Source organism: Lethenteron reissneri, chromosome 26 (genome assembly GCF_015708825.2).
Source record: "Lethenteron reissneri isolate LAM-NWPU_2019-01 chromosome 26, ASM1570882v1, whole genome shotgun sequence".
NCBI classification, from domain to species: Eukaryota; Metazoa; Chordata; class Hyperoartia; order Petromyzontiformes; family Petromyzontidae; genus Lethenteron; species Lethenteron reissneri.
Window position 1 is genome coordinate 16,466,051 of NC_083804.1, and position 118,915 is coordinate 16,584,965.

The 118,915-nt window shown below is 49.5% G+C and overlaps 7 protein-coding genes and 1 long non-coding RNA gene across 13 annotated transcripts in view; 2 read left to right on the forward strand and 6 right to left on the reverse strand.

Annotated features, from left to right (window-relative positions):
* Nucleotides 1–11,987, reverse strand: part of LOC133348026 (casein kinase I) — an 18,352-nt gene extending 6,365 nt beyond the window's left edge. Inside the window, exons 1-6 of the mRNA XM_061560840.1 lie at nucleotides 11,789–11,987; nucleotides 10,869–10,956; nucleotides 4,452–4,562; nucleotides 2,637–2,785; nucleotides 1,957–2,185; nucleotides 1,455–1,625 (exon numbers count right to left, since the gene is read on the reverse strand). Of these exons, the coding sequence (XP_061416824.1) occupies nucleotides 1,455–1,625; nucleotides 1,957–2,185; nucleotides 2,637–2,785; nucleotides 4,452–4,562; nucleotides 10,869–10,944 (736 nt within the window). The 5' untranslated portion in view covers nucleotides 10,945–10,956; nucleotides 11,789–11,987. The remainder of the gene's footprint in view (nucleotides 1–1,454; nucleotides 1,626–1,956; nucleotides 2,186–2,636; nucleotides 2,786–4,451; nucleotides 4,563–10,868; nucleotides 10,957–11,788) is intronic.
* Nucleotides 11,988–13,082: 1,095 nt separating this feature from the next.
* Nucleotides 13,083–16,175, forward strand: LOC133348072 (proteasome assembly chaperone 3-like). Of its 4 annotated transcripts, none has more exons than XM_061560919.1 (3): nucleotides 13,083–13,255; nucleotides 14,250–14,517; nucleotides 14,649–16,175. In XM_061560919.1, exons 2-3 carry the CDS (start codon nucleotides 14,266–14,268, stop codon nucleotides 14,802–14,804), a joined length of 408 nt encoding a protein of 135 aa, XP_061416903.1. In that variant the 5' UTR covers nucleotides 13,083–13,255; nucleotides 14,250–14,265; the 3' UTR covers nucleotides 14,805–16,175. The 4 variants fall into 4 exon arrangements, with proteins under 4 accessions (XP_061416903.1, XP_061416904.1, XP_061416902.1 ...); XM_061560920.1 differs by lacking the exon at nucleotides 13,083–13,255 and adding an exon at nucleotides 13,263–13,358; XM_061560918.1 differs by lacking the exon at nucleotides 13,083–13,255 and adding an exon at nucleotides 13,398–13,833 and having other exon boundaries at nucleotides 14,013–14,517; nucleotides 14,649–16,174.
* A 790-nt stretch (nucleotides 16,176–16,965) lies between these two features.
* LOC133348027 (steroid receptor RNA activator 1-like) lies at nucleotides 16,966–21,318 on the reverse strand. Its single transcript, XM_061560841.1, has 5 exons — nucleotides 21,193–21,318; nucleotides 20,215–20,328; nucleotides 19,039–19,304; nucleotides 18,396–18,504; nucleotides 16,966–17,878 (listed from the first exon to the last, which is right to left on the reverse strand). Exons 1-5 carry the CDS (start codon nucleotides 21,278–21,280, stop codon nucleotides 17,313–17,315), a joined length of 1,143 nt encoding a protein of 380 aa, XP_061416825.1. The 5' UTR covers nucleotides 21,281–21,318; the 3' UTR covers nucleotides 16,966–17,312.
* A 5,016-nt stretch (nucleotides 21,319–26,334) lies between these two features.
* On the reverse strand, nucleotides 26,335–37,220 carry LOC133348071 (ragulator complex protein LAMTOR1-like). 2 transcript variants are annotated; one of them, XM_061560916.1, is made up of 6 exons: nucleotides 36,928–37,220; nucleotides 30,815–30,873; nucleotides 29,633–29,728; nucleotides 28,963–29,040; nucleotides 28,461–28,593; nucleotides 26,335–27,717 (listed from the first exon to the last, which is right to left on the reverse strand). In XM_061560916.1, exons 1-6 carry the CDS (start codon nucleotides 36,967–36,969, stop codon nucleotides 27,625–27,627), a joined length of 501 nt encoding a protein of 166 aa, XP_061416900.1. In that variant the 5' UTR covers nucleotides 36,970–37,220; the 3' UTR covers nucleotides 26,335–27,624. The 2 variants fall into 2 exon arrangements, with proteins under 2 accessions (XP_061416900.1, XP_061416898.1); XM_061560914.1 differs by having other exon boundaries at nucleotides 30,815–30,876.
* Nucleotides 37,221–40,446: 3,226 nt separating this feature from the next.
* LOC133348045 (zygote arrest protein 1.L-like) lies at nucleotides 40,447–50,344 on the reverse strand. The gene is made up of 7 exons (XM_061560877.1): nucleotides 50,293–50,344; nucleotides 48,466–48,555; nucleotides 46,480–46,632; nucleotides 45,618–45,887; nucleotides 44,948–45,040; nucleotides 42,900–42,974; nucleotides 40,447–41,951 (listed from the first exon to the last, which is right to left on the reverse strand). The coding sequence occupies exons 1-7, from the start codon at nucleotides 50,311–50,313 to the stop codon at nucleotides 41,799–41,801; spliced, it is 855 nt and encodes a 284-aa protein (XP_061416861.1). The 5' UTR covers nucleotides 50,314–50,344; the 3' UTR covers nucleotides 40,447–41,798.
* Nucleotides 50,345–53,261: 2,917 nt separating this feature from the next.
* On the reverse strand, nucleotides 53,262–88,054 carry LOC133348023 (calcium uptake protein 3, mitochondrial-like). The gene is made up of 12 exons (XM_061560837.1): nucleotides 87,688–88,054; nucleotides 72,218–72,362; nucleotides 65,759–65,790; nucleotides 64,989–65,067; nucleotides 64,345–64,392; nucleotides 63,309–63,391; nucleotides 61,882–61,944; nucleotides 60,203–60,288; nucleotides 59,616–59,769; nucleotides 58,126–58,234; nucleotides 57,450–57,607; nucleotides 53,262–55,867 (listed from the first exon to the last, which is right to left on the reverse strand). Exons 1-12 carry the CDS (start codon nucleotides 87,910–87,912, stop codon nucleotides 55,769–55,771), a joined length of 1,281 nt encoding a protein of 426 aa, XP_061416821.1. The 5' UTR covers nucleotides 87,913–88,054; the 3' UTR covers nucleotides 53,262–55,768.
* A 14,220-nt stretch (nucleotides 88,055–102,274) lies between these two features.
* On the forward strand, nucleotides 102,275–111,988 carry LOC133348043 (fibroblast growth factor 9-like). The gene is made up of 4 exons (XM_061560875.1): nucleotides 102,275–102,287; nucleotides 103,310–105,475; nucleotides 107,889–107,992; nucleotides 108,553–111,988. The coding sequence occupies exons 2-4, from the start codon at nucleotides 105,004–105,006 to the stop codon at nucleotides 108,841–108,843; spliced, it is 867 nt and encodes a 288-aa protein (XP_061416859.1). The 5' UTR covers nucleotides 102,275–102,287; nucleotides 103,310–105,003; the 3' UTR covers nucleotides 108,844–111,988.
* On the reverse strand, nucleotides 106,040–109,705 carry LOC133348092 (uncharacterized). 2 transcript variants are annotated; one of them, XR_009755771.1, is made up of 4 exons: nucleotides 109,656–109,705; nucleotides 109,172–109,294; nucleotides 108,686–108,839; nucleotides 106,040–107,980 (listed from the first exon to the last, which is right to left on the reverse strand). It is a non-coding gene; the product is annotated as an uncharacterized LOC133348092 (long non-coding RNA). The 2 variants fall into 2 exon arrangements; XR_009755770.1 differs by lacking the exon at nucleotides 109,656–109,705 and having other exon boundaries at nucleotides 109,172–109,307.
* Nucleotides 111,989–118,915: the final 6,927 nt, after the last annotated feature.

The window sequence follows — 118,915 nt, forward strand, 5'->3', positions numbered from 1 at the left end:
CTCGACGCGGGAGCAGGGGGGGGGGGACGGCACACAGTCACACGCAGCTCGACGCGGGAGCAGGGGGGGGAAGGCACACAGTCACACGCAGCTCGACGCGGGAGCAGGGGGGGGGATGGCACACAGTCACACGCAGCTCAACGCGGGAGCAGGGGGGGGATGGCACACAGTCACACGCAGCTCGACGCGGGAGCAGGGGGGGGGACGGCACACAGTCACACGCAGCTCGACGCGGGAGCAGGGGGGGGGAATGGCACACAGTCACACGCAGCTCGACGCGGGAGCAGGGGGGGGAAGGCACACAGTCACACGCAGCTCGACGCGGGAGCAGGGGGGGGGACAGCACACAGTCACACGCAGCTCGATGCGGGAGCAGGGGGGGGGATGGCACACAGTCACACGCAGCCCGACGCGGGAGCAGGGGGGGGAAGGCACACAGTCACACGCAGCTCGACGCGGGAGCAGGGGGGGGCGGAACACAGTCACGCAGCTCCGCGTGCAGGAGTGGAGGGGGGGCAACCGTGGCGCAACTAGGGCTAGGGTAACACGAGGTGTGTAACGATGCATCACAGCTTCATCGGGTAAGCGTCAATTCTCATGGTCACAATACGCGCATCGGGCTGTTTAATGGATTTAGTTATTTACATCTGCCGCCAATACGGATTTCGCATTCGCCACGTTGCAATATTGTAATTGATTCTGTTTTGAATAATGACCAATCATTGAATGAATAATTGTCACATGCCTATTGTCCACTATCTTTTATCATTGGGTTTAATCTTTCACAGGTCTAATTCACGAAATGTTTGAACTTAATTACTTTGATAAATTTCGATTTAAAGCTTTCGTGACTGCAGGGATTCATCTTCTTGGTTTGTTTCGGTAAAGTCACGTAGAAGGGAAGTAATAAAATAATAAAAATGTTTTCTTTTTATTATTTTATTACTTCCCTTCTACTTTGATAAAAGCAAAGGTCAAGGCTCAACAGGTATACTGAGATTTGGAGGTATCTGTTAGACACACAACTGGACAACAGAGCAGTGTGTGTATCGATGATAGCTTTTGAAGTCCTTTTATATTTTAAAGTTCTGCTGGATGGCTAGAACGCGCGGGCAAGTGCACGGTGGTGACATCACGCTCCCCCCACCAACCACCCTCCACCCTGGGCCGTGTATCCAATTCACATGCGTGGGCAATGTTGGTCTAATTTAAAACAAAGAACAGTCAACCCCTCCGCTTTCAACCATGAGAAAGATCAAACGTAGCGGTGTTTACATCTGCATGTAAACCGCGCATGTAAAAATGTGCGTTTTAATCGCAGAGGCACTTAGCAAAACACCACCGCCACCACCGGAACCACCGCCACCACCACAACAGCCGCCGCCGTCGCAACAGCCACAGCCACGGTCAGCACCGTCGCCACCGCGGCGGAACCACGGCAGCGCGTCACTCACAGGGGTATCCCTTGCAGAGCACCTCGATGGGCGTGGACATCTTCTTCTCGCTGATGCGCTCGTACTTTTGGCGCTTGGTGGCCGCCTTGAGGCCCTGCCAGGGCAGCGAGCCCAGGTTGAAGTACATGAGCACGTAGCCCAGGGACTCCAGGTCGTCCCGCCGGCTCTGCTCTGTGGCGCAAAAGGGAAGGGCCCTCACCTGAGGATGGCTACTTGTGTTGTGGCCGAAACGTCGTGAGAATTGTATTATCTTTTATTTTATTATTTCCCTTCTACGTGACTTTACCGAAAGATCCAAAAATATGAATCCCTGCAGTCACGAAAGCTTTAAATCGAAATGTTGATGGCTGATGGAGGTGGAGTGTCGTACCTGTGACGATGTGAGTGTTGATGTATGATGTCGTTGTTGTACCTATGACCAGTTGAGTGTTGATGGAAACTGGAGGGGTAGCGTTGTACCTATGACCAGGTGAGTGTTGACAGATGGATGTCGATGCCGTACCTATGCCGAGGTGGGTGTTGATGGAGGCGTAGCGCGCCGTGCCCGTCAGGTTCTTGTTCTCGCGGTAGGGAATGTGCTGGTGCGTGCGCGCGTCGCGGTACTTCTTGGCCAGGCCGAAGTCGATGATGTAAACGAGGTTCCCCTTCTTGCCCAGCCCCATGAGGAAGTTGTCGGGTTTGATGTCGCGGTGGATGAAGTTCTTCGAGTGGATGTACTCGATGCGACTGATCTGCTCGCGCACAGTAACGAATGGAACTTGCTCAGTGTGCGCCAAGGACCGCGACAGCGTCAGGGAGGGGGCAACGGGCCCCAGTGGATGCGGTGGACACGGTGAGGGGTTTGGACGGAGATGTTAACTCCCTCGCCTGGTATGCAGGCAGTTGTGGGTTCGATCCCTACCCTGACGCCTGTATATTTCGAGTTTGCGTGTTTCTCTCCCCGTGGTCGCGTGGATGTTGCCTCTCGGTCCTCTGGGTTTTTCCCTCCACATTTAGAATCAACGTCCGTTCAGAGTATTTGGTGGCTGCTATAAATGTCCCACGTAATAATAAGCCGCTTCGTGATAGCCTGGTCGCTTCTGAAAAAGAGCTACACATATCTCAGTGGGCCTTACGTCGTCAAAAACAAGTCTAGTTTAGTTTTAACGGTGGGGAGCCCCTGTGAGTGAGAGAGGCACCCACCATCTGGTCGGCGAGCAGCAGCACAGTCTTGAGGCTGAACTTGCGGGAGCAGAAGTTGAAGAGGTCCTCCAGGCTGGGCCCCAGCAGCTCCATCACCATCACGTTGTAGTCGCCCTCCGCACCGCACCACTTGATAGTGGGGATTCCCACTGTGACACACACACACACAAAGTCAACGACACCCTGTTTTTAGTCTTCAAGACTGTTGGAGAACATGCTGTTAGCGAGCACCCATTAAGGCCAGAATGGTATGACCAAAATCACACATCACAACCGGGGCGCTTTTTTCTCCCAAGAGCAGATGTTTACACACCACATTGGGTACTCATTTGAGGCCGAGTTGGTTTTAGGGATGTGTCCGAACCGATGCTGGACCACTTGTAACTGATGTCAACCGTGGCTAGAAATGAAACCACGTCGCCAGGTTCACAGTGCAGTGCATCAACCACTGCACCACGATTCCAGCGCGTACACAAATAAAAAATATGCCCAGTAAAGCCTCAACACCTATGGAGGCTGGAACGGCACACAAAGGAGGTGGGTGGCCATCACCACACCTGGTCGCTTTTTTCTCCCGAGTGGTGATGTTTACACACCACAGCAGGTACTCAATTTAGGCCGAGTTGACCTAGGGGAAGCCCAGGACCGGTCAGTAAAATCGTCACTGATGTTGGCCGTGAGCGGTAATCGAACTTGGGCCACCGGTCTCATAGCGCAGCGTGCTAACCACTACGCCACTGGTCCCCCACGAGCACACGCACACACAAGCACAAGCGCGCACGCACGCACACACACACACAAAGACACGGACGCAACGGATAGACAGGCAGTGCAAGCTCGTGGGCGACCAGTGTCGGGTTCAGTTGACCGGTGCAACACGCATGACCCGTGCGTTGGTAAGTTACACGTTCCTCCTGTGTGTGCTGCACAGGGCAGGAGGGCCTAGGTATCGAGTTGGGGCCTTGCGTTGGTAAGTGCACGATCCTCCTGTGTGCTGCATAGAGCAAGACGCCCTGCGCTGCTGATGCGAGGCAGGGAGGCAGCCGCACAGCTGCGAGGATTGACGGGAGTTTGAAAAGGAGCCCAGCCTCAAATGCCATCAGCCCCCGCAGTGACGGGGTAGGTAGGGGGGTAGGGGGGTTGGGGGGATAGGGGGTGAGGGGTGGGGTGGGTGGGGGGGGTGGTCTGAAGGAGGCAGAGCACCCCCCTCCCTTATTGAATTCTTACTCAACATTTGTTAAAAACAACGGTGTTGTGTCCCAGTTGCGTTTTAGTATTCCTACAGCCTGTCAGCAACAAGGTCACGCTGCAGCGCAGGATGTCATAATCCAATCCGCGGCACCGAGGCCTTTTGTGTTAAAGCGCGACTGCCAGGTGGAGATTCCTGTCGCGTTGCCCAACAGAGACCACTGGGGACGGATGCAGAGTGGATGGGTGTGGAGGGGGTGGAGAGTAGTGGGGTGGTGATGGGAGGGGAGCGGAGGAGAGTGGAGCGGTGCAAGGGTTGTGGGCAGATGCGAGGGTGTGGGTAGCATAGTGCAACGGTTAGCGCGCTGCGCTATGAACCCGGAAAAGTCAACACCAGTGACGATTATCTGAATTGGTCCTGGGCCTCCCCTAGGTTGCCTCGGCCTCAAACGAATACCTGGTGCGATTTGCAAACATCACCATTGGGGAGTGAAAGGCAGTTCGGTGTGGTGCTGGCCACCAACCCCTTCGTGTGCCATGCCGGTTTTCAAAGGTGCTCGCTAACAGCACTCGCCCCAACAGTATATTAAGGCTACACGGGGATATTCGTCTTTGTGGGTGGTGTACCTCCACCCTGCATCATCTTGTAGAACTTGCTCTCGATGTGCAGCTGCGGGTGCTTGGTTTTCACGCACTCCAGCTTGATGGCCACCTCCTCCCCCGTGGCGATGTTGGTCCCTGCGAACAAGGAGGAGAGGAGACCAGCCCGCGCGCCAGTTACCGGCGAGCGTCCGCACACGCCACCCGCCAGGCACGCAGCAAAAGCGTGCGGCCAGTGACAGACCGGTCCACTGGCCCTCAGAATCGGCCCAGACATTTGTAAACACAACGGGGCTCAAATTCGGGCTATGGACAAATGTTTTTTTATTGGGTTGTGCGACAAACTGTGGACTCGTAGCTAGATGTGGGATGTGACGACGTATTAGCGTGATTTTGCCGTGCGATCTCATTAGCTGATTGGGGCTGGCCCAAAAAACAAATGGGCCGGTGAGGAAGAATATTTGTAGCTGCCAAATATGGGATTTAATGCCAACTGAGAGCATAAATAAGTAATGAAGCGTACACATTAGAGGTAATAACATATTTTTTTTTTATTCTAATCACATTTGCCATTTCGCCACACAGAGCGGTCCACCGGCCCTCAGAATGGACCAGCCCACCGGGCAGTTGCCCGGACTGCTGCCCTATGGCCAGTCCGAGCGTACACGCGGCCACCGCCGACTCAACACGGGAATGTGGGACACGGCAAACTCCTCCACCCTCTCCACAACCACGCCGGTGCTCGGGGAGACGTGATGGGGTGGAGTGTTCGAACACACGGTGGGAATGACAGTAACCGTTAATCAATAATAATAAATTGTGATTGTTTACCCATTCAGACTCACTCGTTTTTCAGTCGTGTTTTTTTCGCGCTCGGGAGCAATGTTGCTGCTGTGTGCAATCCCAATTGTGTAACTTAACAGGTACAATTTCGATTTAAAGCTTTCGTGACTGCAGGGATTCATCTTCTTGGTTCTTTCGGTAAAGTCACGTAGAAGGGAAGTAATAAAATAATAAAAATAATGTTTTATTTTTATTATTTTATTACTTCCCTTCTACGTGACTTTACCGAAAGAACCAAGAAGATTAACAGGTACATTTTCAGCATTAGCGATGTCATGCGGCCAACACTAGTTACAGCGTATGTAGTTTTATTTTAGCTACGGATAGAAACCGGAGAACCTGGAGGGAACTATAACAGAACCGAGAGAGAACATACATGCTCCACAATGAAAGGTTCCCCAGTCAGGAGTTGAACCCAAGAACTTATTGCTGTGAGGCACAATTGTCACCAAGCTCCAGGTTCAGTAGGAGAGCCTCCAACCTCATTTTATAGAGTGAGCAGCAATTACCAAGTCATCAACATAAATAAAATATCGTTCATCAGTAGGGAGCCATCCATCAACCTCACCGAGACATCAATCAGCCTCCCACTGTATCTATACCAGATGTAAATTCCTCTGGTAAAGCCATTCATTCTCAAACTACGTGGTGAAGAAATGTTACATAGTGTAGGGGCCAGAGGACATCCCTGTTGTACCCCAAGGTAAAAATAAATGGCTACGACACCCAGAAAATGCAGCTTTGCCCGGGCCTGCCTACCATCATAAAGGTCCTTAATAATCGTGAGTGCTGGTCAGGGACTGCGAGAATATTAAAATGTGATTTTAAAAATGATTTGAAATAAAAGTTAATTTGAATACAACAGGCTGAATTAGAAAATATATTTTTCAAAATAATCTTAATTCAACTAAGATTTAACATGAAGTCGAATATTCAGTACATCCCGAAATACACACCTCAATAGTCACCACACACCCTCAATACCAGTGGCTGGACATGGGTTACAAACATTTGTCTTTATTATTACACAATTACATATGTGTACGAATGAAATTAAAAAAAAAATGTTTTAAGCAGCAATGCAGATATGAGCAGTGGATGAGTTCAGGTTTTTTTTTTAAATCGATTTGCATTTTTTCAAATCAGAATTTCAGATTTTCAGATCACATACGCTACGTACCGGTTAAACCTGAATTTTCTGCTGACAAAAGTGACGTCTCTCAATGGCAAAGCAGCACACCACGTGAGATGGGGAAAACCTTGCACGGGACGTCGGGAATGCGCCGTGACTTGCCCCGACGTCGTCACGTTTCCGGAAAAGGCCCAAAGAATGACGTTTTCCTGATCATCTGAAATTAGTTTTCTCGACGCGATATTTGGATTTTTATCTTTTTGTGCAGGTTATGCCGAAAATCAACAATACATCCCTAGCAGTCACCTAAATTAAACTAAACTGTATTGGCAGTGGTGCACGCAAGCACCATGAACAGAAACCTAACACTTTCATCATGACCAACACTGCCCTAAAAGTAAAATAACACATAACAGGCGACGTTTCGGGGAATGACCCTTGTTCATAGCAGACATTTATTACAATTATTATGATGACAACAAATGAGGGTGACGTTTCTCATCACAGCGTTTCCATAACAACGACACAGGGGATCAGTGAGCTCAGTGCTCCCACAATCCCCGTTCCAGAGTCAATTTACTCCTCGATAGCGAAACCGCCCACAGAGCAAGCAGCTCAGCCCTGAGTGCAACCACACGACCCCAGAGTCCCCGGGTGAGCTGCCCCTACCACCCTAGTCTCATCACCCCCCCACCCACATTGCCACCTGCTCCACACACACACATACACACAGGCCACTACGCATTCACACACACACACACACAAAAGACAAAGATACCCCTTTATAGCCTTGAACAGACTGTTGGAGCAAGTGTTGTTAGCGAGCATTTATGAAGGCTGCAACAGCACACGAGGGGGTGGGTGGGGAAAGCACCATGTTCGCCCCCCTTTGTCTCCCCAGTGGCGATGTTTACACACCACACAAGATACTCATTTGAGGCCGAGTGTGTGGAGGGGCAACACACACGCCACTCAACACAACACACAAACATACAATGACACTGTGATGTGTCATTGTATGTCAATTGTTGTGTCCGTATTCTATGATTTAATCTCTCCGTGTTGATGTTTGGGTCCTCCATTTGCGTCTCTTGTTTGCGTGTCGTTGACGTTGCGTCGGTGCTCTATGCTCGTGGCACTGCGTGTCGATATCTGTGTTCAAGGGTTGCGTCACTGTGTGATGAGGTTGAGTGCACCCCCCCCCCCCACCGGAGTCCCTGAGTGCAGCCTAAAGAGAAGAGCTCCTGCCTAGCAGCCCTGCCCAATGGCCCCCACCCCACATTGCCGCCTGCTGCTGCTGCTACCGCCGAGAGAGAACGTGGAGGACGGTGGTCTGCTGCAGTGTAGGTCGTTGCCAAAAAGACAAATATCCCCCGTATAGCCTAAGCAGACTATTGGGACAAGTGCTGTGAGCGAGTAGCACCTATGAAGGCCGGCATGGCACACGATAGGGTGAGCGGACAGCACAACGTGCGGCCGCCTTTCTCTCGCTTAGTGGCGATGTTTACACATCGCACCAGGTACTCATTTGAGGCCGAGTCGACCTATGGGAGGCCCAGGATTGGTGCAGATAATTGTCACCGGTGTTGGCCAAACTCGGGTCCCCGGGTTAACCGCTGCACTACGGCGTCTCCCGCGCCACACACACATAGAAAAGTCTCACCACGCCACCCAAGATACTCCAAACACCATCATTACTCCCGTGTAGCATAAGCTGTTGGGGCGAGGGCATATAAACGCCAGCATGGCGCAGGAGGTGGTGTGGGCAGACCTGGCCGAATTTGTCTCCCCCAGTGCTGATATTTACACACCGCACCACGTACTAATGTAAGGCTGAGTAACACCTAGGAGAAGCCTGGAACCAGTTCAGATATTCATCCACTGGTGTTAGCCATGGCCAGGAATAGCACCTAGGACACCTAGTTCGTAGCGCAGAGCACCAACCCCTGCGCTACCACCACTCCTTACGGAGAAGATATTCCACACGCACGCACGGGCCAGACCACACACAAACGTTAGCCACTCCACACACACGCAGTCCACTCACCACGTACTTAAGCATGAGAGAGCGGCAAGGCCCCCCCCCCGCCCGACACACGGAGCAGGATTATAACACAAAGCAATGTAGCGACAGCACCGCCCGACCAGCTGAGCGACCTGCCCTTTACGTAAAGAACAATGGGCTGGGCAGCCCCCACCGCCCGCATGTTTGGGCCACATGAGGGTGGCTGTTGCTCCCGGTGGAGGTCGGCAACTGGTGTCGGCCTCGTGTCCACGCCGTCGTCTGTGTCGTGTCGAAATGCATGTGTGTCGTGCCGATGTGCGTGTGTGTGTCAGCCTCCGTGGATGAGGCTCGTGAAGGACGCTACTGGGCAGTTGGAGGCAGTCGCCCTCAAACAACAACGGAGGGCGGAGGAGCGACGCTCACAACAACGAGCGGACCGCCGGGTGGCTAAAGCACAGCAAGTTGGCACAGTAGGGGTCACAGGTGGTGCATCAGCCAGTCATCTCAGTCAGTCGACCCGTGACACCTGGGTCTGCCCCGTGACCTCCTGCCAGCGGGCGTTCGATACTTCACGTGGCCTCAAGGTGCACATAGCCTGGCACAAGCGTCGTGGTGACGTCACCGCCACTTAGTGGCGAATGGCGGTTGTTGTTGTGTCGCTGCGTTCTACGATGACGATCCATTCTCTAATTTTTGTATTTTACCAGGTAAACACCACTGAGCTATGTAGCTCTTTTTCATAAACGACCTGACAACAAACGACAGCTCAACGAAGTGGCTTATCACGTGAAAAATGACAGCAGCCAAAGACTCTGAACGCATGTTGATTCTAAATGTGGAGAGAAGAACCGGAGGACCCGGAGAAAAATCCACGTGACCAAGGGGAGAGAGAGAGACACGCAAACTCCAAATATACATGCATCAGAGTCGGGATCGAACCCACAACCTCCTCCATTCCAGGCAAGGGAGTTAACATTTTGCTACCGTGGCACCCCCATTACACGTCACTGTGGTGATGTCTGTGTCCTGTTGAATGCGTCACCCCGTGTGATGATAATTTGTCACCATGGTGTGTTGATGTTTGTGTCACCATGGTGTGTTGATGTTTGTGTCACCATGGCGTGTTGATGTTTGTGTCACCATGGTGTGTTGATGTTTGTGTCACCATGGTGTGTTGATGTTTGTGTCACCATGTTGTGTTGATGTTTGTGTCACCATGATGTGTTGATGTTTGTGTCACCATGGCGTGTTGATGTTTGTGTCACCATGGCGTGTTGATGTTTGTGCTCTGTGACTGTATCAGTGCGAAAGAAGTTCAACGTGATAAGCCACTTCTTTGAACTATCATTTGTGGTCAGGTCGCTCCTGAAAAAGAGCTGTATAGCTCAGTGGGCCTTACCTGCTAAAATAAAAAAATAGTTTCTAGTGAAAAATACGTTTTGTTTAATAATGTTCTATCACGGTGTCACTGTGATGATGATGATGGCTGTGTCACTGTGACGAGGATGATGGCTGTGTCACTGTGACGATGATGATGGCTGTGTCACTGTGATGATGATGATGGCTGTGTCACTGTGATGATGATGATGGCTGTGTCACTGTGATGATTGATGATGGCTGTGTCACTGTGATGATGATGATGGCTGTGTCACTGTGATGATGATGATGGCTGTGTCACTGTGACGATGATGATGGCTGTGTCACTGTGACGATGATGATGGCTGTGACACTGTGATGATGATGGCTGTGACACTGTGATGATGATGTGATGATGGCTGTGTCACTGTGATGATGATGATGGCTGTGACACTGTGATGATGATGGCTGTGTCACTGTGATGATGATGGCTGTGACACCGTGATGATGATGATGATGGCTGTGTCACTGTGATGATGATGATGGCTGTGTCACTGTGATGATGATTGATGTGTCACTGTGATGATGATGGCTGTGACACTGTGGTGATGATGGCTGTGACACTGTGATGATGATGATGGATGTGTCACTGTGATGATGATGATGGCTGTGTCACTGTGATGATGATGGCTGTGTCACTGTGATGATGATGATGATGGCTGTGACACTGTGATGATGATGGCTGTGTCACTGTGATGATGATGGCTGTGTCACTGTGATGATGATGATGGCTGTGTCATTGTGGTGATTATGGTGGCTGTGTCATTGTGATGATGATGATGGCTGTCACTGTGATGATGATGATGATGATGGCTGTGACACTGTGATGATGATGGCTGTGACACTGTGATGATGATGATGGCTGTATCACTGTGATGATGATGATGGCTGTGACACTGTAATGATGATGATGGCTGTGACACTGTAATGATGATGATGGCTGTGTAACTGTAATGGTGATGATGGCTGTGTCACTGTGATGATGGTGATGGCTGTGACACTGTGATGATGATGGCTGTTGTGATGTCTTCTGTGGTGTGCGTCTCACCCAGGTAGATGTCACCAAAGGAACCGCTTCCGATCTTGCGCCCAAGGCGGTATTTGTTACCGACCCTGAGCTCCATGTCTCTTGTCTCCTACAGCGGAGACACGCGCACGGAGACAACACTGTGATGTGCCAAAAAGAAACGGAGGCAAGTGCACATAAACAGCAGCGAAATAATCACATATAAGCATACATATGACACAGACACACAAAAACACAGACACGCACGCTTAAGTTCCCACGAAAACAGACACACACAGCTTTTTACACCCAGACACACAGCCAAAAAACATATACAGAAACAGACACAAAAACAGACGCAAAGGCATAAAACACACAACTATACGGAACACAATAAAATACACACCCATTAATAGAGAGTAAAATTCACTCATGCAGAAACACACACACACATAAAGACAAGCATAATCACGGAATTACAAAATACACAAACACGCAGAATACACACACAAATATACCACGCAAAAACAAACGTATGAAGCGAGATATACACACACACACACGTCCACACACGCACACAAAGACACACAAAAACACACACGCCTACAAATACACACGAACACAAACACACACACACACCAAGGCACACAAACTCACGTAAACATCGACACAAATACACCCACTGGATATACAAAATTACACACACACAACAAGGCGCTCATCCGCGCAGACTCCATCACACACCGACGACGCTCGCACCGACACACAAACACGCGCTCGCCCTGACACTCAAACGCGACACCCTGACACACTCGCCGACGACACTCGCTGCTGACACGAGCCGTACACTCGCCGACAGTCGCTGCTGCTGCTGCTGTCACAGGGGAGGAAACCGGCTTCGTCTCTCCCCGTCTCCTTCACCGGTGGAGCATCGCGATTTTTTCACCGCAGATTTTCCTCACCTAAGTGCGTCGCGAGGAGGAAATATCCGCGTGGACGTGACCGTGGCACGGCGAGGGGCGTGCTCCGCGCGATCCGGGGCGGCTACTGCGGACGGCGGCGTCGCGATGCCACGGATTGCGCGGGGTCCATGGAGCGGGCGGCCCTCACGACGCCATTATTTACCTCCACTCCTGCGCGTGACGTCACGCGGAAGAACAATGCACGGGCCCGGATGCGGGAGACGTCACCATGGGCGACGGAGAGCCCTCGCGCGCGGGCGACGCGGTGACGTCATCACGTCGACGGCGCGCGCGCGACCCTGTCAATAGTGTTACGACGGAGCTCGCGACGTGGTTACGTCATCACGTAGAGAACGCACGCGACCCCTTGTATAGCGTCACCAGGACGACGGAGCCCGAATTCGCGACGTGGTTACGTCATCACGCCGAGGGCGCGCGCGACCCTATGGGTAGCGTCACCATGACGACGGAGCTCGAGCTCGCGACGTGGTTACGTCATCACGCAGAGAACGCGCGCGACCCTATGGGTAGCGTCACCATGACGACGGAGCTCGAGCTCGCGACGTGGTTACGTCATCACGCCGTGGGCGCGCGCGACCCTCTGGATAGCGTCACCATGACGACGGAGCTCGAGCTCGCGACGTGGCTACGTCATCACGCAGAGAACGCGCGCGACCCTATGGGTAGCGTCACCATGACGACGGAGCTAGAGCTCGCGACGTGGTTACGTCATCACGCCGAGGGCGCGCGCGACCCTCTGGATAGCGTCACCTTGACGACGAAGCTCGAGCTCGCGACGTGGTTGCGTCATCACGCAGAGAACGCGCGCAACCCTATGGGTAGCGTCACCATGACGACGGAGCTCGAGCTCGCGACGTGGTTGCGTCATCACGCAGAGAACGCGCGCGACCCTATGGGTAGCGTCACCATGACGACGGAGCTCGAGCTCGCGACGTGGTTACGTCATCACGCAGAGAACGAGCGCGACCCTATGGGTAGCATCACCATGACGACGGAGCTCGAGCTCACGACGTGGCTACGTCATCACGCAGAGAGCGCGCACGACTCTATGGATTGCGTCACCATGACGACGGAGCCCGAGCTCGCGACGTGGCTACGTCATCACGCAGAGAGCGCGCACGACCCTATGGATTGCGTTACCATGACGACGGAGCCCGAGCTCGCGACGTGGTTACGTCATCACGCCAACGGCACGCGACCTCTGGATAGCGTCACCAGGGCAAAGGAGCTCGGGCTCGCAACCGATCGACGTGACTTTACCGAAAGACCCAAGTGTATGTGGTGATGTCATCACGTCGACGTGGTTACGTCATCACGCAGAGAATGCACGCGAACCTCTGGGGGCAGCGTCACCACGGCGACGGAGCTCGTGCTCGCGACCCGGTGACGTCATCACGCCGGCTGCGCGTGACGTCACTTCCTGACGGCCGCCGCTCCACCCGCATGGTAATTTGACTGCTACCGTGTGATGCGCTCTGTCGTCCTTTTTGTCAGCCGTGGTCGATCCGCTGCTGTGATAATCCACCTCCGGCAACCTGCACCTGAACAGGTTTTATCGCTCCCCTCTCCCCGGTTTACATCGCACTCTGGGGACTCGTTCCTTTCCATGGTTGCCGCGCCGTTATTGTTCTTGTACAGTAATGACTACATTGGTCATTCTATCGTGCGGGTGGCCCCGCCACAGTAATGTGGAATGTCCACCCTGGCGCGTGTTTCTTAATGGAGGTGAGTTAGGCTTGCGAGGGCCGCTCACGCTCCGTGTTTTAAAGATCTCTCGGCCTTTCCAAACCAAATGTCACCCAGCAGCATCAGCTGATGTAAGCCAGCAGCGTCTGTTCTGTTTTAATTTCAAGTGTATTTGTTTTAACCAGCTGAGAACTCTTAACAGAGACCAGGATAGCCCGTCTCATTTGCAAGAGTGACCCGGGTCACTTGAATATTTGCTGTACGGATGTTGAACTTCTTTCGCACCGTACGTCGCCAATCGAGCCAATGGGGTGCGAGATAACAAACGAAAAACAAAAGTAAGTTCATATTCTTTGGGTCTTTAGGTAAAGTCAACGTAGAACAAAAAATTTGACAAAAAACTACTTTTGATCGCAACACAAGCAATCCCTCCTGATGACGATTGCTTGTGTTGCGATCGAAACGTAGATTTATAAAAAATAAATTGTTCGACGTGACTTTGCCGAAAGACCCAAAGAATATGAATTCCTGCAGTCACGAAAGCTTTAAGTCAAGACAAAAGGAAGTTTATGAAAAAATTCGTTTTAAACCTAGATTTAAAAGTGCATATAGCACCAGTGGCTTCCAAACATCGCAAGAACGTTCCAGACGGCCGCAGAAGCGCATCTTGAAAGCGCGCGACGCGGTGACCGCCTTCTTTGTTATTTTATGCCATGTGGAGTCGAGTCTTTGTCGCGTGTTTTTCTCCCTGCAGTTCTCCGGTCCACTCCATGGCCTCCGAGGCCGCTGTCCGCTCCCGCAAGGCGAGCGCCGTGGTGGGCGGCGTGCACACGGACGCGCTCTGCTGCGCATTCGCGGACCGCGTCCTCGTCCTGGTGACGCAGCGGCCGCGTCTGGGCCTCGTCGTGAGCCTCACGGCAATGGACGGGCCTCCGGGATCATCGGAGTCGCCGGCACCGCAGGGGACACAAGGGATACCACCCCCGAGCTGTGACTCGCGTGTACTGCTCGGCAAAGACGAGGTGAGCAAACCACGCACCGCGGTCGGTGCCGTTCTCAAGGGCGGCGGCGGCGGCGCCTCCACTCTCCAGCCCGTGCCGCTCACCGTTCCATCTCTGGGCGCCGTGTTCCTCCACCCCACTCCCCCCCGCAGCCTATGAGCCACGTGTGCGCGCGGAACGTGGCGGGGCACGTGAGCCGCGAGGCCGGGGGGCGGCCCGTGCTGCTGGCGCTCTCCCTGAGCGGCGACGTCACCCCTGAGTTGGTGCGCTCTCTCCGCGCCATGGTGGACACGTGCCGGGTGTGGTGACGACGACGACGACTTCCATCGGCGAAGGTTGAACTGGAGAATGGGCATAGCGAGGGTAACTCGGGGAAACACGGATTCACGCGAGGTTGAATTTCGTCCCAGATCTGTTGGATCCTACCGTAACTGCAAGTCCCGTGCTGTGGAGTCAGACACGCGGTTGTGACTCAAGACGCTGTCACGCGGGGGCTAAGTGAGCATCATGTTGGATGTGTGTGGGAGGGTGCGGCGTTGTAATTGGTGAATATTGCACGGGGGATTGAGTCTTTCTGGCCTTGTGTCACAGGCTGACTTACTACAATTACTCGGGGTTGACGTTCACCATCTCTCACCGTCCAGCCAGTCCATGCGTAACGTTCTTGCGACAACGTTCACCGATGCGAATTAAGATTTCAAGAGGCAAAATGCACGACTCGATGTAATAGAGCAGCAATGCTGAGTAAAGTCGCGTCCACATCCACGCGATCAGTTATGCAACCAAATCGCTGTCAACATCATGCAACTTATTCGCCTGAAACTGCCTTGTCCACATCTGACCGAGTAGTCAGTCATGCAACAAGGAAATTAAACCGCGTTTTCAAGATTGCAATTAACCCTAGTTCGCAAGTGTGCACGTGATGAAATACGTCGCTACAAATTTCTCAGCAGATCAATGCTTGAAAATGGAGTGTCTCTAGGGCAAGCAACCAGTTGCGTAACCAATTTCTCAGGTTCATGGCCGGCTTAAAGATTATTGATGACACTGGGAGCAGTGCAAGGAATCGCATATCAACCTCTTCTCCACGTAGCCCGTGCTGTAGCTGCCCACTCGCAACTCGACACCTGCGTCATGTCACCTTGTCTCACACGTGCAATTACAAAGTCCTGAACTTTGTTTTCACACCAAATTGACAAAAGGTTAATGATATCAGGCATTTCGACTGTTTGTTTACTTGTAATGCTTTGTGGGCCAGGTTACACTTTGTAAGTGACTTTTGGTCTCGGTGAGCCCTCGGTTTAAATAAAGAATGTTTGTATTAAAAATGTATAAGACAAATATGTTACGTGTGGTAGATGGAAACGTTCACAAATCATGCCTCGGTGAGCTTCTGGCAGATGGCGTAGTCCCAGAGCTCGCTGCAGAATGCACCCCGCTCGCCTTACAGCAGCGACTCGCCTACACTCCCATACCACGGGTGCAGCGAATATACTCTAAAATCTTGACTTAAAGCTTTCGTGACTGCAGAAATTAATATTCTTTGGGTCTTTCGGTAAAGTCACGTAGATAGGTTCAAACTATATATATCTTAACTTTGGAGCTTTCGTGACTTCAGGAATTATTCTTTGGTTCTTTCTTTGAAATTTTCACACTTAAATTCTATTTCGATTTAAAGCTTTCGTGACTGCAGGAATTCATCTTCTTGGTTCTTTCGGTAAAGTCACGTAGAAGGGAAGTAATAAAATAATAAAAATAAAACATATTATTATGTTTTATTATGTTTTATTTTTATTATTTTATTACTTCCCTTCTACGTGACTTTACCGAAAGAACCAAGAAGACTTAAATTCTAACTTAGCAATCTTTGAAATACGTAATCGACCAGGCTATGCGTTGTGTGTTGACCGACTCTGTGTCGTTTTACATAACATTTCTATACTTTGCTAGGTTATTTAATTTTAGTGTCTCTTTCTCCCCCTAAGTCTGCTCACTCCTTTTTGTTGTACTCATTGACATGTAAATTTTGTCTCTAACCCCTCCCTCTCGCTGCCTCCGCCCCCCTCTGTCTATTTAAGGCCACCCCACAGAGACGATCACCCCTCTCTGTACCTGTGTTGCCCGCTGTGTGTATCTTGGTGATATCTGTCTGCTTATGTCTGTCTATAATTTTTTCTGGTTATATTTTATGTCGCTATTTCATTATACCTGATGATTGCTTGTGTTGCAATCGAAACGTCGTATGTTATTATTTAATTCATTATTTTTTCTTTATACGTGACTTTACCGAAAGAACCAAAGAATATATATATACTTTAAAATTGTTAAACTTGTATTCGTAAAATTTCATTGTTTAAAATAATTAACGTGTACTAAGATCATAGGTTTCTCTGCTGCAAATAAGGATTCCAATGAGCCCCCTTAGGTTAAATAAAATGACAGATAATTAAATCCATGACAAAGCATATGCAAAGCACTTCATCAGAGTGGTTAATATTTTATTTATAACTTCAAGCGTTAGATTAAATGCACTTTGTGGGATTAAAAATGCAAAGTAAAGCAGTTGTTAATTTTAACAATGGAAGTGACGGTTTTCGTAAGTGCAAGTGCACGGCACAGTGTGGCATGCATCAGTTCCTTCCAGAGGTTCTGGTTCTGTGCCTTCCAAGCGGATTTACACAGCCATAGTCACAACTATGGTTCTAGATCTAGTCTCAGTTCCAGATGCTCTCCCATGTGCTGATCCTGTTTCACATTCAGTTCCAAATCCAAATTAAGTCCTCATGTTTTTTGTTCCAGCCGAATTGTTGTTCCAATTATTCCTTTATATCCGGAAGTGGTTCCAGTTTTGGCTTCTCTTCCAGCTCAACTTCCATTTCTGGCTCCAGCAGAGGTTCTGAATCGCAACGAGCTTCCGGTTGTGGATGTTGTTCCAGTTGTGGTTGTTCAGGACATGCTTGTTCCAGTTGTTGTTCCAAAGGCAACTGATCTAATTGCACCCGTTCTAGCTGTTGTTCGACTGGTTCTGGTTGTGAGTGGGTTTGTTCCTGCAGTGGTTCTAATTCAGATTGTGGCTGCTCCAGGTGTTGTTCGGAAGGCAGATCTGGTTTTGGATCTGGGTCTACGGGTTCCTGTTCTGATTGTGGTAGTGGTAGTGACTGCTCTGTTTGCTGCAGTGCTTGCAGTGGTTGTTGTGCTTCTTGTTGACATGATTCCATTGGTGGTTCTTGTAGCTGCTGCTGCTTCTGTTGGAGCGATAGCGAGCGAGCTTCGGACAGGAGCCTCCTGACGGCCGCCATGAAGGGCCCCACCTCACTTGTGTGGTCGACCGTGAGCGACACGACACGGCGCTCACTCTCAGTCCATGCGCTCGCTCGCAAATCTGGCACGAACACAGAGACGAGTGGAGACAAACGTAAAGGAGCGGGAAAATATGACTAACTGTAACTTTGTATTTAACAAGGTAATGCCCGCTGAGCTATATAGTTATTTTTCATAAGCCACCTGGCCACAAATGATAGTTCAACTAAGTGGCGTATCATGTGGAAATTTATAGCAGCCAAATACTCTAAAGACATGTTATTAAATGTGGAGGGAAAAACCAGAGGACCTGGAGAAAAATCCACACCACCACGGGAAGAGACACACAAACTTGAAATATAGAGGCGTCAGGGTTGGGATCGAACCCAGGACCTATATACCAGGCGAGGCAGTTAACATCTCGCCAATGCGGTGCCCCAATGGGAATAGGCAGAGGCACACAAATTACTCATGGGAACAAGTAAGAACACACAAAAACACGGCGACCTAGAAAAGCATATCATAGACATGATCACAACCATGAAGGTTATGGATGGTCATTTTGAGGTTAATGGCGATAGCTATGGTGTTGGCATTACCGTTTGCTAGCATTCCAAGCCGTCTCTTGACCAAGTCACTCAGTTTCCCAGAATTCCAGGCCTCTCGCAGCAATTCCAGCTTGCGACCGATGTCATCGCATATGCGGCCCTGCAAGCATAACACACCAACATGTATAGGCAGACCTATAGCAATGCGTTGTTGGTAAACGCAGCACGATACGAAACAGCGCTATTGGAGGCAGCGCAATAAGAGGTTGAGGTTTGCCTGTATATGACATTTATGAGAATACTATTGAGAAAAGTGCTACTTATGAGCTTATTCTAAAAAGACGGGCATAATACACTGGTAGCACCAATGCACAAGCATCAAATAGCTGACTAACAACACGTAGCTCTGTTAAGGTTAGTCTTGTTGCCCTCTTCGAAGATGCCTGGCCAGTGTCAAAGGATAGGCCAAAATACCCTCGGGAGGAGGTTTCTAGAGCTCCCGCTAGTGGAGGCTCTTCTGCCTGCAGTCGTATATATTAGTAATTGCAGGGCTGCACCTTTATTATGAGCATCCTGCAAGTTTAGCGAGGCACACGGGGGAGGTTGGTTGGTGGTGGGTGCAAGCACCATGTACACCTTTATTACAAACCCGGTACTATCGGCTGCATATCCGGTACGCCGAGAGGTGGCTCACCTGAACGTGGCCACGGCACCCTATCAGTAGGGAGGTGAGCGTCTCCAGCACCACCTCCACACTGGGCTCCTCCTGGGTCACGGACGCAGAGGTCTCAGGGGTGGGTGGTGCAAGAGGTGGGGTCACGCTGGGGGGTGGGGCCACGCTGGGGGGTGGGGCCACGCTAGGGGGTGGGGCCACGCTGGGGGGTGGGGCCACGCTGGAGGGCGGGGCGCTTGCTGGGGTCAGAGACACCTGGGGTGATGTAATGGTGGAGGTGGTTCCCCCTGAAATGAAAAGCACTCGTTAACTCTCGATTCTCCCTTTTACTTCGCTCCTCGTTTCACTCTCCCACCCACTTATACCACACGCGCCGTTCACTTATATCCGACACGTCCTCACTCTTCATCAATCTGCTCACTATGACCCCCGATATATATCTTCTCTCTTCCATTTCTGACCTGTTTATATCTTTAACATCCTCCTGCTGCCCTTTCTCCCCATCGGTCTCTTTTCCTTTATGAAGTCCTTGGCATTTCTAACTTATCTTTGTCCTCCACCCTTCTCTATTACCCTAACCCCGTCTTGTCAACGTCTTCATAAATTTTTTTGCACAAACCATTTGTTGTATGTAGGCATTTATATGGATATCTATTGTCTGCTTATCTATTGTGTTACTTACCGTATGCTCTCCACAACGCTAATTATGATTTCGTCTCAACTTTTATTTACATTGTGCCCATAATATAACATGTCGCAGACTAAAGATTTTTAGCCTTGTAAACACATTAAAGGTATCAATCTCGATTTACTAAATCGAATTTCTGCGTTAAAGAAATTTCATACCACACGGCACGCGCAATGAGTTATTCCAACATGCAGATCTTTTGGTGCGTTTTCTGAAAAAGTTGAATTTTGTTTGAAATTAATAAATATTCAATAGTTTTATATTTGTTCCTAATTATATTTGTATTGTGAAAACTGTAATAGGTGTATGTCGTTTAGGTTAGGGATAGAGTTGGAATGACTGTCCGAAACACATCCCTTATGTTCTGTATTCAATTAATAGGAAAAAAAGCTATTCCCATTTACGAAATTTCGTTTTACGCCTGCTTTTTTGGAGAACGCATCGCTTTTCGTGAATCGAGCGATATCTGTACCGTTGTGTGTAGGTTATCGATGTTGTGAGATGAGCACCTGTGAGTTGAGGGGGAGGAACGCGCTTGGTGAGGGGGGTTCCCCCTCGCCGCGTCGCATTCTGGGTGCAGAATGAGAATACTGGGGGGTCGTTCCAGCCGCGATCCAGGTTCCCTGTATTGGGGACACACATGGGCAGGGGGGAGGAACGCAGTGTGTCATGTGAGGGTGGTTTGGGGGTTACATGGAAGGGTGAGGAACACGGGTACAAAAATACAAAGATCCCCCATATTGCCTTAGGCTGTTGAGGCAAGTGCTGTTAGCGAGCACCTATGATGACCGGCACGGCACACCCACACGGGGGTGGGTGGCAAGTACCAAGCCCTAATACCCTTGCTTCCCCAGTGCTGATGTGTTTACACACAACACCAGGTACTTATTTGAGGTCAAAGTCGACCTCGGGGGTGCCCGGGTTCGGTTCAGATAATCGACACTGGCGTTAGCCGTGAGCGGGATTCAAACTCGGGTCGCCGGGTTCGTAGCGCAGCGGGATCAACCGTGACACTACCACTCCTGCACACGGGTACACGGAGACATAGACACGAACAGTCGCGGAAACACGTACATTAAGACAGCAAGCACATTCATACGTGCACATAACACAACATCGGTGTATCATCGGCTATGTAGCATGTCAGCAAGCGCAAAGCGGGGCCGGTACTACTCGACTCAAACGAGTCCCCCTCGTGTTTATGGAGGCGTCGTTAACACACGGAACTCCGTGTCACTGAACTTCCCACGCAGCTCTGCGGAGTATGCCCTCTGTTAGTGAACACATCGGCCACATCACCGCGTCCGGTACTGCGGGTTCCGGCCGCGGCGCCGACGCCCTGCCCGGCAGGGGCATCAGGCCAAACGGTAGGCTTCGACATCAAGCTAGGCCCGAAAAGCCGGCTTTTCTCGGCACCGCGCCCGACTGCCGCACCGGTGAACTTCGCGCTGCTCAAGAAACCAACCCGCCCTGCGAAGTTCCCTCACCCGGCTTCACGAAATGCTCCGACATCGTCTCGCTGCCTCCCGCGGCCGCCTCGACTGTTTGCGCCGGTTCCAAAGTTGACGCCGACATCGCCGACGTCGCCTCGCGGTACGTGGCCGGAGTGACGTCGCGCGTCACGTGCACCCTCCCCCCCCCGACTCCGACGTTATCGTATTATACGATATCGTGACGATATTGATATCGTACGATATTATAGTGACGATATTTTACGATATCGTGACGATATTGATTCGTACGATATCGTTAGACGTGTTATATTATCGTAAGCTCCACGATAATCGTATCGCACTTTGATCATAGCACCCTACTGCCCTATCGTGAATATCGTTCATAATGCCAATAATGACAATTGTGTATGTTTTATACACGGTGGCCCAAATGTCAGGACACACGGGGTTAGAAGTATTTATTTTAACAAATTACATCGGGTTATTTTATTTATTTTAACAAATGTTGAAGCTGACTTCCATTGACATCAATGCATTCATACATTTTCTTTTTTAAATTAATTCAGGACGGGTTTCTTTTTTAACAGGTGTAATATTTGAACATGTATCAATTGTTTCGTCCCAACTCAATAAATGTTCTATCCATTTTTATGTCATCTGAAAATGAAGAAAAATATCCATGAATAATGCAAAGAGACAAATATTAACCTTAAGAATAAACTATCAAAATGTTTTAATGCCAGTGTTAAACTAGATATAATACCGAACCCCTATGTGTACTATTAGGCCACCCTATTTAGTGCCCTCTACACCGAGGCGTATCTTTACGCCGTGGTGGCGAGATGTTAACTCCCTCGCCTGGTATACAAAAAAATCGCCGGTTCGAATCCCACCCTAACGCCTGTCTATTTAGAGTCTGCGTGTCCCTCTCTCTTTCTCTCTCCCCATGGTCGCGTGGATTTTTCTCCAGGTCTTCCAGTTTTTCCATACACGTTTAGAATCAATGTGCGTTCACAGTATTTGGCTGCTGTACATTTCCACATTATAAGCCACTTCGTTGAGCTGTCATTTGTGGCCAGGTCGCTTCTGAAAAAAGAGATATTTCTCAGTGGGCCTTACCTGGTAAAATAAAATAAATTGTTGACAGTTTCGCTTTTACATGACATTTTCGAACGTTTGAAAGGGCGCCCCCTAGTGGCACCTGTGGGCGCAAGGTGGCTCAGCACGGGGCCTGCAATCGTGCATTAGCGTGCCAGTAGGGGGGCCATGATTGCTGTCCCAATTGTGTAATTTGCGGTGTAATTTTCGAATTTGGCTTATTTGGACCCTGACGCCGGCACACAATGGCCTACTTTTGGGAATGACGCAACAACCGGTTACGGTGATAGGCAACTTTGCACCGATATCATCCTCAGCAATAAGACTAGCTCAATGGGCTTTATCTGGAAAGATAAAAATATATATATTTTACAATATTTGTATATTGTTTTAAGTTTTTTTTACCTTGCCTATACTTTGCACTGCTGGCGTGTTTTTGTATTGTTTGTTGTCGTAACGTTCTGATCTGCCCTTACTGGACATATGTAAAAAAATGCTTTACAGCTCATCGGATTTCTCCAGTATAAATATTCTGATTCTGATCAGAACACATGAGCACAGTCGTCAACCAATGCTCACTGCTTGATGGAGACTTGACAAGAGGACCACGATGCACTTCTTGAGGAAGTGCAGATGATGGGGTTTTTCGCATAATGCAGCAAGGTTCTGCTTTTTAAACATTTGTGTGCGTTGTTTGAAACTTAAGGCTGATTGTTGAGCGAACAGCAGTCGTGGCTTGTTTCAGTCATGGTGGCGAGATGTTCACTTCCTCACCTGATATTCAGTGTTGTGGGGACCGACGTCCACCTCCCCGCTCACGGAGGACCGTCTCGTGTCCACATGCATTGCGGCGCTTTATATTTCATTTTTTACGAATTCGAAAAAAATGGCTCGTGTTGTTTTGGTTGCTTATTCCTGGACCAGGATTTAATTTCAGCTGGATATGTCAGAGACTGAGCTCCAACTTCCAGACAATGTATCCCTGCCCCCCTCCCCCGTTGTGGTGGATGGAGGCGGGGGTGGTGGTGAGGGGGGCCCATTAAACAACTCCCCACCCACCCTCCCCAAGACAAAGTGAGACAACATTGTTGTCTCTACGTTCGCCAGAGCACGCGACCGCTGTCCTTTGGTCAGTCCATCTGGGTGTGATTATGGTGGTGGTGGGGGGGTGAATAAGACGACAGACCCATAGGCACCATGCGTCGTCGTAGACAGGTCCCTCGCGGTTCGAGGATGACGTCCATCAGATTTGGTGATGGCTCTTGAAGTCTGCTGAGGAGTCCCAATTCTGGATTCGCAGAATGATGGTGGTGTCAGCTTAGCAAAACAAGGCTCAACCCACTAGGGTACGACGCCCGATGGCCGATTGTCAGATAAAAAAAAACTTTTTAAATGTTCGGATTGAATGGACAATTTCATGTTACTTCAGATCCCCGGGGCCATTCGAGCTATAGTTTGACGCGGTTTTCATGCTAACAAAGGTGACGTGACCCAATGCCCCGTTGCCACTACTTTTGGCGGAGGAAGAGGGCGGTTTACCTAATGCCCAGTTTGGATACTGGGCAGCAGACTGAGGTTTTGGTGTTGCCGCATCCACTGTAATGTTTGATATTATTTAGCTGCTATAAGTTTGAACGTGGTGAGCCACTTTGTTGAGCTATCATATGTGGCCGGATCGCTTCTGAAAAATAAGCTAATAGCTCAGTGGGCTTTATTTACCTGATAAGAAAAAATGGTTACTCTTTGGCTCTTTCGGTAAAGTCACGTAGTTAGAAATAAAATCAAACAAATCACGACTTTTCGAAGCGACCGCTTGTGTTGCGATCGAAAAGTCGTGATTTGTTTTATTTTACCTCTAACTCCGTGACTTTACCGAAAGTACCAAAGAGTATGGATTCCTGCAGTCACGAAAGCTTAAATAATGCTTGTTTTATTTGCATATTTATTGAAAGTGATTGCTTTACCTTTCTTATACTTTGCACTCCTATCGTGTTTTTGCATTTTGTTGTTTCAACGTTGAGACCCACCCCGACTGGCCAAGTGAAAAAAGCTTTATAGCTCATCGGATTCCTCCAGTATAAATTTCTATTCTGAATAGTGAACTAATTAAAATTAACAGTTGTGATGTAGAGACAATTGGAATCTCAGTCGCTATGACATTGTTCGTCGCCTCTGATGGAACTTAATATTTATTAATATATGCCTTTTCAGTGTTGGGGGGGGGGGTTACCATGTGATGCAGCTCAAGCATCTCGTGAAGTTACGATTGCACCGGTGTCCAAAACTGTTCGTGGCACGATGACACGTCGGCAGGTTGCCTGAGGATCTTCTTGGTTCTTTCGGTAAAGTCACGTAGAAGGGAAATAATAATATAATATATTATTTTATAGTTTTATTTTTACTATTTTATTATTTCCCTTCTACGTGACTTTACCGAAAGAACCAAGAAGATGAATCCCTGCAGTCACGAAAGCTTTAAATCGAAATTTTGCCTGAGGATGTTGTTTTAAAATTTTTGGGGAGAAGAACCATTCCCCACCGCTGTAAAATGCCACTGCTTGACACTCTACCCTTAGGTGCTAATATCAATCGTTGTGCATAAGAATAATTTGTCACAGAATTTGCTCAACTTTTGTTTTAGTTTGCACGTCGCTCTCCCCGTGGTCGCGTGGATTTTTTTCCGGGTCATCCGGTTTTTCTATACACATTTAGAAACATGCGTGTCAAGTATATGGCTGCCATAAATTTACACGTGATAAGCCTCCTCGTTGAGCTATCATTTGTGGTCAGGTCGCTTCTGAAAAATACTTATATAGCTCAGTGGGTCTTACCTAGTAACTTAAGTTTAGTTTCGTTCGGTGTCAAAAATAGTTTAAGGTGATCTGACAATTTTTTTATACCACCAGCACACAACAGCAGTGAGCAGGTGGTGGAGGGCTCGACCTGACACAGGCTTCAGGTCCCTAACGTAATAGTTTCACGAAGGTTGCAGTTTGAAAAACAAAATCGACTCCACCCTATGGACGGGCTTGTTGAATATGTAAGAACTCGCCTTTTGCCCGTCCAAGGACGGGTGTATTTCAGTAAATCTGAAACTTGTAAGCGAAAAGCAGACCGCGACGTGATATTCATTGCATCAATTCGTGTGCAATTTGTAAGGCCGCGGTGACCAAGACCTATTTCATTTTAAGGTTATAATCCCTTGTTCAGCAGGACGTCCTTTTTTACTTTTGATGTCTCAACAGTGTGACGGAGATCGCGAGCTGTGAGGGTTCTGCCTTTGTAGCGAGGGTTGTAAGTTGACGCCGAGGAGGGGGGAGGCGCCTCGCCCCCCCCATGTGGAGTGACGTTAGCTGCTAATTAAGGGGGGTGGGGGTTTCCATTTGGAAGACGTCACCTGTTGATTATTAATGAGGGGGGCTGTTCGATGTGGAGTGACGTCATCTGCTCATGATTATTAATGAGGGGTGGGTCCATGTGGAGGAAGAAACCTATTCATGATTATTGAGGGGGGCTGGTCGACGTGGAGTGACGTCACGCATGTTACACACCGACATTCTTGGGTAATATAGTAGTAAATTCCACAAAGCCACTTGCCTGCACACAATTCATACCCTCTGTAACAATGTGCATCATAATTTACTTGATACAGCTGTCGGGCTGTGACGGTTCCACCTGAAATCAGAAGCTTGTGTTGCCTCCGAAACGTCGTGATTTTTATTTCATTTTACTTTTATTAATTTTAATTTTTTACCTACGTGACTTTACCGAAAAAACCTAAGAACATCATAATGCTGTTGTACGAAAGCGGGATTCCTTCTAAAGGAGATAGTCCCCCCCCCCCCACCTCCTGACACCCGAGAGGTCACTTAAAAGGCTACAATTTTGTCAGAGGTCAGTAAATCAGATCATTATTAATTTTTAGTCTGAAATCTTGGATATGCCTGCAGAAACACCCGATTCTGTGACCTATCCGGAGGTTACCGTTTTCACCTGCGTCATGAATTCAACTTTATATTAACATCCCAAAATCGTAGCCTTATTTGCGATTAATAGAAAACTCCTCGAAGTTATGGATGAAATAACGATTTTTTTTATTTCAACACAAGCTTCCACAAGACAGCAAAATGTTACAACTCAAATATTATATTTTTTGCTCTACCATTCCAACCGCTCCCCCATTCCAAAAATTAGACCCACCCCCCACCCTCCCCAGAGCAAGCAAATCCAAGTGGGAGGGGAAACTGATTTGCATGGACTAAATTGAACAGATTCCACACAACAACCAATCTCCTCTGTGCAGTTCCACGTGCATCACATAATCAAAGGATAAAAATATAAATCAAAACAAATAATTAACAGCATATTTATCATTGCTGACGCCACCCCACCCCAACATGGTCTTACAAGTGATGCCCAAATTTGATTGGCCAATGGAAGAAGGCTAATTCGCCGGGTGTCCACAAACTGAGGTGAGGGGGCTATGAGATCCGGGCCCACATCGCAGATCATCCCGTAGTATGGCTCTTTTAACGTTAAAATAACTACTGGTTCCCTCCCTCCCACCTGCGGGGCCCCAAACTGACAACAAATTAACCAATTTGTGTCCAAATCAATTCGCAAGCCTTAAAAGTTTGCCTGAAGAATTAAAGAGCAATCAGAAGCACTTAATGTCGCCAACATCTGGCCATTAAAAGTTCCTAAGTGAGCGTAGGTGCAGATGCCAACTTCTGTGCCCATAAATTTCTGAATGCCTGCGTGGTGACATCACTTGCCGTGGATTGCGATGCCCCTTCTTCCTGTGTATGCAACGTGAAGGCGAGGCTGCGATAACGGCTCCTAATTTTTGCATTGCAGGTAATTAAAACCCCACTTTAAAAAAATGTGCAATAAGGAAAATAAAGCAGCAGTAACAGCCAAACCTGTGAATAGAGAAACCTCAAATTTGAATTTGATGTGGAGTTAGCATTGAGACCCTTGAAATAGCGTTCGTATAACGTGCACACAAACGCTCGTACGTACACTCACCACAACCACCTTTTTTTGCAAAACGTGAAAGCGACTTGTCCCTTTCAGTATCCAGTAACGGCACTGCCTCGCGTTTTAATAAATGTGTGTTGTGACACCACTTCATTTACAATGCAATGCCACGTTCTGTACAATGTGACGTCACTTTCACGTGCGCTTCGACACCACGCCTCCTGTTCAGAGCGACGCGTCGCCCAGTGGCGCCGTTTTCGTCCGCGTGTTGGCGATGTCATTGGCTGGAGATTGCCGCCTCCACGGAGCGACGATGCTACTTGCGGGGGCGGGGAGGGCAGCAATATCACATCCAGTGGGCCGCAACGTCACATCCCGGGCACGGGATCACGGGATGTTGAAGTGGGCGACAAGTTCCTCCTTGTGATCGACCTTCACCTGCGCCCCGGCGTTTGAGGCGTAAGCAGCGAACCGCGCCACCTGCACGCCAAGAACGAGGCCAACACTGTCACGACTGTCCATAAACCCTTGTCACACACCACCACCATGAACACTCACAGACCGTCCTGAACACCACCAGTCTGAATTCTTTCTCCGTTGACACCAACGCAAACAAAATTAAAACCATCATTCATACGGTCACAGGCTATGCCAAGATCTCCGTTGAGGCCAGCACTATTAGAGCTTGCATCAATACGATCACCACGGTCACAGCCAACTTTGAACATACCACGGATAGCAACACAGGTGCCAGCACCATCAATGCCAACACCATCACTGGTGATAGATATATATACACACACACACTAAAACTGCTGACACCCACGCCTTCTCCAATTACTGAAACACCATCGCGAATCTCAACTCATGTCATACGGTGAAGCCAAGTAGCCACTCCTTTCCCAGTGTCTGGGGTGCCATCGGCCAACAAGACATCATGGTTCACCTGCAGGAGCAGAACCAAAAGGTCGGGTGTCGACTTTACACACTCAGAGTGGAAGGCAACAATGGCACTTGTGGTGGTATCAATGGCATTGGGCGTGACAACCTCTTGATCCTTCATACCGATATGGACAGGAAACCATTCCTCCTCGATACCAAGACAGAACGTCAGGCAAGCAACATCACGACTGCCATCATCAACGCCCGAGACTTAACACCGGCACAACAACTGAAGGCAACATGGGGCATCCCCCATGTGAAGGTGCCACCACAGCCAGCACCTGTGTGATGTCGGAGTGCGACACGAGGGGACTGGCCAGCACGTGGAACGGCTGAGTGGTCAGCGTCATGAGGGACGGAGGCTTAGCCCAGGCCGATCCGTGTGACGAGCTGCCCACCATCACCACGCGCGCACTGAAAACGTCAACACAATCGCCGTCAACGCAGCCACCTTTATACACGTACACACTTACAACAAAATCTAACACCAGCATCATCACCGCCGCCATTTCCACGCAAGGACAGGCAACATTGACATCAATGCCACCATCACCATAAGGCATGATAACAACATCCACCTTACTATGAACACTATCACATGAATACACCCACAGACCAGGATGGTAGGCCCAGACTCCACGTGCACATTTCCCTGTGTATAAACGCAATTCGTTTACGTGTCCTTGTCGGGCAGTAAATATAACGTGTCTCTGAAGTCAGGTAAGAAATAAATAAGAATACTTGGAATAACAATGCCACTTATTTACCCGTGCGAGTGCCCACCTGTAAAGCCGTGCGCGGTCCATGTACTCGTGCTGCTCCATGCCGTGCGAGTCCGTGGCCGACACATCGATTATGTTACTGACAACACGACGACAAGTTACACACTGACACAACCAACACAAACACCACCGCCGGCAAAATCACGTGACAAAGCAAAGCACATCACAGGCACGTAGACATGTCCACGTATCCATTTGACTACGGGCGAGTACGTATTAGGGTACGTGGGGGTGCACATGTTTAAAGGTTTGTTTGTGTACGTCAGTACAAGTTGGTGTGTGTGGAAAAGGGTATACATAAAATATGGGCATGTAAAAACTTGAGTGTGTATCAGAATAAGATTTGTGCCCATCCCTTGTTACTCTCGTCGGCTAACTTTTGCCATTTCAATCGTGTGAAAGTGCACCTATCCTGGCACAAGGAACAGCCACGGAATCAGAGGACAGCTAGTGTTGTTTTACCCACAATATTAAAAGTAAAAACTTATTACAGAACGCAATCAGTTTTTTTCCAGGTTCTAATTCAACGCAAGTGCGTGTGATGGTGCGTATGGGTACGTGTCAATACACATCAGGACATATTCGCCTGTTTTTGTAAAGGCTACAGTTTAACGTGAGCGCGTGCAATGGCAAGTAGGTATGGGTACGTGTACGGGTACACGAGTGCGTACTTGGCAGTCTTGACGAGGATTTGGTTGAGCGCCGACTGCTCGTACTCATGACGCGAGGACACGGCCGTGGTCTGGCTCGTCGAGCGGTAGTCGGCCCTGACACAGAGATGCGGTTCCAATGTGTGGAGACACGGTGACAAGACCCAGGCATGACAGGTAAGCAGACAGGATGCAGAATCATCCCCACCCACCTCTCACATCACGAACCGCAAGATGAAGTGTACATGCATGTTAAATAGTATGCTTTACGTTTTTGTTTAAAACAGGTGAAAACTTCAAAGATTAGGCTAGGTCTAATTTGCAAGAGTGACCTGCATGGAGAGGTCTTGGTTGGTATGGGGTGTATGAGTGGATAAATGCGTGTATAAATTTACTATTGGTGGGAAGAGGTAGTGTAGCGGTTAGCACCCTGCGATTCGAATCCGAGTTCGATTTCCACTCACCGCCAACACCAATGATTATCTGAACCGGTACTGGGCCTCCACTAGGTTGACTCAGCTTTAAAGGAGTACCTGGCACATGTAAAAACATCGCCACTGGGGAGACAAAGGCGGTCGGGCGTGGTGTTGGCCACCTACCCCCTCGTGTGCCGTGCCGGCCTTCATAAGATGCTCACTAACAGCACTTGCCGCAATAGTCTATTAAGGCTATATAGGGGATCTTTGTGTTGTCTGTCATATTTAGTATTTAGTTCATGTGTTGCTGCCTATGAGGAAAACATCTGAAATGCTCACAATCCAAGCTGTTGAGCCTCAACAGTGCTCAAATGGGCGACCGCCATGCACACATCAGGTACTGGAGGCTGCTGCGGGGCTACGTTGTCAGCAGGCGGCAGTGCAGCAAAATCTATTGCGGTACTGTATTTACACGCTCGCACATATATGCTCCCTGGCCTTCACCAATCCACGCTGACCGGCATGATGAAGTATGGTCAAATATCTCACAGAACATCCCCACAGCGTGGGGACATCGGCATTTAGCGGTTGACTGACAAGCAACGCACATACAAATGTACATACGTGCATTTGCACCATGTCTACATGTGGATATAACGTAATAATTATACAGTGTCATATTAGCGTGAAATATATTTTAACATGCTGCACAAATCAAGGTGTATTGCGCGACTATATGTAGATATGTGTCGTACTGCGTATATGCGTGCATGGGTAGCAGTCCTACCCATTGGGGTGTCGGTTGAGGTTTGACACCGGGTCAATGAGAGGCTTGACCTCTTCAGTCTGCTAATGCATGCACAACAACATGCACAAAGCTTCAGAGGAAATGTCACTCGCGCACCCCGAGTCACACATCCAAACAAATGCAGTCGTGCACAAAAACCCTCGCACACCTCCACACCAAGAACAAACACCCCCAGCACAAAACCAAGCCAAACAATTTACGCCTGCGATGCAAAACGACTTCAAAGTGTGGTGTTCTGGGTTAGGCTGTGTTAGGCATATCTTCTCTCCAGCTTTCGCCACGCACTACTACTTCAACTCCTGAAGATGCAGTGCAGTCGTGCATAACGAAAGCTCGAGAAATGAGCTCCACGCATGCCCCAACCCAGGAAACCTCAAGCCAACAGATCACTTAACGAGGCCTAAACGCCAACGTACAAAAGCAAACCCACACACCAACACGACTTCCCCAAGCCGATCCCAGCACACGGATCATCTAATAAACCCCAACTGCCGTTCACCACTAAGTGGCGGTGACGTCACCACGACGCTTGTGCCATGCTCGGTGCACTTTGAGGCCACATGCAGTGTGAAAAACCCGCTGGCAGATGCACCAACTATGCTCCCCACTGTGCCAACTATGCGCTTTATCCCCGCGGCACTCTGCTCGTTGTTGTGAGCGTCGCTCCTCTGCCCTCCATTGCTGCTGGAGGGCGACTGCCTCCAACTCCCCAGCAGAATCCTTCATGAACCTCCTCCAGAGGCTGATCTTGATACTTTCTGGTACCAGTCATCGGCAAGTCCAATCAGCTCCACATCTTTCTGCACTCACTGCACCGGACCACTTCACTCCCAACCCCGCACACCCCACAAACCTCGCGAAACCAAGCCCCACACGTCCCATATAAAAACCACACATCTCCACATGCAACTCACAGCTCCACGTGTAACATGGCATAATCACCACTTTCTCATGCATCACTCCACACCAGAGGTCGCAACCGGGTACCCGATACCCGTACCCTACCCGATACCCGGCTACCCGTACCCGGCCGGGTACGGATACCCATTTGCGACCCTGGTGCGGCCGGGTACGGGTAAGGATTCAAAACCCGTTTGCGACCTCTGCTACACACTATGCAACCAATGCACAGCATTAGACACTACAACAAACCACTCGACTCAACAATCGAACACCACCTAACAAAGAACTCCCTCTTACACCACCCAACCCCCACACGCCACTTATCAGAGCTCACAACCAAAGCATACCACCTAAAACATAGTCCATCGGCCAAAGCATGAATTGGTACCTAGGTAGCAAAACGTAAGGTCGGTAGCGATTTATTTATATGGCCAATACAAATTATTTGATATTCCGCTCAATTCAATCGGTTATCATGCAATTCACCCTTAATGGCCGCACAGCCAAATGAGAACCATTGGCACCTCATTTGTTAGCGACGAATGAAACATCTGGTCTGGGGTTCATGGACTAACAGCACACCCCACACTCCATACACCTCACAAAGCAAAGCTCGTCAAAAAACTATCTAATAAAACACTCAGGAACTACCAAACTTGACGCACAACTAGACACAACCACATACCACTTAACAAAAGCTTATCCCCCACTCACACCACGTAACAATGACAGCACCCTAATCCATCACCAAAAACAAAAGACATGAAACACCAAACGCACACCCATCTATACACACCACCTAAAAACCAACCAACACAACCCCCATCTACACACACCACCTAAAAACCAACCAACACGACCCCCATCTACACACACCACCTAAAAACCAACCAACACAACCCCCATCTCCACACACCACCTAAAAACCAACCAACACAACCCCCATCTCCACACACCACCTAAAAACCAACCAACACAACCCCCATCTACACACATCACCTAAACCAACACAACCCTATCTACACACACCACCTAAACCAACACAACCCCATCTACACACGCCACCTAAACCAACACAGCCACCATCTCCACACACCACCTAAACCAACACAACCCCCATCTACACACACCACCTAAACCAACACAACCCCCATCTACACACACCACCTAAACCAACACAACCCCCATCTACACACACCACCTAAACCAACACAACCACCATCTACACACACCACCTAAACCAACACAACCCCATCTACACACACCACCTAAACCAACACAACCACCATCTCCACACACCACCTAAACCAACACAACCCCCATCTACACACACCACCTAAACCAACACAACCCCCATCTACACACACCACCTAAACCAACACAACCCCCATCTCCACACACCACCTAACAGACAGTAGGCGCAAGTGCTGTTGGCGAGCACCTCTTAAGGCCTGAAAGGTACTCGGGGGGTGGTGGGTGGCAAGCACCACGCCCGACCGCCTTCGTCTCCCTCAGTGGCGATTACTTAACACACCGCACCAACTACTCATTTGAGGCCGAGTGGCTGTCGGGGCAGGCCCAGGACCCGGTTCAAATACAGTAATCGGCACTGGTGTTGTGGGTAATCGAACTAGGGTCACCGAGTTCGTGAGGGCAGCGCGCTCGTCGCTCTCCCAGTATCACCATCCCTACACCCACCCCTACACCCACCCACCCCTACACCCACCCACCCACCCACCCCTACACCCACCCACCCACCCACCCCTACACCCACCCACCCACCCCTACACCCACCCACCCACCCCTACACCCACCCACCCACCCACCCCTACACCCACCCACCCACCCCTACACCCACCCACCCACCCTACACCCACCCACTCCACCCACCCCTACACCACCCCCTACACCCACCCCCCCTCCCCTACACCCACCCTCCCCTACACCCACCCACCCCTACCACCCTCCCCTACACCCACCCCTACACCCTCCCCTACACCCACCCCCACACCACCCACCCCTACACCCACCCACCCCTACACCCACCCACCCACCCCTACAACCCACCCACCCACCCCTACACCCACCCCTACACCCACCCACCCCTACACCCACCCCTACACCCACCCACCCCTACACCCACCCCTACACCCACCCACCCCTACACCCACCCACCCACCCACCCCTACACCCACCCACCCACCCACCCACCCACCCACCCCTACACCCACCACCCACCCACCCCTACACCCACCCTACCACCACCCTACCCCACCCCTACACCACCCACCCCCCACCCACCCCTACACCCACCCACCCACCCACCCTACACCCACCCACCCCACACCCCCTACACCCACCCCCACCCCCCATACACCCCCACCCACCCACCCCTACACCCACCCACCCACCCTACCCCTAACCCACCCACCCACCCTACACCCACCCCTACACCCACCCCCCCCCTACACCCACCCACCCCTACACCCACCACCCACCCCTACACCCACCCCTACACCCCCACCCACCCCTACACCTACCCCTACACCTACCCACCCACCCCTACACCCTCCTACACCCACCCCTACACCCACCCACCCCTACACCACCCACCCTACCACCCACCCACCCTACACCCACCCACCCCTACACCCACCCACCCCTACACCCACCCCTACACCCACCCCTACACCCACCCACCTACACCACCTACACCCACCCCCCACCCACCCACCCCTACACCCACCCACCACCCCTACACCCACCCCACCCACCCACCCCTACACCCACCCACCCACCCCTACACCCCACCCACCCCTACACCCACCCACCCACCCTACACCCACCCACCCACCCCTACACCTACCCCTACACCCACCCCCCTCCCCTACACCCACCCTCCCCTACACCCACCCACCCCTACACCCACCCTCCCCTACACCCTCCCCTACACCCACCCCCACCCACCCACCCCTACACCCCTACACCCACCCCTACACCCACCCACCCACCCCTACACCCACCCCTACACCCACCCACCCACCCCTACACCCACCCACCCACCCCTACACCCACCCACCCACCCCTACACCCACCCCTACACCCACCCACCCACCCCTACACCCACCCACCCCTACACCCACCCCTACACCCACCCACCCACCCCTACAACCACCCACCCACCCTACACCCACCCACCCACCCCTACACCCACCCACCCCTACACCCACCCACCCCTACACCCACCCACCCCTACACCCACCCACCCCTACACCCACCCACCCACGTTGTTCCTCTCCCATCCAAAAGCTTTGAAATTCCAAACACTACGCACCCCCCTGTGAACCCAACCTCACTGCGCAACAACTACAACCTCCGCCGCCGCGCATGTACCGCTGCCAGGGCCTCCGTCGTCTCTCGGCCTCTTCGATTATATTAAAGACACATCTCTCTCTCTCTCTCTCGCTGGGGTTATACGAATGGCAAAACAGACACGAGGAAGAGGTAAGAGAGAGAGAGGAGCTGTTTCTCAAGCGCAACGGAGCCAAGCTTAGCAGCAGCAAGCTTAGCCGCAAATCGGGACCAGTGGCGCCCTGGAGCCAAATCGCCTCCCCATGTCGAGAACTCCTGAAGGGGGAGATCCGACCCCTCAGCTCCTCCGTCTCGTGCACACATCCAGTAAACCTATGCACAGCGCCTAACCAACCATGTAACCACTCGCTAAAGGATCACCGTCCATCAATTTCTCCATCCAAATCGTCATCCAACCACGCTGCAGGTCAAAGGCGCGGCCGGTCTCTTTTCCGCGTCTTCCCTCGCAACTGCTCCCCTACAATCGTAACGAAGTAATTCCTCCACTCCAGTCGCCTCATTGTCACCCTTCTCTCGCTGCCACACGCGTTCACCTCACCGACAACCTCCCCCCCCTCCCCCACCATGTCGTGGTTTGTAGTCCACTCCGCACCAGGACCCCAAATCTCGTGTCTCGTCCCACGCGGTGTTCAACCACCGCCGCACGCTTCCACATTGACATCACCATCAGCTTTGTCTTTCACCTCGCACGGCTCACAACTCTGCAATTCCCTCACCATCCCCCCCAAGTCATGATCATCATAATAGTAAGTGTAATAGACTTAAGCAGTTGGAGGGGGTGGGAAGGTCGACCCGTGACTTATTAAAGAACCACCGTCTATTGTGGATTTACCACCGTTGCATTGACGGCTTTCGACATATTTCGTTGTTTTTTTTACGAATAATTTTGGTTGCCGAGCCCTGGCCTAGTCCCGTTTCAAGAAAACGCACCGCTGTGCTTCAACAACAACTTCCCTCTTTTACTCAATACGTCCTGGCGAGGCGTGGAAGAGTAGGCCTAACACACTCTCTTCACGGGGGGGGAGGGGGGGTCCCCTCTCTTTTCTCTCGAGTGGTGAAGTCGACCCTGCGCTTCTTCGGTCGACAAGCGTTGCGGCAGCGTTGCTGCTGAATCACCATCACCACCATCGCCACCCTCCACCACCACCATCATCAACCACCACCAACCTCCACCACCACCACTAACCAAACTACACCACCACCAACCAAACTCCACCACCATCATCATCACCACCACCACCACCACACCACCACCTCCATCACCACCACACCACCACCATCATCACCACCACCTCCATCACACCACCATCACACCACCTCCATCACCACCTCCATCACCACCACCATCATCACCACCATCACCACCACCATCATCACCACCATCATCACCACCATCACCACCACCATCACCACCACACCACCTCCATCACCACCACCTCCATCACCACCACACCACCTCCATCACCACCACCACCATCATCAACCACCACCAACCTCCACCACCACCAACAACTACACCACCACCAACCAAACTCCACCACCACCATCATCACCACCACACCACCACCATCACACCACCACCTCCATCACCACCACCATCATCACCACCACCACACCACCTCCACCATCACCACGTTGTTTTTAAATTTACAAACTTGGCCTCGTGCCGATCGTCGCTGGCCGCACGGCGTTCTGGGCCCGGGGCGAGGGAGCGGGCGGGGTGGGAGGATATAGTCGTAACGTAACAGGACATTTGTGTTCAAACATAAACATCGACTCAATTCTTCCCCACCCCCCACCACCACCACCTTGTTCACCTGCTCCGAGTCGCCGTTCTCCTTGCTGAAGCAGCACCCCATTGCTGGCGGCGCGGCTCTCCAACACACTCCCCCCGCCCGTTCCTTCCTCCTCCTCCTCCTCTCACGCGGCCATGAGTGGGAGTCGCAGAGGGGGGGTGGGGGGGGTTAAACACAAATCAAGAAACTTAAACCGGTTTGATGGAATGAGCGGGAAGAGAGAGAACAAAAAGGGGAGAGAAACTAAATCAGCGACGACGACGACGACTGCGACAGCGCGACATGAGCGACGCGCTCCCTTATTAAGGGGGGAGGGGGGGGGGGAGTCACGCGCACCCGTCACGTGCCACCGCGACGTCACGTCCGCGCCAACGCGGGAAGTGGCGTCATCGCGCTCCTCCCCCGAGCGTGGACATGACGTCATTTAGCAGCTTCTTGTCACTTGCGTTTTTTTTATGGGGGGAAGATTTGAAATTCCCACGACCAGAATCTTGGTTGGTGTCTTTGAGACTGGAGGAGGAGGAAGGAAATTCGGGATGGGCTAATACGTTTTAATGTATTTTAATAAGTTATTTTACCCCCCACGCATGTTCACTGTGAATCCCTTATCAGTGCCCTACCTTATTACAGACCAAATCAGACCTTATTGGTCACCCTGTGACACTTATAAATCTTAAAGTTCATCCTGCAAAGTCCCATTACAAGGGGGAAACACACACATAGACAATCACCACTAGTGCACTCACCATGACACTCACCACGTGTACACTCACCACTAGTACACTCACCACTACATACCTGTTAACCCCTTATCAGTGCCCTACCTTATTGCAGACAATTCAGACCTTACTGGTCACCCCGTGCACTTAAAAATCTCAAAGTTTATCCTACAAAGTCCCATTACAGGGGAGAAACACAAACAAATAGACATAAACATGACCTCAATTTGCCTGCACAAGAATACGGGCAAATCGCATGGGTTGACAGATGAGTGTTCAGTAAGGGGGTGGGTGCCGCAAGTTATACGCGATGCAAAAGGAAAAACCGATAGGAGTGCAACAATAGAACAAAAAGATAAGCAAAGTCACTAAATATAAATAAAGTTGACATGTCCGGTTTTTACAACACCTAAATGCAAGCTTGGGCAAGGCAGCAAAACGACAGTCCCCAGACCACACCGAGACATCACACAATCCCTCAATAAAGTGGCACGTATAAACCATCGAGACCCGGGTAACGAGGATCAAAGTTACAAATCACATTCGGAAATGTGGCTTTATCCAGCGCTAATATTTTGCATCAGGACATTTATTTCAGGAAGATTTACAATGTGAAGGGAGGAAACGAGGTTGTTCCAAAACGTTGGTGCTGCAACGGCAAAGGCTTCGTCACCAATACCATGGCTTGTCATGGTGACGAGTAGGCCTCGGCAAGGTAAGGTAAAAGTGTAAAAACAACGAACCTACCTTTACCCTACCTTTTACCTTACCACAATACAATCACTCTACCCTACCTTTCACCCTTTAGCAGGTAAGGTAACATGTAAAAAGCAACGAGCCTACCTTTACCCTACCTTTTACCTTACCACAATACAATCACTCTACCCTACCTTTCACCCTTTAGCAGGTAAGGTAACATGTAAAAAGCAACGAGCCTACCTTTACCCTACCTTTTACCTAACCACAATACAATCACTCGACCCTACCTTTCACCCTTTAGCAGGTAAGGTAAAAGGTAAAAAACAACGAGCCTACCCTTTACCCTACCTTTTACCTAACCACAATACAATCACTCAACCCTACCTTTCACCCTTTAGCAGGTAAGGTAAAAGGTAAAAAACAACGAGCCTACCCTTTACCCTACCCTTTACCCTTACCCCTTGGCATGTCGACACCTTTACCCTTACCCTTTTACCCGGTAAAATGGGTAAATTACCCTACCTTGCCGAGGCCTAGTGACGAGTTTGTCATTTACCATGAATCTACAGCTTTATCAATCCACTGCTGGACGGAGGGCCCTCCTAATGCCACGTTGGTCCTTTAACCATACTTCACCATGGCTGGTCAGTAGCAGGTTCGTTGGCCGGTTTTGAGATCGGGTTCGAGGGTAATTTCCTGGGTTTCGTCGGAGAGTTCAGGTGCTCGGTACGAAATGAGCCACGTGGCTCGCCACTGATGTTCGCCGTGGCCAGGCATTGGAACCCGGGTTACAAGGTCATGTGGCACCGTGCGCAAATGCCTCCATCACTGCTGTAAATTATGCTATTAGAACTGCGTTTGTGTTTAGTTTGTGTTCCGTCTCGCCGCACCCCCCATTAGCACGGTTGGCTACGTAAGGTGCGAAAGAAGTTCAACATGCATACATTATTAAACGTTTGTGGCAGCAAACGAGCTCGCAGGAATTAAGCCCAAAATAGGTTGTGGGATAACAAGGTCTGCCTGCCACGCACGATCAGCAAGTGGGTTGATGTGATCAAATCATTATTTTTGTAACCAAATAATTACAGTGAATGGAAACCTGCCGTATTTTCCAAAATGAGGAATTAATTTGCAATACAAAAAAAATGTGTAACCATGAAGCTGGCACACATCCCTACCCCTTTTTAAATCCTTTATATTAAGTTCACTTGCTTGCTTGCTTACGACCGTGCAAATCTTTCGGTCGTTTTTTTAACCCACTTCCCGTGATCCAATCGAGATGACATTTTCCCCACAGACTCGTTGTGCATGACAATTAATCAGTTTAACACGTAGGCTTTCGCGACCATTATGAATGACAATTAATGTTCGTGAAATTTTTTTTCCAAAATTTTACACTTTTTAGGACAAAAATATTATATTTCATTACCAATTGCTTAATGGTGCAATGCAATCATCTGACTCATAGGTCGCAGCCATCTCAAGCCAGAGGACGAGAGGACTCTAGCCGCCACGCATATAAAGGATTTATAGTGAAAAACTTAGTTTTTACGGGTTATACTTGTTTAATAATAATGTCACGAGACATTTAACATTCACTCTTCTTAAGCGCCCAGTATTAACCAGGCCCGCCGTTTGGGCACTAACCGCGAGCCCCTGCAAAGAGCAATAAACCACTACAGCTCTGCCAAGTCACTTCCTAAATGACATTAGCTTCATGTGTATTCTCGCACGTACGGTACGAAAAGTTCAACGTTCATACATGTCCGAATTAACAAGGCTGCGTGCCAACACTGACGATTGGCTTTTAAATACATAACGTGGAAATTCCTTTTGGGCTACTCGCATTCACGTTGGAAATGCAAAGTTTTATCGCCATATTCACCGCATTAAAATCCACACCCAAAACTTTTTCTCCATGTCAATTAAGTTAATAAATTCTGGCTACACACAGCTACCGGATTATAAGACCCCTCCACACAAGCCCCCAACTATAGCTTAAAAATACAGGGGCGGGGAAAAGCGCTTCTTATAAACTAGAGTACGACGCGGTGATGTACAAACAAGCCCACTGGAGACACGCTATCGGACTAGACAGGCACACAGACATGGGGGCGTGCTTCATTACATTTATTGAAATCTCATCGATCCATTTTCAGTGCAGGAGCTTCTGGGTTTCAAAAACAGTGGCAGACAACCACAAGAAGCGGAGTGTGTTTACGAACTCACATGAGGGGGCTTACTGTGGAAACCTGACCACCAGTCCCGCGAATGTCCACGACCCCCCTCCGTCCCACCGACCCACTCGCGTGTCTTATTTGTTGCGCACAATGTGGCGACACAAGATAACAAGATGTAGTGCAGCGGCCTTCTTAGCCACCCGCGAGTTGCCTTTGCTGCGGCATGATGGACATGATGCAGGGGAAGGTTTGAACGTGCACTGGGAATGTCAGCGTCGCATCGTGGCAACAAAATATACCATTACACACCTTGAAACAAACACTTCACTAACATTCCTAGCACCGACTTGACTCGAGGGGAGGACACGCGATTTCTGACTTTAGGAACCTAGGGAAAGGGGGTGGGGGGTGCAGGGAATCAGTGGTTTTAAATTTGGGGGGGGGTGGGGGGGCTGACATACCAAAAAGGTTGAGAATCACTGGTGTAGTGTGCATGCGTGATTACAGAATACAATCCAAGTCGAAGCTTAATTTACAGCCTGTTATGAATACAATGCAGTCATGGGGGTCATTGGACCGTATTTTGCCACACTAGTCAGTGTGGGTTGGTGAAGGGGTTGTGTCTCTGACGTGCTTCATTAACATGCTGTGCCCTACACGCTGCAGACTACGCTGTTGTAAGAAGTGCCGTGTGTGGATGGGGGTGTGTGCATGTCGCACGTTGTCATACATATGGCCCCATGTGCACGTCGAAGTGCAAATTGAACGACGTACAGGACAATGCACGCAGTAAGGTAGTGGTAGGAGTATGTCACTTGCGTTTCACTCGGTGTGGTTTGGTGTGGGTTTGTGGATATGTACACGTTACCACGTGTAGGACAGGGCGTGGTAGTACATGACGCAATGCGTTTTCTTATACGTAATGTCGTGTACATGCTTGTGTGCACAGCATAAATGTGTAGGACACTAATTTGGGTGCTGGTGGTGTACATGTGTTGCATGATACGTGCTCCTGTGTACATGGCAGAGTACACGGTGGCATGCGTAGAACAACTGACCGCAGCGTTCACATACGCAGGGCACAGCAGACAACAACGAGGATCACTTGACCATACTCCATGTTGATCGGCGCGGTTCGGCGAATTGTGTATTCGTACGTAGACATGTCGTGGCACTGTGGCGAGCGTTGCGATGTACGCGAGCCTTTGCGCAATGCAGCGGCGAACGTGGTACGGCGCGCACGACCAGCGCGGCGTACACACGCGCACGCACGCACGCGCGGGTGAGCGGGCTATCACAGGATGTACTTGAAGCTGAATGTGCGCACGCAGGATAGCGGCCGCCCGCGGCAGCGCGAGCACAGGTCCTGGCGGTGAGGGCGACGCGGGGCTCGCGGGAACGAGCGGCCTTGCACGGACGAGCACACGCACACGGGGCGCGAACACCGCTGCACGGGGGGGAAAGGGGACACATGCACAAAATACACGCGAGTGCAGGGGATATACAAACAGGGCAACTCGTAGCACGCTGCCACCGCCCCCTCCCCCTCCTTCCCTTTCCACTGGCACATACGAGCCATGCTCGTGGGACAGCTCATCATGGTACGGGTGGTTTTCCACTGTTTATTTGCAGTGGCGACAGAGCCCAGGTCAAGGTATGCATCCTCGCGGAGGACATGGATACTACAAATGCACACTCAAGGGTGGACTCACATGGGATGTGCATAGCATAGGGCACACACGAAAAACACATTCCCCTTACAGCTATAGACCGCTGGGGCACAAGTGCTGATAAGAGAGCAGCTATGAAGGCCGGCACGCTGCACAAATGGGTGGTGGTGTGGCCAGCATCACGCTTAGCCATCTTTTGTCTCCTCGGTGCTGATGCTTACACAGCACACCAGTCACACAAACTAGGAGAGGCCCAGGACCAGTTAAAGTAATTGCCATTGGCCCAGGAATGTAACTCAGGGCACAGGGTTCTTAGCATTGCACAAACCACTACGCCACCGCTCCCACACCCACGCACGCAACAGTCACGTGCAAAGACTTTGCACAGACTTTTGGACCAAGTGCTGTTCACAGACACCAATTAAGGCTAGCACGGTACAAGGGGATGGGTGGCCAGCACCACACCTGGCCACCTTTGTCTCCCCAGTGGCGATGTTTACACGTTGCACAAGGTATTCATTTGAGGCCGACTCGATCTATTGGGAGGCCCAGGAACAGTTCAGACAATTGCTATCACTGGTGTTGGCTGCGAGCGGGAATCGAACTCGGGTCACCAGGTTTGTAGCACAGCACGCTAACCGCTACACTACCACTCCCCAGTCACGTGCCCACGCACGCACGCACACGTGCATGCCATTTTATTCTTGCACGCATTCGTGTCTCACCGAACACACGATGTCCTCCACGCGGTAAGGATTGAAGGACTTCTGACACTTCCGACAAAGCTGCTTGAAGTAAACCTGGTGAGAAAGAGGAGCGGCATCATCTGCTATGTTTGTAATAATCACAGGCATTACCCATATCATACAACAACAAAATTCAAAACCCTCTGCTGCTGGACCACATCCAGATTTTATGGCTTACCAAAAATCCATAAAGAGGGTACACCCCTTCGGCCTATCATCTCCACCATTGACTCACCCACCTACAAACTGGCCCGATTTCTGTCTGAGACTTACAAAAATTCACTGGTAAGACCACCTCAGCTGTACTTAACTCAGCCCACTTGGTATCGTTAATTAGGGACATCTCACTATCTCCAGGTGATTTGCTTGTCAGTTTCGATGTAGTATCTTTGTTTACCAAAGTTGCCTGTTCTGGACACCGTTGCAATCGTTGAAGAGTTGGTCCAACAAGGACCGAATGCTGATGTACCGGCTCTAGTTAGACACTGCCTCACCGACACTTACTTCACCTGGAATGGAACATTCCACAAACAAGTTGAAGGTACCCTAATTGGTTATCCATTATCTCCAGTTGAAGCCAATGTTTTCATGGAAAATTTTGAGACAGATGCCATCCAAGCATCCACCCTACGTCCTTCATCATCTGGCCACATGGCCTACCAGCTCAGGACCAATTCTTCAAACACATCAATTCCATACACTCAGCCATCAAATTCACAATGGATGTGGAAAAGGATGGCAAGTTACCATTATTGGACACCGTCTATAGGAAAGCCACCCATACAGATGCCTACCTAAAACCTGACTCCATCCCAGAAGAATTCCCTCATCAAAACTCTACACCATAGAGCTCAATGTATTTTTGACCATCACCACCTAGCCAGTAAACTAGAACGCGTAGACCAAGCCCTCAAGATGAATGGATATTCAGACTACACAATCCATAAAACTATCACCCTAACCGTTGGGAAAAAAACATCTGAGGAACCAATCAAAACCATCACCTTGCCATACATAGCAGGTGTCACCAGACAGATCTCCAAAATCATGAGCAAACAAAAGATCCAGGTTCGATTCAACACAGTACATAAAATTTGTGATCTGAGCCCATCTGTGAAGGATGTGATCCCTGACATACAATACCCCGGCGTCTAAAAACTAAGCTGTGTCTGCGGCAGTAGTTACATTGGGGGAAACTAAGCGACATGTCTCGGACTGTGTTCGTGAACACGAGGCAGACCTGAAACATGGTAGGACCAATACCTGAGCCGTGGCTGATCATTGTTTTAATGCGGTGGGCTCACACGAAATCAATTTTTCCAAGACGAAGGTACTCTACAAACCCACTGGCTATCAGCCAAGATTCGTTAATGAAGCCATCCAGATATATAAACAGACACAATTTGGTGAGAAGATGGGTACAAAATGAGCAATCATTGGAAGGACGTTATTAACCAGGTTAAGTCATAACTGGCTGGGATGTTTAGTAGTTATTTTCGACTCTCTGGTGGTACATTAACAGGTTAAATGTCTTTACATTAACAGGGGAATGTCTCACTAACAGAGCCACCGTTGCTCGTTTTCCTTGATGTGGCAGTGGCTCTACGATCTTACATTGACATGCTAATCTCTCACAATACAAGGGCCACCTCCGCAGCCTCGTTGTCGTGGAGGTAGCTCAGCTCTGCGATTCAAATTTCATCACTAGCCCCGCCCACTTCACTTAGGACCCTTGGGCTTACACCCATCTCAAACCTTTATAACATCCTGCCTCAGCAGCTCTCTCGCTATTTGTTCACCCGATGACGATTGCTTATATTGCGATCAAAACGTGATATTTTTATTATTTTTTCTATCTATGTGGCTTTACTGAAAGACCCAAAGAATATATATTATAAAGCCAGAACATTTGAAACTAGGGATAATAAAAATACTTTTCCACAAATGCATCAGAACCATTCTGAAACTATGACTGTCCCAACCAAACCGGGATGCTTGGTAGCTTTACTCTTGCGCCTGCTGCTTACCTTGAAGGTGCCGGACACACACCAGGTGAAGGCACTTTCCCATCGTGTGCCACATTCCCGGCAGTGAAAATAGCCGTACTTCTGTTCCAGAAACTAAAATCACACGCGCACACACACGCACAGACGTGGGAGAAATATGAGCCCAGTCCATCAGCCAGGCTCGCCAACACAATGGGGGAAATCTCAACTTGATTCACACATTTCAAGAGTGATTTCATGTTTAAATCAGCATCGAGGAGGTGCTCACCTCCTGTTTACAGCCCTGAGCCAGTGGTGGAAATTTACACGTTCCAGGGAAAGGGGCGAGTCTATCAAAACGACGATTACCGTTGACTTTTCCACAAAGTGGTACGAGTCAAGCCCCTAAAAGCAGGCATTCAACTCGCAACCTTCCGATTGCAAGCCGCTTGCTCTCCTGCCAAGATGCCAGGCCGACCCGTGCACACTGGGAAAACCTCAACCCTTGATTGACAAAACATAAGCCAATCCCAAAGTGCTTGCCCACAAGACAGCAAACATTTCAACCTGGGTGACCGACACAAGAAAAAATCCCAACATGATCACGGCGTAGGAAACAACCTTGGCCAGGTAGGAACATACAGCATGCAGGGTTCCCGGAACCACGCGGAAAGGCTCCAGGATCGCAAACATCTGATTATGGCCCACATACCTGAAACGACGGGTAGTTCCTTTTCTCCTGCCCTTCGGTCACATGGTCGCTTTCAACTTCCCCCCCACTTTCTGCATTGGCCGGGTCACTTCCTGCTTGTTGGGCTTTGACGACATCATTTCCTTGATCCTGGGCTTTGGTGACGTCACTTCCTGCTGGCTGGGAACTGTTAGTTCTGGTAACCCCTTCCGTGGCGATGACGTTTTGCGGATGGCGCAAGGGTACGTAGGAGCATATTGCGCCGATTCCACATGGTGAAGAGGCCTTCCCCTGTATGGAAAGAAAGAAAATTGTCCAAATAAAAGTGATTGCTTTTTTAATAATGGGATGAAAGCATAAGCAACATTTTACTGCACATTTATTTTGAAAAAAATTATTCCCCTAAAAAGCAATCCCCAATTTCATAGCAAGGTCAGATTTTCAGATTAAATCAGAAAATCTGAAGCACAACCCAAATAAAAATATAGCCATATAAAAAAAGTGTCCATCTAAACCACAATTTTATTTGGTCAATTCTTTATAACTGCACTTGCAATTGCATTTGACTATATTTAATGTTTGTGATTTTTGAACTAATTTGCCTGTGCCAAATTGCACAATAGGGAATGCATTATTCATCACCGATTTATTTTTTGTGCAATATTTCCGATATCTATTCTGACGATAGTTGTTTTTTGCGCCGATTTTAATTTGCTTCACCTGCTGTACTTACGCAAATGAGACGCTATCCTGGTCTTGTCAATTCTCACCTGGTTAAACAAAATAAACTTGAAAATTTCAGTCAAATGTGAGGTTAAGGTGATGATGCCGACACGGTTTGTCAGTCACACACGAGGGCGCACACGCGTGAGGTCGCACGCACCAACTGGCCCTTCTGGGCTTGCGGCCTCTGGCCAAGAAGTGGACGTGGCCTCAGATCTGGGCGGACGTGGATGGGGCCCTCCAGGTCGCACTGAACGGAGGAGTCACGGCGCGGGGACACCTGGACCGCAACCTCGCGTGTATAGGGGCCAACCTGGTCACAATAACAACAACAAAACACCACAACATCCGCAATTATACCACTATAACCACTTTGAACAAAAGGCCATTTAGCTCGTTAGGGCAGGAAAAACAAAGACAAAGCTGTGAGGCAGGCAGAAAGCGGCACCAACAATTTCCCAAGCTCTGTGGTCCTCCATTTGGGGAGAAGATACTTGCTATGTATAATCATAATTTAAAAATTTGCGGGAAAAATTTCAACCTTCTCAAAAATTAGACCGCGACGTCGGCACACAATGAACTACTCTCGCGAATGATTTCCTGGGATCTTTAACGTTTACGGCACGCATTGTTACGATTATTACAGCAGCAATATTCGTCAGGGGGGCCCGCTGGATTCGAACCGTTGAACCTCTGCTGCAATTGGCAAATGCCCTACAGCTAGGACAGAGGTCAGCACCCAAAATAACAGGAGTAGCCATTTTTTCGAATTTGGTAAAACACTTAATATTCCAAGAGCCGCAATGCCACGTGAATACCAGATGGTGGTCTTTAATAAATAATGTCATGAAGCAGTCCTTAATGAGCCGCATGCTGCTCCGCAGTAGCAGGTTGCAGACTCCTAACCACGGTAAACTGGACCTCCCATGGTAAGGGGTCGACAACCAAAATAACAAGAAAAGTTATTTTTGTTACAATTCAGTAACAAAAAAAAACCCTCAATATTTCAAGAACCGCAATGCAGTCCTATAAGAGGTGCACGCAGCTCCGGAGCCGCAGGTTTGCAGACCCTTGAGAGAGGCCACGTCAGGATACATCTCCTCTATGAATACAGCGGTCCCCCCGCCCGCCCGCCGGAAGTCCTCTTGAAACGGCCGCCCTCGCCAGAAGGCCAGCCGCTATGTACGGACAGAATTCCTGGGCAAACACTGACACGATACTCAACCCCTCATGGCCAGCCACCACTCGCACACAGCCAAAATCTACATGGAGTCCCCTTATATAATGTCACCATCTCACACACACACACACCACCACAGGCAACATCAACCCCACCCACAAACAGTGACACAGTGACAGCACTGCATCCACAGAAATACACCCGCAACCACCAAACACCAACAGTAGTATCGTCGTGCTCAAATTTTTTTGTAAATGTTGTGGTTTCACGCTTCAACACACCGGTGGGCTAAATTAGTGAACTATTTGTCTTTTGTCAACGTGATACTTTTTTGCTGATTGGCCATGTCGGGTGGTGGAGGGTTACGACACATTTATAAATAACGCGATCCAACCCAAAAACGTTGATTATGAACAGTATCGTCACTGCCACCATATGACAACTACCAAACCACCGCCGCAACCAGCCACCTTACTGCAACCGACCATCAACATAAGCACACAAAAGCAAAGATTCCCCCCCACCCCCCCCCTGGTGCAGCCGATAACAGACTGTTGCCAGCACCATGCCCAGCTGCCTTTTTATCACCGGTAATCATTTACAGCGGAGTCGACCTAGATAAGACACAAGATAGGTTCATATAAATCACTCGTCACAGATGTAACCTGTGTCACTGAATCGGACCTAGCTACAGGGTCGCTGGGTTTGTAGCGTAGTGCGCTAACCGCTGTACCAGCACTCTATCCCACATCAACACAAATATCCTCGTACAGAATACATTGGCACCCATGATTGTTGGCATTTAAGGCCGAATCGACCTTGGGGAAAGCTCAGGACAGGTTCGGTTATTCATCGCTGATGGTGGCATTGAGCGGGAATCGAACTCGGGATTTCTGGTTTCGTAGCGCAGTGCGCTAACCGCTGCACTACCACACACAACGCGTGCACGGCCCCGGTTAAGGTTACCTCTCCTTCCAGAAGGGTGGTGATGTCTCCGGGCCACTGGGCCAGTTTCCAGGCCAGAGGCCAAGGGGTCCATTGCCAAGCAGGCACGAGCTGTGTGTAGGGAACAGCACAGATTAGGCGCAGGCAACAACGCCCAGGCCCTGTTGTCAATCCACTGCTGGATGAGGGGGGTCTCCACAGGCCGTGCGAGTTGTGGGGGGTATGGAGGTCTGGGGGGAGGGGGGGTCAATCCTGTATTCTAACCACGCTGGTCCGTACCGGTTGGTGAAGGCAGGGGCCATAGAGAACGGGCAGGACAGTACAACCAACACACCAATGGGTTTCGTTGGCTGCACTGCTCTCGGCTGCCCACCACGTAGCCCCAGAGCTGCCTCTAGCCAGGACCGTATCATCCAACAGGCACGGTAGGCACCGCGTCTGGGGCCAACGAAAACTGAAGGGCCCACGAATAAAAAAATGTGACCATGTTTTTTGTTGTTTGTATGATAACATTTTTTAGCAAGATATCTTCTTGAATAAATATATTTACGTATCAAGGATCGGCAGAGTATAAATATTCAAAGATGCAGTAATGTCAATCGCTTTTTTTTTTCATAAGGGCTCGGTCAATGGCCAGGGTCAACGGCGGCGTGGTGTATTCAGCAAATATACCCAACTGTGAGGGCGGGTACAGGCCGGCGTGAGTAGGTTAAACGTTGAGGTTTATAAGGGCACCACGGGGTGACCAGCCCCTCCCCACCCAGCCCCTCCCCACCCAGCCCCTCCCCACCCTCCCCACCCAGCCCCTCCCCACCCTCCCCACCCAGCCCCTCCCCACCCTCCCCACCCAGCCCCTCCCCACCCTCCCCACCCAGCCCCTCCCCACCCAGCCCCTCCCCACCCAGCCCCTCCCCACCCAGCCCCTCCCCACCCAGCCCCTCCCCACCCAGCCCCTCCCCACCCAGCCCCTCCCTGCACGACGGACGGACGGACACAATAATCCCCTGTGGGCTGGTGTAACCAGGAGGTTCATACCAGCAAGAACCTTAATCCGGCCCTGCCTATAGCATCAAGGCACTCTAGTTACAGTATATAGATCTTTAATGTCGATTGTTTACCCGGGAAAGCATCTGCGAGTGTCCGTGCCTCGATCTTTTGTTGTTGTTCCAGTCTGGGGTAGAGTTACGTGAAGTCTTAATTCAGTGGCTTTTTTTTACCAGGCTCGGGGTGGGGTTTTTTTTACCCCCTACTTGGCTTTCGAGATCCACACTCATGCCGAAATCATTCGATCACAGGCAATCGCATTGCAATCATGATTATTTACCTTTACCAAGTCGAAGGTGAACCACTTTTAACGAATTCGTAGGTCTACAAATCGGAATCTGGTTTGTACATCGCCTCTCTGAGGGGTGGGGGGGGGTCGTGAACATTACATTGCTTCCTATCGTCCGGATTACAAGACGCTCCGTGTCAATAAAGTTTAACAAGATCTGCTCACTCACACAAACACACCGGAATGTAAGACGGACCCCCTCCCAACGTTTGCTTTAAATCACAAAGCAGGGAAAAGGTGCGTCTTATTATCCGGAACATACGACCATCGTACTCAAGTTTATACTTACCGAAAAAGTTAACGACTATTAAAAGCGGTTACCACAATGGCAACATTCCACAAACAGCACATCACCAACAACTCTGACAAACAGAGACTTATACAGCCACGAGCGGCGAAATCGACATGCGTATGATGAATAATACAAATATAACGTTTAAACGTAAAGTTACCGCTGACTATGATTAATATTGCACACGAAAAGTAACGACTTCGGTTCCAAGCCGACCACTCACTCCTCTGGGGCTCATCGCCATCTTCGAATTGTTGGGGCACGGGTCACGTGCCGCCTTTTAATTGGTGACGTCACTAATTAGCTATCAACCCCAGGTGCACGAGGGGTGGAGACGCCCCCGCCCACCCTCCCCCCCAAACACTCCGCCCACCACCGACCCCACTTACCCACCCCACCTACCCCACTTACCCCCCCACCTATCCCCCCCCACCTATCCCCCCCCACCCCACCTATCCCCCCCCCACCTATCCCCCCCACCTATCCCCCCCCCACCCATCCCCCCCCACCCCACCCCACCTATCCCCCCCCACCCCACCTATCCCCCCCCACCCCACCTATCCCCCCCACCCCACCTATCCCCCCCCACCCCACCTATCCCCCCCCCACTCACCTATCCCCCCCCACCCCACCTATCCCCCCCCACCCCACCTATCCCCCCCCACCCCACTTATCCCCCCCACCTACCCACCCCACTTACCCCCCCACCCCACCTATCCCCCCCCACCCCACCTATCCCCCCCCACCCCACCTATCCCCCCCCACCCCACCTATCCCCCCCCACCCCACCTATCCCCCCCACCCACCTATCCCCCCCCACCCCACCTATCCCCCCCACCCCACCTATCCCCCCCACCCACCTATCCCCCCCCCCACCTACCCACCCCACTTACCCCCCCACCCCACCTATCCCCAACCCACCTATCCCCCACCCCACCTATCCCCCCCCCCCACCTACCCACCCCACTTACCCCCACTTACCCCCCCCCCACTCACCCACCCCCCCCCACCCACCCACCCCCCCCCCCAATATTCCACGTTTCCTAAAAATCTCATGAAGGCGTTGCCGAGTCAAGTGAAGGAAATTCCACGGTTCGATGCCGTGCAACCGCTGCCATGGCCTTGGGTTTGCGATCTCGCTCGGATTCCTCCACGTAGAATGTACATACGATGCTATAAAAACGAATGACGTTTTAACTTGCGGCAGGTTTTTTTCAATCTCCCCTTTAATTCTCCCATTTCGCCTCTCCTCCTTCAACTCCACTGGCTGCCCGCTGACTGCACATCTGTCTTTTCAAATACCTGACGCCAATGGCGGAGCCAGGATTTCCAGGTAGAGGGGAGGCAACCCCTCCAGCAATGAAAAATGATAGAGGTGTTGTTAGTAAGTAAGGACTTGTCTCTTGCTTTTTATTGGACGCGTGTGCGGCGATGCGCAGCCCATCGATCGAGGGTCGAATTCGAACCGCGTTGTGTGATCGGCATCGCGCTCGCTGAAGGTGTTGATGCCTTCAGGGAAGTCGTGTCCTGTATACGCAACTGCGCACAATTCTGTGAGTCACTTATAACTGCTTTGCCGTTACTTATTGCCAATTATGGACTCAAGACTATTGTCCTATCATCTCATAGAGTCCGTGGCACATAATAATATGCTACACAGTGGCAGTGGGGGGTCGCAAAATGCTGATTTATTACTAATAAACCCCAATGATCCGATCGAATTTAGGGATTTCGATCGGATCATTGAGGGGGGAGGGGGCACGTGCCACCCCACCCCCCACTGGCTCCGCCAGTGCGCTGACGCTGTCCTCTTTACATGTCTTCATGGCCTTGCCCCACCTCATCGCGCCTCTCTCATCTCCTTCGACGTCCCCTCCTCTTCGTTCCCAATCTTCTCTCCCTCTCGCTGCCTCTCCTACTCCCTGTGCCCCATCTCGTGTTCAGTCACTCTCCATTCTTGCGCTCCTCCACTGGAATTAATACTGGTAGGAACCTCCTGGTTACACCAGCCCACAGGGGATTATTGTGTCCGTCCGTCCGTCGGTCGTGTATCCAAAAATGGGAGGGGTGGGGCTGGGTGGAGAGGGGAGGGTGGGGAGGGTGAGGCTGGGTGGGGTGGGAGGGGTGGGGCTGGGTTGAGAGGTGCTGGTTATCCCGTGGTGCCCTTATACAACTCAACGTTTAACCTACTCACGCCGGCTTGTGCCCGCCCTCAGTCGGCCATATTTGCGGAATACACCACGCCACCGTTGACCCTGGACCTTGACCAAGCAACCCAACGTTCCTACCAGCTCCCTCCGCAGGAATTAATTTCCCCTGTACATCAAGCAGCCCTCCTCAACCTCCCTCCACCCCTCTCTGAACGCCTCACCTTCTCGATTTCTTATTCGCTTCCTAATGCATTAAACACTCGCCACTCACCTGACACGACCACTTACCTGACACACCAAAGGGACACGGACCCTGGCATTCAAGGGGCAGGTATTTTCCGCCGTGAGCGGAATGAATGTATTGTCATGAAGTGGCCACATGGTGGCGCTACGAGCCACCAATTCCCGTGCCGAAGGAGACATTCATCTTTCAGTGTTCACTTCATTTGGCAGCCGTAGAAACAGCGGCGGAAATTCCATGTTTCTGTGGCCAGCATTCAAAACATTCACTTCATTCTGCTCAATACAGCAGATGCACGTGGCGGGCAGCAGATGGTAGTGCAGCAATATCTATTAAATTTGTGTAGCTTTGTGCTCCTGAATCTATGCTCCCTGCCTTAACCCGCACCGACCAGCATGACGAAGTATGGTCAAACACTAGATTTGAAGCTTTCGTAACTGCAAGGATCCATATTCTTAGGTTTTTTTTCGGCAAAGTCACGTAGGTAAAAAATTAAAATTAATAAAAGTATTTTCATGCAACTTTTATTAATTATTTTTAAAAGTATTTTTATTTTACTTTTATTAATTTAAATGTTTTACCTACGTGACTTTACCGAAAAAAGCCTAAGAATATGGTCAAATAACAACCCCCCCCCCCCCCACGTGTGACACCCATAGCATTGCGAGGTCCGCCTCGAGCTCCTTTAGAAAGGGCGCCGAGGGCGGGTGGGGCCGCCCCCGCCCTTGCTTCGCTAATTTACTGGAACTTTACCTTTCGAGATATCGTCACCCGAGGACCCAACACACAGCACAGGCTCTCTCAACCCAACATCGTTTATTATACATCCCAATAACGACATTTACACACAAGAAGCCCCAAAGGTGCGTCGACAAGCACTGCCCCTGTACGGAGTCCGAAAGTGCACGCCGGATGCGTCCGATGGGACTGGTGGACGTGGACTGTACACGGTTCGGGTTTGGGGTTAGGGTCGGTCTAGGGTTGGGTACCATCCATGGTTGGAATGGGGGCACACTGGGAAGCTCAGGCATTTGTCCGAATTGGCATGCCCTGGATTTGGACCACCACTGTCGAACCCAACACCTTAAATCTGGACACCAATTGTGCGGCGAATGATTGAAGTTGTAGATAAGCGTGGCGAGGGGGGGCGGCGGTGTAATGGGTTTCACACTGCGCCATGTACCCCACGCACCTTAGTTCGATTCCGGTCCCGGCTACCATCAGTGGCGAGTGACACTTAAACCGGTTCTGGGCACCTCCTACCTCCTCCCACCCTTCAACACCCCCACAATGACCAACGTGGTGACGTGTGGGCAAACGTCACCCACGGACGAGACGGCATGGGGAAGGGCCGTCATCCAGCAGTGGATTGACAAAGGGCTGCACATTCGTAGCGAGTGTGACGACTGAACTCCTGGGCCATTTTCCTGGTACATTCCCTGTGAGCCGGTGGTCGAGTGCAACCCTGGACTGGTGGAGTTTGAATAGAGGCATGGTTGGGTTAGGGGTAGGGCCCATGCCTTGGTTTTGAGGATTACATTTCAATTAAACGCACACTTGACATCCCTGCTTTCCCAAAAGCCTCACATCAACCTTCGATAATCGTGGCGGTAATTCGGTGGTAATGTGCTGTACCGACGATCCACACACAGTAAGGGTGAAACTGCTCTGCGTTTACCATACATTGGAGCACAACTACATTGCACCAGATTTTAAAGGTAAATCTGAGATTACCTGTCAGGTACACCAGCTGAGGATCGCAGGTAAAGGTGAAACCAGTATATACGTATAGACAGAAACCAGCAAAGAGAGCATTTTCCATAATGCAGCATCCGCAGCAGCTAAATACTGCGTGTTGAACGGAGCATGTTCTGCATTCCATAACATTTATGCGAATACCGATCATCCAAAATCAGGTGGACAAGCAGTGCTAATTTAATGGGTGCAGGTTCAATGACTGTCAATCAACGCACGCCAGTTGTCCTGGACATGTTTCAGCCAGACAGCATCACGGGAACCACCGACATCCCTCACAATATCCTGCAAACTCCGCAAAATGTTACATGTTACTGTGTATAACAACACAGCGCAGCCAGACACAGCCACCGGTCTAGATAACACTCAACACATTCGTTAATAACAATGCACTAAGTTGAATGTGTGTAACATGCGAGCTTGCTTACAATGGCCCTTCTTTAAAACAGTGGGGCCCATTATCCAAAATGTTGCCTATTATAGCTATATATTATTTCCTTTCAGGGCAATGTTATTTACGAATGTGTACAGTTTTTGCTTGTCTATTTGGACTTATGCGACACTGCCAAAGCAGCGTCATTTGTGCGAAATGTAAAAAGCTCACTCTCATTATCATATACCAAAACCACCACTATAAACACCAACACCATGAACAGTGCAAGTGCATAAGTGACACCTCAAAAGGCATCAAACGCCCCCCCCCACCCCCCCCCCCCCCCAATTATCAATATTTTTATAACATCGTTAGTCCAGCCACCACCCCATGAGATTGTCTTCACCGTAGGTAACAATCATCACACTTATCAACATCACTTTGTAGTCTTGCTGGCAGAGGAGACTGCCCAGGTCACTCTTGCAAACGAGACTATTTGGGTCTCTCGAGTTCTCAGTTGGTTAATCGAATTGAAAACAAATTAACTTGAAGCTCTTCCACACGGCTGTTAGGCCAATCGGGCCCGGCTGGGCGATTGGGGCGGCTACTCGTGGACTGTGAGCGGCGCCGAAAACCGTTTGAGGGGCGACATTTCTCAAGACGATGGAAGAGACACAGAGAAACACGAGAGTAACACAGAAAGACGTTGGCACGGAGAGTGAAAAATACAAAGGTACACACACGCGCGCACAGAACCAGAGACGCTGAGAGGTCCAGACACGCTCAGAGCCAAAAGACCACTACCTCCACAATTTAGGTCACCCCACACAGATGCACATACGTTAAGGCTGACCCCGGGTTCAATCCCAGCACGGTGCGTGCGGTGACGTGCCATTAAATGTGATGTAACGTGGCGTGCCGTACAGCGTCTATGCGCGAGACGTGGGCTGCTTGCAGCCGCGCGTATAGGTACACCGCGTGGTGCGACGACGCAGCGGCGCTACGGCATTGCGAGATCATGAAACGCTGACGCGATGCGGTACACGGTGGGATGGGCCGCGAGTTCCATGGCGCGCGTCACGTGGTGAGTGCAGAACGTGGGGTAACGCGACGCGACGATGCGTGTAGAACGTTGGGTGACGTGACGTGGTGATGAGATGGCTGCGATGCGGCGATGCCATCAGGCCTTCTGGTACATCCTGCGGAACTCCTGGAGGCCCCGGACCATATCCCTCTTCACGCAGTCCACGTACCCAGATCGACCCACAGACGGCACGTTCTGCAATCACGGACAAACCACAGTTTGATGCTACGCTGTCGGATTCTTTACGATGACTGCGCCTACAAATTGCATTTTGACATCATATATCCTCGTCTTCTTGGTTCTTTCGGTAAGGTCACTTGGATAGAAAAACAAATACAATTAAAAAATATAATAAAAGCAAAAAAAACCACGACGTTTCGATCGCAACACAAGCGGTCTTCATCCTCTTTTCTCTCCGCCTGATGAAGACCCGCTTGTGTTGCGATCGAAACGTCGTGGGTTTTTGGTTTTATGAAAAAAAATGATATCTACGTGACTTTACCGAAAAAAACCAAGAATATGAATTCCTGCAGTCACGAAAGTTTGAAGTCAAAATATATCCTCGTCTGTTTACATATTTGGATAAAAGCCACGCCAATATCTGTTTTGTATATCTGTAACTTAATTTGTAATTGTGCTGCAATGGGTCTGATAATAATGTCCCCGAGCCAACATTACGCTGCAGGAAATGTCTTATTTAACACGGATTTATATTTTTTGAATATTTTCTATTTCTGAAATGACACAGTTATTTTTGGCTCCAATTTCTGTTTGATTCATCTTTGTACCCTAAAATTAGTTTAGCTTTTTTGCCATTTCGGCGACCCAATTCACTCTTGCAAATGAGACTAACACTGATCCATTGCGTTCTCAACCTGGTTGATCACATGAAGCTTAAACTCGACAGGACATTGTCAAAACATCCCAGGCGACATCACGGCATCATAGGTAACATCGTGAGATCGCAGGAAACTTGAGAACGTTACAAGCAATATTACAACAGACATAACTACAGCATTACAACATCACAGGCAAAATTACAATATTACGGACATCACAGACCACATCACATCACTGGCACATTGCATGGACATCACGTCTCCACTGCACATTTGCCATCAGAATGTTTTGGTGTAACGGTGGAACGTATTGGACGTGTGTCATATTGCCAGGTGGCGTAGTATTGTTTATATTTAATGTGGTCGTGTGTTGTTTTGGCATGATATGATATTTATTTTATCTGGTGGCACGGTGTTTAAGTTTGGTGTTGGGATTAGTGTCGTGTTAATTTGGTGTGGTGTAACTACGTCATGGTGTCGCAGTATGTGCCTGGTTGCGCACGGTTGCACGTGGTTGCGCACGGTTGCACGTGGTTGCTTGAGTTTATACTTGTTGCACATGGTTGCGCGTAGTTGATCGCGGTTGTACGTGCGCGCGGTTACACGTGGTTGTAAGTAATGGTACATGGTTCATCATGGTTGTGTGCGGTCGATCGTGATTGCGTGGTTGCGGGTGATTGTACTTGGTTGCAGCGGTTGCGTGTGATTGTACGTGCGAGTGGTCGCAAGTGGTTGCGCACGATGTATGTTCGCAGGAACGTTGAACTTCTTTCGTACTTAACATAGCCGACCGTGCTAATCGGAGGTGCGGGGAAAGGACAACAAACTAAACACAAGATTGCGCTTGATTGTGTGCGTGTGGTTGTGTGCACGTGGTTGTGTGTGCGTGCTTGCGTGCGCATGGTTGGATGTGCGTAGTTGCATGCGCGTGGTCGCACCTTGAACCCGCGGTGCAGCCGCTCCCGCATGACGCCGATGAACTCGGCCTGGCTGAGCCGCCCGTCATTGTTGGCATCGAACAGGGAGAAGACGACACGCGTCACGCGCGCCGACAGCGGGCTGCCCGTCACCACCAGCACCGCGCGGCGGAATTCCTCTGGCGGCACAGCGTCAGGCAGAGCGACAGCATCGCGACATTAGTAAGCAGCATTCCAACATTAGTGTACACAGCATCGCCACGACAGCATTACACACGTCACCAAAATCACACATTACACGATAACAGTACGCAAGACACATCGCACAGCATTGCATGACACACATCACAACAGCATCGCACAAAACACACGGCATTACACAACACACTGAAAAAACAGTGCACATCATCATCAACATCACACAACACATACTACAAAATGTGTGTCCCCTAACTGTATCCTTGTTGCGTGTCCCCAGTGTCTCCACTCTGTGTGTGTCCCCATGTGTCCCCGCGTGTTCTCCCATGTGTCCCTGTATATGTCCCCCATATGTCTCCATGTGTGTCCCCACATCCCCGTGTGTGTTCCCCCGTGCGTCCCTGTATTTGTCCGCGTGCGTGTCCTCCCATGTGTCACAGCGTGTGCCCCCCCCCCCATGCATCCCTGTGCGTGTGTCCCCCCACATGCCCCCGGGTACCCGGTCCGATGGGCAGGCCTGCCCGCGTGTACATCTGCACGGCGATGGTGAAGTCCTCGAGGTTGTTGAGGAACTGGAAGAACGCCCGGTACTCTTCAAACGTGATGCCCTGTGGGAAGGACGGCAGCAAAGCACAGCCTCTTCGGCACGTGTGGCACCACGAGCATTGCACCACTCACAGCACATCACACGCATGACACACCACGCGGACAGTACGCCACGCACAGCAAACCACTCATGGCACACTACACGGACAGCATGCCACGCAGACATAGCACATGCAGACAGAACATGATATGCATAAAACACCACACACAAAAAAACAAAGACCCCCCCTCCCCGCCCCCCCCATATAGCCTTAACAGACTGTTGAGGCAAGTGCTGCTGGCGAGCGTAGCTATGAAGGCCGGCACTAGGGGGTGGGTGGCCAGCACCGTGCCCGGCCACCTTTGTCTCCCAACTGGTGATGTTTAAACACTGCACTAGGTATTCTTTTGAGGCCGAGTCGACACGCACACAGCACACACAACACCCCGATAGAGACACACACCTAGAGCCAAAGACCCTCATGTAGCCTTGTAGGCCCAACAGGCAATTGATGGTAACAAGCACCTATTAGGGGTGGCAGTGCACATGATGGGGTGGTGTGGTCAGGTCACACCTGGTCACGTTTGTTTCCCCAGTACTGATGTTAACGCACTCATTACATGCCAAGTCGACCTAGGGGAGGCCTATGAAGGGGTGCAACCATCATTGGCCACCGATGTTGCGCCCAGGCTAGGAATCGCAAACTTGCAATTAACACCAGAGTCATCCTTCCACACTTACCACGAGAGCCATCCTTCTGAAAGCATTTAGGAAACAAATAATACAAATGCAGTAATGTAGCACATATCGTTGCTTGTCATTGTTACGTTCAAGCAGTCTGCATCACCTGCTATGAGAGGTTAATAAAAAAATACGGACACTAGCAAAGACAACAAAACAAAAACATGCTGAGGGTACGCAGAGAAGAAGCGTGCAGAGGAGCAAGCCTGGAATTATACTGCGAGTCAGGAAGAGGAGCATGTGGATCAGAGCACAAACGGTCGAATAAATGTGTAGTGTGTGGGGTGTAAAGAGGGATGATACATGAATAGGTGTGTGGTGTGTTAAGAGGTGTGGCGTCTGCAGGTGTGGTATGTGAAGAGGTGTGGTGTGTGTAGGGGGCACAGGTGGTGCATCAGCCAGTCATCTCGGTCATCTTGGTCAGTCGACCCGTGGCACCTGCTGGGTCTGCCCTGTGACCTCCTGCCAGTGGGTGTTCGACACTTCACGTGGTAGCCTCAAGGTGCACTTGGCCTGGCACAAGCGTCGTGGTGACGTCACCGCCACTTAGTGGAGAATGGCTGTTGTTGTTGTTATGTGCATACGTGTGGTTTGGCGTTTTCTGCCGCACTGAGTCAGGCAGCAGGCGGAGGAGGTGGAGTTGGGGAAGGTGCAGTGCACACCTCGTCGGAGTCGAGGTTGCGGCGTCCGCGGTGTGCCGCGCCCGTGTAGCGCAGCACGGCGCTGGCGAACTCGCGCTGCGTCACGCGGCCCGTCCCGCGCGCCAGCTCCTCAAACTCGCGCCGCAGCACCTCGCCCTGCAGCTCCACCATGAACCTGCGCGTGGGCACCATCGTTCGTAACTTTAAAAAATCTGGCAAAATCTGAACCGTGACGCCGGCACACGTGGCCCAATCTTTTTTCGACTCGCGTCACGTGATGTTTAACGTCGACTGTGAAGCGGACGGCGCGTATCATATACGGTTGTTCCACCCACAAGTATGAACCGGGACGGCCGCTGGGATGTGAACCGCGAACCTCTGCAACAATCGACAAATGCGCGACCGCCCCGTTCCGTCTCACCCACTATTGCTTGAAAATGTTTGTTTTCGATTTTGATTTCAGGAACTGAATCGTGACCACGAATCGTGGCAATTCATTGATTCGTAGAAAACGTTAATTGTTACTCGGTCCTCCTGCAGCTCCGCTCTCGTTAAAACCAAGGAACGATTCACAAATCAAACGTGGACCACGTGAGGAGGCAACTCACTTCTCAAACTCTTGGTAGCTCAGGGACTGATCCTTGAAGAGGTGAAGGACGAGCGTGGTCTCCAAAGGGGGGGCACCCCCCACGACCTACACGGCCAACAACAATATACAAACACAGACATAATTTCAACCGTGATGATGGGTACAAACTTAGTAATCATTGGAAAGATGTTATCAACCACGCAAAAAAGACTTAATTACACTTTCTTGGACCATCTTATCTGACAGGCACTATTTGACTTTACTTTACTGAGTGTTAACATCCCCAGTTGTTTTTTAACAGTACTCTCTTCATTGTTCAGCCAGCATTGGTATAAACATGGGCAATTTCGTTCTTTGTCTATCATGTGTATCAGACCTCCCCTCCCCCTCTCTGCCCATTGTGTTGGCGTGTGCAGCAGCAACCGCGTCCAAGCCGTCGTTCAATTTTTGGCCCGCCCCCCCTCCCGATGAGTTGTACTAACATTCTGATGAGCTCCCCCCCCTCTCCTCCCCCTTCAACTTGCTTATAAGGGATTACATCTTGAATCATTGCCTCACTTGATGCAGCTAATTCGGCTGTGACGGTCCCACCTGATGACGGAGACTTGTGTTGCCTCCGAAACGTCGTTATTTTTGTTTTATTTTATTTTCATTAATTTTGATGTTTTACCTACGTGACTTTACCGAAAAAAACTAAGAACATCACAATCAACGCACGTAAAGTAGACAACTAAATCACATTAACGATATCGTTACCACTATCATCATTATTAAGAGTGGAAGGATTCAGCCTGCCACGCCCCCCCCCCCCCGCTACCCTACACCAAGCGAAGTTGATGACTTTAAGGGTTGAGATTCAATGCATTGGCCTTGAGTGACTGCAGAGGTCACATGAACACATTGGGTACAACAAGAGCGAATCTAAAACATCAATTCTTACACACACATACACCACACACACAATTCGCCACATGCACTGCGAGTTCAAGCATTAATATCGATGCACCGTTACACCAACACACAGCAATCATCGCCCTCTACTGCTCGAATAATGACGGATTACAGGCCAAGTGCCAAGTTATCTCGTGGCCCTGGGGAAAGCTGTCACTGGGCGTGCCCTTTCAATTGTTTGAGAGGAGATGCGATGCAAGTTTCCTATCGTGTGTAGAATTCTCCAAGACACCCCAGAAAAGCAAATCGTAATTGATAGTAATCACCAAAAACATCAGCATCAACAAAGACAACATAGACAAAGACAGCCTGTATAGGCCACACAGACTTTTGGGGCAAGTGCTGTTAGCAAGCATTAACTAAGGCCAGGGACAGCACACGAGGGGGTGGTGTGGCCGGAAAACCACACCCGGTCGCGTTTGTGTAACCAGTGCTGGTGTTTACACACGGCACCAGGTACTCATTTGAAGCTGATCGACCTGGGGTGCGGGGGGGGGGCGGCCAGGACCACTTTGGATATCCATCACTGATGTCAACCAGGACCGGCAACTCAAATGAGATAATCACTACGCCACCGCTCCACCCATCACCACGATCAACATCTACAATACCATCACCACCACCACCATCATCAGCATCGACTTCAGTATAAACACGAGCAGCACGACATCGATTGCCACCTGCATCGCAGCTCACATCACCACCCGGAGCTGCGTGCGTGCGTGTATAGATGCGTGTGCGTGTCACCTCCGTGGTCTCTTCGAGCGAGTTCGTAGATTTTTCCTTCTTTTTCCGAAAAATTTTCAGCAGCTGCGTCGCACATACAAATGCACAAAGACAAATGCCCCCCCACCCCGCATAGCCTTTAACAGACTATCTGTGGAAAGTGCTGTTGGCGAGCACCTATGAAGGCATACACGCGGTGCACAAAGCGGTGGGCGGCCAGCACCCACTGCCTGGCCGTCTTTATACAGGTAGGAACAACAGTTCCACACTGCCCACCAGGGATTATTTGTCTGTCCGTCTGTCGTGCATAGCCACGCCCTCGATTTGTATGTCATAGAGCGCTTCGGGCGGGCTCAGCACCATGTGACGCGCCGCCCCACGTAGCTTGCGCCGCGTGACACGGATCGCACGAATGCGCTGTCCAACCACCAGTGCCGATGTTTTACACATCGCACCAGATGCAAATTTAAGGCTGAGACGACCGAAGGGAAACCCAGGACCGGTTTAGATATTCGCTGTCGTTATTGCTCATGGGCAGGAATCGAACTCAGGTCAGTTTAACGCGTACGCTTTCGCGACTAATATTATCCATATTAGAGGTTTTTTGGGTTAGATCGCGTATATGTGTCGTTAAACCCGCCACCACTGCCAATTAGTAAGGTTTGTCACGTAAACAGCACATGCTAATTACTCGCTAGCTCAGCAAACTGTAAACCCACAACATTTACAATTCGAGGACAACAAACTAAACTAAAAAGAAATTACATTTTGTATGTATTGACCATAGACACGTGCCGTACGCTTTAAAGTGGATACCGACGATTGCAAAAAATATAGGACGCATGTGCCAGTTTCATGGTCCAAATTTGCCCAAAATAAATGTTAATTGCCCGCAAATTATCCAATCACAACCAGGGATCAAGTAGAAACATTGTCCCCCTACAGGCTATAAGCCGATTAATTATTGAGATAATTTTGCTGCTATAAATGTCCACATGATAAGCCACTTTGTTGGGCTATCATTTGTGGCCAGGTGGCTTGTGAAAAAACAAGTTAATACCTCCGTGGGCTTTGCCTGGTAGGATGGGGATGGTTTGATTTTATTTGTATGTTTTTGGGTGATTTGTGTTGTCTTTCCTGTACCTTGTCCTGCTACCGTGTTTTTGCATTGTTTGTTTTTGTAATGTTCTGACCCCGTGACCCTACCGGACATATGTGAAAAAGAGCTGTATAGTTCATCAAATTACTCCAGTATAAAAAATATATTCTGAATCTGGCTACAAGCTTCGCCGGCTCTAGTGTCTTGCCCTGGCCATTACAAGCCTCCCCGACTGAGCCAGTGAAGCTGCCTCGGCGTTCTCTGGTTTGTAGGCAACGCCGCTGCTCAGGGTGAGGGGAGAGTGGTTGGGCTGCGATGGCCGTGGGGGTGGGCCCCTTGCTGCGGGCACCTTCATGAACTCCTTCTTGTCCACGCGCTCATTTCCATCGGTGTCAAACATCTTGAAGAAGACCTGGAAGCCGGCACGGGGCTCTGTGGCAGAGACACGCAAAGCCCCCCACCCCCCCCCATGCCCTCATTCAGTCGCTCGCACGCTCATGACTCTTGTGCATATTCAACTGATCACACAATTCACCAACCAAACGAACGAGAACTATTTTTAGTTTACTAGGTAAGGGCCACTGCGCTCCATAGCTCTTTTTCAGAAGTGACCTGGCCACAAATGATAGCTCAATGAAGTGGCTTTCATGTGGAAATGTATAGCAGTCAAATCCTCTGAATGCACCTCAATTCTAAACCACTCGCAACAACCACCGTTCACCACTAAGTGGCAGTGATGCCACCACGGTGATTGTGTGCCAGGCTATGTCCACGTGAAGTGTCGAAGGCTTGCTGGCAGGAGGTCAAGGGACAGACCCAGGTGCCATGGGTTGACTAAGAAGACTCACAAAGACAAATATTCCCCATATTGACAAACCAGACTGTTGGGGCAAGTGCAGTTAGCAAGCACCAATGAAGGCCGGCATGGCACACAAGGGGGTGGGTGGCCAGCACCACACCCGGCCACCTTTGTCTCCCAAGTGGCAATGGTTACACACCGCAACCAGCTACTCATTTGACGCTGAATCAACCTCGGGGATGCCCATGACCGGTTTAGATAATCGTCTCTGGTGTTGGTGGTCATGAGCGGGAATCGAACTCGGGCTGCCGGGTTTGTAGCGCAGCATGCTAACCGCCATACTACCGCTCCTCGCTAGAGCTCCCCGCGTGAGCGTGAGAAGACTCACTATCACGTGCTCCACCAAGCACTCTCACTATTGCCTGCTGACAATCCGCCGACTACTCACTCACGTGGCTGCTGTGATGTTAGTGGCTGTCATATTTTTTATGGTGGTTGCCGTGATGTCGGTGGTTGTTGTGCCGTTAAGTCATCGTTGTTGTGGTGCTGTTGGTGGTCACAGCGATTGACTCTGCGGGGGACTCACTGGTGAGGATGCACACCAGGAAGAGGTAGTCCGTGTACGACAGCATTCCTGGGAGGGGGTAGGGACAGAACGGCACAGTTTAGACCCTAACGCATGACAGGGTGTTAGGGTGTGCGTGCAGGTGCACGCGTTTATATGTGTTTGCGTGATTGCGTGCGAGTGTGTGAGAATGAGGACGTTGTGGTCGTGGTTAAGCATATCGGAACCAAGCTTTTATTTCCTGTAAGCAATGCACAACATATGTGGCCGTCCATCCATTTATAATGAATATTTTAGGTTACATTTCCGCAGTTAATTCTAACCGTGTCATCCGCGGCGTACTACGAGATGAAGAATCCATTCAGAAATCTCGCAGAGCAGTGCACCCCCTACGGCAGAAATCGGTTGCAGAAGAGATTTTTATTCTTGAAATTTACGGGAACTCTCCCAAACGTGGCAGGGACGGTGGCGTATTGGGTGGCGTGCGCTGCACCGTATAGTACGGCCCTCGTTAACCACGAGTAGTGATGCGAGCGGTCGTGCGGTAGGCGATGTGGCTGTGTGGTGCGTGCTGTGGGTGTGTTGGTTCGCGTGGCTGTGGGTGTGTTGGTTCGCGTGGCTGTGAGTCGCTGTGGTTGTGCAATTGAAGTAGCTGCGGTGGTCACCACGGTGGCCCTGGGAGGTGAAAAAGTTGAGCGACCCTTCCTTTAACTTGGGGGTGTTTTTGAGAAGTCGATCAGCCTCCTGCACATCCACACACGCGCATACACGTACGCACATGTTAACACGAGTAAACATACACACACATACAAAGAAAAATACCTCTGCATAGCTGTACAGACTGTTACGGCAAAGGCAAGTCCTGTTAGCGAGCACCTATTGAGTCTGACATGGCGCTCGAGGGGGTGGTGTGGCAAACACCATACCCGGCCGCCTTTGTCTCCTCAGTGCTAATATTTACACACTGAAACCAGGCGTTTACTTCTGGCCAAGTCAACCTAGAGAAGGCCCAGGAACAGAGTCAGATATGCCGATGATCAAATGACCCAGAATGCATCTGATCTCAGAAACCAAAAGTTGAGCAGGTTTGAGCCTAGATCGTGTTGGGAAGGGACACCGCGATGCTCAAAAAAGGTTGTCATTGGCTCAGGGGTTACGCGATGGGGAGCACAGCAAAACCCATTATTATACTGTACTTCTACACTCGCCACTTTCGCCAACCCGCACTGACCAACGTGAAGTAAGGTCAAACAGCTCCCAAGACCTGCACGGCACGGGGGAGGGCCCTCATCCCACGGGGGAGCGACAACAGTGCTGTATGTGTGCGAGGGTGTACACGTGCACTCGCGTTGCCACGCAGGTATCTACGGCCCATAGACGATCGGTCACACGCACACGCTGGAAAAAAGGGCACCTGATGGATGGAGAAACTCACTTTTTTTGTGATGTACTTCCTGCTCGTCCAGCCTAAGCAGAGAGGGCGGAGACACAGGACAAGGCACTTAAGGATCTCCGAACACAGGGCAACATCGTCTGGTCTGCCTCTGGGAGCTTCCCTGCCACACAGCAGCATTAAGGCAGCTAACACCTCCTTAGGTTATGGACAATCCGAAAGATGTATTGTTTCGGATTGATCTGAAAACATGAGATGATCGGGATGAGTTTGGAGTTTGAGCGCGTCAGATTTTTCTGGGTAATCTGGAATTTTTCTTTCAGCGTTGCCGAATTTTTCTTTCGGCGTTGCGGATAGTTTACATGACGTGCTCGTATAAAATGTATTCGCACTAACAGCAGTGACGTCACCCCATGCCATGTGACGAAGCTTTTAGTGGAAAAACGTGCAAGTGACCTCGTGAAATCGACGCCACTTCTTGTGACGTCATGGTGGCGAGATGTTCCCTACCTCGCCTGGTTTACAGGAGGTTATGGGTTCGATTTCGACCCTGATGTCTGATGTATATTTGGAGTTTGCATGTTCTCCCCGTGGTCGCGTTGATTTTTCTCTGGGTCCTCTCCACATTTATAAACATGCATTAAGAGTATTTGGCTGTTATCCAGTCCCACGTGATAAATCCCCTTCGTTGAGCTATGATTTGTGGTCAGGTTGTTTCTGAAAAAGAGCTAAATAGTTAAGTGGGCCTTGCCTGGTAAAATAAAAAATAGTTCAGTTTATAGTTTAATATGCACGCTCGTGTGTCAATATGCCAGTAAACCTACGTCATTCTACACGGTCCCAAAGCGCACCTAGCCTGGCATGATTGCAACGGTGATGGCACTACCACCACGACCACCACTTAATGGCTGTCATCGTTGTTGTTGTGTATGCAGCGGTGTTTAAACAAAGGCGCACGTGAACCACGCCATCCAAAGCCGTAACGCGGGCGGCTGCTGATAAGGAGGCAGTAACTTCTTGCCCGGTAACGTTCCACGCGCACGTGCCTTATCTACCGCAGCGCACAGCGGCAGCGGTCGAACACAGAGATGGTGAAGAGGTGGTGGAGAGAGAAAGACGAAGAGGCTACGGGAGAAGGAGAGAGAGGGGAGATGCCCAAACGGCTCGGGTGTATTTGTGGGGACGGGGAGCAGAGTCCTAAGTGCTGTGCCCTATCTCCTGGCGATCACGGCACCCAGACCACAGCGGGGGTCTTACACCTGCAGGGGAGCGGGGGCCTGCCTCTGGGCTGCAGGTGGAGGTGGAGAGAGGCGTAGGTGATAGGCTGGAGTCCTGGACGGGGTGGATTTAAGATGCAGATGGTCCATTGGACAAAGTGATGCGTTCGAGTCATGAATTGGGTGCATGTGAGTAGAGATATCCCTCAAGAGGAAGGGACGAATTATAGTCTTGAGGAGGGTGAGCTTGGTACAGACATCCCCTACAGAGAAGGCAATAAGTTGGAAGTCCTGAATGGGGTGAAGGTTGGGACAGAGTGGCATCGCTTGGTTGGCATGGGTCCTTGAATCCCAGTTTGGCGTCCTTCCCCGTACCTTCGATTAGCGTGGCTGGCTACGTAAGGTGCAGAAGAAGTTCAAAATACAACATACATACAGCAGTGTCACCCCCTGCACAGACATCAAACATAACTCTCCCATCGCTCACTCTCCCCATTCTCCTCTCTCTGTGGGCCCCTATCGTCGTCACCCCCCCCACCAACAACCAGCCAGACGGCAACAAGCAGCCCTGACAAAGCACTGCATCGACAGTCAATAATAAAGATTGTCAGTAAACAAATCGGAACTGCTCAAATTGCGACGTGGGTACGGTCGTTATCGCTCGTGGCGGGACCTGGCGCAAACAACGCGCGAGTGGCAGGTGACGGCGACGAGGTGGAGGGGGAGGCAGCGACGATCGCTGCTCACCTGGATCCCAGCAGGGCCCGGAGAATGGGGACGGAGGGAGAGGGGGTTAAGGGCAGCCAACCCACCTCCCCAACAACTCCCACCCCTCCTCCATCGCCCCAGCCCAACCCACCCCTTTCACCCCCCTCCACCCTCCCACTCCCCTTCACGTTGGAAATTAATGATGGGGTGGTGCTAATCTTCAATCGTGGCCTACGGCGAGAAGTGGAAATCCCACATTCCCATGGTGGGAGCCAGTCTTTGTGCAAGTAGCAACCATTGATAGCTTCCCGTAAAGTGGTCCCGAATTAAGCTGCATGGAGAGATTTGGGTTGACTCACGGCCGGGATTTGAACTTGACGAGCCTTCGGAAAGACTGCCAATACAATTATCGTGGACCGCATACACAACGACATTAATCGGTAATGTCACGTCCTCCCAGTGGCGTAGCGCGATGGGCCTGGTGCCCTGGTGCAACGACTGCAATGGGACCCCCCCCTGTTAATTTAGTTTCCTCCTCTATCTTCAAGTCCGGTGCCTCAGTCCCCCCCCTCCCCCATCTAGCCCATGGGGGCCCCAGTGCAGCTCTACCCTCCGGCACACTCGATAGCTACTCCACCACTTACTCGCAGAACAACGACAAACAGCAACCGCCATTCGCCACTAAGTGGCGGTGACGTCACCATGGTGCTTGCACAAAGTGCCAGGCCAGGTGCACTCCGAGGCCACGTGAAGTGACAAAGTCTCGCTGCTGGCAGCACGTCACGGGACAGACCCATGTACCATGGGTTCACTGACTGAGATGACTGGCAGATGGATCACCTGTGTCCCCTGTATTGTGCCAACTTGCTCCATTTTAGCCGCCTGGCACTCCGCTCGTTGTTGTGAGCATCGCTCCTCTGGCCCTCCGCTGATGTTGGAGGGCAACTGCCTCCAAACTCACACCCGCATATATTCAAACACATGTACAATGATGCACAAAGACAAAGATCTCCTGTATAGCCTTTAAAGACTGTTGAGGCAAGTGTTGTTGGTAAGCGACTATGAAGGCTGGCACAGTACTCGAAGGGGTGGGTGGCGAACACCACAATCGGCCACCTTTGTCTCCCGAGTAGCAATGGTTATACATCACACCAGGTGCTCATTTGAGGCCGAGTCAACCTAGGGGCGGCCCGGACCAATTCAGATAATTGTTACTAGTGTTGGTGGCCATGATTGGCAATCAGAATCTGGTCACAAGGTTCATAGCACAGCGCGCTAACTGCTACACTATTGCAACCCACACTCGTGTGCGGACACACGCACACATAAAGACAAAGATCCCCCATATAGCCTGAACAGATTGTTGGGGCAAGTGCTGTTAGCGAGCACCTATGAAGGCCGGCACTGTGGCACACGAGGGGGTGGGTGGCCAGCACCACACCCGGCCGCCTTTGTCTCCCTACTGGCGATGTTTACTACACACTGCACCAGGTACTCATTTGAGGGTGAGTCGACCTAGGGGAGGTCCAGGAGCGGTTCACTAGTGTTGGCCATGAGTGGGTATCGAACTCGCGTCGCCAGGTTCGTAGCGCAGTGCGCTAACCACTACACTACAGCTCCCCGCTACCGTGGACAGACGCACGCACACACACACATGCACACACGCACTCACAAACTCACTCGAACGAACACGCTCTCGCACCCACACGCTTACGCACGCCATGCACGCACATACGCATGCTCACACCCACGCACGTTTAAATTTAGACGATTTTATATTAAAAAAGAAGTGGGAGACAAAAACAAGATTCTTCCCTTTTAAAAGGCGTTTAAGTAAAGAGACAGACGAGCCAGCAGCCATGAACCCTCAGGAATCCGCTGCGTTTAATTTGCACTGCGGACAAACACGGCACAGAGTGAAATTTATTCAAGGACGAGAGATAAAAATAAAATGGGGGTCCCGAGGGTGGGGGGGCTGGGGGGGGGGGTCGGAGGGTGGCATTGGCCAAATTTACACACACACGCACACACTAACTCACCCACCCAGTGACTCACTCACTAACTTAGTCACTGACGAATACTCACTAACCCCCCTCACTGTCTCACCCACTCATAAACTCACGAGCTCATCCACTCACTCCGTCCACACGCCGCCTCACCTGCTCACGCACCCGCAAACGCTGATGTACCAAACAATCGCGCACTCACTCGGCCAGGGAGGAATGACGAGAGACTCAAAGAGAAGGGAGAGCGCGAGAGAAAGGGGGAGGACGAGTGGGAGAGAGACGTGAGAGGAATGGGATTGAAAATTACAATTTATGGTCATATCGCGTCTAAATACAATCGAATCACAAGACGCTGCACAGAAACCACGGGCATGTTTATTTCATGGAGATAAAGAGGCAGTCAGTCATAGCGAGCGGAATAAAGGAGGGCCGTAAGCCTGGACTTGGACAGCGGGAGTCAGCGGGACAGACGGCAAAGGGGGAACAAGAGTTCTAAACAATCTCTGTTGAACTTCTTTCGCACCGTACGTAGCCAACCGTACTAATCGGAGGTGCAAGGTAACTTTGGGGGGGGGGGCAGTAGAGGAGAATGAGCGACCTCCCACGAAGTTAAAGTTAACGGAGGGCTTCGACAGAAAGCTTTGGTTTGCCGGAGTGGAGTGTGTGCAGAGGGGAGTAGAGCGAGATTAAAAAAAAAAAGAGAGATTACAGAAGAGAGGCAGGCAGTGAGTGTCGAGTTGATGGAAGATCTTGGGAGATGGTTAAAAAAGAAGAGGCAGGGTGGAGGGACAGAAGAAATGAAGAGAGATAGAGAGAGGCAGCAGAGGAAGGGAGAGAGGAAGAGTGAATGAATTTAAGACGGGAGGGTAGAGACAAGGTGAAGGAAAAGAAAGGGAAGAGACAATGGCAACGAAGAGTCAGGGAGAGGAGACAGATAGAGCAGCGAAAACAAGTGGGAAAGGAGGGAAGAGAAATTACAATGAGAGGGCGACAAGGATGGAGGATAGAGGACACAGAGTGTGAGCGTGAGAGAATGGAGAGAGGCACGAGGGTGGGGGGGGGCATGGAGGGTGAGACGAAAGCGTACGGAGAGATGAGAGAGTAGAGAGGAGATGGTCAGGTGCTGGGCGGGGGAGCGACCTTTACCCAGGCTGTTTGTCGTTGTGTCTCCGTGGTAACGTACCGCCCAGGACTGCAATGTGGCATCCGCGGCCCGTTACCACGCAGCCTCGAGGCGCTAACGAGCGGCACGGGGCCCAGCACCCTCCCCGCACTACCGCCCTACCCGCACTCCCAACATCCCCGCACTATCAACCTCCTTGCACTACCACCCTCCCCACAGAATCACCCTTCTCGCATTACTACCCTCCCCGCACTACCGCCCTCCCCGCACTCCCAACATCCCCGCACTATCAACCTCCTTGCACTACCACCCTCCCCACAGAAGCACCCTTCTTGCATTACTACCCTCCCCGCACAACCACCCATCAGCCACCCTCATCGACCGCCCACCCAACACTCCCATCCACCCACCCAACACTGCCATACATACGTCGCCAATCCCACACACGCACCCATCTCACACTACCACCTGCCCAGCACTACCATTCGTCCCCTCCCATCCCAATCACCACTCATCCCACACCCCTAGCCTGTCACCCACCCTGAACTACCACCCACCCCACACTACCACACTCCAAGCACCCCAAACTACCACCTGCCATGAGCTATCAATCATCAGCAACCCCCCACTCCCACCCATCGCCCATCCCACACGACCATCGGTCTGCCTTGAACTACTGCCCATCCCACGTCGCTCTCACACGCTATATACGACATCGCCATCTACTATTCACAACCACCCACCGCTGGCCCAGCACTACCAGCCTTGGGCTTGTGGTGTTTGTGGTGGTTATTGGGGGTGTTACCGTGTTCTACGGACGCTCCAAAGAATAAGATGGACCCCAAACTTGTGCCCGGTGTTAATAAAAAGTTACACGAAGGCACGCACGCACGCACCTGCTGGGTTGTAAAAGGCACCCCTAACTTTTACTTTAAAATACAGCAGAAAAAGGCATCTTATAATCCCAGGAATATGTACTCTTTTGTTTTTTACAAAAGAATACAACTACATTTGTATTTATGAAGCATTTAAATGTGACCGCATCTAAAGATACTGATGGTGCTCAGTTGTAGTTGTGGCGGTGGTTGTGGCTATGGTGCTTGTAGTGGTGGTTGTGGCTGTGGCGGTGGTTTTGGCTGTGGCGGTGGTTGTGGCTGTGGCGGTGGTTGTGGCTATGGTGCTTGTGGTGGTGGTTGTGGTTGTGGCTGTGGCGGTGGTTTTGGCTGTGATGGTAGTTATGGTGGTTGCGATTGTTATGGTTGTGGTGGTTTTGGCTGTGGTGGAGGTTGTGGTTGTAGTGGTTGTGATGGCTGTGGTGGTTTTGGCTGTGGTGGTGATTTTGGTTGTGGTGGTGGTTTTGGCTGTGGTGCTTGTGGTGCTTGTGGTGGTGGTTGTGGTGGTTGTAGCGGCTGTGATGCTTGTGGTGCTTGTGGTGGTGGCGGCTCACTGGCTGTGTCGGAGGTCACCGAGTCGAGGAAGTCCAGGGGGGTCATGTACATCTGCTCCCCCAGCTGCAGTGAAGCAAACTCCAAGAAGCGCATCTCGGGCGGAGAGGGGCCCACACTCACGGGGGCCGACGCCACCAGCCCATGCTGCACAACCACACAACCGGGTTAGCTACAGGAACCATCAACACATAACCACAATCACAATGGGGTAACCACAATCACAATGGGGCAGCCACAGAGGTGAGATGTTAACTCCCTCGCCTGGTATACAGGAGGTCCGTGGGTTCGATCCCGACCCCGACGCCTGTATATTTTGAGTTTGCATGTTCTCCCAGTGGTCACGTGGGTTTTTCTCCAGGTCCTCTGGTTTTTCCCTCCACATTTAGAATCAACGTGAGTTTAGAATATTTGGTTGCAAAAAATGTCCACGTGACAAGCCACTTCGTTGAGCTATCATTTGTTGCCAGGACGTTTCTGAAAATGAGCTATATATCTCTCAGTGGGCCTTGCCTGGTAAAATAAAAAAGAAACATGGTCACGGTCACAAACACGGTTAGATGACAAAGCAAATGAAAAAAGTTTTAAAAGTGTGCACGTAGAAGTGCACGCTTGAAATTATACCGAGATGCAGGATCAGGAACGCTTGTATGAACGAACATACGCAAGTGGGTGGACTTGGGCAAGGGCACCTTGCTCGCCGGGACGATGGCCGGAGGAGGTCGAGACTAACGATGGAATGGCAGCCAAAGGAAAGAACGTGTCCCGAGAGGTGGTGCAGTCAGAGTGGAAGGGACGAGATCAGCTCGTGTACAGGTGCCAATGTGGACTGTGTGCGTGGTGGGGAGCGGTGGTGCAGCGGTTAACGCACTGTGCTATGAACCCGGCGACGCGAGTTCGATTCCCGCTCACGGCCAAGAACAGTGACAATGATCTGAACCGATCCCTGGTCTCCCCTAGGTCGACTCAGCCTCAAATGAGTACCTAGTGTGATGTGAAAACATCGCCACTGGGGAGACAAATGCGGCTGGGTGTGGTGCTGGCCACCCACCCCCTGGTGTGCTGTTTCCGGCCTTCATAGGTGCTCGCTAACAGCACTTGCTTGCCCCAACAGTCCGTTTGGGCTATACAAGGAATCTTTGTCTTTATTTGCAAGGCAAGATCATGAGAGACGGCTTGGGGAGGCCTTCATCCAGCAGTGGCTAGAGCATGGCCGATGATGACAAGGGCCAAACGTCGCGAACACGTTGTGCTGGCGATTCGCTGCGCCCTTGGTGACGGGGGAAACATGGGACGCATTTTTGGCAAAAAAAATCGGACAAAAGATTAAAAGTTTCGTCAACAGCGCGTGAATTGGGCTTGTTGCCTCTCGACGCTCAGGCGAGCAGTTCGTAAATTACTAAGTGGTGATAAATCCCACAATTCCTATGGTGTGGTGAGTCCAACTGTAGGGGAGAGGTGGAGGGGGGGAAACCCCTACCGGTAGGTCTCACAAATGCAGTGCTAATTTCCTCGACTCGAGTGAAATGACAGCCTCAGATTTCCCCGGAGCTAGATTTGAACGCACAAACATTTTTGTGAGCCGTCTCCACCGCGATTCCGCCATCCAGGACTCTAAAGACTTGGATAGAGTGCGGCGAGAAGTAGTTTTGGGGGGAGAGACGCATGTACGCTCGCCTCTTCCTCCCTCAACGCATTAATCAGAGCGGCGCAACGGTGAATCCAACACATTCCAAAGTGCCCCACACTCACTCCTCACATATTGTATATACGTACGTGCAGTGTATATACATTCATTCATACTTCGAAGTTCAACATACATACGTCTGTAGTTTGGTATGTGTGCAATAGTTAATAATTACAAGTGTTATTATTACACCATTATTAGACGCACATGCGAAGCTAATGATTGAGACATCGTTCCTTGATTGAGGCATTTCATTTTTTCGCAAGCGTTTAGTAAATAGGTCGCGCTAATTTTGTTCCAACAGTTGGTCCCTGCTTCTTTGATGATGTCCACAGTTATTCCATCTGGTCCAGCAGGTGTTAACTTTTTTTCTTTTCTTAGCACTGCGAAAAGCAGATTTCACTTCTCCCAAGTGTCAGCTGTGCATCAACGATCGTGACATTTTGAACGGCGTGAGCACAAGGGGGCATACAGGGCCTACCACCACTTCACCGCGCACGGTCCACGACCACATGCGAGCCATTCTCCTCGATTTACCCGGGAGGTTAAAACCAAACCCACTGAGACACATGACGAAACGACATGGCCCCTTTTTTATTAGGGCGATACGGGTACAATAAAAAAAAACTAATTAATCGTCATGAGCCCTACCATTTTCAAAACTGCTCGCAAATTATATTTACACGTCACCGTAGTCATATTAGCCGCACGAAACCGGTTCTAGAAGGGAATAATTTTCCAGCTGGAGAAATCTGTAAACATAGGTTCGCCCCCGAATTACTTTTCGCTTTATCACCGAATCAGATGTGGCAAAATTAACTACAGGTCCGATCGGCCCTCACTAATGGATCGGTTTTCAACCTCCTAGCGGTGCAAGGCATTCGTGAATATGTCAGTCAGAGCAAGGCGCAAGTGATGTGACAGTGAGCATGTGTCAGTCAAAGGCAGATGTTAGCAATATGAGTGTACGAGCCAAGCGTCAGTGTTCAACCGTGAGCATGGGATGTGATCCCAAGGACGGCGAGCGAGTGCGAGGCGTGCGTGAGTTTGAAGTGCGAGCCATGGGCCGGTGTAAGCGTCTGTGGGCCAGGCGGTCACCATGGCATTCGCTCCCTCCCTCTCTCTCGCACGCACGCACGCATACTTACGCACGCACCCGCGTGCGCGTTCCACATGCCGCCCTTTATGTGGAGCTGCGTTTCAACTTTAATTCAATTTCACTCGATTGTCTTTTATTTGGGAAACTTTTTTTTTCTTTGCCGCCGACAAATTCCATGAAAACTTTACGTGCGTGCGCGTCGGCATTCACAAGCATGTAACGGAGAGGGTGCCCGATGCGTGTGTACTGTGCGTGTGTGTACCTGTTTGTGTGGGGAGTGGTGGCTCAGCGGTTGGCGCACTGCGCGACGAACCCCGGTGACAAGATTAATTCGCGCTCGTGGCCAACATGGGTGACGATTATCTGAAGCGGTATAGCTGAGCCTCCCCTAGGTCGACTCAGCCTTTAACAAGTAGCTGGTGTGGTGTGTGAACATCAGTGCTGGGGAGACAAAGGCGACTGGCCATGGTGCTGGCCACACCACCCTCTCCAATACGGTTCTCGCCTTAACAAAAGTTGAAGGTCAAATGAGTCAGTGGTGGGAATTCCTCGTTCCTACGGCAGGGGCGAATCTATCCAGAATCTTTATTGAGACTGGAGGAATCCAATGAGCCATGAGGCTCTTTTTCACAAATATCCAGTAGGGGTGGATTAGAAAAAAAGTACAAATGGCACAAGTACATAATTTCCATAGAACTTGCACTGTGGACTTCCCCAAAAAGTGGTACTAATTTTATCGGACCTGGGAGAGGGGGGGGGGGAATGGGCTGAGTCAACCACCCACCAACAAACATTTCAAATCACAACCTACCAATTGCGAGCCACTTGCTCTGACCACTGAACCCCCTCGCCTTAATGGGCGCTCACCAACAGCACGGATCTTTGTCCCCGTGTGTGTCAGTGAGTAAATTCACCTGTAGCTGCGTACCTGCGTTATCTGTGTGTGCGTGCGCACGCGCTCGCGTGACGTTCCCGCAGCCAAGAAAAAATTGTTTTAGAAATGTTAAATATTCAACTTGAAACTTGAAAAAAAGTATTCATGGGTAAAATAAGATAAGACACCATGCTGTGGCATGATTCATAAACTACACACGAATGCGTTAGGCAGGAGTGAGCATTCCGTTAACCTCAAGGTGTGTGCATGGATATGTGCCACGTGTGCATCAGTGGGTGTGGGGAGCGGAGGCGCTGCGGTTAACACACCGAGCTAAATCGTTAATGAAATAAGCTACGAACCCCGCAAGTCAAGTTCGATTCCCAGCCACGGCAAACATTAGTGGTGACATCAGAACCAGTCCTGGGCCTCACCGAGGTCGAGTAGCCCATGCGGTGTGTGTCATTATCAGTACTGGGGAGACAAAGGCTGCCGGGCATGGCACTGGCCATGCTGCCCCCTCATGTGCCATAGCAATATAAAGTCTGTAGATGTATACATATACATACGTAGGCGAACAGTGTGGATACATGCATATGTGTAGCAAAGTCCATTCGTATGCATGTGCGTGTACATGGGGAGCAGTCGTGTAGCAATTAGCGCGCTGCGTTATGAACCTGACGAACCAAGTTCGATTCCCGCTCACGGCCAACGCCAGTGACGATTATCGGAACCGTATACGGGCCTCATCTAGATCGACTCAGCTGAAGATGAGCACTTGGTGCAGTGTGCAAAAATCACCACTGGGGAGACAAAGGCGGCCGGGCGTGGTGTTGGCCACCCACCCCCTTGTGTGCAGTGCTGGCCTTCATAGGTGCTGCTCGCTAACAGCACTTGCGCCAACAGTATGTTAAGGCTATACGGGGGATCTTTGGCTGTGTACATGTGTTGCTAGGTTGCTCTGTAGTGGTTTCCCCTTGGTCACGATTCACCGGTGACCATTCCGTTTCTTAACCTTGCCCGGAACTCTCCTCGGGTGACACAACCTACAGTTGCTACCTGATGCAGGGGTGTTGTGTTTAACAATGGGGGAGACAAAGGCAGCTGGCGATGTCGCTGGTCACACTGCAACGTTTTAATAGGTGCTCACGAACACCACCAGCCACTTCGGTCAAAAGGCCAAACGGGGGCGGGGGGAGCTTTGTGCCTGTGTACGTATGCGTACGTGCGTGTGTTACAAGTGTTACTCAAGTGAACGTGTCTGCGTGGCTGTGTAAGTCTGCGTGTATGCACGCACGTTACAATGAAGGGAATGTTTTTGGCCGGCCCATCGCAAACTTGAAATAGTTGAAATTTTAGAATTTAATAAATAAAGTAGACGCACGCAACCCATGTCAGAAGACACATGCAATCCGAATGTGAGAATGTGTGTACGTGTGTGTGTATGTATGTGTGTGCACACGTGTGTCTGTGGGGAGCGGTGGCAGTGCTGTTAGCGTGCCGCGCTATGAACCTGGCGACGCGAGTTCTATTCCCGTTCACGGCCAACACCAGTGGTGATTATCTCAACTGGTCCTGGGCCTCCACTCGGTCAACTCAGCCTCAAATAAGTACCTGGTGCGGTGTGTAAATATCGACAAGTGCGTGGTTCTTGCCACCCGCCCTCTCGTGTGCCGTGCCGGTCTTCATAGGTGCTCGCTAACAGCACCTGCGCCAAAAGTCTGTAAGGTTATACGGAGATCTTTGTCTTTGTGTGTGTATATGTAGGCACGTGAGAACTATATGAAAACAGGGTGCAGTGTCCCCCAGGTCTCCCCAAGTTTTTCCGCGTCCACATACGTGCGTCTATTCTAAATGATACCAATGCCCTCTACCTAGGAAGAATTCACTGAATCTTAACACTTTTTTTCTCAAGAGGGTCCTGGCATCAGGATGGTTGGCCAATACTATTGATGAGTGTTTGGCATGTGGGAAGGAAACCACAGAACCTATACTTAGTCCATGAGCCCAGATCAGAGAGTTGGTACCACTTCACATAGTATAAATCTGATGGTTACAATTTCTTAATGTGGCCAAGAACAGTGAATTGTGATAACCACTTGAAATTCATGGGCTATTAAGAAATTCACCCGCATTAGCCGCGTACATAAATTGGCACGATGAAAGCTTTGCTACCTCAGGTGACGCCGATATCTGCTCTGGCCCACGGACTGCCAGAGAACGTCTGTTGAACCTCTTTCACACCGTACATTGCCAACCGTGCCAGTTGCACATGGACGGGGGTGGGGTCACCAATCAGAGCTGCGCACTAATGGGTCCACGATATCCATTGCTGTACTGCGATTGCCTTGCCAAGCCTAAGCCTATGACATCAAGAAATTCCCAGGCAGCCTCACATCCAAGTACTAGCCAGGCTCAAACCTTGCTTATTTTCAAAGATCGGATGAGATTGGGCACATTCAGGGTGTTCTGGTCAAAGTCACATAAACGTACGACTTTAAAAAAATATACGCATACTGTAATAGCGTCCAAAAAAAAGCAATACAATCACAAACTGCAAAGACACATGCCCCCACAGACACACACCTTCATGAACACGCACAGATTTCCATGAGTCAGGAGAGACTTGTTCAGGAAGAGTGATGTTAGCAAGCACCTACGCAGGCTAGCACAGCAAATGAGGGGATGATGTTGATGATTACCTGCCTTCCAGTCCCTCCAGCACTGATGATGCCATCTGTCACTTCTGACGTGGCCAAAAATGTAACCAAGATCGCGTGGCAACGGAGTGGTGAGGTCGCTATTTGGCATGTAACATCGTGAATCGATTATTCGGTTGAAAACGATTCTTGCATACGTGCGTTAAATTAAGTGACATGTGCAATTTAAACGCAAGTGTTAAATTTGGACTAACGGAGCAAAAAAAAAATTCATGAGATATGACAGCAAAATACGAAGCCATACAAGCTCCTGTATTGAAGATCATGAAAACAAGGCCACATTAACCTGATTCTTAAATGGAATCATGACCACGAATGGTGACAATTAATTGCAAACACACACTGCCATGTGTTCACAACACACTGCCAAGTGCTGTTAGCGAGCACCTGTTAAGATCAGCACTATGGACGAGTTGGTCGTGTGGCGAGCACTACCGCCGGTCGCCATTGTCTCCCCAGTGCTTATAATGACGCACAAAATAAATGCCTCCTCCCTGTGATTTTCTCTCCCGATAAAACATGGCCTTTTTTAAATCCTTTATATTAAGTTCGCTTGCTTGCTTGCGTGCTTGCGTGCTTACGACCGTGCAAATTTTTCGGTCGTTTTTTAACCCACTTCCCGTGATCCAATCGAGCTGACATTTTGCACACGGACTCGTTGTACGAGACAATTAATGTTCGTGAAAAAAAAATTCAAAAGTGTTACACTGTTTAGGGAAAACAAATTAAATATTTAATTACCAATTGCTTAATACTGGCAGACAATCATCTGACCCATAGGTGGCAGCCATCTCAAGCCAGAGGACGAGAGGACTCTATCCGCCACGCATATAAAGGATTTATAGTGAAAAACTTAGTTTTTACGGGTTATACTTATTTCACAACCCACCTTCCACATGGCGTTCTGGGACTCCATCAGATCAGTAGCATTGGTTCAACACAAGCAAACTCTGGGTCGGGTTTGACATTCTGTGTCTCATCAGAAGAGCCAGGCTTGCTTGCCTATAAACTACCCAATGTTTATAGGCTTGATCCGTTCCGTAAGAAAAGGGCCCTAGGCAGGTACACTTGAAAGCCAAGTCAATCTAGGAGAGGCCTGAGATTCTTTCAGATAGCATGTGCTACCGATCTCGAACATGGCTGGGAATTGAACTGAGGTATCGCAGTGCAGTGCCCTAATCACTGCACCACCACTCCCCATAGACACACATAGTTACAAATATCTCCCTCTAGCCATACAGACTGTTGAGAAGAGTGCAGTTAATGAGCACCTATTTACCGCCGACACGGCACACGCAAGCACAACGTGGCCGGCACTGTGCGTGGTGCCTTTGTTTCTCGAGTACTGATGTTTACATACTGCAGCAAGTACTCGTGTGATGCCGAGTCGACCTACATGAGGCCTAGGACTGGTTTAGATATTTGTCACTTGTCCACAGCCAGGGATAAAACTGTGGTCACCAGGTTCGAAGTGCAGGTTGCAAACCACTGCTCCCCAAAGACATACTAACACACACACATACGCACACACTTACCCCCTCCCGATCAAAACTAGAGGAATGCAGGGTTACCCCCCGAATTTGGTGGAGGGGGGAGGCAGTTGAGGGGGTCCGTGCCTGGGATTCCTGGCTCTTAGGCCCAGTGCCCAACACACACACCTGTGTGCGTGTACGTGTGGGCGCGTGTGTGTGTATGCGCACAAACCAACAAGTGTGCCGGGCACATCTGATGTGCTCCTGCAGGTGTAAGCAGGTGTGTTTTACGAGCGCCTAAAGTGGCAATGGAAAGGTTGAGCACACATTTTAACATTGGTCACACTTGAACATTGTGGCGGAACCCCGGGGTCCCGAATAGACGGAAGTCAAAATCGTAATTAACTAATTTATTTTTGGCGACTCCGTCCCACCGCGCACATGCATGCCGCGACCCACCTGGTGCGGATCGTTCTGTTGTCGTGTCCCAGCGCAGCAGCGAGGACGAATGCGCAGAAGAGCTGAACAAGCGAATGCAACTCCATACTCGGATATGGGCAGGATCATAAGTCTTATTCAAAGCTGCTCAAACTGCCTACACGACTTAGGTCCTTTATTTGTCACCACGGTATGCATAACACAGTGAAACTGCTCTCTTATCTTCATTATTATTTGTGACCTAACAATGTCTGCAGCCAGGATCAATCGATGACAATTCTATTACCTGCAGCTATTTCAACAGATGAGATGCGTTGTACCATTAATTCCTCCTGTTTGATAATACTTCTCTTGTCCGTATGCATCTGTGCAGATAGGTATTTTTTTGCGGTTAAGCCGTAGTCCCCCACATACCGCTCGTATCAATGCGGATAAGAGGAGCGGTGACCCACTACTCTGTAGAGTAACATTGGTATAAGCGCTTGTTAAAATATTAAACAGCGCATTTAAAACGCGTGCTATTTTATGTACCGTTTACAAAGTGTGTTCACAAATCCACACTGAGAAACACGATGATTGACAGAGGGGTGTAAATTATTTTTTCGACAGTGTTTTCTAAATAGAGGTACTGCAGGTAAGAAGTTTTTCCGTTTTAAAGGTGGCATAGTTTAACAAGACAACACTTGCCACCATCCTTCAAACCCATTGGTGAAAAAGAGCAAAGTTTTTGTTTACATTATAATATAATGTTTACGCGAGAGCCGGGGGCTTATGGGACCCCGGGGTCCCGCCATAACGTTCACTTAATCTTTAATCTAAAGACATTAAGCGGGAATGCGTGAGGATAGTGCTTGGATGGGTAACCAAAATTCATAAAAACAACAGATGTTGTAGACTGCTGCTGAACTACGTCATCAGAGTGCACTGCAGCAACATTAATTGTTCTACTGGAATATCCTCTGCCTGTATCAGTGTTCTTCACTAATGTTCAAAGGGGGAGGGGGGCACTTCCGCCGATAAGACAGTGTGAGGGCCGCCACAGATGTGAAATCATTGGGTTTGACAGCACGATGATGAGGGAAATAATAAAAATAAAACGTAATATTTGATTATTTTTATTTTTATTATTTTATTATTAATATTGTTTTGTTTTTTATATTTTATTATTTCCCTTCTACCTGACTTTACCGAAAGAACCAAGATGAATCCCTGCAGTCACGAAAGCTTTAAATCGAGATGATGGGGGTGTTTTCACATTTGTGTATTGTCGGAGGCCACACGTCAGGGGCCGCACTAAAGGCCACCAGGGGCTGCCAGTGGACTGCCGCGGGCCTTGCGATGAAGAACACTGCTCTGTATTATAATCAGGAGATTGTCTAACAAGCTAAAGAATATGGTAATTCTCATGACAACCTCACTGAATTCTAATAACTTCTAGATTTGAAGCTTTCGTGACTGCAAGGATTCATATTCTTAGGTTTTTTTGGTAAAGTCACATAGGTAAAAAATTAAAATTAATAAAAGTAAAATAAAATAAAAATCACGACGTTTGAGTTGCCTCCGAAACGTCGTGATTTTTATTTTATTTTACTTTAATTAAATTTCATTTTTTACCTATGTGACTTTACCGAAAAAAACCTAAGAATATTCTAATAACTCTTTCTCAGTAGGGTCCCTGCAAATGGGATGTTTCCTCAACTCCGATAACGAGCGATTGGCTTCATGTGGGAGGCAATCGGAGAACCCCAAATAAACCCATGTACACGACAGTGAAACCACTCAAAGCTCCACACAGATTGAAGAATCCGTTGCTGTGCTGCCATCACATGGTCACCTCTAAATGCAGACCTGGGAGGTCGTAGTTATTTTCGGATAGATATTAATACAATTCAGTTGCAAGTACAAACTTGAAATGTCATATTTGTGTTTTGACAGCTGTGGAACACCACAGTCTGTGTTTTTAAAAGAAGTCAGGAGTCGTTTTTTTGCAGCTTGCACTTTACTGCAAACCATATGCTTTGGTTCATACATGAGTCCACGTATAACACCTGTTATAAATCAACGGCTGGATGACAGCCTCCAGAGACTCTATGGGTCGTAACTGTTATTTGACCATACTTCACCGCACTTGTCAGAGCAGGTTGGTGAAGGCGGGGAACAGAGTTAGTGAACATAAAAGAACAGTACAACCATAGATTTGCTGCACTGTCAGATGATGTCCTGTGGAAACCTGTTTGTGCGTGGTAGTCACCAACCCAATCGATATCCAGGCTCAACCCTCCTTAACCTTGGACATATGTACGGGATGGGATTATTTGGTCATTGGCTTTGGTTGATAATGATAATAAATGATAATGCCTTGGGGAAATCATTGGGCGGCTGAATGGGATGTGAACCATGGCGCCCAGAGGTAAAGGGTCCAGTGGTGAGCACACCAACTACTTGACCAAACAGCTTGTCACGCCGCTCGAATAGTGGAACTGGCGGATCGTAAATCGGAGAGAGTTGCGAATTCATATCCTGGTCGGGGCTTGACTCAAGCCCATCATTCCTCCACGGTCCAAAAATATATAAAAGTACTACTTTTTGGTGGACGTTAACAGTAATTGTCTTATGGATTAACTCACCGCCCACCATAGCAAGGTGGAATTTCCATCACTGGCTCCAGACTATAAACAGGAAATGCGCACCGGCCTCAATGCTCATTTGAATAAGAAATAACTCTGACCTTGATGCCCTCAATGAACTTGATATACTCACGAGTCGTTCATAAAGTCGTGGCTATGATTGTAACAAGAGGTCGGAGCGACTTTTAAAAATAACTCCATCACCAGATGCGCCCCGGGGTTCCGCGTTATGATCCGACATCTCGGCACGCAACCGGCTTGCTTATGGGCAGCTCTGTGTAGTAAACATGCCTGCAGCTCGCTCACTCACTGCACTAGCCACTGTTACCGTATTCGCCAGATTAGGAGATGCCCCGGAAAATAAGACACTGAAAAACGTGTGCCCCACCACCCCCGCTGCCAAAAAACTTACCCAAATCTGGTCACATTCACAAACGCCTACTGGATTATAAGACGCACACCCCAATTTTTTTTTTCAAATACAGCGGCTACATCTTATACTCCAGAGATTACTAAAGATGAATAATATTCTAACATGTACTGAACTGCCGGATGACTGCCTACACCGTGTGGGTCAAGGGTGTTACTTGACTCAAGTGTATATGTCACGACACTGGTCAGTGTAGGGTTAGTGAAGGTAGGGAACATAGACAATTGATTTTGCTGCCCTGTGAGATGTTAACTACCTCGCCTGTTATACAGGTCATGAGTTCCATCCCGACCCTGACGATTGTATATTTGGAAACCTGTATTATGGATAATATTGGTCGCGAAAGCCTACGTGTTAAACTGTATATTTGGAGTTTGCGTGTCTCTTTCCCGATAGTTGGATGGATGTTCCACCAGGTCCTGTGGCTTTTCCCTCAATATTTATAATCAACGTGCGTTTTGCGTGTGTGGCTGCGAGAAATTTCCACGTGATAAGCCACTTCGTGGAGCTATCATTTGTGACCAGGTCGCTTCTGAAAAAAAAGCTCTATAGCTCATGGTGCCTGACATGGTAAAATAAAATATAGTTTGGAGTTTAAATAGGTGAGTTTAGACAAGTCAAGTTAAGTTTTGTTTCTTACACATATGGTGCATTTTTGGTACAAAATCTGCCACTCAAATCGCCATCACATTCATACTCAAAGATAAAAATAGAAAATTCAATACAATGTATACTATAACACCTATTCGACGTATCATGGGGGTGGTCTATCCAAGCACCATATAGGGAAAACTCTGCTAAGCTCCTGAGATCTGACCAGATTGGTGCTTAATTCCAGGCGGTTTGCTCATAGGTTATTTAAACACAAACTTTATTTTTAGACTGTTTATTAAAATGAAGCGTGATTATTTCACAAGCCTCGTCTCGGCTTTATTTTGTTAGCAGAATCCCTTTTGAACGCAATTGTGTGCTCATCTGCGCCATTGGCATGAGATGCAGCAGCGGCAGGACACACGTGATCATCTCTCGCAGAGAGCGGCCTGCGGAAGTTGACATTACAGAGCTGCCTGGGAGATCCAAAACCAAGTTACTCTGTCCATCACACAGTCGAGGGGCTGCACAGCACTTTCACACTCGCTTTGTCACGCTCCTCGCACCACGGTTCAAACATATATTTTAATCGTCAGAGCTGGAATGTAAGCAAAGTATTTGGTGCATGACCAAGTGTAACGTAACGGGATTTTTTTGTGCATGCAGTCGTTGGTGAATGGTTCGAGACCATACGTTCCTGCACCTTTCGACGAGCACGGTTGGCTACGTACGGTGCGAAAGAAGTGCAACGTACGTACAACTCCCTAGATTTGACGATCCGGTTTCATCACAGGCTGAATTCGAACCAAGGTCCTCACAGCGCTCTGGGCTCCGAGTATAGCTGGACACCATCACACATCACTCCCCTCATCACACATCACCCCCCGCATCACACATCTCCCCCCCCCGTCACACATCACCCCCCCCATCACACATCACCCCCCCCCCCATCACACATCACCCCCCCATCACACATCACCCCCCCCCCATCACCCATCACCCCCCCCCATCACACATCACCCCCCCCCATCACACATCACCCCCCCCATCACACATCACCCCCCCCCCATCACACATCACCCCCTCCCCATCACACATCACCCCCCCATCACACATCACCCCCCCATCACACATCACCCCCCCATCACACATCACCCCCCCATCACACATCACCACCCCCCCATCACACATCACCCCCCCCCCCATCACACATCACCCCCCCCCCATCACACATCACCCCCCCATCACACATCACCCCCCCATCACACATCACCCCCCCCCATCACACATCACCCCCCCATCACACATCACCCCATCACACGTCACCCCCCCATCACACATCACCCCATCACACATCACCCCCCCCATCACACATCACCCCCCCCCCATCACACATCACCCCCCATCACACATCACCCCCCCCCATCACACATCACCCCCCCCCATCACACATCACCACCCCCCATCACACATCACCCCCCCCATCACACATCACCCCCCCCCCCATCACACATCACCCCCCCCATCACACATCACCCCCCCCATCACACATCACCCCCCCCCCCATCACACATCACCCCCCCCCCCCATCACACATCACCCCCCCCCCCCCATCACACATCACCCCCCCATCACACATCACCACCCCCCATCACACATCACCCCCCCATCACACATCACCCCCCCCCCATCACACATCACCCCCCCATCACACATCACCCCCCCCATCACACATCACCCCCCCATCACACATCACTCCCCCCCCATCACACATCACCCCCCATCACACATCACCCCCCCCATCACACATCACCCCCCCCCCCATCACACATCACCCCCCCATCACACATCACTCCCCCCCCATCACACATCACCCCCCCATCACACATCACCTCCCCATCACACATCACCCCCCCCATCACACATCACCCCCCCTCATCACACATCACCCCCCCCCCTCATCACACATCACCCCCCCCCCCATCACACATCACTCCCCCATCACACATCACCCCCCCCCCCCATCACACATCACCCCCCCCCCCATCACACATCACCCCCCCCCCATCACACATCACCCCCCCATCACACATCACCTCCCCATCACACATCACCCCCCCCCATCACACATCACCCCCCCCCATCACACATCACCCCCCCCCCCCATCACACATCACCCCCCCATCACACATCACTCCCCCCCCATCACACATCACCCCCCCATCACACATCACCCCCCCCCATCACACATCACTCCCCCATCACACATCACCCCCCCCCCCCCATCACACATCACCCCCCCCATCACACATCACCCCCCCCATCACACATCACCTCCCCATCACATATCACCCCCCCCCATCACACATCCCCCCCCCCATCACACATCACCCCCCCCCTCACACATCACCCCCCATCACACATCACCCCCCCCATCACACATCACCCCCCCCCATCACACATCACCCCCCCCCATCACACATCACCCCCCCATCACACATCACCACCCCCCATCACACATCACCCCCATCACACATCACCCCCCCATCACACATCACCCCCCCCCCATCACACATCACCCCCCCCCCATCACACATCACCCCCCCATCACACCCCCCATCACACATCACCCCCCCCCCCCCCATCACACATCACCCCCCCATCACACATCACCCCCCCCATCACACATCACCCCCCCCATCACACATCACCCCCCCCATCACACATCACCCCCCCATCACACATCACTCCCCATCACACATCACCACCCCCCCATCACACATCACCACCCCCCCATCACACATCACAACCATCACACATCACCCCCCCATCACACATCACCCCCCCCCATCACACATCACCCCCCCCCATCACACACCCCCCCCCATCACACATCACCCCCCCCATCACACATCACCCTCCCCCATCATACACCCCCCCCCCATCACACACCCCCCCCCCCATCACACATCACCCCCCCCCATCACACATCACCCCTCCCATCACACACCCTCCCCCATCACACATCACCCCCCCCATCACACATCACCCCCCCCCCATCACACATCACCCCCCCCATCACACATCACCCCCCCCATCACACATCACCCCCCCCATCACACATCACCCCCCCCCCCCATCACACATCACCCCCCCCCCATCACACATCACCCCCCCCATCACACATCACCCCCCCCATCACACATCACCCCCCCCCCATAACACATCACCCCCCCCCCATCACACATCACCCCCCCCCATCACACATCACCCCCCACCCATCACCCCCCACCATCACACATCCCCAACACCCCCTCCCCCCCGCATCACACATCACCGCACCACTCCCATCACAAATCACCCTCCCCATCACTTCAAATTCACCCATCACCCCCTCACAACATTGCCCACACCAACAACCAACACCCGCGTCCCCGACATTCACCCCTAACTGACGGAGCCATCGCCACCCTGTGCCAGGCTAGGTCCACTTACAAAGCGCATCCCACCCCCCTCCACCACCACCCCCCTCACCGCCTGCAAAGCCGCGTCCGCCTCTGCCCCCGTCATGAGGCCTCGCCTCGCCGTCTCCACCGTGCCGGCCCCCAGCGCCCCCAGGGCCCACAGGGCCGCTCGGCCTGGCGCCCGCAGCCGCGGCAGGGGAGGCCGCGGCGCCGCGGAGAAGCCCGCGGGAGGCGGCAGCCTGCCCCGGGCACCCGCCAGCAGCCCCAGCGCGCGTCTCCACCACACGCCCGCCATGGTTCCACCTCGGGGTTGGTCGACTCTTCCGTCTTCTCGCGGATGAACACGGAAAACAATCTTCCGTTTTGGGCAGAGATCTTCCTGTTGGGGCGGTGGCGGGGGGTCGTTTCGGTTAGGCCACGGTCTGCTTCCGTATATAGAAGAGGTCTTCCGTATATGGAAGAGGTCTTCCGTATATGGAAGAGGTCTTCCGTATATGGAAGAGGTCTTCCGTATCCGGAAGGAATCTTCCGTATATAGAAGATATCTTCCGTATATAGAATAGGTCTTCCGTATATGGAAGAGGTCTTCCGTATATAGAAGAGATCTTCCGTATATAGAAGAGATCTTCCGTATATAGAAGCGATCTTCCGTATATAGAAGAGGTCTTCCGTATATAGAAGACGTCTTCCGTATATAGAAGAGTTCTTCCGTATATAGAAGAGAGCTTCCGTATATAGAAGAGATCTTCCATATTCGGAAGATATCTTCCGGAAGACCGGCGAGTTAAGTCACTGTGGGAAAAACGTTATACTGGTCGGAACCCACTGGTTCCACCAGCCCACAGGGGATTATTGTGTCCGTCCGTCGTGCAGGGAGGGGCTGGGTGGGGAGGGGCTGGGTGGGGGTGGGGCTGGGTGGGGAGGGGCTGGTCACCCCGTGGTGCCCTTATAAAACTAAACGTTTAACCTACTCACGCCGGCTTGTGCCCGCCCTCACAGTCGGGCATATTTGCGGAATACACCACGCCGCCGTTGACCCTGCAGGCCATTGACCGAGCAACCCAACGCTCCTACCAGCTCCCTCCGCAGGAATGTGTTTTAGAGCTTTCGTGCCTGCAGAAATTACTCCCCTGTGTGCCTATGTGTGCGTCTCTCTCTCTGTGTCTCTGTGTTATCTCTCTCTGCTTGTGTGTCTATGTGTCTCCGTGTCTGTGTTTTGTCTCTCTCTCAAATTTAGCAATCTTTGGAAGAACGTAATTAACCAGGTGGGGTGTTGACTATTATATTAGCCGACTCTCTGTGTTGTATTACATTATATTTCTAAGTTTACTAGGTTTTATGTTCTATTTCATTTGTACCTGATGATGATTGCTTGTGTTGCAATCGAAACGTCGTATGCGATTTTTTTTCTCTTTCACTGTGGGAGGTTGTTTCTGTTTGCGTGTGCGCGCGTGTGGCTTTTCCCAGCCAGCAACAACGGAGGGCAGAGCAGCGAACGCTCACAACAACGGGCGGATAAAACGCAGCAAATTGGCCACAGTCGGGAGGGGGGTACAGCTAGTGGTGTGCATCTAGCGGTCACCCACCAGTCGGTGACTCATGCAGCCAGCTATGGCTGCAGGGTTTGGTGGTACATGTTGTTGATGTCGTTTATTGTGAAATTTCGGTCACAGCTACTATGATCACTGTTACATTGCTTATGGATTTATTTTGGTGATTCCGAAACGTTTTTTGGTTTGGCCATGTTTGTTTGTTGTAGTATGGAGTTAGAATGATGGCTTTAATCTAAGTTGTCTTGTGGTTGTTGTTTGACTTTCATCCCACTGAGATTTGTGTACAGCGTTGGTGTACGGTGCCTTGTTTCCGGAAGGCTTTGAAGTTTTTTCCTGGATTTTTCTGTTTGCGCGTAGTCACTTTAAGATGTTTTCTTGTTCATGTTTTTTGTTTGTTGCGGTTGCACCCGATTCAGGAGCCGAATGGCTCACAGGGCTATACCTAATAAATGAAATTGAAAAACTGAAAACTGAAACTCGAAACGGCACCTGCTTGCCGAGTCTGGCCCGAGACCCTCCTCTGTCGGCAGCCTCGAAGTGCACCCCGGCCTGGCAACGGGCGCCGTGTGGGGGCAATCGCGAACGGCTGGTTGTATTGGTTGATATTGGTCTTACAAGGTAGCGAGACTTTATAAAGCGTAAAAGAGTTGGGGTGCGGCCTTTCGGTAGATTTCTTCAGCTTCTGGAAGATAGGGGGGGGGGTGGAACCTGATCAGTATTCAGAAATTAGAATATTTTATTTATACTGCAAGGAGGAATCCGATGAGCTATGAAGCTCCCAGTAGGGGCGAGTAAGAACATTACAACAACAAACAAATAAAAAACATGATAGTAATGCAAAGTGCAAGAAAGGTAAACAAAATCGCCCAAACGCAAACAAATACAACTAAACCATCCCCATCCTACCAGGCAAAAGTCCACCGATGTATTAACTTTTTATCTTTCAGAAGCGACCTCGCCACAAATGATAGCTCGACAAAGTGGCCCATTATCTGGACATTTATAGCCACCAAAGTAATATAAATAATCTCAAAGCATTCGTCATAAGCGCCCTGGCATTAAAATTGAATATACCCTTCTGCATAACATATAGGGGACTCAAGAGATGGACTGAATAATAGTTGGAGACTGAACCCTGCATTACACACACCATGCACCAAATGTGTGTTTTTTGTATGAATGTAACCCAGTAAACATGGAACGTCGGGCGAACATTGGTCCCAACAGTTCCAATAACATGCCGACGTTGGCCCAACGTATGTTTTCGACCAAAAGTATGGACCAAAAAACTGACAAGTGCGCAAAGGAGCGCGGCAGAGAGACGCATGCTCGGAATGACATTGAGAGACAGAACGTAAGAACCATTTGGATTCAAGAGCATGGCAGTAAGGTGGCTTGGGACACGTCATGGTAAAAGGGACGTGATGGCCGACGGTCAGGAATAATCACGGAGGGGGCAGCCAAGGAGTGAAAGCGTCCGAGAAAACATACAACGGAGGAGACGGAGCGATGGAATCAGTGTGCAGGCGCTAGGTAGATTATTAAATTTCAGGATCGTGAGAAGTGGTGGGGGCTTGGGGAGGCCTTCATCCAGCAGCTGATTGACCATGGTTGATCAGAGTCAGACTCTTTACTTCGACTGGAGGAATCCGATGAGCTATGAAGCTCTTTTTTTGTCCAGTATGGGCGGGTCAGCAAGTCCATGATGAGGTGCAGGCACTGGACATTCATAATTATTAGCCGCGTCTCTTATGCTCGCGATGCATGCATCGACTCGTACGTGCGGTAACAATTGTTTACGATTGATGTTCATCATCATCCGCTCGCTCTCCCAAGCCATCGGTCGCGTGATGTACCAATCCATCTAGCTCCTGCATACGAGCTGATTTCATCGCTTCATCTCCACGGTGGACGACTTTCGGTCGTGTTCTCTCCTCCGACTGCCACTCCGATTAAGCACGGTTGGCTACGTACGGTGCGAATCTATTAAGTTAACCGTTTGGTAATTTTTTTATAATAATGCTCGTAATACGTCAGGAGAAATAATATTCATCCCACGTGCAAATACCGAGCAATGAGCTAAAGAGACAAACGTGTCAGTGCAGGGCCCTCCTTAAAAAACATTGAGGCTCAGTTACAATTTCAAGAACATATCTGGGATTTATTTTCATCCTCTGCATAATAATCAGTTCCATTACTTCACCTCGATGTGAATTTGTTTTAAAATCACCAATTTAATCTACGTCAATTGCGCTATTAGAGGATTCGTGTCGCCAGATTGGGGATATGTTTCACGAACTCTCTTAGCAGATCATCTTCACGTCAAGTCGGCAAAGCGGTGCTGGAAGATGACAAAATTAAACAAGCGTGCAATGCGCCTCCATCCAACATTTTATCTCTCCGAATAAAAACGAAATGAAAGGCAGTTTTGTTTGCACATCTCATCGGGCCGCATGAAGCTTCCGGAATTGTTTAAATACAAAGAACAATGCAGACCGGGTTCGGCATTCAGCGTCTCATCAGGAGAGTCAGGCTTGCTTGAATACCAATGCTGGTGAACTGCCCCTTTGTTTTAAAAATGCACCCCTGTTCGATGCAAAACTATTCCAGAAATATGCATGAATCATTCATCATCATGGTGGGTATTTGGGCAGACTTAAGCGCCGCTGTGATCAGAGGATGAATTATTGCAGACTTCCCCACGAAGTGATGACAAACTGAATCTACCCCTGACCTGCAGGGAGCTGTACTCGCAGCCTCCGGATTGTGGAGACTGTAACAAATAAACTGATTGTGGGGTAATGTAAGGAACAACATGAATAACTAAAATAAGAACATCAGATGTCTCGGCTTGCTTCAATATAGGTCTCTCTCACACCCCACACTCTTCGCTGCCCATGTTTGCCCTGTGAAGAGTGGTACACATACACACGTCAGTTATCTGGTAATCTGGTATATTGACAGATACCAACCCTCAGGTTGAGATAGACAATATTATCTGAAAACAGCATATGATGGGGGTTTTTTGTAGGGTCATTGGTGATAGCACAGCAGAGTCACCCGGGGAGGGGGGAGGGTAAAAGAGGCGATTTTCCCCGGGTCTCACACAAAAGAGGGCACCACAACGGACCTGTGGACAAACGTAGAGATCTGACACTGGGCCTCTATCCCTGAGCCTCCAGGAACCTCTGTGGTGGTGATTGCAGGCATTGTTATGACTGGGTCTCCGTTATAGTTTATTTGGATTAGATCGCGTAAATATAAATGTGTCGTTAAACCCGCCACCAACCGACACAGCTAATTAGTAAGGTTGTTCACGTAATTACGGGCGAAACGTCGTACTCGAATTGTTAACGTGGGTTTACTCTCCAACACACCGGTGTGCTGAACTAGTAACAAATTGGCACGTTTTTTTTTTCGTGACAAACCTTACTAATTGGCTGTATCAGGTGATGGCATGTTGAACTATATTTGTATTCATGTGATCTAACCCAAAATACTCTTATGGTTTATTATTGTTAAAGTGACAAGGCCTATCAACTCGCTACGCACTGCCATCACCAATTTTATCCCGATTGTGCGATCGACGTCACGTCGGGAGACGAATCACTCCATCCGCATCTTCGTGTTAGAGAACGGCCCACGGAACTGGATATCACAGAGCCACTTCGAGATCCACTCCTTCAAGTGCACTCTGGACCACGCACAGTAGAGGGCAGCACTAGCCGCTCGCTCTGCGTGTGAGGTTCGTCGTGTGGCAATAAACTCGATATTTTAATTCTCAGAGATGAAATTTCGCCAATTTAAGTGCAGAACCCACGTATAATAAATAAATAAATATGTGTGTGGAGTTATTGGTGACCGGAATGGGATGAGACAATCATCTACTTGCATTTAACAACTAGGTTTTAATCACAGGCGATTGGCTGCCTGGATTCGAACTCAGGGTCTCAGTGGTGCCCTGTAGGCGCTCTGACCTCTGAGCCAACTGGCCATTTCCTGATAATTGTTTTTTTACCCTTCTATCTGGCAACAAAACTGACACCTTTTTACAAGGAGTCATGTTTGCATAGACCACAATACCTGCAGTCATAATGCAAACAAAAAACACAACTCTGATAATGTGCACTAACATAATCGCGTTGCGCCATCACGAATTGTCACGCTCATCGTCATTCGCGAATGGTTCTTACGCCGACAGTTCGAGGTTTTGAGCCATGCAATTAAGCTACTGTCTACCAGCTGAGTTGATTGTCGGTTATAATAAACACAGCGTCACTAAGCCAATAACGCGCGCCGTATGAGTCTCAGACTCACTCACCTGTCATGAGCTGATTCGGATTCCTCTGGGACAAAACTGTTGCTGAGCAATACTCGTCTCATGTTTGAATAAAGGACGTTGAGTCGCATTGCTACGTTGACGTTGTCCGAAAGAGAGAGCGCGCCCGTGTATCGGACAGCGGGCAAACACACAACAATACAAATCCCCCAAGTCATCCTGATTGACTTTAGAAGCAAATTATGTGAGCGAGCACCTATTAAGGTCGGTACAGCAGACGACGAGTTGGTGGTATGGTCAACATCATGATGTTCACACATCGCACTGGGCACTCATTTGAGGCTGAATCGACATTGGAGCGATCCAGGACAGGCTCAGATAACTTCCACGTGCCACTAATGTTGTGCGTGACCATGAATCGAGCGCCGGTTGTCGGGATCTTAGCACACACACACACACAGCGCACCACGCAATGGCAAACATACCCCGCATAACACAGAGAGGCTGCGGGGGCAAGTGCTGTTAGCGAGCACCTATGAAGGACAACACGGCGGTGATTTGGCCAGCACAGACACACACACAGACACACATGTGGGGGGGGGGGGGTGATGGTTGTGTGTGGGATGAGCGTTGGGAGGGGAGGGGGGAAGGTTGGTGAAGGTGGTGAGGAGTGAGGGGGGGGGTGAAGGAGATGGTAGGGGAGGGGTGAGGGTGCGAGGGGCTATAAGGTGGAGGGGGGGGTGTGGAGGGGAGGGGCTGTGGGCTCTTAAAAATATATAGTTTTGGCTTAGACAGATAGGGAGGGAGAGACAGGGGGAGAGAAGCAGAGAGAGAGAGACAAGGAGAGATGTCTCCACCAGGCAAGCCTTCACAATGCATGCATTAACACCACCACCATCATCATCATGCCACCGCTATCATCGCGTTACTGCTAATGTCAACAATCAGCATCGCTGCTATTGCAATACTTGCTGCTAATGTCACCGCGAAAGTGTTGCTGTGATGTCAACGTGCTCTCGCAAACGTGGACGTAACGGGACGAGAGTGCAATGCTATGACACGCGTGAGTTTTGCGCACTCCGAGTGCACGTTTTTGGTGTCTGTGCGTGCGTACGAGTTGGTGTGTACGTTTGTATGAGTTTGCACACTGTTGAGTTTGTGCCTAGGGTGTATGTAATGAGCGTGTATGGGTTTGTGTCTGGGATTGTGCATTCGATGAGTGCAAGTATGAGTTTGCACACTCTGAGTGTGTATATCTGTGCCGGTGATCGTGAGTATGAGTTTGTGAGTGCATCTGTGGTGTATCTGTGAGTGTGTACGTGTGAGTTTGTGTCGGTGAGTATGTAACTCTGTGTGCGTATTAGTTTGTTGTATGCATGAGTTTTCGTGGTGCTAGCCACCCACCCCATCGTGCGTCGTGACGGCCTTCATAGGTGCTCGCTAACCGCACTTTCCCAAAAAAAAGTCTGGTCCAGGCTATATGGCGGATATTTGTCTTTGTATGGGATTGCACCTGGGGAGACAAAAGCGGCCGGGCGTGGTGTTGGCTACCCACCCCCTCGTGTGCCGTGCCTGCCTTCATAGGTGTGTGTGTGTATGTACCGCATTGGGTTAGGGCACTCCGCAATGAACCCGGCTACAGCTGAGTTCGAATCCGGGCTACGGCTCACGTCGAGCATCTAACCCTGCTGCTGGTCCTCCCCTAGGTCGACTCGGCTTTAAATCAGTACCTGGCGCGGTGTGCACGCATCAGCACTGGGGAAACAGCGGCGACCGGGCGTGTTGCTGGTCACACCACCCGCCTTATGCGCCGTGCAGATTTGATAGGTGCTCGCGAACTGCACTTGTCCCAACAACCTGTGGAGGCTACACGAGGGGGGAGTCTTTGCCTTTGCATATGTCCGAGTATCTGAGGTTGCATATACGAACGTGTGTATATGAGTGAGTTTATGTTATATATATACGTACACGTGTGTGTCAGTTAAATAGCTGCACGTGTGTTTGGTACAGGCCGCGGGGCTGCTATGGTTTCATTGTTGAAGCGCTGTTAGGAATTCCTGTACATGGCGTTCGTTTGTTCGTGATGGCGAGGGAGAAATGTTTAAATCTTCGTGCTGGGTGAACGCTCACAGGGTTCGGGCTTTGCTAAACGTTTTAGATCAGCATGGAACGCTCTTCCACGAGATATCAGGGATATTTGAGTCTGTGGACATAAAATGCGTTTTTAAAACCTATTTATACGTTTAAACTTTAAGTAAATTTAGTAAATGTATTTTTAATGTATTTATAATGTCATTATGTTTATGCTGAGTGTCTGTTGCTGCTGTGTCCTGTTCAGCGCTTTAAGATCCTTGATGAAAGGCGCTATATGAATGGAATTATTATATTAGTGTGATGCCCAACGTGCAATGTGTCTGTCTATATAGTGGATCGTGTACATACATTGTGGGGAGCGGTAGTGTAGTAGTGTTTTGGTTAGCGCGGTGCGCTACGAACCCGACCTCCCGAGTTCGATTCCTGATCACGGCCAACACCAGTGACGAATTATCTGAACCGATCCGCGGTCTCCCCTCGGTGGACTCAGCCTCAAATGAGTATCTGGTGCGATGTGTAAATATGAGCACTGGGGAGACAAAGGTGGCCGGGCGTGGTGTGGGCCCTCTTGTGCCGCGTCGAATTTCGTTGGTGCTCGCTAACAGCACTTTCCGCAGCAGTCTGTTAAAAGGCTATACGGGGGATCTTTGTCTCTATATACAGGGTGTTTCAAAAAGATGGACCCAATTTCAGAGATATAGCGATTTCAAATCGGGTCCATTAGTTTGAAACACCCTGATATACATATAAATAATCATGCCTGACGGAGATGCCCAGGCGCTAGCTGGATTATGAACATTGCAGGATCGCTTGGGGAGGCCTTGATCCAACAGTGGATTGACCGTGACCGGCTGACTGATGTACAATTTTGTTGAAACAAAAATATTACACATCAATGTGAAATGTGTTCATTGTGCATCAACGTCAGACGGCCCACACACGATATGTATTCGTCATTGCAAGGATGTTAGCCGCACTAAATGGACACGGGAGGGGGACAGATGTTGAGCCTTAATTACATTTTGCGGTGTATTATTAGAGAATGCTAAGGCGTGCGTTAATCTACGTGTTCCCCGATTTTAAAAGGTTGTTCACCCCTGGTTTCGAGTACAGTATACATATATGTTCGGGTTAGACCGTTCGAGTGATTGGTTTACTGTAAGGCTTGGGAGTTAATCTAAGAGGCTCGCACTGAGGTCAGATAGAGAGGGCTCTGCACAATCAGGAGACTGTGAGTCCAAAATCGCGCCAGCCCATCATCATCATCATCCCTCTACCAGGGTGGGGAAAGTTAAATACTACTTTGTGGAAGTCAGCGGTATGTACGGTATTAATATACTGGCCCCGTCATGGGAATCAGGAATTTCCACCATCTGGTTCAAGGGCTTGAAATTAACTGTAGCGATGTCGGTTAAACGCTGGGATCAGTGTAATGAGTTAGATCCAATGACTCCAGTGTAAATGCACAGCCGCTTTTTCAATCCACTGCTGGATGAGGGCTCGTGCGAGGGGGGGGGGGTTGACTATACTTCACCATCCTTGGCCAGTGCGGGTTGGTGAAGGTAGGGGATCACAGAAGTGCGGTACAACAATTGATTGAGCTGCACTGCCCTCTGCTGCCCCGCACGTGGCAGCCGATTGATTAGTGATCACCCATCAAAGCACTGCTCAGGCTCAAACCCCTGCTTAGCTTCCGAGATTTGGCGAAATCGGGGGCGCATTGCGGGCGATTTCGCCACAAACCTTTGTTGCCGTGGTTGTCAGTCATGAGTTTAAGGTTGGCATCAGAATGAATTACAGTACACCGATTACCGTAATCTCCAGATTATAAGACGCGCTTTCCGCTCCCACTGCACTTTTAAGAGAACGTTCGGGGCAGCCTACGCGTTATAATCCGGTCGCTGTGAGAGAGAGACCAGAGTTGAATTCAGACCAAAGTTGTCTAACTTTATTTGCCACCGGGCACACGTTTCGGGTGCGTCTTACTTTCGGGAGCGTTCTTATAATCCAGAGAATACGGGTGTCGTTATGCGTTGGTGTCAGGTCTGTGGTTATAGTTTAGACTGTTTTGGCATTGAAGAGTTGAGGTTAGGCTACATGAAAATTTGGGACATCTTGCACCCATTAACCAATTCAACGCAACTCTGGGTTTCATTAACAGAACTGCTGTAAATTAAAATATACAACTGCAGGTCATATTACTGTAATGGAATTCATGTTTACATCCTTAATACAAGTACTGCACATGTCGTTTCATTACGCATGGCTCCTGAAACAATTAATCAAACCCCATTCTTACCGTTGATGAACTCCGGTATTCAATTCATTGACATAACCACTGATTCTATTCATGCATTCTCCAGCTTATAAGACGCTCCGGAAAGTAAGACGAACCCTAAATGTTCTTGGATCTTTCGGTAAAGTCACGTAGAAGGGAAACAATTTAATAATAAAAATAAAACATAATACAATTCTCACGACGTTTCGGCCACAACACAAGCAGCCGTCCTCCGACAGCTCTGTTCTTCACCTGAGGACGGCTGCTTGTGTTGTGGCCGAAACGTCGTGAGAATTGTATTGTTTTGTTTTTATTATTTTATTATTTCCCTTCTACGTGACTTTACCGAAAGATCCAATAATATGAATCCCTGCAGTCACGAAAGCTTTAAATCGGAACCCTAAATGCTTGTGCCCGGTATCAATAAAGTAATATATTCAAACACAGATACATAAACACCTATCGGATGATAAGCCGCCGCGGTGGTGAGATGTTAACTCCCTCGCCTGATATGGAGGAGGTCGTGGGTTCGATCACGACCCTGACGCCTGCTGCTGTATATTTGGAGTTTGCATGTCTCTCTCTCCCCGTTGTCACGTGGACTTTTCTCCTGGTCCTCCGGGTTTTCCCTCCACATTTATAATGATCACCGCGCGTTTAGAGCAATGGGCCATTTACACGTGAGCTATCATTGGTGATAGGTCGCTTCTGAAAAAGAGAGATATAGCTCATTGGGCCTTACCTGGTAAACATTTTAAACTAGTTTATAGTGATAATAGTTGAGTTATACTTTTGATTTTAAACACTGTACGAGAAAAAAATGCATCATATCATCCGGAGAACATGGTGCACAGCAATCATACCAACTCAAATATCCGTTGGTAGAAACCCAGGCTCATTGAATATAAATCGGAGTTCCACTGACTCGATTGGCTCATTAAGCAATTCAGACCACCTCTTAAGGCAACCCAAGCAAGTCAGATCTCGGAAGCTAAGCCTGGATAGTGTTTTGGATGGGCAGACACTGTGCGTGCATCGACAGGTGCTGTAGGTGCTTCTTGCTGCTGTGGGGCTACGTGCTTGGGCAGTAGGCGGCCGACAGTACAGCAACAAGCCACATTGCTCTCCCCATGGTTGCCAACCGTCCCGGATTGGCCAGGAGTCTACCGGAATTGGTCTTGATCGGTCACGATGGAAAGCAAACCGGGAGATATTAATTATGAGATGTTTAAAAAAAAGTAAATAAAATCATTAATAGTTGGAAATCCTAATTCTCCCCATCGACCCAGTACACGACGTTGGGGAAGGGAGGCCCTCATCCAGCAGTGGAATTGATGGACAACTGGATGTATACATGTATGCCTGCGAGCACTTGTGTCAGTGGATGTTCAACAAACAGCACGTGAACAGTTGTATGTATATACAGTATCTACACATACCAAGTAAATAATGAAAAAAAACCTTAAAACACCGAGGAATTTAACCCTAATTTCAACCAGGTGCTCGGCGTTTGTCCTCCAGCAGCTGGGAAGCTCGGTTGCAGGGGCGTGAGAATGATTTAGACTTATTTTGGGGGGGGGGGGGCAAGTAGCCGGGGATAAAGGGGGGGGGGGGGGGCTATGTCATATCGAGTCTTCACGGGAGGGGGGGGGCTATGAAGGATATTATCTGTGGGGGTGGGGGGGAAAGCATATGGCTTGCTTGCGTTGCTCCTCTCCCGTACAAAATTTGCGGAGGAGCCGTTCCTCTCTCATGCCATGCGCAGGTTGAGTTGCGCACACGCGGCGTGTGTACGGGCACGTGGCTGTTGTCGCGCGAATAGGACGAATAAGCCAGTAGGGTCCATATGTGTGTGTGCGCATGCTCTGACGATTATATGAACTAGTCCCGGGCCTCCCTTAGGTCGACTCAGCCTCAAATGGGTACCTGGTGCGGTGTGTAAACATCACCGCTAGGGAGACAAAGGCGGCCGGGCGTGGTGCTGGCCACCGACGCCATCGTAAGCCCTGCCGGCCTTGATTGGCGCTCACCAACAACAAGTCTGTTAAGGCTAAACGGGCGGTCTTTGTCTTTTGTGCTGAGTGAGAGTTGTATACCTGGAACACGTTTGGAGTGCGTCTTATTTTCCGGAGAGTCGTATACTGCGGAGAATACGGTGGTCGGTGTTTGCGTCATCGCTGGCAGAGGCGATAGCAAGGAATGAGCGACTCACGGGTGTCTGGCTAACCCATGCAGCTGTCATGTCGATAACAACTTTGGACAATTGATAAGCCATTAAAATAAAACTCCAACCAGGCCATACACACCTATTCCCATACCTTATGGTTCTGTTGTCAATTACTTATTAGGGACACCCTGACCCCTCCCTCCATAGGCACACGTGCCTGTTTGGCATTTCTTCACTCGTGATTTCATCTCCGCCCCCACGGGACCCTCTATGAAAATTCCCATCAGTGCCTTTCAGCCTCCTCCTGCAAATTGAGCCACTGAAAAACTCTAGATCTTCCCACTTTAGAACATTGACGGAACACGAGGCACGAGGAGTAATTGAACATTGTGGGAGTCTCTCTCACACGGGGTTCGCTGGATGCCATGAGGATGGTGTGGGTCCGACTTGCTAATTCGTCGTTGGCTTGATCATCTTACCCCCTCAAGTCACTCCCGAGATTCAATGTTCCCATTCTCTTTCACCATTTCTCCCTCTTCCTCTCTCTTGCCTCTGCACCTCTTCTCTGCTCTAAATCACAGCCAGGGTTTTGAAATGAATCCGTCTTAAACTGACGTGGCGACCCCTTGTATCCTGGTTCCGTGTTCATGCTCGTTTTGCTCAGAAACAGAATATGTTTTTATACTCGAGGAATCTGATGAGCTATCAGGCTCTTTTCACATCTTTTTTCACAGATGTGGAAAATGCAATTATAGTAAAATAAGAGTAAAATTATACCTTCCCACAAGGCAATTTTTTTCCTATGTGCATTTATAATGCGGTAAATGAAGTTAATATTTAATGGAAACCCAGTGCATTTGACAACGCATTGGCACAAAAGGACATTGGTCACCAGATTTGCCAGATGGGAGAAACAAATAGCAACTGAAGATTAGGAGGTGTTTACCGCAGTAAGTTTGAAAAATAAGAATAGGTTTTACACTTTCTGGCAATAGAACAGATGTTAAGATGTTCAAACACCTTTTGCAAGGCATCAAGTCTGCATTAACCACACACAGTACGTATGGTGAACATGCAAACAAACATGCTCTGGTAATATATACATTGTCTTTGAAACTGATTGGCCTATACCAGAGACAGCCTTCTTTACAGCCTAGTCTCACTCAGTGTCAGACCATAGAATGGCAAAAGACGAACAGTACAACGACAATGCACGTATCAAATCATTTATAGCTGGGGTGAGCAGAGATAACATGGGACTTTTTTGCCAGTATCAAAGTACAGGGTATTTAAAAAAGATGGACCCGATTTGAAATCGCTATATCTCTGCAACCACGAACCGCCCATGAATGAAAGTCTTACCACTTGAAAGGGCGGGGCATAGAGTTTCAAATGATTACCACGAGATGCCTCTCTCAGCGCACAAACAGCCCCTAGCCTCAGTCATTCGCAAGATGGTGACCCCGCAACACAAGGCGTTTTGCGATCTGCAGTTAAACAAGACTGAATCCGTAAATGCGGTGCAGCGTGCGTTTCAACGGCGTTTTGACATTGATCCGCCAATGTCAAAGAGCATTCGTCGTTGGTACCGACAATTTGAGGAAACAGGCTGATTATGTAAGGGGAAGAGCACGCGGCGACCACGCACTTTAGAGGGAAACGTGAAAAGAGAGGCGTTTGGGACGAATTCAACTATCGTCTCGATGTTGTCCGTACAGCAGGTGGAGAGCACACACAGCATTTATAAAATGGTTAGTAAAACTTGATAACTCATTAAACGGTTTATAACTTTTTGAGTAATTGTGAAACATAAAAATGTGGTTTTACCCTTACTGGCAATAAAACAGGTGTTCAGATGTTCAAACACAAAATAGATATATGTTGCAAGGAATCAAGTCTGCATTAACCACACACAGCACTTGTGGCAAAATATGCAAACATACTCTGATAATACATCTATTTGGTGTTTGAACATCTGAACGCCTGTTTGATTGCCAGAAAGGGTAAAACCCACACTTACTTTTGTTAAACTTTGATACCGCCAAAAAATATCCCATACGTTTTAATTGCTTTAGTTATTATGAAACTTTTCCCCCATTTTATCCCACTTATTGCAATCGGTGTCATGCCATGAAGACAAAGTTACCATTCGGAATTTTCACACAGCAGTGCCATCCTTCGTGTTAGAGAATGGCCCGCAGAAGCGGACGCCACAGAGCTACCTCTGAGATCCCATCAAGCTCTGTTCCACTCAGCAGGGGTCAACACATTCTCCACCTGCTCTGCCACTGAAAATGAGGTTCGTCATATCACTGCCAAGCTGATCGTGTAATTCTTCGAGCTGGAATTTTTTGCCAAATGAAATGAAGGAGAAAATGTAAATTTATAAGATTTTTTTGCGTGCAGTCATCGCTGATTGAGCTGAGCCCATCAACTCTGCTATACTTGACAAGATCCACTTTGAAATAACTCTCTTCGGTTATTTCAAACATCCACTTAATTTTCTGAAAGAAAACAAAACCCGTCCACGCGTCAAAGGAAGGATCATACCAAGCAAACAACGACGGACGCAAAAACCCAACCGGTCAGCAAAACAAGAAATCGGCCGCAGCAGTTCCCTCCCATCTGGCAATGCTGCTAGCCATGCACGTAGGGTACGATGGGGAGTGGGAGGAGAGGAGCTCTAAGCTGCTCTCCCCTCTCTCTCTCGTCGTGACAAGGGACGGGTCCAGCGATGAGCTTCAGTCCCTGTCACGTGCTCGTCAGCTCCACGTGAAGGCCAGAGAGGCTGCAATGGAACGATCACTTTCAGTTGTAACAACAGTTCTATGGATCACGTCTATGACGTAGACATCGTAATGGCTACGTCATAATAGCTGTAATAATATATTGTTGTATTGTATTACTATGACTGTCTGTATTAACCACGCTCATAACCCAAGTGTGTCCTTAATGTATATTTATTTAAATGGTGCGTCTCCATAGAGATGCGGTGATGACCGTGGGTCACCATGCGGATAATTATTGATGGTCTATCTCCATGGAGACGTGCGTCTCCATAGAGACACATCACTGAATATGTTGCTATGGGGACAAGACAAGTGTGTTTCCATGGAGATACGTTACCGAGTATGTTTCTATGGAGACAAGTTACTGTTTGTCTCCATGGAGACACATTATTGAGCATGTGTCTATGAAGATAGGTGGCTGTGTCTCCATAGAGACGCATTACTGAGTATGTTTCTATGGAGACAGGCTACTCTGTCTCCGTGGTGATGCAGCACTGACCTGTGCGTGTTTGTTTTGTGCACGTGGTTGCAGGTACTGGGTGGAAACACGCTCATCCGCAAGCCCACGTGCCTCTCCCCGGCCAGAAAATCCACGCGTGACACTACACCCGCGTGAACGCACGACAATACTAACAGAACAGTCATCGTCGCCATCATCCTCAGCCTCCCCCTCCTCACCCTGAGCCTCCTCGTCATCATCCTTAGCCACCTGGGCCCTCCCCATTCTCATCCTTCATCACCTGAAGTCTTATCCTGTTCCTCATTCTACATTAATATCTTAGTTCTTCTCCTACTACTGTGTTTTTTTTTGCCCTCCTAATATTTATCCCACTTTTATTTCGACTGTCCTCCTCGTATTTGACCGACTTCCTCCACGCCCTCCTTGCCCTACATTATACACCCGCGACGATGGCCATACCTCGGCTCTGAATGGAACGGGCAAGTGGCCCGAGTGTGACTGCGACTCCGTTGGGACTTCGTGTGACCCCGTGACGCTCACGACAAGTCGCCACGTGCAGCTTGGATTTCTGATCGCTGCGGCCCAACAAAACCTCGATCGACGAAAGCCTCCCGGGCCACGGCACCCTCCACTTGTCTCTCATTGGACTTGAAGGAAGTGTGCCCGGCAGGCGTTATGATCGATCATTAATCCCAGCCAAGATCATCATCATACTCCATTCTCTGGTGTCGGACTCGTTTTCATCGTCAATGTACATTGGCTTATATAGCCTTGTTCAAAGAAACGTCTACAACATTTACATCTGCTATATCACTATTAGTGCTGGACAATTGGGGTCATAGCCTTTCAGGCCTGTACTTCGGCAAACCTTTGAAAAGTGTCCCCGAGTGCTTTAAAACCCGAGTTTGGCCATCTCAATCCAAGGCCTCCAGCAACTCTTGGACGGTGTCTTACTCCCAACCATCATAACCTTTCATCCCAGACGTAGAACGACCAGATCTTGCAGATTCTTCCAAACGTCTTCTCTACCAAGCCATCTCTTCTATTAAATTGAAACACGTTTTTCCTATATTTCATAAACTAACTTAACGTCAGTATAAATTTGAGGCCTGCAGCAGGCCTTAGCTGGACTGCACACGGCCAGCAGCGTCTGTACGAGGGCAGAATTGACGCCCAATAAAATAATCTTGACTCAGCCCTGAAGGGAAACTAAAAGGGTTACAGATAAGTCAGACTTTTGAGGATACAAGTAGGCGGGACACAGCGTGGATGCGCCTGACACAATATTGTTCACAGCAAATTAAAAGGGGACTTTTATTCCTGGTTTAAATTTCATTCGTGAATTCAAAAAGAATCCGCAAACACTCAATTCATTGTCAAGAATAAAGCCTGTTGGTTTGGCATTGAAATTGGAAATCTTCAAATAAAGTTAATTCCAAGTTTAATGACCTGATTGTGAATCACACACAGTTCCAGCAAATCCATACAATTGTCTACCCATATCCGAACCCAACAGAATCAAGCGGAATCCAAACAGAATCTGCTCCTTCAACCACCACTTAAGAATCCAGTGACAGCGACTCACGAATATTCTGGTTTCAATAACAAACAAGACAGCTTCCAACACAAGTGGATTTTTTCAGATGAGAACAATTTGTTCATCGGCAAGCAGTCAAGTTTCACCCGCCAAACCTTCGTGCGAACAAGACATCTGCATCGCCTGCGTCATTTTGTCTTAAACACAAAACCGCATCGCTCACCTCTGCATGTTCACAACAATGCCGGCCATCGCAGAGATAACCTCAGCCCTGCAAGCCCTCGCGGCCGCCACCAACGGAATCCCGGCCAACGTAATGACATCTCTACCCAGCGAGCCACTGGGCGCACTCTTACAAAGCATGCAGGGCAATCACCATCAACATCCAGTGAGCCACCACCACCACCACCAGAGCGCCGGTCTCCACCACAGCGCCGGCCTCCAGCAGCAGAGCGGCCACCTCGCCGACGTGATGTCCCTGAGCGAGCACATGGGCCGCGGCGGAGCGGATGGGGGCGGCGGCGGCGTCGTTGGCGGCGCTGGTGCCGGAATGGGCATCTTGGGAGCAGCCGGAGGAGGGGGCCTGCTCCACATGAAGGGCGTCATGCGGCGCCGGCAGCTCTACTGCCGCACGGGATTCCACGTCACCCTGCTGCCCAACGGCACGGTGCACGGCACGCGTCGGGACCACAGCCGATTCGGTAAATGGTTACCGGAGGCAGATCGGTTTTTTTTTGCGAGCGGTCAGCATTTGGTGACCGCACTCGACTGACGAGCCCCAATAGTGATGATGACACCACCGTGTCTCCAGTTGTCTCGTGTCTTTCTCGCTGCTGCCTGTCAGTTGGTAGGTCGACATTTTTGCTCTAATTTATTTTCATGGTGACAATACTCAAGGGCTCTGAAACGCTTTTTTACACCCTTCTGTGTGCATTTTGAAACGGGGAGAAGGGTTGCCGGGCAGTGGACAGGGGAGCAGCCACTGTGGGGGTCGTGCGTGCGAGCGGCACCAGAGCCTCAGAGGCTGCGTGCCTGCAGGCAAGGGCGCCCAATGATCCTTAACATCCACGGTTAACAAAAATCCCCGAAGCGTGCCTTCTCATTTTCAATTGAACACGAAACGGCACGTTCACAGCACTCTTCTGTGGTAATCTTGGGACAATATGAGCACTGGAGAATAAGAGGTCAGGTATTCTGCCCGCTACTCTGCCTGCGAACTCCGTAGTGTGCATTAAAGCAGAGAAAACGATGGGTATCATCTTCCTTGACTGATAAAACCCTCATGCATTACAGGTGTTTTACAGGAGAATTTTTTTTTCGTTTTAAACACTTTGTTGCGTTGTTATATATTTTTTTGAGTCCATGCCTGCTGGATTTTTTTCCCCTTCAAGTTTTATTAGACTGTGCCAGACGTGGTTAAGAAACACTCAGAAAATCTTGGATAAAGCTCGCAGGTAATTTTGGAAGCCTGCTTTTTTCTCCGTTCACTTAAAGCTTCCGATGCCTGACAGTGTTTGTCTTTAATCAGCGATAATAACGGCAGGGCCCATGCAGGGCACACAGGAAGCGGTAACATCTGTAGGCCGCGACGAGACGGACAAGGGCCAGGATGTCGAAGTGGGTCGTTTTAGTGCGCGGCGTATGGGTCTACAAACTTGGGGCAACGCTTTGATCAATTTGACTGGGTTTTTTTTTTACATGGCAACTCGTTAATGGCAACGCAACCTTAAACTGGCGTTTCGTTCATACCGGATCATCTTTACGAGAGTTATCGTGCCCCCTTCTCCGTTTCAGACAGATGGACAAAGCTGATGCATTGACGCTGTCAACCCAAGTTGGAAAGAGTTAAAAAGAATAGATTCTTAAATTTATTGAACCGCTGCGAGGGTTTAGGCCGTAGTGGGCGGGGGAGGGGGGGTGTATTGCCGCATGCTTCGTCTAGGACCTCTCGTTGCTGCTGCTGCTACCGCCACTGTATAAAACGTTGCAAAGATGACAGTGCTGGGTGAAGGAGTATATGATGATGATCTGTGGGATCACAACGACCATATCAAGATAACTGTGAACCTCACATTGAACCTCTTTGGATCAGGGAGGGAGGGGGTTCAAGCCCCGGGTTGGGTTTTTACATCGCTCGGGGGCGTTTGTAATGGCCATGATGTGACACCGAGCCAAATTCTTTGAGTTCCTCAGCTCGTGCCCTGGGGTTGGGTGTCCCTCGCGGGGGCTAGTGCCCATGCCAGGAGACTCTGCAGACTTTGAATTTAAGTGCTGCGGGTAAAAAAAAAAAAATGTTTCCCAATAACTGTGATATAGGTGAAACCATGTGCTCGACGTCGTCTGGGTCTGGAGTGATCGTGCACGCGACTGAACGTGTTGTTCCATGTCATATTTTTGGAATTCCGGTCAACGAATACATGACAATCGTCACCTCATCACGATAACTGATTTTGTGTGTATATTTATACTGGGAACTACAATTTCCAAATAAGCTTTTCTCATCACGATGTCATGAATTCGTTTGGAAACATCAGAATTCATAATTACGTTAAAAGGCAGAAGGTAAAAGTGCAGTCCTGCCAATTGTTCGCTCACGCCACTACGGGCTGAAGGACTGCACCAGAGGGAGCTATATAGAGGGTATTTGGCCTACTCTTCCATGCTTGCCAGACGTCTTGTGCGGGTACTCCCACCTCTTCACAGATGTCTTGGAAGAGGTGCGAGGCGGCAAAAAAAATCAGGTGTCATAGGCTGATGCTGCATTGTGGTCAGCAGAGACCAGTGCAGTAAAATCAATTGTTGCATTATACTATGGCCCCATGTCGACGCTCATTTGTCCGTCACCAACACGCACTGACGAGCGTAGTGAAGTACCGTCGAGTAACCTGCACAACGACCCGCACGGCGTGAAGAGGCCCTCGTCCAGCAGAGGATTGACAAAAGGGATGTGTGTGCACGTGCGTCACGGGTACACCAGTGCCACCTTGGGACTGTGAACTGCTGTGCCCTGCTCATGATAACAAACCTACTGCCAGCCAATTGCTGTTTCCACCGACCACTGTGCACTCGCTGAAGTGACCGTTGCTCACAGATGTGGCCCCGTCTCTGCTGCAGGGATCCTCGAGTTCATCAGCGTGGCCGTGGGGCTGGTGAGCATCCGCGGGGCGCACACGGGCATGTACCTCGCCATGAACCAGCGCGGAGAGCTGTATGCAACAGTGAGTCCACGCACGCACAAACGCAAGCACAAACACACACAAAATGGCTCCCCAATTAGCCTACCTCTCACAGACCTTTGGAGCAAGTGCTGTTAGCCAAGCACCCATTGATACATTTCATATCCAAACAGTGCACGATGGCACGGAGTGGTCTGCACCACACCTCGCTGTGTGAACTCGCAACTTTCCGATTGTGAGATGCTCACTCTGCCATTGAACCTACACACCGGCTACTGTACCACGTTGTGGTGCAGTCAACAGTGGTCGCCCTATGAATAGACTTACCGTATACCCACCATAGGATTGTAGATTTTATGCCACTGGCTCCCCGGTAAACATGAAATTTTGGGCTAAACCTGGCTCCAGCGTTTCCAACGACAATGTCCACGTTGGGCTGACATTGACATATTTACTGTTTACTGGATGAAGCTGGGGGGGGGGGGCTGGCTGTAAACGGTAGATGAGCATCGCCTCAGCGCTCAACATTGAGCGGAAGACAACTTCGACTCGACGGACCTTTCATTTTGTGGTCGCGGTGTGTCTCGTGTACGTGGCCCCAGGCCGCAATGTCGTCGGACACCATCTTCCGCGAGCAGTTCGAGGAGAACTGGTACAACACGTACGCCAGCGCAGCCCACCGCCACGCTCTCTCCTCCCGCCGCCTGTACGTGGCGCTCAACCGCGACGGCTCACCCCGCGACGGCACGCGGACTCGCCGGCACCATAAGAACGCGCACTTCTTGCCGCGTCCTGTCAGCGACGGCGGGCCGGGCGGCCGGCTGGGGGAGACCGAAGCCTCGGAGCGCGAGCAGGCGGCGCTCGTGAGGTCGCTCGGCAAGCAGCGCAGCTGATGGCACAAAACAAACGTTTAGTAACATTTTTCGGGTCAAGGGTCAGCGACCGTCGCGCCAGTTGTTGGCGATTGACTTCAACACCTTAAAGTGCACACGTTCGTTTTCCAGATTGTTGTTATTATTTGTTAGCCCAAATCATTATTTATTCAGTGTGTATTAGGTTGATCAGAATGCAGTGTTGCTGTTTAAGTTAAGTGAACCTCGCATTGATAGCGGAAAGGAAATAGTTCATTTAAGGTGGCTGGGTGGCTCTTGGGCGCTCGTCATCCTGAGGCAGGACTGAGAAGAGGCTGGGTGTGATCTGCGTCAACTCCTGTTGCCCCACCTGGTCCTTCCTTCTGTCCAGTGCAAGTTCGATCCGTTCAGCAGCAAAGTCGCCGACGAAGCACAAAATAGAACCACCTCGCCACTGGTTTTGCACTTCATTCGGTGGAGCCCAGGCCGGAGGCTGAGCCAGAAGGGTGCATTGTGTGAACAATTAATTCACCTTCACGACTAAGTAAAAAATGTCGAGTAGTTAGAGCACTTTCTGCGAGATAGACTTCTGAAAAACGACAGAGGAAGCCTGGGATGTCACTGTTGCATGATGATGCGTCTCATCGGTGTGAAGAAGTGCATACGAGTTTCGAATATTCACATTGGGGAGGTGGGGGGGTGGAAAGCGTAAAAACATGAAAAATATGACAATAATATATTTTTTTAAAACCCGAAACGAAAAATATTCTTGGACCAAAAACAGTTCCGACATGCTAACTGATGTTACACGATTATTTTAACACGAGTCAATTTCTCTGGCTGTGTCGACTGACCCTGGGATCTGTTGGTTCCTAGCTCCTGTGGTTCCTTGCCTCGCAAGCTATGTGCTGTCTCGCAAATCACACGATCACACCGGTCAATCACATCAATGGACATCACACATTTGGTGCCGGGCGACATATGCCTCAATAAGACGTCGATACCGGCATCTACCCAGTAAACATGCAACATTGCGCCATCAACGTTGGCCCAATATCGGCCTGACATTCAATATCTACTGGGCAGTATGTATGTCCTGTATTTGAACTTCTTTCGCACCGTACGTAGCCAACCATGCTAATCGGAGGTGCGGGGAAGGACAACAAACTCAACACAAAAAGCAGTTCTAAAGATGTAGTTTTCAATCTAGATTTAACAGTGCATAAGCTCCAGTGGCTTCCTAATATTGGAAGGAAGAGCATTCCAGATGGCCGCAGAATCGCATCTGAAAACGCGTGATGCAGTGACCATCTTTGTTCGATGGTTCGCCGAAAGCCACTGCGAGGATGACCGCAGTTTGCGTGATGGTCTATGTCCCTTTGCGAGATCAGCAAGGTATTGTGGTTTATTTGTGGCGAGCACTTTGTGTAAGAGGTCGTATATATAGAGTGAATGTGAAGGTGCGATGACCTCATCCGATTCTGACCACTGCCTCGGGACAAAGAGCGGCCCTGGCAGTCGTATGAGTGGGTAGTTGAGGTTAGAGTCGTTTCTGCAGATTGTGCAAGGTGATATCAACGTTTAAAATTAACTGGGCCCATATCACCCAGGTCGGGTGAAAGTGCGCAGTGGAATAAATGTAATAAAAATAAAAATTAACATGAAACAGAAACAATGAAAATAGCACTAAATATGAAACTTTATTTAAACTTAAATGCCACAGATGTAATTTATAGGACTCTGGCCTTTGACCACCCAGCAACAATGGACGCTGTCCTGCCCTAAATGGTGTGGCAGAGCCAAGACATCTGCTTCAAGAAGAATTACCATCGAATAATCACCGAGATAGCGTGTACTATTGTTCTCTTCATACGCGTAACTGAATTAGCGTAGTTCTAACTCTGACTTCTGCTGGTGCCCAACCCTCCCAGGACAGCGAGCCTCAGAAGGCGTTCTGCACTAGGACGAGGCTCTGATCCCAACTAGGCCGCATCAATCTAAAACGCTATAATCTCCGTTATTTATTACCGCATTGATATTATAGAAGGCATAATTTAAGCAATATTAACATATTATCATGACTATGCCGTTCCTGTATGTTTGATAACTGCCTTAAATGATCGGTTCTGTCGTCAGTGTAATCAATAACCGGTATTTAATGTAATCTCAATATCACTAGCTTTCTGATGCAGATATGGCTGTAACCAATCACACATATAATTACTTAGTTTGAAATTACAGATATCTATGCATATTTAAGGTACGTTGTAGTATACGTAACGTATTATTAATATATACAGAGAGATTACTATACTGTAATTAAGGTTGTATACATGACTAATAATAAAGTGGCTCTGCTGGACTAGAATTAGCGAACGCAATAGCCTGAGAGGTTATTAAAGCTGGGGTCTAACTCAGAATGTGGTTCTGATCGTTTTGGTGTGGGCTTGGGGGATGCCTCACCATTGCGGGATAGGATTCAAACTCAAGGTTCACGTGCCACTCATGTCGAGATGATCATGAGAGTGGCACGAGAATGTCAATCGCGTGTGTGTGTTTTTTGGTTCCGTTTGTTCCAGCATTGGATCCAGACTCGGAGCAGCGTGCCATTTGGACTCAGGCAGCGGTGCACACTGTGTGCACATCACACACTGTGTGCACCGCTGATGTTACCAGCAGTGCAGAAGCGCCCTATTTGCCCGACGTGATGACAACTGTGTACCGGTGTCACCTTTATTATTATTATCATCTTCAGTGCAGAGTGGCTCTGCTGCTTGATTTGAGGGCTGCATTATTACTGGTTTTACCGTTTTTAAGTAGCATAAACATTGCCGTGTATGTCCCATACCGTTCTTTTCAAATGCGTAACCCTTTTCAGTCTTCGATGTGACATGTGAGCAGTAGAGCCCTGCTGCCCGACACAACAAGTGTGTTACGTGGCTTCAGCCCTATTAGGGATCATCGATGGTGTGTCCCCCAACAACGATGCTGCCACACACCTTGAAATAACACTGCGTGGGGCAACTAAACCCATCCCGGCCCCTGTACACCTGGCAGTGTAAATAGGTAGAAACCGACGGTCGATCGACAGGATGCAGTACGGTGGGGTAAAGTGTGGGCACCTCCACCTCTTCCAAGACGTTTAAGCCAGTGTGGAAACGTAGGTAAAATGTGGGGGGGGGGGGGGGGGGGCTGTCGAGAGGTCCTTTAAGTGGAGGGCCTTCTGCCAGCGAGTGGCCTGGGCGAGTAATTGCAGGGCTACGCCTTTACCATTAACCACCTTTGTGTGTTATTCGGGGAGGCACTCGGGTTACTACAATAATGTCGACGGGGATTTTGAACACTGATTAGATGAACAGAGTTAGATCCATTCCCAAATTCTGTGAATGTACAGTAGTCCTGCAACTAATTTACAAAAAGCTATTTACAATACCCTGCAACTAATTTACAAACTTCAGGCCAGAATTTTTAAGCACAGTTGTTTTGTTTTTCGCTTTTTTTTTACCTGAAGTGACAATGGTCAAAGAAGCAAGTGGTAGTTAGTTAGCCGACAGAATGGGTTTAATTAGAAAGATTTTGACGAGATGGGGATTTGGCCAATTAAGTCGATTTCAGGTTTTAAACAACACAGCATCTTCCTCCCCGAGCAAATTGCCAACCACAAACGTTTGCAAATGAACGCAAAAGCTAAAACTCGCGTTCTTATTATGTTTAATGCAAAGAACTTTATCGACACTGAAAGTAAAAAGACCTTTTAGCGGTTTTAAAATAGACCGTAATAAAATTGGAATGTCAAGTAAACTCACCCGGGGTTTTATTTTTTATTAAAGTTTTAAGTGACTGCAGAAACATGCCTAATTAGCAAAAAAAAACATGTAAAATGCATTTAAGGTTCTATATTACGTTACGTTTAAAAGCTTGCTTAATTTAATCAGATAATTTAATAATTATTATATTTATTTAATGTTTGATTACTGTTATAACGAGTGCACTGAGTAACAAGAAAAAGGTCACGCAGGGCCTCGCAGACCCTTCCCCCTTGCCGGAATCACCTGAAGCCGATATAGAACATCGGAGACGCGCTGCCACTCCTTACACTGCTTTCACAACTGAAGAATTGTACATAAAACAAAAAAGGTTCCTTACCTGGCAAAGTACCAATTGAGGATCGAGCCACCCCTTTCAGTCGGGTCCAAGTTTAACTTGTTTGGCCAATTCACAATTGAGCATTTTGGAATGTGGGAGGAATTCGGAGCATTGTATGCACTGTAATGGGATTATTCTCAAATATCCACACAGGTCAACGATCTACATGCTATGCCATGTTCCGCATACCATCCTCCAGTGAACATGTCACGTAGGACCAGGATTGGCCCAGTGTCAACCAACGTTGGTCCAACGTTGCATCTTACCGGGCTCCTCTTCTTCCCAATGGGTATCTCACACAACAATTTTGCGGGGATGACCCATACACCTCATACAGGTGTGCTCAGCCACGCTTGGCCTATGCTTTCGGACAGTGGCCCATCTTTGGAGCAGAGAGAGACAGAGGGGAAGCGTGTCGAAAGTTGCGAATCATAGCCGAAGATGTCATTTCACATTGCGATTATTTGAAACCCTTTAAACATCGGACAATGAATTGGCGTACGAACAGTTTGCACGAGTAGATACCGAGTACCGAAAAACTCACTCTCGACGCGGCCGTAAGGGTTTAATTTTAGGCACATGAAGCAAATAAAATGTGCAATGTGGCATTGGGGCAAACAAATCGTGAGGATGGACGATTGACCAACGTGCGTACATTCGGGGGGGGGGGGGGCCCAAAATTATCTTTATTGTCACAACGTCTGCCAGTTTCTTGTGGCTAAATCACGTCCAGCATCAGTTGCAAATGTCACGCAGTTTTACTCCCCCAGATTCTTTCCATTGTAAACTGTTGCATGATGACAGGTTGTAATAACTGCTGCACGAGTACCGATTGATCAATCGATAGCATGGGCGAGATTAACTCTGGTCCGAGACGCCTGGAGTGTTTATGGCCCGGGTGGATTTGTAAAAGCCAAGTTTTATCTCCCCGGATGCCCTTTAAAAAACGAATTGTGTTGTCTAGTGGATAAGCGCCCTTTAAGACCGTATTGTGGGTAATGCTGTACTATCACGCATACGCCTTGGAGGTTGATTCGCCATGCAATTACTGCTTGTGATTCAATTCAATTCTGACTGCCGAAGGCTTCGTGGGAGAAACCCGCACCATCTGCTGGTGTGAATGTGCACAGCAGCCCGATTGTCAGCCACCAGGATTAAACAAAACACTTAATCTAATGTTCTAAAAGTTAATGCCAGGAAAGGGCAGTACGGGGACTGTTTCTTACGTTCATTTGTATTCATCATCAGTGCGTAACAAGCGCGTACTGATTTAATTCGTGTAGATCTATTGGCCCTACGTTATGATAGCTGTGTACTGGTTTCACCTTTATTATCATCAGTGCAGTGTGGCTCTTCTGCTTGACTTGAGCGCTGTATTATTGCTAGTTTTACCGTTATTAAGTACCATCAGCATTGCCGTGTATGTCCCATACCGTTAATTTCAAATGCGTAACCCGTTTCACTCTTTGATGCGACACATGAGCAGCACGGGACCTGCTGCCCGACATAACAAGTGTGTTCCGTGGTTTCACCCCTGTTAAGGCTCATCAGTGGTGTGTCCCCCAACTACGATGCTGCCACACACATTTGACAAACAGGGTTATTGGGGAGGGGGCGGGGTGGTGCGCGGGCTGGTGATATTTATTGAATACGTTTCTACAATGATCGCAAAATTGTGCCAATAATGAAATAAATCGTATCTGATGTTTTAAAAAAAGAAACCCGCGTGCACTCTTTTGTTCGCTGTGTTATTAGCAAGAGGGCAGGTGTGTTCCCTCTCCGCAGCACGGACTTAATTAAAGCAATATGACTGCAAAGGTCCTGCAATATTTGTCTTGAACACTGTGCGTGCGTAGTATGTGTACACACCACACTGGATATGGATCGTCTGAAAGAATACAACGTAACCTTAAGGCTAACAACACCTTAAAGGTCAACGTTTTCCAAAAACAAGCTACAGTTGTACACACAGTTTCCGTTGTAACAACCATGCCTGGGAGTTATAGAAAAGAAGACAACACAAGCCCCTTTGGGGTCAACTTTGAACCCGAACATGTCTTTGTTGCGTCTGAGAAATGGTTTAAAAAATGGATTGAATATAGCCTATAATGTGTGTTATCGTAATTTTTGGCTTCTTTTCGGAGGTGGTAGGAGCAAATATTCAGAGCAGGTGCTGATATCTATCCATGGGGGTTTTTGTAATTGTGTTGAATGGTAACGCCAAAACAATTGATATTGCATCATACCGCGAATAATTATATCGCAGCAAACCCGCATGCTAAGTACAGCACGCATCTTTCTTATCCCATCAACAAACCATTTGACAACGGAATTTAATATTCCCATAACGAGCAAATCAACATTTTTCAGTAAAAAAATATCTACGGCTTATTCCACGGTGCAATATACGGACAGAAACTGCACGCGTACAAATATTTGCACGTATTATCTAATCAGTGGCCACTGCCCAAAAATAAGGTATGGATTATAGGGGAGCGGCGATAAAAAAAAATAAAATCGTGAAGAATGTGCGTTTGGGCCGAAAATAAAATATTAAAAATAAAATAAGTCTTAAAACGTGGAGATTAAAGAGAGCGCGTGCCGCGCGCCCCTGGGATTCAGGTATTTCCGCTGCTGGACGCCTGGATCTTATTAGACACAGCCTGGGATCCCATAACACAGAGCCTGGGATCCCATGGGACACGGGTACACAATCCCAAAGGACATAACCCAGGCTCTCTCTAAGACACGGTTCCACGTTTCCATTTCACAATATGTGAGGCTCTCAAGCAAGGCTCCCTTACAACAGAACCCAGGTTCCATCACTGGTTCACGTTTTAGGCTCTCGTAGAAGACTCGCTGAATAGTCTCCTAGCCCAGACTCGCAGCCCAACCTTCTTGAGCAGGTGCCCATTAGACGCAGCCCAGACGCCCATCAAAGGCTCCCTAACCAGATGTGTCTGGTGTGTGTTAATTATGTGTTTACGATGTGTATGAGGTATGTTTATGCCGCATGGTATGAATGGTGTATCACTATGTTATGTGTAGCATCTGCCACGGTATGTGCTTGTTGCAAATATGTATAGCAGGCATTGTGGTGTCACTGGTGTATGTACGGTATATTAGCGTGTATATTATGACTGGTTTGTTTATGGAGTGTATATACAACGAATATTCGTGCTTTATTCTATGGTCATGGCAGGGAGATTCCTGCAGGTATCGTATCAGATTCCTACGGTTTCTCCCTGGATAATTCCTGCTAGAATCAGAGGTTTTCTAAGGGTGATTCCCACGTAAAAAATCTCCATGAACGTGAATGGGATTCAAGCAGGCCCTTGTACAATATAATGGCATTCTGTGATTATATTTGCGAATTCTTCTTCGCCAAGCTGTGAGTTATAATGAGCTAAGCTAAGCCAATTCCAGCCAGCCATAATAGAAATTCAAGCTTATTCTAGGAAGCCGAAATCACAATGAAACGTATGGCTGGTGCCGAGTGCTCTATGTGTCTGGATTCGATTCCCGCTCGTGTCCAACACCAGGTGCCAATTATCTGAACCGGTCCTGGGCCTCCCCTAGGTTGACTCAGCCTCAAATGAGTACGATGTGCGGCGTGTAAACATCGCCACTAGGGAGACAAACGCGGCCAGGTATGGTGCTGGCCACCCACCGCGTTGTGTGCCTTGCCGGTCTTCATAGGTGCTCGCTAGCAGTACTTGCTCCTAAAGTCTGTTAAGCTCAGAGGTAGATATCACAGCAAGTAATGGGTTCTCAATTACTTCGCCAGCACTTAATCTAAAAGGTGTAAATTCCACATTCGTATGGCACTGATACATTTTTCCAAAGCAGAACCATTGTTGACTTCCCACGATATGTGTGTCATTTATTTATTTCCACCATAGATCTGATATCGATGATAATGATATGATTATGATTTTGACCTGTGCCATTGCAATACAAAACTGGGTAAGCAAGGTCAGTCCCCCCTCCCGCATCCCCCCTCCCCACCTATCCACCCCCTGCCCGTTACACTTCCCCACCAATGTTACCGTATTATGCGAATTCTGGCCGGATGTTATCTATCTTGCCTGGTATACAGGAGGTCGTGGGTTCCATCCCGGGTCCTCCGGGTTTTCCCATCCACATTTAGAAACACGCGTTCGAGTGTTTGGCTGCTATACATTTCCACGTGATAAGTCCGTTCGTTGAGCTAACTTTTGTGGCCAGATCGCTTCTGAAAAAGAGATACATAGCCTTACCTGGTAAAAAAAAAATTGTTTAAAATAAACAAGACGCACTTTCGGCCCCTGTATCTGAAAGCAAACGTTGGGGATGGTTTCTTATACAGTAATCCGGTTAGATCTACAAGTGCACGAGGCCAGATCTGTTTAACTTGATCGACACCGGGCACAAGTTTTTGTTTGGGTGCGTCTTACTTTCCGGAACGTGCGTCTTATAATCCAGCAGAGCAGGGCAACAAACATTTCAACGGGCGTGCACTTATAAACTTGTGTCACTGTGGTAACGGCCATTCACATTTCGTAGAACAGACGGGGCCGCTGCAACCTTTGAAAATGGCAGCATACATCAGCGGCGACCAAATTGCACGAGGTCGTCTTGGGTGAACCCCCCTTAAGATTGTCCTTCAAGGCAATTCGGTTTGTTTGAAGTGCTTTTAATTGCAACACAAATTGTATGCAACGCTGGCGTTCATGCTTACGTGATGACTTCACGGACACTTGTAATGAGATCATATGTCCTGTCCTCTTTACCTAAATACTGCAATTATTTACCCCAATTATGTATAATGGTTTCTCGAATGTAATTTTACTATGGATGGTTCAAAGAGTTTTTTGTCCAAGTCATCGTATGTTACAGAAGATTGTGTTGATTCAATACTGATATATGGACTGCACAGTATTGCATAATTGTACAATGCGGTAGTTTTGTTCTGATTTAGTTTTATTTACTTGAATGTGTGCTTTTTTTTTACATTTTTTGAGTAATTTTAATAACTCAGGTCATTCTCGCAAATGAGGATTCTCTGGTTAAATTAAATAAACTATTAATTATACGAAGCGATGTTATTGCCTCATTTAATGCTGACAATTCAAATAATTGTGGGAGTTAGGTGGAACAACCTTACTCGTAAAACACCTTAATTTCCTTATGCTGCTTCAAATATATAGCCTCATATAGTTTATTTTGTGTATTTTGTGAATTGCTATGATCCAGAGTCTTAACTGTATTTTTTACATTTTATATAGTGCATGCTGTATCTAGTTCCAACAGCCCATTCCCACTTCTTTGATGATGCCCACAAATATTCATTCTTGTCTAAGAGCGTTCCCCTTGTAATACTTTCCAAGTCAAGTAAATTTTATTTTTGCTTACACATATGGCGCTTTTCTGGCACACATCTGCCACCCAAAGCACCATCTCAACTCAGGTTGAAAGCAGTTATGCATTAGCTCTGACCTGTCTAAAACGGTGGGGGTGGACAGTTAATCTTATAGCGACAATCCAATATAACGTTTCTTGGACAAAGGTTTGCCAAAAACTTGGGAAATAAAAAACCAGCGCTAAAATTATTTGCCTGCGCGTTAGTGTTGTCATATGGAGGAAATCGCCCCCAGCCACATGAATGTGGAATTTCCACCATTGGCTCAGGACTTTAAACAGGAAATGAGAGCCACCCTCAATGCTCTTTTGAGCAGGAAATCACCGAATATATTTAACACATTTTAAAATAATCAATTTAACCACTGCACGCTCTCAATCACCACTGAACGTGCTCCATATATTTTATTTGGGATAGGCCACGTGATCATTTTACGCCAAAATTATTGTCATTAAGCGCACACACGACTTTTGAGTTCATTACCTCATGACGCTCAGGGAAGTTTGAGCGAAATCTTCGTATGTCGATACTGAATGCGATCTTTGCAAGGTTTTAACCCTGTAAACA

What these genes read in the sequence shown, in the direction of transcription:
- LOC133348072 (XM_061560917.1), top strand. Translation starts at nt 14,209, where the DNA reads ATGTGGAGTCGAGTCTTTGTCGCGTGTTTTTCTCCCTGCAGTTCTCCG. An exon ending in TACTGCTCGGCAAAGACGAG is followed by an intron (nt 14,518 to 14,648) that starts GTGAGCAAACCA and finishes TCCCCCCCGCAG; the next exon opens with CCTATGAGCCACGTGTGCGC.
- LOC133348027 (XM_061560841.1), bottom strand. Translation starts at nt 21,280, where the DNA reads ATGTCGGCGTCAACTTTGGAACCGGCGCAAACAGTCGAGGCGGCCGCG. An exon ending in GGTGCCGTGGCCACGTTCAG is followed by an intron (nt 18,505 to 19,038) that starts GTGAGCCACCTC and finishes TTATGCTTGCAG; the next exon opens with GGCCGCATATGCGATGACAT. An exon ending in GCTTGGAATGCTAGCAAACG is followed by an intron (nt 17,879 to 18,395) that starts GTAATGCCAACA and finishes TGTTCGTGCCAG; the next exon opens with ATTTGCGAGCGAGCGCATGG.
- LOC133348071 (XM_061560914.1), bottom strand. Translation starts at nt 36,969, where the DNA reads ATGGGGTGCTGCTTCAGCAAGGAGAACGGCGACTCGGAGCAG. An exon ending in AGAACGGCGACTCGGAGCAG is followed by an intron (nt 30,877 to 36,927) that starts GTGAACAAGGTG and finishes TGCATGCATTAG; the next exon opens with CAGACTGAAGAGGTCAAGCC. An exon ending in ATCCTCGTCAAGACTGCCAA is followed by an intron (nt 29,041 to 29,632) that starts GTACGCACTCGT and finishes TCGTGTTGTCAG; the next exon opens with TAACATAATCGATGTGTCGG.
- LOC133348045 (XM_061560877.1), bottom strand. Translation starts at nt 50,313, where the DNA reads ATGGCGATGAGCCCCAGAGGA. An exon ending in GTGTGTCCGGCACCTTCAAG is followed by an intron (nt 42,975 to 44,947) that starts GTAAGCAGCAGG and finishes CTTTCTCACCAG; the next exon opens with GTTTACTTCAAGCAGCTTTG. An exon ending in TGGAGGACATCGTGTGTTCG is followed by an intron (nt 41,952 to 42,899) that starts GTGAGACACGAA and finishes CCCCCCGTGCAG; the next exon opens with CGGTGTTCGCGCCCCGTGTG.
- LOC133348023 (XM_061560837.1), bottom strand. Translation starts at nt 87,912, where the DNA reads ATGGCGGGCGTGTGGTGGAGACGCGCGCTGGGGCTGCTGGCGGGTGCC. An exon ending in GGTGACCTCCGACACAGCCA is followed by an intron (nt 65,791 to 72,217) that starts GTGAGCCGCCAC and finishes CTCTCTGCTTAG; the next exon opens with GCTGGACGAGCAGGAAGTAC. An exon ending in CCTGGTGTGCATCCTCACCA is followed by an intron (nt 63,392 to 64,344) that starts GTGAGTCCCCCG and finishes TCTCTGCCACAG; the next exon opens with AGCCCCGTGCCGGCTTCCAG.
- LOC133348043 (XM_061560875.1), top strand. Translation starts at nt 105,004, where the DNA reads ATGTTCACAACAATGCCGGCCATCGCAGAGATAACCTCAGCCCTGCAA. An exon ending in TCGGGACCACAGCCGATTCG is followed by an intron (nt 105,476 to 107,888) that starts GTAAATGGTTAC and finishes TCTCTGCTGCAG; the next exon opens with GGATCCTCGAGTTCATCAGC. An exon ending in GCGGAGAGCTGTATGCAACA is followed by an intron (nt 107,993 to 108,552) that starts GTGAGTCCACGC and finishes ACGTGGCCCCAG; the next exon opens with GCCGCAATGTCGTCGGACAC.